The following is a 144,179-nucleotide window of genomic DNA, read 5'->3' as shown; positions in this document are numbered from 1 at the left end:
TCTTTTTCTTATTTTGGTCGTAAATGTTGCATATTTTAACAGACTGTCGAATCTAGTACATTATGGCGGCCTCATTTACATAAATTCTTAGTTTAAGCCACAATTTCTTATATTTATACCTGCCGATCCTCAAACCCTATAATAACGATCAATCAAGATGAGCGGCATGGGCTAAAATATTCGAATTAATATATCCTGTTAATTTATATATCATGATTATATAAATTAAGAGAATATACTATTTTTCATAGGAATATTTTCTACGATACGATTGGTGAAGAGTTATCAGAGGGCCTTAATCTTTCTCGAAAACATTTATCATGGTATCAATGGGATAATTTTCGCTTTCTATTTATTAATGAATTTTAGACAAAGAAAAGTGTGACCGATCATTACAGCCACATCACAGAAACACATCTTTAAAGTTGGAATTGAAGCAAAACTATTTTATTTGTCTGAAGTTATCCTTGTTCAACTGTAGTAAGACGTATTAATCATTGTTTACATTTTGATCATCCAATAATTACATCTTACGTCAGTCATTAGTTTTTATTCATTAATTCAAACTTCGATTTCCTGTTTAAGAAGGCAGTCTTCCAGTATGTCGTAAATTTCATGTCACTTAACGTGGTGAAAGGCTTAACAGCCCAGTGTCCAAGGAATATATTTTTGGATAAATAGTTTATTTTTTGTCATAGCATATCTTATCCAATTTTTCAGCTGATTTCTAAAAAGTATTTTATGATATGTATGAGTTAATTAAAGGAAAATAGTATGTACTATTACCACGTTCGGCATCTATGCGTAACAGATTAGCTACTGCTTTGCTAATTTAATCAGGCCCGTAAAGCCCATGCTTAAAATGAAAGCCACATTTTCGGTTATGAATATAAATGATCTTAATTTGTTGTATGAATCTAATGTTTTTGATTAACTCCCTTTATGGCATAACAGTCCATGTGCAGTATTTGAAATAGCACTTTTCTAACAATGTAATTTGGACAGCTGTTTCGTCTGTTTTAACATAAAACCTGATGGACCTTTAATAAATTCTAAAATTTCCAAATCTAGCTGTAGCTATATGGATATATTGTCGCTCTCTTCTGGAATATTGGGAATTCTGGAGAAAATAAAAACTATAGTTTAATATATGAGCGCTGAAAATCTTTGTTGGAATCTGAGACATTGTAAACATAACACAAACACACCATGACCCAGGAATTGAATAAACTCTTCGAAGTTTCTAACATATATGTGTTTTGATCTTTTATGAAAAGAGTGACATACTGACACACTGCAGCAAGTTATGTTAAAATATTAACAAATACTGGCACTGAATTATTTGTAGAAGTTGGGTCAGGCAATAAACTGTATACTAGAATTCTGATATGACAGGTAATCTTTATTGTAACTAAGACAAGTTAATGCCGACATCACATTGATCAAACTGTAGCAAATAAGACAAATTCAATAGTGGGACTACTTGCTTTGCTTGTTGCGTCGAATTTGAGGTCCGGAATCATGGCGTGTTGACGTTCCGTATGTCAGAAAGTTCACCATTTTAAAATTGTTTTCAGTCCCTTTTTGTTTAAAATTATAGTCAAGTTTGGCAGATATAACACACGGTATAGGCATATGTAAATAATAAACGGATTATTAAAGCACTAATTTGATCAGCAATGATACAAGAGCCTCATGGGGTCCAGGCCTGGCAAAATCAACTCATATTTTATTTATTTTATTTTGTTGGGTTTAACGTCGCACCGAAAACAATTATTTGTCATATGGCGACTTATCAGCTTTGGTGGTGGAGGAAGACCCCAGGTACCCCTCCGTGCAATATTTCATCACGAGCGGGCACCTTAGTAGAACCAACGACCTTCCGTAAGCCAGCTGGATGGCTTCCTCACATGAAGAATTCAACATCCCGAGTGAGGCTCGAACCCACATCGATAAGAGACAAGTAATTTGAAGTAAGCGACCTTAACCACTCGGCCACAGAGGTCCCTCAAAATCAACTCAAGCCGAATACAACATTGCAGTTCAAGGTACTGTTTTAATAGCCTAGTTATATATTATATTGAGAAGATCTTATATCTATAAAGTTTTACATTCCATTAAAGAAAATAACTTTGTAAAGGATAATAATAATAGTAACAACAACAAAAACATATCATTACACGTCTTTTTCCGAAAACATTGCAACATCAGCTAAGTCTGATTTAGATTTAATGTATGACAGAACTTGGTCACATGTTCAAGGAAGGTTAGGAATGCAACTTTGGAGTCCCACGACTTATAAACTTCTTATAAAATCTAGTTAAGATATACTGCTGGCACCTGACCATACAGCAGCTAGACCCAAGAGATCAGACCAACCGAAATACAGCATTTATATGAATACGTTTGAGAGCTACTTAACTTCTAAGGTAATACTGTAGATGGCTGACCCAGCCACAAGTATGGGATTAGGATCCGATAGAGATCAGGCAAATAAATATCAGACTACTACTACGTGCAATACAGTATTTCTTTCATAAGAATATCTCACGAAAGCACTTTTCGCTGGCGATGTAACAGCTCGTAATAGTGTCAGTTTTGATTGTAAAACTGTAACGGCTTGTGGCAAGTGGACCGAGAACTGGAGACATGTGCAACCACACCTGAAACAATACAAAAAATAAACAACCAGAAAGTCTTACAAATAATCAATTTGTCTTGACCTTCAATAGTTAGATCAAAGACTTAGCTTCCAGTACATACTTGTACTGCAGCTAATTCTCTTATCGGGCATTATTACAATAAGCTAAAAAAACTACCATCAAAACCTTGATGAACATAGAAATATAAAACATGCATAATTCTTACATTATCTTTAACAAGATTTTTTTTTTGGTCGAAAGAGATCATGCGGCAAAATTTTATACTTGGACAAATTCATTGCTGATGCCACTAATTTATAAAAGGCTGCTAAAACTACCTTTCTGTTGAGTAAGACCATTTGCTACACAGCGGTTAGAATTCAGTGTTGTTATATTTTCTGGTCCTTTTGGATCATGGAGTACATTCAACATATGTGTAATAGAGTTCCGCTTAAGCCGGTGCTAGTGGGTGTGAGAGGTGTTGCACATTTCATTACCTCTCATGAACAGACGTAATCAAACCGAGTCCGCTATTATTCTTCTTGATTGCATTATTTACTTCCAAAGGATCTTTTTACAGATTTTAATGACTAGAATTTTGGGAAAAGGTCTTTTGTTTTTAATTTTTCGTGCCGAGTATCAAAAATGAAAAATAGTGAAACAGAGCTTGAAAGTTATTTCTATTTGAATTATTAGAATATGTCTCTGTATTTTTAACTAACTAAATAAACGTTGGTATCCAAATGGAAAAGCGACAACTAATGCATCTTAAGATGCTGATAAAAAAGCGGTTTAACCTACAGCGTATCAATAAACAATTTCAAGGCATGGAAATCTGCTTAATTTATCTTTTCCCACTGTAATGCGTTTTTATTATTGTCTGTATCAATACATCTAATATTTGTCATTTTTTTTACTTATACATCAAAAATTCAAGTTTCAGTCATTTAACGTGGGGAATGTCTCAACAGGCGGTCATTCATTCTTCAAAGACTGCTTTACTTATAGCATTTCTTCGTCACAGTTTATCACATATTTCACGAATGTTTTATATGACACGTATGAGTTATTGAAGGATAATGTTACGTCAATACTACCTCTTGTAGATTCTATGCATAACCTTGATATAACAAATATATTTCGTTTTAGATGCCAAAGAATAAGGTTCCAGAATGTAGCTTAATGGATAAATTGTTGCTCTCTACGGGAAATCGAGAGAAAATTAAAGATGTAGTTTGATCTAAGAGCAATTAAAAACATTTACTGCAATTGTAGACGTCGTAAACATTAAAAAAGATCACCCCATGGTTCCGGGGAAAACTTTGATACACAATTGCCCACATTTTTTAAAATGTTTAAAAGACATGTGTTTTACAGGATTTTCTACTATATTGTATTAATTTGTAAAGCAACAGTGGGCAAGAACAATGAACGTATCGGCCATTTTTTCCCGTAAGTAACACATTTAATTCTGTACTCAGGAAATTTAATATATTTCATGTATCTGCACTCAACATGATGATATGCACATCAGATCATCTGAAAAGAATCAAAAAGGACCCACATTGAAAGGATTATGTAAGTCTTCGTTGTAATGCTTTTGAAATTAATTGATAGATCTGAATGTCGGCGCATGGGGGCATGAGAGATGTTGCAGTATCCATTACCTCTCATAAAGGGACTCTCGATTGTTTTTGAAGCTTCAAAAAGATCTTCTAATCATGTCTTTAACTTTCAAAAAAAAATTAATTGCAATGTGTCGACTTTGAAAAATCTCTTCTTGGACTAATTGTTGTTATACTAATTATAAGTTTTGTTCTTTTGAACAATATACCATCCAATGCGATATATGTGAATAAGTGAATAACAACGCGACCAAAATCGTACTATTTTGTGTAATATCACTGGCCATTTAAACTAGTGGATAAATATTTAACCTTTTTCCAGTATTATTCACAATAGCAATACCATATAAAATGAGAATATGATAAAGAAGTACTATTGACCAAGTGCAGTAAAATTATACACATCGGGGTATTTCATCAAACGAAGTTATTGATAAACCGACAGTGTACACCCTTCAAAACCTCAATATTTAAAGACATCGTACTAGTAATTTCTTTCAGAATGTTGAACATTTGCATTGCATGAATTTATTTCGCACGCACCAAGAATAACAGGCAGTCATTGAACGTAAAGGAATGCATGATTAAATCTAATTTAAATACATCAGCAGGTGTGTATTCTATCGCTATTTCATCTGATGGTATTTAAACTCATCAAAACTATTGATTTGAACTCGTCCCGGGACAATACTTGTTGAAGTTTTCCTAAAAAATATATAGTTTAACAGTATGGGACTTTTTGCAAGTTTCTAATACTCAAATATATCTTGGAGATGTTGAAATATTTTTTTTTTTTGGAGGGATTTCAGCGTTCTCTCTTAAAAGCATTATCTTTGAAATGTATAACTTGATCAAATCACGATAGTTGATGCTTCGTATTTATTCACTAGATATTTGAGTCATCTAATATCTGAATCTATTTGAGCCATGCCATGAGAAAACCAACATAGTGGCTTTGCGACCAGCATGGATCCAGACCAGCCTGCGCATCCGCGCAGTCTGGTCAGGCTCCATGCTGTTCGCTTTTAAAGCCTATTGGAATTGGAGAAACTGTTAGCGAACAGCATGGATCCTGACCAGACTGCGCGGATGCGCAGGCTGGTCTGGATCCATGCTGGTCGGAAAGCCACTATGTTGGTTTTCTCATGGCGCGGCTCATTTATGATCCGTCAACAGATAAAGATATTTTTTAGTCGTCAATGTTGCATACTTGAACAAACTGTCGTGAATTTAATACATTATGGCGGCCTTAATTATTTACATAAATTCTTCGTTTAAGCCACAAGTTCTTATATACTTATACCTGCGAATCCTCAACCCCTATAATTACGATCAATCAAGACGAGAAGCGGGGGTTCAACTATTCGCAATATATCGCATTAATTTATCTACCATGATGAATATACTTCTTTTTCATAGGAAAATTTAGTACGATAAGATTGGCGAAGAGTTATCATGGAAGACCTTAACCTTCCTCGAAAACATTTATCATAGTACTAATGGGATAATTTCTTTTCCTTCATTTCCGAGTTTGAGAGAAAGAAAGTGTGACAAATCATTAGAACAACATTAAAGAAACACATTTTAAAAGTTGGCAATAAAGCAAAATTATTCAATTTGCTTGAAGTTTCCCTGCAATAAAACGTATTTATCATTGTTTACATTTTGATCATCCAACAATTACAACTTACATCAGTCATTCGTTTTCATTTATCAATACAAACTTCAATTCCCAACTTAAGTTGACAGTCTTCTCGTGTGCCGTGAATTTCACATCACTTAACGTGGTGAATGGTTCAACAGCCGACAATGTCAAAGGAGTAAATTTTAATAAAAATAGATTTTGTATCCGGGCATTTTTTTTATCAAATTGTGAAACGGATTGACAATCGGGTCAAAACCGTATCCTAATACGTAATCTTTATTGTAACTAAATGTTATTAATATGAATGTCACTTGCATTAGTGATGGTGTCAAATGTGACGTCAGAAATGACGTAATGATTGGGTCTCGGGCGTTCCATGCGTCATAAAGTTTACCATTTTAAACCAATTTTGAGTCTTTTTTGTGTCGAACTCATTGTTGCGCTCAAGAACAATCAAGATATCGTTTAGCACGGCGGGCATAAGTTTCTATTAGTGTCTTTGTGTATCATGAAAACGCTTCGGCATTTTAATCGTAAACGATCGATTTTACAAATTATTGAGCTTTCACATGGGAGGCATGTTTTTGTCTCCAAGATTACAAAAACTTGATTAACAGTTTGATTCATTCATTGCGTTTTATGTCTGTGCACCAGGTACATCAGCAGTGGGTAGAAGACAGAGTGAATCTCTGAAAAATGTTCTTTATCAATAATTCATTTCTGTGTGTTCGTGGTGGGGTGGGGAATTCACACGCTCAATGCAAACCAATAATGTGCTAACAAATACAGTTACAAACGCAAATAAACTGAATTTACGTCTTCTGATCAAACATTATCAAACCGAGCCTGTATATAGTTTCCTCGGTAGCGTTCTGTTTGCAAATGATCTTACAGATTTTATTTACTATCATAACACTAGCAGTCTTTAGGTGCCGTTTTGTAGCCAATAAAATGTCTCCACGTACATAGTATTCTTATATTTTCTGTTTCTTTGGGATCATGGAGTCTATTCAATTTTTCATGAACAGACTCAGTCAAATCGAAGCTTGCTTGCGTTTTATGATTAAAAAGGAAAATATCAAAGCCTTGATTTATTTTCAGCGTTACTGATATATCTGATTTCAATCTGTTTGGTAAATTATCTATAAATATCTACAAAGTAACGGTCATGCGTCTCCTAAAGCCAAATTTAAAGTTAATTCAAACTTAAAGGGAAGTGCGTGTCGTGACTTCATTATTCCTCAATCAAACCTATGCCTTAAAGATCTTCTGTTGCTTTAAACTAATCTATTTGATCTTCGACATTGAGTAGCTAAAATGTTTCCTTTACGTCCACGTTTGAAAAGTAACAAACCATGCTCATAATCATTAAAACAGTCAATGAACAAAGAATCTCTAGTCAGTATTGTACTTTGTTAGAATCATATTCATTTAAAAAGAAACAATGTAAAACATTGGACCACATTTGAAAAGGACATGGCTGTTTGAAATTTAAGAAAATTGCTGATCATGGAGGCAGCCATTTTGTGTGTTTATGACGTCATTTACACACTGCTGAATTCTTTATTTAGCAAATAACCTTTTAAATAGATTAATTTTATGTTTCTTGAGTGTAAGATGTAAAACATGGTAATTTCTTTCATTATAGCTGGAAAAAATAGAGAAATTATTTTACAGAAATAAGTAAATACAGTTCAAATATGTGTCAAGAAATTTAATAAATCCACCATTTTTGTTTTTTGTTGCCATGGAAACAAAATGGCCGCTATTTTGATCAAATATTTCAATGCTCAAAACTTTCTTATTTTTAAGTCAATTTTGAAAAGTCTTTCACTTCATGAATAAAGAAATCTCAGCACATGGAACTAACATCAAAACAACATTGTCTTTCCCTTTAAGTAGAATACAACCAATTTAAACGCTAAACCCATTTTTGTACCTATTCTTTTGTACAACTAGCCGAACCCGTTTCTTCAGAAAAAATATTTAAGTATGGGGCTTTTCGCATATTCATCCGCCTTTAGATTGTTTGGACTCATAAGTAGTCTAAACCTCAAATTGCTTTGACCATATCCTTATAATAATCGAATTAGAACTCTTATTTACAATGTAATATCTGATGGTCTTACATATTTTGTATTTTCGCTTTGACACAAAACACTTTTGAATGATGATTATTTAATGAACCCCACGAAATGAAACACGTGGTCAAGATGAAGAACTCATTAATCGTTAAATTCTAAAACTATTAATAAAAGTGTCGGATGATTTGAGACAAAAAGGTTCAATGGTGTCTCCTTTTAAGACAGACATATGATTGATCATTCTACGGCGATCATTTTACGGCCTACTTTTTTAACGCAAGAACAGTTAGCTGAATAAAGATGCTTCTATAGACGGTGTCATGTGAACAGAGGACATTTGTCTCAGTATCGGATGGATTTCACAGATGGTCCAAATAATTCAAAAGGCTCTTAATGTGCCATTTTCTCCTTTTTATGAAGCTCTATATTAAGTTTTACATTGAATAAAATGTTGCACGATTTGAATTCTTTTATTATATATTTTAAGTATTATGTGTTAACTCGATTACCATAACATATATTATATAGGGTCAACCCACATAAAAAGCATTAAATTTTCTGAAAAATTTAAAAGCTGTGATTTATAATTCTAGTTATACTGGAACACAAATGCTATACTTTTTTATAAGCGCAAATGTAATATTTTCACTTTTAAATATTGTGCGATACTTTGTGTCGAATTGTTAGAAGTGTTTTATTTTCAAGAAAATAAGTTGACTAACGTATTAGATGCAGTGATACAAAGGTAAATCATATACAGATATGTATATCATATTTTTAGTTGTTGAGAATAAAAGTTATAATACTTCTCAAGCCGTTTTCAATTCCACTAAATTGTAAAAGTGCAAGGGAAATAAAGTCCAATTGAATTCAGTATTGTAGTCAACAGTGTACAATTACCTTTTTATTTCATACCATAGTAGGGAAAAGTGACAGAATAACAAATATTCAAACATTTGAAATGACGACTGGAAACAGTTCTCAATACCTTACCACAAACATTAGAAGTTATTTTTCTCTAAATAATGTGTATGTTAATGTCAGATGTCTGCGTTAACATGTTGTTTTTTTTCTAATAGTATCAAAAGAGTGGAACGACTTTTCATCAAATTTTTAACTGAAACCATGATCATCGGACAGAAAATGTTCTAACAAAAAACTAAGTGATCACACGTATGATAATTTGAGCCGCACCATGGGAAAACCAACATAGTACGTTTGCGACCAGTTTGGATCCAGACCAGCCTACGCAGCCGCGCAGTCTGGTCAGGATCCATGCTGTTCGCTGACGGTTTCTCTAATTGCAATAGGCTTTGAAAGTGAACAGCATGGATCCTGACCAGACTGCGCGGATGCGCAGGCTGGTCTAGATCCATGCTGGTTGCAAACGCACTATGTTGGTTTTCTCATGGTGCGGCTCATATGTTTCGTTCAGAAATAAGAGAGTTATCACAGCTTTTTATTTTACTGGTGTCATTATGTTCATTTCCTTCTTTATGTAATACAAACAATTAAATATTGAAACCTCATTTTCAGTACATTAAAACATTCAATGATATGAAAACCATATATAGCCAATTATTATAACATGTCTTTTTATATAGAGATGTTAAATTACATATAAGAAAAATAATCTGGTCTGAAAAACATCACCCTCTGAAAATGCTCTCATGAAATTTGCCGTTTAGCAGTTACGCCTATATAGACAACATAGTCAACGCAATAAGCCATAAAATTAAGCCAAAAGTATAACTGCCATATCCTTATATTACTCATTATACCATATTTCATCAACAACATGGAACTACAGTTTGGACTACTTCACATGAAACACTGAGTAGTCACTTCCTATTTCGTGTAGATACTCTTACAGATAAAATGCATTATACAAGGGGAGTAATCCCGAACGACACTTTGCATTAAGGAATCGGAAGAGTTGCCCCATCCAAAATGAAATAATATGGATATTTCGGACTCGGGTCAAATATGAAAAATATTGCCTTTTCGGACTGTATGTTTCGAATATTGCTATGTATACTTAAAAAGACCCTGAATACATTTTAAGTCACACAGTACAATACTGGTTTCTATTTTATCGTCACGTAACAGTGAGAAAATCATCCAATCCTTTAAATTTACATCGCTAAGAAAAATTGGAATTTACGTGTGTTCAACTCGCGTCCTGTATTATATAAGTCTTTCATAATCATCAAGCTACAGAATTTAAATCCTCTGAAGTTGTCCCTTTTATTTTTCCGTTCTATACCGTTAGTTACATCTAATATCAGCCGACTGCTTTCATGTAAAGTCACATTTATACCGCGTCATTTAACGTGATGAATAGGTCAACAGGCGGCAATGTCCAGAGAAGGTCTAATATTTCATTACATGTTCGTCCACGATAGTTTCCTCTTATAGCATGCCTTTATAAGAAATTAACGCAGATTTTACAAAGGCGTTATATATATATTGATTCTGAACTTATAGAAGGAAGATAGCTTGTTTATAGCGTCATGCATGGTGTCTATGCATGCCTCATTATTTATTCCGCTGCCTTAGCAATTATTTTTCGTTATAAATACTAGCGAATAAGGTTCCAAAATATAGCCTTACGGGATAAGTTTTTGCTGAGAAAATTAACAAATACAATTTGATAAACGCGCGAGTCGTAAAAATAAAAACGGGGGACAAAGGAAAATTGAGATTCAAAGGTTTAAAAATATGTGCATTTCAATTTTTACTGATGAAGAGTGTGGTATATAGAATGACAGTATTGTTATAAATTTTTTGCTTTAAACAAGAACAAATATTGTTGTAAAATAGTCGGTCAATACAAGTTTAGTTAAACGGTAAGCGTCATTAGAATATACAGCTACGTCATGGACTTTGGGCTTTGTTGCCAAATTCATTAATAGTTACATTACCATACATCATTTAATATTAATATTTTACAGTGTTTAACTCAAAGACAACTGCGAGCAATTCTGATATAGAAGAGGGTAATAAATATTGAAATATCAGACATAGAATATAACAAGAAACACTCCACTGTTCAAGGAAACTGGATGAATTTTCCACATTTTTAAATCAGAAAGTGTGATAGATTTCATTTTAATCATTGAGAGCGTGTAAAAGACAATGTTACTAATTCTAAATGGTTAAAAACAAAACAAAAATAAATGCACCATATAAATAATATTCAAAATAAATATTCCAAAAGAGGATTCTACAGTTGCGATCTAAAAAGTCCTAATACTGTTGAGAAAGTTACAGTACCGTTAGTGGGTAATTAATTGTCAACGCACACACATAACGTGTTGTCCAATCCCTAGAGAATTGTGTTTCTATCTTTGAAAGACAAAACCTGTGAAAACAGACATGAAAGGATGTCAGATACTGTTGCCACAAATCTTATATTGCGTTTTATAACTTCACACCGTGTAGTTATTTTTACAGCAGCAGCGACAAAGAGGGCATATTCTTCTCCCGTAAATAACACTAATTTCTGTATTTTAGTGCAAATCTGATACCTTTCATATGTTGCAGTCCATCAAAAGTGATTATGTGCACAACGAATGAAACTGCAAATGAATAATAAGGACGGTCTGGAATTCTGTAAGACTTTGTTTCAGTGTTTAAAAATTTGAACTGAGATCAATTAGGTTTTAGGTTGCGTTTTAGACATCCAAAATATCTACTTACAGATTTACTTAATTTTCAAAAAGAAGACTCAAAGTGCCGTGTGGCTGTAAAAAGACAAGACCATGGAGCTTCGTGCAGTTTTACAATTGATTTCCACTGAAACCAAATACATGATATATAATGCACTTCCCACTACATCACATGAACAGACTCAATCATACCAAGTTGGCTGCCATTTCGCTTTGTTGATTCCAACTGGTCTCTTTTCAGATTTCTTTGCATATGATCTACAGGCTTATTGTTTACATAATTGGCTATGAAACAACCAATGATTCGTCAACATTATTGCACATTAATAATGTTTAAACATATCTAGAGTTACGTTACTTCAAAGGAGATAAGCGAGAATTAAGAGCTTTTATTTCATACACTTATTATATGAAACTATTACAATAAACATAACAACTGTGACGTCATCACGGCTTGACGTCAAAACAATGCGACGTCGTAAACAATTTACTACGAAAAAATACCAAAGACTGCAGATATTTGTATTTGATTTTAATACTTAGACTGGATTTAATAATAAAACAATTGTTGCCTTTTAGGTCCGGTCGATATATAGATTTATCGACCTTATAAAAGCGATATCAACATTGGGCAGCGCCCTTGGTCGATATCACTTTTATAAGGTCGATAAATCCACATAATTGTATAATATCTCTAGTTTAAAGACGTTACAATATAGAAATAATGTAAACATACCATCCGTTTTCCTGGGAAAAAAATGAATACATATGTTTAGTAAAAACTCTTGTTTTTTTCCATAGCTCTTCGGACAAAATGCATGAGACAAACAATCTAAATAAATTCAGAACCTACAGAAGAGCAAAATAAACAAAAGGGCAAAAGGCAACATCACATGTCACACACCCCGCCATTTTGATTTGTTCATTTGTATTCAGAATGGAATTGTATGATATTACTATAACATTTGAAATATACTATTGTCGTGGACATAGCTTATAGTACATTAATGGGTGATGATTAATACTGTAAACGAATTAGCATTCTAGTTTACAACTTCCAAACTGCTGCTTTTCTAACTACGTCAGCACTTTTATTTTGCACTTTCACTTTTCGATAACTGTAATCTACAAATCACTGTAGCTTGATTGAATTTGGCTGGTGATTATGTAGTGAATCCCACGAAATGGGACCCGCTGCTAAGACGATGAACCCATAAATCGTTTATGATTTCCCAAGTCTCTGAAATTTCTTAAACTAGAAATACTAGCTTCGGACTATTTGAGAAAAGGTTTAATAGCGTCTTCTCCTATTATAGACATATAAACGACTATTTAACGGCCTACTTCTTTAACGGAGTGATATTAAAGGGAATAAAGCTGCTTCCAATGACGACGTCTTGTGAGCAAGGGACATTTGGCTTAGAATTAGATGAATTTCGCAGATGGTTCTTATAATTCAAAAGGCCCTTCTGGTAGAAACCTGACAATTACGCCATGCATTTACTCCTGTTTTATGAAGGTGTTGATTATATTCTCAAGAGTTTGGTGTTATCATTGCCAATGGATATAATGTTGCTTGCCTAATTTGGAGATTTTCACATTTCTTTCATTTGTTATATTTTAGCTGAAATAAGCGAAATATACGTGCTACTTTATCCAACAAGAGTCGTTCTTATTATCCGAGTGGGTAGAAGCTGTGGTATGCAAATGTACCGGCTCTTGTTGACGGTCTTGACACTTCTGCCGATATTTTCATTTTGTGTTTTACAAGTCACTGACCCTTCAAGGTAATTCATTATCACAAAAGCTGACTATGAGTCTTGTAAACAATTTCAAAAGTTTAAAAGTTTATAATGTATACATTTATAGCTGGCCTGATCAAAGTTATTACACTAGCCTTAGATAATAAAAAAACAAGAATTATTATTGAAAGTTAAAATAGCTTTCAAAAATCCGACAAAAATAACACGAAAGGATAAAAAGAAAGAAGTTTCACACATCTTTAGTGTTGAGAATAATTGGACAAATACTTCGAGAAAACAATGACGAATATTTAATGAAGTAGATATAATAACTATTTTTTATTATGTTTTCTAGTCTTCTTAACTATACGCGAAATGGTTCAAACTTAATCGTTTTCATTATGACTTTTTTGACTTTTTTTAAAAAGGAGTAAAATGATGAGACATAAGGTACTTCTATCTTATTTCGTTAGGAAATTTTTTTTTTAGCTTTTAACTCTGTTATAAGAGGCATATTTTAATATCTGCGTTGCAAAAGAGATATTTTAGCCAAAAATAATTCCATAAACAAACGTTATATGATAAATACTATTCATTTTGATATAGGTTATACCAGCCGATTTAAACAGGTTTGTCTTTCTTCTGTATGAATAGCAATAATATTATATTATAAAATGAGAATATAATAAAGAATTTTTAACAATTAATCTAACGTTTAATCAAACATATTTATCCGATAAAATGACAATACACAAGATGCAATGCCAAAGCCTTTAAAGACAGCTTGCTTACAATTTCTTTAAGATTTCACCTGAATGAGTGAATGTATTTCGGCACGCGACTCGTACGCGCCAATAGTAATAGGTAGCCATTGGTCATTGTCAAGCAACCGTAACACAGTTATCGATACATGATTACATGTAATTTAAATACAACATCAGCAGGTGTGGTATCAGTCGCTATTTTATTTCATGGTATCTAAACACAAAAGGCATTGATTTTAAATCGTTCCTTGCCAACACTCGTTAAACTTTGACTGAAAGTAACATTAGTTAGTTCAACAATATGCGTTTTTTTTTCATATTTCTTATATATCAACATTCATTTCTGTCACATTATTCTTTCAGTTGCAAACGGGATAGATATTTTTTTCTTTCAAAAGACTTTGTTCTGTAAATACGAAGTTTGCTCCTGACGAGTGTATAAAAAAATAAGCATTTACATTATTAATCGGCAAATATGAAAAATTAAATTTATGGAATCGCTACGTGTATCGTGTGAGACTTCAGCGATTCGTCAAAACATTGACGATATGTTTTCTTTTTGTTCTTATTGGGTTTAACATCACTCCGGCACAGGTGACTTATGGAGGAAGTCCCCAGGTGCCCCTCCGTGCATTATTCCACCACGTCTGTGTTTTGTACTCATATATACCGCGTCCTGTATACGAGTCATTCTTATAGTCAACAGTTTACGATAACATTCTTGTTTCTATGTCGTCAGTGTTGCGACTTATTTTACTAGGTTGTCGTGATTTCAGTATACGATATCCGTCCCTGTTTTTCCTTTATTCATCGATTTCTCGTATATTTATACCACCCTTTAGTTTTTGTTTAGTAAAATGGAGAGAATATGGTCTCAAGTATCTGCAACAAATATCGAAAACTCAGTATATCGCGACGATTATATAAATTACGCGAATAGGCTATTTTTCATTTGATTATTTAGTAGGGTATTTCGGTGAGAGACAATTATGGCGGGCCTAAATCTTTCTCGGAAGCATCTATCATTGAGCCAGTGGGATAATCTGCACTCCCATTACCAATAAAATCAATGCCTTGCTGCGCAGGCTGGATACTTATATATATATATATAAATATATTTTTAAGTTTCAAGCAAAATGGAAGAAAGAATAATAAATTATTTATAACATTACAGATTAACAAAAATGATGTATAGACATTAAACTTTATTCAAATGCTTCTTAAAAAACTGAAATTTGACAAAATTAAACAACCCGCTTTAGTTTCATTTATAGGTTAAGTTTTTCTTGATGACATATTTTGCATTTGGAACCATTCCCTTAATGACTTAATTATTTCATAAATACCTTGAAGAATTTTTATCCTTCTATTAAATTAATTTCACAGATTTCTTAAGTTTATATGTAAATGTACAACATAATACACTAGACACAATAACAATCAGTATTTGAACTATTTGTATATCGTTGTATATCGCTATATCGCTGTATTTTTCCGACGAAGTTACTTTACTTTTAACGATTCTTTGAAAAGGTTGCGTTTCAAGAAAGACTACCCACATGATGTTGTTGACAGTGCGTTTGAGAAGGTTTCATGACTAGCACAAACGTGAGTTTCATTCCTAGTGACAAAGTCAGTGATGGCAGTTCTATTTCCTTTTGCCTTGCTTACACAATCTTGGTGAGTATTTAAAGTTTTTTGAATTTACTTAATCTTCCGGTAAAAATTTTCCACATTTAAGTCGCGCTCAGTTTAGCGCTGTTATTAAACGGGCTTACTTCACTTTACTTCAAACGTTGCTGTTTTTATGAAGAAGACTTAATATATGTCTAAAGTTCAGTAAAGTGTTTGTTTTCTTTTCACAGACTTTTTTAAAAGTTGTAAAATGTACAAAATATCTTCAAGCAATGGAAAACTATCCTTTAAATGGCATTCTTCTTATCTTTTTTTCTTCCCTATGGTATTTACCTTTGCTTGTATTTTAATTGTCTGTAAACTACATCTAAGTTCAGCCATTGTTATCATTTATCCATTAAAAATTCAATAATTTTCTTTTTAAATTCGCATATTTTCCTAGCGCTTTAAATTTCATGTCATTTTACGTGATAAATGACTCAACAGGCGGCTATAACCAAAGAGACAAATATCTCAACGCCTTTTCCTCCAAGATAATTTTCTCTTATAGCATTTCTTCATCAAAATTTATTGCATATTTCACAAAAACATCATAATATATCTATAAGATTTTGAAAGAAAATCGTACATTAATATTACCACTTGCGGCGTCTATGCATAACCGATTAGTTATTGCGGTCCTTATGTTATTATTCTTCATTATGGATGCCAAAGAATAAAGTTCTAGAATGTAGCTATATGGATAGATTGTTGCTCTCCACGGGAATCCGAGGGAAGATTAACAATGCAGATTGATCTATGAGCGATGAAAAAACTTTTGTTGTAATCTTAGACGTCGTAAAATCGAGTTCCAGGAAAATAGAGATATACAGAATAACAATACTTCTGAAATGTTTGATTGAAATTTTACACATATTAGCATTATAAATAATCCGTACCACACAATTGTTCACTCTATTATGACGGGCCATTTTTTTATTATTTTTTTATTTTTTTAGAATGATACGCTTTGTGTTTAATTTTTAATCAGAGTTGCCTTCATTTAGGTAAGAATGACTCTTCAAATCTATTCTTGTAGACTCTAGATATTTGGAATAGTACCGACAAGAAAACAATTTGTTTTACATTGATATATTATCAAATTCAACAATCACTTTTTCAGAGAAAAATTAATATCTATATATATAATCATTTAAAGATTTAATAGTTTCTAAACATTTATTTTATCTTAACTATTATCTTATTATATTATGCAATATTATTTCGTTATTCTATTTTCATTTGACCTACACAACTTTGGGAAGCAAGATTAAACGAAGCCATGTACTAGAGTTAAATAGCTCTGTTGTTCTATGACTAGTCGAACTCACTAAATTGACCTAAACTAATTGATTTATCCATGCATTTTCAGGAACAGTGTTTCTCAAAGACCCAAGCTTAAATGATAAGTAACAAGATAAAGTATCTACATTATGTAATATAACTAAATTTTGCACAGGATATTTTAATGTTTGACTACAGAACATAATAAAGGAAATGCATAATACAGTGATAAATCTGAATAAAATGATAATACAAGAACAAAAATATAATGTCAATTCTACAAGATATAATAATAAAAACAAATAAACTTAATACTAAAGGGGACCAAGCACTCTTAATTTGCATAAATGTATGAGAGAGCCGAATAGACTATATTTTATTAACCATGTGTCATCGCTGGCATGTAAATCAAATATAAATACAACATAATCAAATTTCATAAGGTAACAAAGGTTTGATTCTGACTGATACAAAAAACAATTAACTAAACCACATGTTCATTAAAATCAGACAATTAAAAATATACTACACCCATCTTTCATTGAAAATTCATTATAAATTTAAATGTATTAAATCTTCATCAACTGTGTACAACCTTGCACAATATAAAATCGAACTGACCATGTAGAGATCCATTCACTAGATTCATGGAATCTATGGTTTGTTGTACAATAAGTAAGTTATTCTAACCCTAACATGCAATATTGTTTATACACACACAAAGAAATGTTCATTTCATGTTACATGTATATACATACCATGCAGTAATACTATTGTCCATTTTATAAAATTAATTTTAGGCGTAATACTTTATATAACATCGAAATACAATAGCGATCGAAACATGTCTGCAAAGAAATCAGTCTACAAACTTGACCTATCACCTATTTTACATCTAACTTTTCCAGCTCACGGACATTTTGTGAAATCAAGCTTGAGAAGGGGACACTTGGTTCAGAATTAGATGTTTCTGGTTGATTTTGAATCTGCTATGAATTCTAATATTCAGCATTCCGAATCTTTTGAACTGTGGTATGAGAGTTTGTTTACCACAATACAACAGATGTTGTTGCCACTCTGAGTGTTGTTGTTTTGTTGTTTTTTGTCTTCATATTGTAAGATTATCAGTCTTTTCAGTATCAGTTACAATATCATCACAATATGAAAAAAAAATGAAAACAAATAAAAGAAAACAACTCTCGTGCGTCTAATTTGTATAACACGGTCTAAGTAAAATCGGAAAATGTTAAATATGTGCATGATGCTGAATACGCCTCAGTAGTTGTCGAACATTAATTTTGTATTACCTGCAGTTATTAAGACATGCGACTTGCACGCACCAAGAATAACAGGTAGTCATTGGTTGCTGTCACGCAACCGTAACATATTTTTCAACGCATGATTATATGTGACTTAAATACAATTTTCGATCGCTATTTTATCTGATGGTATTTAAGCGTAAAAGGGGAATTGATTTTTAAATCATTTCAAATACTTTCACTCGTTGAATTTTTACTAAGTCTAATTCAACAGTATACGATGTTTATAAATTTCCAACGCTTCTTGACTCAGCATACATTTGTGCCGCTTTATTCTTTGATTGGGTAATGTTATTTCTTTGGTTTTTTTTTTATGAAAAGTACGCAGTTTGCTCCGGACGAAATACATCCGGAATTTAATTGCCAAGATCACCATTAGAATTTGACTTGGGTATGGAATGGTTAAAATAAACTGATATTTTCTGGGATTTCAGTAACTGCCGTAACCATTTTGACAATTGCTTGATCAATAGATAACAGTTGATAAAATCGTGACACTGTATGAACCTTCCTTGTCATCTGTCAACAGATGATGATAACATTTCATATTTCAGTCGTCACTTTTTGAACGTGTTAAACATACTGTTGTGAGTTAATTTAATTGTGACCGTCTTTTATATTTATTCTTTGTTTTGCATCACTTCTGCATACTGTACACTTATTGGTCCTCGGACATTTTAATTACGTTCCATAGATTGGGCGTAGGGTTGGTTACAATATTTACAATACATCGCGTAAATTTACGTTGATGCTGTATAGATCGATGATTACTAAAATTATGTGCATGATAATGATCATTACTTTTCAATCCATTATCTTGTTTGAGGTCTTTAAATTTTATCGAAAGCATTTAATATAATTATGTCAAAAGGAAAATCCGCGCTCACCATTTAGTGATGACTTTTTGCTTGATTTTCTGTCAGACCGACACATAGGTAGTTTGGTGATGGAGGACGACACCAGGGGCCTACGCGAGCGTTATTCAAAGCACGAGAAGTACCACCGATCTTCCGTAAGTCAGCAGCCTTAACCACTCGGTTGGTCTACGGATCGCTGGGTCGTGAGTTCGATCCTCGGGCGGGGCGTATGTTCTCCGTGACTATTTGATAAACGACATTGTGTCTGAAATCATTAGTCCTCCACCTCTAATTTATGTGGGGAAGTTGACAGTTACTTACGGAGAACAGGTTTGTACTGGTACAGAATCCAGGAAAACTGGATAGGTTAACTGCCCGCCGTTACATGACTGAAATACTGTTGAAAAACTGCATTAAACCCAAAACAAACAAATAAACAAACTGATTAATATGTATATATTCTTCATTCATCTTTTGGTAATTGTTCCTGAAATTCAATTCATAAAAAAATCACAAAACGATATTCTAACACAACACGATTTTTTTCTTTCCTATTCTGTTACATTTCAGTAAAATAACGGTTATGTTGTTCAAAACTTTCGTTGTAGAAAATGGCATTTTCTTCCCTAAATTTGATATAGGGGTTGGCCAGTTTAACACTTTGCAACATAAACATGTTGCAATACATTTACAAGTCATTTGTTTATTTTACATTATAGTATTTGAGTTTGTAATTGTTCAATTAGTAATTAAAGTTCTGTCCTAAAACCAGTGGTTTAGAAAGAAACAAGAAATGCTTCTTTATTTTCAAATGTTAAAGTTTCCTTAATTTAGTACATAGAAGAAATGGTAATTATTAGTGGTTTAGAAAGAAACAAGAAATGCTTCTTTATTTTCAAATGTTAAAGTTTTCTTAATTTAGTACATAGAAGAAATGGTAATTTCTTCGACAAGAAAGTTTATTTAGTTTAAACATATTTATTCCCAAAATAGAGTACATTATATTTATACGTATGACATACTGTAGTGAAGACAAAACAGGAAAGGATAAGAATGGAAGACAAGTCTTATAGAATTCTTCTCCTTTGCGGACAAAATATAACTGTATGGGCATACCGAGCTTTAATCTGTAATGGGGCTAGGAATATAGTCTTAAGATATGAAAAAATAAATATCGAGGGTTCAACGCAATAAGGGCGTATCTACATATAGTTATTATATGTAGATACGCCCTTATTGTGTTGAACCCTCGATATATGAAAAAAAAAATATAAAAAAAAAATAATAAATCTCTGTGAATGTAAAAAATGGAAAGGGGACAAAGAAAGTTTATTTAAAACTAAAGTCCAATATCTGTTACTGGAATGTATCAACATCCCAGCATTTAATATGACTAAAACTATACATGTCATACGCTCCAGTTTTTTCATATACAGGTTTATTTTTTTGTTTTATTATACCCTTTAAAATCCAGTCCTATCAGTAAACTCGCAAACTTTCCGCACGCCATGAATTTCACGTCATCATTCAACGTGATGAATGTCTCAACAGGCGGGCATGTCCAAAGAGAGAAATCTCTCACCGCTTTTTCTTCCCAGCTTGTATCTCTTATAGTATTTCTTTATCAATATTTATCACATATTTCCTGAAACTATTACATGATATATAAGTTACTAAAGGAAAATTATACGCCAATATTACCACATGCGACATCTTTGCATAACCGATTAGTTATTGCGCGGCTTTATCAATTATTTTTCATTTTAGATGCCAAAGAATAAGGTTGCAAAATGTAGCTATATGGATAAATTGTTGCTCTCCACGGGAATTCGGGAGAAAATTAACAATGCAGTTTGATCTACGAGCGGTGAAAAACTTCTGTTGTAATGTTAGACGTCGTAAACATGGCAAAAAATCACACCACGGTTCCAGGAAAATTGGGATGAGAAATTGCCTGAAATTTTCAATAGATGTGTGCTTTAGTTTTTGTTTACTTTTTTGTTTTCAATACTTTTTATAATGTGATATACAGAATGACGATGCTTCTAAAAGTATTTAATTGAAATATTGACCAATATTGGCACTAAATAATGAGTATCAACGAGCCAAGTCAACACAATTGTACAATAGTACCCTATATTACACGTCACGTCTACCTACTTGTAAGACCAAGTAATATACCTTCAACGTATTTGATCTATTCCCTTGTCAAATCATTCCGCATGAAGTATAGCTTTTTTGTAGATTTAACTGATTCAACACTTTTTAATATATATTATTTCCTGATTCTTAAATATATGTTCCCATATAATATATCATTAGGGTGAAGAGTCTTGTAATATAAATTAAATGAACCATAATTTTGGTAAGAACAATATGTTTTACATGTATTTCTTATTCTTTTTTTTTTTTTTTTTTTTTTTTTTTTTTTTTTTTTTTTTTTTTTTGTGGACTAACTTTTGTCGCCAAACACTATTTTCAGACGACAAAAATAATAAGATTAATCGTTTAACCCTTAGCCTGCTAAATTTCTATAATGGACTGGTCCATCATTCAATTTGGGCAATACTATTTATCATTCGAAGGGGTGTTTACTGAAAATTTACTGATTGAATAGCGAACAGTGCAGACCATGATCAGACTGCACGGATGTGCAGGCTGATCTTGGTCTGCACTGGTCGCAAAGGCAGAATTACTGCCCCCAGCAGGCAAAGGGTTAAATGTATTATAGTTTCTTAACAGTTTTTATCGTAATTATTTTTCTATTTTTCGCAATATTATGTCGTAACCAGTATAACATGGATTTATTTTCACTTTCCTTCACAGCTTTGGGTATGAAGATCCGAAACATCTTCCTAAAGCTGTATCAGTATTCCAAAAAACATAATTCAGCATTAAAAAACGTTTTAAAAAGGGATAAACGCCTTTATTTTTAATAGACCTAATTATTTTTAAATCGTAAACACATATATTTAACAATTATTTTATAATACAGCGCGTGTAAAAAATGGAAAAATTCGAAATACGCATGCCCGTGATGAAGACATTTAAATACCGACTTGTTAAACTCCGCCCATATAAGGAAAAGAGCTCGTTCTTGTTTATTATCCGGTGTTGGAAGCTATAAAATTGGAAGAAAGGCCGATGTTAACCCAATACTGGAATGTAAACGAAGATGCTCATTGAATAAACCACATTTAAAGGCACATTGTTGCGAGCGTATTTGACAATACTTTTGTAAATACAAACGGAGCTCTGATAGTTCATTTTGTGGTTTTAAATAATAACAGTTATGCAGTTTGGTAAATTTATCAAGTCGGCGAAGAAACACTGTTAATATCAATATTGCTGCGTCCAGTGACGGGGTTAAAACTTTACAGTAATTTTGAAAGTGGAAAAGGAATTAGACAAAACTTATCTTAATTAATAACAAATAGTTTAAAGAAGCTGGACATATGATAGAAATTCGTTCGGCAGTTATAATAATAATCAACGTTTTGACCATAAAACCTGCTTGATTGCTCAAAGGACTGCGTTCAGATAGAGCACATCCGATAAAAGTATCGGTTGCGTTCCTTTAGAAGTTAATTGGAGCGGAGCTGTGTAACCGAATCTTACCATATATTTGAGATCACCTGTCGGTGGGTAAATGGTCTCTTTTTAATGGGAGCCCGGTTTTTTCGTCAAACACCTGCCTGAAGTATCAACACGTCACACAAGGCGGGCGAGATTTGAAAATCCCCATACTAGTTTGTGCTATACTGGTGTGCGGACCGTTTGATTTCGGAGTTTTCGAGCGGAGCGGAGAGACTGGTGGAATAATGGGCTTACTCGCTAAAGAAATTGTTGCGTTATGACAACGTTCACTACTCAGGAAAGAAGATATTGTTGCATCTTCATTAGTAGAAACAAATGAAAAGAATGTTTTAATAAATAGGAGTGCAGTATTTAACAATTTACTTCAAGAAAGATCTTATTATATAAAGACATAATTAACTTATTCCTGCGCAATAAGTAGAGCCAGACTTTTACGTGTAAAAGCAAGAACAGATACTTGCCGAAATTAGCGCTGCAAGAAAATTGGAATTAGATTTGTGGAAGAGAAAGCGCCGAAACCCATACCTTACGTGTTGGACATGATCCGATTTTACGCATGAATTCGTTATTTCCTGACCAGATGTATGTAGACAAGATTGCTTTATTATATATGGCTCTTATACAATAGCCAGAAGAGTTGGCAATATTGATATCCAACAAGTGAAATTGATTAGAGCGAGATATGAATGAATAGTTGCCCGTCACAGAGAGGTGTATTTACCGTGAGAAGTCGGGGAACAATGATTATAGTCAATATGAGCAAATAAATTGGTCTGACACCAGTTGTGCGAGGTTTCAAAATCAGGGGAAATCGCGAAGAATCGTAAACACTCAACAAGCAAGAATGAAAGGGACTGCTTAACGCGTTACAAGAAATGATAAATACAAATTTATATGCGACAGAAGAGTATTTTCGAACAATCAATTTCGCTTTAATGTTTTGAAAAGTGGTGCAGTAAGGACAACCTTTTAAAGTTCAAAGACAACATTACAAAAGAAAATTGTTGGCGGACAGTTAGCACTGATGATGAAATATTTCTTTAAATGAGAAAGAATTTGTAAATTGGAAGCAGTTAAAAATTCAAGATGCCACGGTCTTTCTTAGTAAAGAAGCACGAGGAAATTCGAGCTTACCACAGCTACAAACCACGTGACACGAACGCTGATGATATAATTGTACCAGATAGTATATATGCCATCACGCCGTACACGCCTGCTGTACTTCCACTTTCCGTAAAAGTAAACAACGGTAAGCTATTTACTATCATTTCTTTAGTTATTTTCATTTAAAGCAGTAAACTATTGGCGGTTTATCCAGTGATTTTCACGTTTTGTTTTATTTTGGCACCGATGCAGTATATATACCGGTGCTATTTTAATACATATCCGAAAAAACTGGGATAAAAGTACTAAGTTTGATCCTTTTACAGATAAAGGAAAATTTTCGATGGAAAAACAACTTTTTAAAGTATTTCTTGTATTTGTTTTTATGGGTTTTTTTTTATTTTTTATTATTTTTAACTAATCCTTATAGGTATACAGACACTTAATATGGAAATGGCGGGAAAAGAATGGTAGTCGCATGGTGGCGAATTCAAAAAGTTTTCAGTGTATTTTTTTTGCTCTATAGAGATATTTTCCTTACTTTCATCTTTTTAATCTTCGGCGATCACACGAGAGATCTATGCTTGATATTTAGCTAACATTTTCACCATAAAGTAATAGCATAACATACTCAGATCATATACCAGGACAACAACTTGGTGTCTCATTTTTAGCTGACTTGAGAGTATTTGTTTTACTAAAAGTATTTTTTCTGACATCAGACATGACCCCCACTTTTCTGTTGAAGTTTATTCAACACTGACAATATTATTTAAAAAAAATGTAAGTTAAAGACATTTAATGGGTTCTGGTGTCTGCTGCAGCCAATGAAAATTTATCAATTTTATACGGAAAAATGAAGACAGTTTAAGATATTAAATGTGCTAATGCCTTATATGGAAATATCGTTGACAGATATTTCATGGTTTTGTATTTTATAGCTCTTATCAAATATCCTACTGTCCCCAACATTTAAAGTATATGCCAATGAATTTTATTTCTAACGAAATTATGGGTTTTTATTTTGAACGATATTGCACATTAATGATGTTTATCTCCACGTCTGGCATGGACCTTACCTAGTCTGTCGCTTCAAGCAAAGATTCTAGATGTTTGTCAGGATAATTGTCGGTCTGAATAACTATAAACTATAGAAACCTGTAATCCAAAGACATCTTTGCTAACGAATCTTGAGATCCAGTAGTCATTTGTTTTCTCCGTAATAAAATATTGTTAGTTATTTTGATATGTAAAGTAGATCTAGATCAACAGAAAGTGTGAGCATTATACTTATTTACCATTGGAAGTCACGAAAACGATAATACTGGTATATAAGTTTGATTTTTTTTCTAAATCCTACTACTGTAATCCAGATTTGTTATTTTTTTCACAGTTGTCCTAAGATACTTCTGCAAGAAGGTATAATTATTATATTAACCCGACTTCTACTGTACGCTTCGTAAGATTCTTGGTCAATAAATTACTTAAATGGTGAGATTATAAGATATTCTATTGCCATACGGCCATACGATCTGCCCTGTTACAACTTAACCCTCAGCTTTCCTCTATGATTGTGTCTAAAGGTACATGCCGGATGCTCCACGATAGGCAGTTCTAAAAGCCTCACTGACACTGAGCTGCTTTAATATTTGCTTTCTAACCAAGTTCATTTGACATTTAATGGTGTTAATCATGTTGCTCTACTTTCTGCAAGGCATTGGGTACATACGTATGTGTTCTTTAGGGATTTTATATATATTTCCACACGAGCTTTTCTGTGTTTTACACACCGTACTTTCTGTTACCAGTGCATGTTTAAGGAATTTACCTGACAGGGATAACTTCTGTATACACTGTCTTGTAACAATGGGAAACGGTGGAATTGGTGCGTTGAGTTAATGGGTTTAAGATCTCCAGAAGTGTGTTCCACTGCGCCCCACTGTGTTTCATTCACGTCCTTGCCATATCCATGTTGTCTGTATGTTTTACTTCGTGCACGTACTTTGTGTAAATGACCATAGACTACACGTCCATACATACACCGTTGCAGGGTTTTATTTTTGGGGGGGGGGGGGGGGGGGGGGGGGGGAGGTGATTGCGTCCTTGGGCTATTCCAACTTGACCTGTGTTTGTCTGTTTACGGTAATGAACCCGTTATGACAATCGGCAATTTCCGTGTGATTACGTATCTTCCGTATGCGATTTCGGCATCCTTCGGACATAAAAGAAAACAACCGAGGAATGCCGAAATTATTTACGGAGAATATGTAAACGAACGGATATTGCCTATTGTCATCATAGGTCCACTACCTGAAGAGCACAGTCTGATTTTCTGATTTAAAAGGAATTTTCTGAATCAAGATTTAAACATTTCAGCATTTTCAGAAATTAGACCTTTACTTGTATTAAAGTCTTATTTTACAACCGCATGAAACAAACTGCAACAAAGTCACTACTAAGTTTTTTTTAAGACTGCGACGCGAACTACAAAAAAGAGGCAATAATTTAGGTGCTATCTTCCACGAACACTTGTTGAAAAAAATGCATCCCATATGCCAACCGAAGCAAGTCGTGTAACAGTAACCTAGTAACATATTAAAATGAGGTTTTGATTTGCTACTTCAGTGTATGTTAATTTGTTAAATTAAGACGTGTTCTATTGTAATACATCAGCTGCGTTTGTCGTGTGCTATCTTTTTGCTTTATTATACAGACTGCTTTCCGAACGACCCAGCAGTTTGTTTTCTTTTGTCAACCGTTTCATTAGTTAAGCACTGTTACAAATAATATCAGTTTGATTGCTGCGCGCTGAATTCAATTATGGAAAATAGAATTTGAACAGTTGTTGCTCGTAAACGCTTCTTTCGTTAACTTTTAATTCAGCTGTTCGTTGATGGGGTATGGGTTTCATTTTACAGGGTTTAATTACGAGCCTTATTCCATGTAGTGGGTATTCTTCTAGCCGGCAAACTATGACATTTCAGTACTTATTTTTTTATTGCAGTGTAAGATTTTCATCTCGATAGATTTAAATTTATTTGAAAATTTTAAAGTTACAGATATGAGAAACCCGTAATATGACATTTTGGAAATATTGTGGGCGTTATTGAAATATTCCCATGATTCCACCGAATTATGGTCGGTTGATAAACTTTTTAAGAACATACTAGAGCACAACAAAGTCAACATTGACAGAAATATAATTATGAAAACATTTTATAAATTGGACGTAATAAATGCCAAAAAAGGAATATTTCTTTGGTTTTTGGTTTTAACTTTCGTGTAAATATGGAACGTTTGTTATAGCCATTTTAAATTCATTCATGACAATGATTACTCTCAAATGCAAATAAATTCAGGTTATAAATTATTTATTGAACTTCTAATGAAATTACGTTTTGCAGTTACAAAGCGCATCGAATTGAAAGCAATGATTCAATTCATTAAGACAGTAAGGTATCTATGACCTGTTTACAGTTAACAGGTAAACTTATACATTAGCAACCTCCATATTTGCAACTAAATGCTCAAATTTAATGGGTATTGCATGAAGTTGAGTAATAAACGAGTAAGTGAGTCAAAAATTTAAAATCTGCGGTTGCTGATTGGATGCTTAGACTAGTTAAACCATAATATATTTTAATGCTTTGTTGTAAAGTCATTTTATAACCTATTTTATTTACATTTAATATCATTTCAGGCTATATCCATGATATTGTGAGTCCATCTATACCGAGCGAGAGTGTTCACGAGGACCAGGAATCGGCTAAGGGAGATGAGTTTGAATCCCAGAGTACCAAGGAGATCGATGACAATGCAATTGCAGCCGAAATTATCAAGAAATTCCAAAAGAACAATTTTCCAAATGGCGTTACTATTGGTTACACGTATGACGCATTCTTTGTAAGTGACGGGAGATCACGAGGTAAGCATTTCGGAGAAAAGAATGGAAAACCGAGATACACGTGCAATGAATGTGGTAAAGATTATGCCACATCAAGTAATCTTTCCCGGCACAAGCAAACGCACCGAAGTCTAGACAGCAAACTAGCCAGAAAATGTCACCACTGTGGAAAAGCTTACGTCAGCATGCCCGCACTGTCGATGCACATGTTAACCCATGACTTAAAGCATAGGTGTAACGTTTGCGGAAAGGCCTTTTCCAGACCTTGGTTACTTCAAGGTCACTTCCGATCTCATACAGGAGAAAAACCGTACGGCTGTGCTCATTGTGGTAAAGCGTTTGCGGATCGGAGCAATTTGCGCGCGCACATGCAGACGCACTCGGCGTTCAAGAGCTACAACTGCAAGAGGTGCAACAAATCATTCGCGCTAAAATCATATCTCAATAAGCATTATGAATCAGCTTGTATTAAAGAGGATGGAATGTGTCCAAGCATGGACATGGATGGTGGATCGTCCGTCTGCTCAGACGACAGTTTCAGTCACCACAGAAAAATCGAATGACAATCAGTAAACTCATTTTCATCCAGTTACAGTTTATCTGACTGAATGCTATTTAAATATAACAGTTGTCAGAGGTATTCTGCATATGCAGTCACAGAGCAGGGAGGGGTACTACTGGAGAAATTCATACAGACGGACAATCCCATAAAGAAATTATCAAGTGCTCACGGTTTAAACGAAGGAGACGTCAATTTCTTTCATTTAGTTAAAATAGTTGTATTATTTTTTTTTTTGAATTTGTAGTATAACGTACATCTTGAAGGTTACAGACACTTGTTTACTTTTCTGTGCAATAGATAAATCTTACATTTGAATATTTACTTGTATGTTATACATTCCAGCACGTGTTTTTCAAGTTTTATTGTACATATGTATTAGAAGTATTTACTCTGTATTTTGATACAATATTTATTTATGAAAAGTCGTAGCTAGGATATCTCTGAATCTTTTAAACTCGTTTATTGTCGGGAATTTTGGCAGGGATTGTAAAGTAAGGAGCATTCCGCAGACATATGACATTATTATGAAAGACATCAAGTATTTTGAAATTGCTTCTATGCATTCATATGCCAGATGTCATGTTTACAAAACGTCAATGGAAAGTTAATTTCCATGAGCTTTCAACAAAATTTTTGTCTAAAACGTTTCCCAAACGCTCAAGACTTGCATTTGACATTGTCTTTCTTGTGGATGCAGACGCAGTCTTCCAAAATGTTTCAGTGTTTTACGATCCTTAGCCCAATAGTGAAGTGTAGCAATGCAATATTCAACATCCAATAAGTATGTAGATGACCGGCTTAAAATATGTGCTGAAATTTTATGTAGATATAAACGTTTCTATAGTGATGCACAATTCCACCCGTTCTCCAGAGTTGTCGTTCTTCCGCTTTAGCTAAAAAAGCATCCATGACGAAAAAGAGCATTCTGGGTAGAAATTGACTTTGACCAGCTTAGTTCCGATATCATATGATACCAGAAATATATTAAAATGCTTCAAATCTTTTTCAACGACATTACGGAAGTTGATAAGAAAAGCATGGGAGATCTGTGTTGGCAAGGTTTTGGTCAATTTTGTGCCATGTGTTTAAGATTCAGAAATACCCTACTGCTTCAGATTTATACAAATAAGTATTGATTTCTGTATATGCAATTTGTTGGAAGATTGTTTTTAAAACATCTTCACAACGAAGCCGTTTCACTGACAACGAAAATGTATAATAGTCCTATTTCTACAGTAGAGAAAATTTCTTGATCGTGCAATAGTGTTGTGTAATTATAATGAATGTTTTGACATTACTTCTTACGGTTGTGCAATATTAACTAAAGTAGATTTTACATTGTTATTTTGTTAAAAGTGTCTGATTTTTTTCATTTTGCAATTTTCGTATTGTTTACCAAGGCAAAATGTTATTCAGTTATGGCTTTTTCAGCTGTGCAATATAACGTCATGTGAATCTGTTAAGAAATAAATAAGCCGAGGTCAGAGTTCATAGCTTTTGGGTGCACATCGTATAATATTGCACGCATTAGAAGGTGATATCTGTTTTACCATATGAATTATAACTATATGAGCGATTATTTTAAATACAGTGCAATCGCCATTATGAGTTCAACGTAACGTATGAAATTGACGGCCTATTTACAGTAACTGTTCAAGTAATAAGTTTGCAGTTTTTCCAATACTGAAGTAAAATCTGAGCATAATCATGTGACATTTTGTGCAATAAATGAATTCTGACCGATGAGAATTCATTTATTTATAGTTCATATAATAATACATCCATGGGTACTTATACAATTTTACAATACTGCGAACATTGTTATCGCAAAACAAATCATATTTACATTCATTCACACAACGAGTATTTTGAAGCTATTGAAAGATTTAAGGTTGTGCAATACTAAAAAAATAAACCTTATATTGTTATCGTATACTTTTATTTTCACGCAATGTCATTTTACAAGACTAAGGTTGTGCAATATTTACAAATGTTTTTTAATGAAAATGTATAATATTTTCTTTTCTTTACTTTTATACCATTTATCAACGCAACAAATTATAATATATCATTAACAAGACTAAGGGTGTGCAATATTCATCAAAGTAAAACTACTTAACTATTTGCCGAAATGATTTTTTTACTTTCGTAATGTTTATCAACGCAAAGGCTATGCATAAGAATGTTATATAATTTTACAAGACTAAGGTTGTGCAATATTAACCAAAATAACTCTTACATTATTTTTGCAAAATCTAGATCTATACCAAGCTGCGCAAGCCTAATTTATGAGGCGCTGCCACACAATTGGTTCGCCTAATGTTCGAGCCCGGAAAGAGACCGGATGGTGAGCCGCCAGCTAGTTGATTAATGGTTACCGACTGCCTACTGTCTGATGTCTGGCAATTGAATTATAAGTCGGGAAGTAGTGCTGTGTGTCTCATAAGCTTGCATAGCTCGTTCTTTCAGCAGGTATGACACTATAATAAACAAACACTTTTTACATCATTAACATTTTGTTTTCAAATTGTTTATCAACATAAAAAGTAGTGATTAAAAAGCCATATATCATTTTACAAGACTAAGGTTGTGCAATATTCACAAGATTTACATTTCACATTATTATTTACGAAAGATGTCTGAAATTTTACATTCATTTTGTTACTTATATAACATTTATCAAACTTAACTTTCATTGTTATTTGCGAAAATGTACGAGTTACTCATAATTGTTATTAATTCAATGATGCTTACATACTCATATTATTACTTCAATGATGCTTATCAACACAACATGTTGCATATTAGAAAAGAAGGAAGTGCAGTTTTTAGTAAACTAAACTTTTTAATTTAGTTTAAATATATTTTTATTCAGGTTTTATTTCAAAGGTTGTGCAATACTTTCTATTATAATTAAATTGATTACAATGTGCGCGTTATCAAGTTATCCATTTTTTACGTTAAGGAAAGCAACAAGCTGTGTATTTGAAAGCCATTTCATTTGACAAGACAAAGATTGTGCAATATTTATGAATACATTTTTACGAAAGCAGCAAGCCATTTGAAAACCATTTCAGTCACAAGACAAAGGTTGTAAATTATTCATTAAAGTAAGCATTAGCGCAAAATGCATGTATCAATTATCTTTTACATTCCATATGCTTAGTGCTATTATTTTTCTGGTGTTTTTGGCTCATGCCGTTCAATGGTCCTGTTTAACAGAATTCTGCTTAAGCCGTTGCTGGGAGATGTGAGGTTTGTTGTATACTGTTTCATTACCTCTCATGAACCGTGTTCGCTATCATTATGATTGGTTGAATGCTATGTTTCAAATGGTATTCTTATAGATCTAATTACGAACACAAAATGTTTCATATACGGGAGGCATTTAATTTGCATGCTTTTATTTTGTAAATTTCATCAAAGTTAACTTAACACTATTATCTTCGAAAATGCAAGAATTATCAAATTGGCCTCTCGCTTTTATAATATTTTACCAACGCTATCCAGAAGCCGTATCATTTTACAAGACAGATTTTGTGCAATATTCATATGTACGAAATTTCGTGTAATTCTTCTCCCATTTATTTTATCGATTTCAACGCAACAAGTTGTATATTTGGTAACTATCTCGTACAAATCATATATTAGTAACACTGATTTATAAAGATTGCTCACAAAACTCAATTATATGTGTCTGGATTTTGTTCTTACCATATTTATGAGGAAGAAATGATTATATCTTTACACTTGGTAAAATGCAATCACCCCATTGTCCTATGCAGATATTTTTGAGACGACGTACAACACTTTATGAAATTTTATATTCTCTAAAGTCTTCAAAGATTTGTATTTAATATGTAGAACGTACTTTAGAAGAGGTTTTTTAATCTCTAAACACATGTAGTGTTCACATAATTTAGACATTTCCGCTGACTGTTCTCACAGTACCCTTACTGAAGAAAATAATAACGTACGTATATAGTGAGCTGTATCACCGCCTTTTAAAGGGCGGGCTCAGTTAACAGTGCTGTAAATAAGGAAGAGATATGATTACATTACTTTGTTTCATGTCATCTATGTTGTAAAATTTACCTTAAGTATTATTCCCTTAAATGTCTTCCATTGTTATATTTTTTCTTATACATAGAGCGTGCAATTTACACTTTTTTCTTGAGGGCATATGACATATATGTAACTTTTGTATTACTCAAATTACGCAATACTCAGTATATTTTGTAATTCCTTTTATTTTGATGTGCAATGATATGTCAATATGTCTCAAATGAATTGTTATATGAATATGTGTGTGCGTATGTGTGCGTGTTACATACGTGCAATTACAGTTGTGTTAGTAGTAATTCACACAATATTGATTTGTTAAAGCCAAATATGTACATAGTTATTGTAAGAGTTGACCACTTTTGTGCTTTTCGGTTTTCACATAAAAAAATGTATTTAATTTTCACATGAAAACCGCACCTTAACCTTTAGCCTGCTAGCGGCAGGTGATTCTGCCTTTGCGACCAGTGCAGACCAAGATCAGCCAAGATCAGCCTGCACATCCGTGCAGCCTAATCACGGTCTGCACTGTTCGCTGTTTAGCCCTTTAAATAATAAATGGTATTGCCCAAATTGAATGATAGACCATTCCTTTTTAGAAATTTAGCAGGGTAAAGTGTTGGGTATCAACGCTCTGTACATAGTACAAGGCGCAATAGTGATCATACTTTTTCTGGGTTGAGAGTACAAATTAGCAGGCAGTGTTTGTATGAGATTTTCCTTAGTAATCACTTTTGATCAATTAGAGTTTTTTTTAAAGATGTTATGGAAAAATATCTGAACGTGTGCGCAGTATAGCCCCAACAGGCAAGTTTGATATGGGGTTTTCTGCTGGGTGCGAGTCCAGTCCAACTATATTTCTATATTCAACGGCCCTTTTTATTCTATGTTATTTGTCGTCTTCTTATGTACAAACAGAAATTACAACGTAACACAAAGAAATAAGCATTTAATTGAATATCAACTTTTATCAAAGCCATTATATATTGAAATGACTGAAAATGAAAAGGAATCCAGTAAGAAAACATTGAATTTCGTAATGAAGGGACAATTCTTTCTTTAAATTAAAAATGTCATTACCAGGGCCGTAGGAACAGGGGGCTTGGGGTGTGGGCCAGGGGGGCCGCCCCCCCCTCCCGCCCCAACCCCCAATAATTTGACTGAATATGGTAATTAGCTTAGCGTTTTATGGCAGCGAAGCAATTTTAGCTGATTTTCATAATGTGTGCTCCCCCACCCCCAAACTGAAAATGCTTCCTACGGTCCTGATTACTAATGTACTGCGTAGAGATCCTTATGTAGTTATAATTTCAGTTTATTTTTCTATGTATTTTTAAAACGCCAAGACTGGCTGGATGGCGCAAGAATATATATATGGGTTTGGTATTAAGTGTGCATGCCTTCATCAAATAGTATGCATCGACTTTTGTCCTTTTTATGCACTAAATTTTGTTCATTTTATTTCAGTGCTATTTTTACCAAATATGTGCCTACCCTGTTAAATTGTAATACTTGTGAACTAAGTGCACTTTTTTGTTAAATGTTTATCCAACATTATTTCTGATTATTAGTCGTCGTCAAGGATACAGACCTACAATACATCAAAAATGTCGTGTAAAACCGATATTAATAGCAAAAACAGTGAATTTTTAAATGCTGCATAATAAGGCAGATACGAAAAGGTCTCGATCATGGGTGCTGTTATGCATGGATTATACATGTATAAACATCGGGAAAAAATAAGTACGTGAGTTACATACTAAAAATGAATAAAGTAGTGTTTCGGCTGGACAAATCAAATTGCTAAAATTTTATAAATAATTTGATTACTCTAAAACGGATGATTCTAAAGCCTTCGTAAAACTTATCAGGTTTTACACGATATTAACTGGTGTGAATTACAGGTCATTTTTGTAACTTAGATTTAGATTATAGATCTAGTAAAAAGTTTAGAAAGTATTATTTGTACAACTTTAGAAAAGCAGATTGTCTAAGAGTTATCGCCTGTACAAATTAAGCTTTTGTTAGCAGGTTGTCCAGATGTTACCGTCTGTACAAGTAAGGCTTTTGAAAAGCAGGCTGTCTAGATGTTATCATCTGTACAAATTAACCTTTTGAAATCACTTGTACAAGTAAGGTTTTTGAAAAGCATGTTGTATAGCTATTGTCATTTGTACAAGTAGCAGGTTGTATAGATATTATCGCTTGTACAAGTAAGGTTTTTGAAAAGCATGTTGTATAGATACTATCACTTGTACAAGTAAGGTTTTTGAAAAAAACAGATTGTCTAGATGATATCACTTGTACAAGTAAGGTTTTTGAAAAACATTTTATCTAGAAGTTATCATCTGTACAAAGTAGGCTTTCAGGATATTAAGATTGTTAACAATTTGCATCAACAGGATTTAGGTTATTGCAACGAAATTGTACCTTATGAAGTGTAGAAGCAGTACTTGATTAAGAGATGAATGTTTTTTATATGAGCCGCGCCATGAGAAACCAATATAGTGCGTTTGCGACCAAATGGATCCAGACCAGCTAGCGCATCCGCAGTTCGCTTTCAAAGCCTATTGCAATTAGAGAAACTGTTAGCGAACGACATGGATCCTGAACAGACTGCGCGGAAGCGCAGGCTGGTCTGGATCCATGCTGGTCGCAAACGCACTATGTTGGTTTTCTCATGGCGCGGCTCATTATTTATGTTGATACCGACATTATATTGTAATGCATTGTACTTTTGATATACAGTACCTTCTAAATTTTGAAACATTTAACATTAATTTTGAGACGTGCCTCCTTTAAAACAAACTATTACGTTTGCATACAGTTACAATGCTTAATAAATTCAGATTCCATTTCAAAATGCTGTCTGAATTTTCCCATTAATACTGTTATAAAACAAAACATCAACAGGCAAATTAATTTTCTAATGAAATATCTCTAATAAAACTCGACCAAATATTTGATTATCATTGGATGAATGGTTTCTAAAAACAACGCCGATAATGTGATTCGTTTAAATTCCCTCAAATTCCAAATATATTTAAAGGGACATGCTTTTTTTTCAAAAATAAAAAAGGTCAGTTATTAGAACATGTATCTTTTGGTAACTTAAACTAAATTGGTTAGTATCCGTTAACATCAGCGCTGCTTATAGAACAGAACAAAACAAAACTTTATTAAGGAAACACAGAATACAAAATATAATTCAAGAAAGCATATTTATTTAGAAGAAATTTTCAAGAAATTTACAAAATATATTTATATATATTCTTTTTATGCCCCCGAAGGGAGGCATATAGTTTTTGAACCGTCTGTCCGTCTGTCGGTGTGTCCGCAATTTTCGTGTCCGGTCCATATCTTTGTCATCGATGGATGGATTTTCAAATAACTTGGCATGAATGTGTACCACAGTAAGACGACGTGTCGCGCAAAAGACCCAGGTCCGTAGCTCAAAGGTCAAGGTCACACTTAGACGTTAAAGGTAATTTTTCATGATGTGCATTCGTGTCCGGTCCATATCTTTGTCATCCATGGATGGATTTTCAAATAACTTGGCATGAATGTGTACCACAGTAAGACGACGTGTCGCGCGAAAGACCCAGGTCCGTCGCTCAAAGGTTAAGGTCACACTTAGACGTTAAAGGTCATTTTTCATGATAGTGCATTCGTGTCCGGTCCATATCTTTGTCATCCATCGATGGATTTTCAAATAACTTGGTATGAATGTGTACCACAGTAAGACGACGTGTCGCACGCAAGACCCAGGTCCGTAGCTCAAAGGTCAAGGTCACACTTAGACGTTAAAGGTCATATTTCATGATAGTGCATTGATGGGCGTGTCCGGTCCATATCTTTGTCATTCATGCATGGATTTTAAAATTATTGGGCATGAATGTGTACCACAGTAAGACGACGTGTCGCGCGCAAGACCCAGGTCCGTAGGTCAAAGGTCCTAAACTCTAACATCGGCCATAACTATTCATTCAAAGTGTCATCGGGGGCATGTGTCATCCTATGGAGACAGCTCTTGTTATTTTATAGACGCACTTATCTGTTTTTTTAACGTACAACAGGAGTTGTGTCCCTTTACACAAAAATAGCTAATGCACATCAGGACTTTTGCCCCTTTTGATAAAAATAGTAAAATCTCAGCCCTCTTAAACAAAGTGAGTCGTACTATCTTAAGTCTTTATAGGCTAATTTACATGCATTTATAATTAAGAAAAGTGATTTTCCTCGCTGTTTGAAATTTGAGACCTGTGATATATTCTTATTAAACTGAAAATGCCAAAAGTTTACTTTTCGCCTTTACTTAATAATGAGTTGTTTTAAATTTTAATTGGTTAATTTTAAGTATCTCAGATCCTGTAGCTAAAGAAATTTCTCATTAAAATGTTTAAAGTAAGAAAGTGAAATATATCCATCAAAACAGAATATTAATGATCAAATTAAAACTTAATAAAGCATCTTCAACATTAAGAAATAATGGAATATGAAGAAAAACGCGGGAGAACCGCGGTTACGTTACGGATGGTTGATGAGGTGAATTATTCAGATGTTGACAATTGAAGTCTATCTTGCCAGTTTATTGTTTGACAGTAATATTTGTAGAATATTTTCAAGTTGAACATGTAAAATAAAATGTAGATAGACTAACTTGAATTTTACTCATTTATTCCTACCAGAAGATATTGGAAGTTATATATAAAGAAACAGTCAAGCGAGAGTACGCAGAAAATTGAGAATATTTTATATTAATCTACTGTATAGATCTACATATACTTGTAGTCATTAATAGTCACGGGGAACTAACTTTCGTTGTTTGTTTGTTTGTTTTGGGTTTAACGCCGTTTTTCAACAGTATTTCAGTCATATAACGGCGGGCAGTTAACCTAACCAGTGTTCCTGGATTCTGTGTCAGTACAAACCTGTTATCCGTAAGTAACTGCCAACTTCCCCACAAGAATCAGAGGTGGGGGACTAATGATTTCAGACACAATGTCGTTTATCAAATAGTCACAGAGAACATCTAAGAAATAGCAATTTTTCTATTTATTTTATCTTCAGAATTTGAAATCTAAGAATTCAAGTCACCACGAAATAGTCTTTTTAGTCAAAAGCACGAAATTTTATGTCCATTCCACAATTGTGTCCTTCCGGATTATTTACCACACAAGACAGTTTCTGGGTACAAGAATTTTTTACAACCCTTAAACTTTGACTCAAACAGCCCTGGTGAAAGAAGTATAAAATCAGTAGAAATGTTGTGTAGGTACATACGAATATAGATGTACAATCGATACTAGACATTTAGAAGTATCAAAAGTTATTTTTGATAATTTCAACGATAAAGGCACTGGACAATACAAATCACAAAACTGCAAAAAAGTTATATAGTGTTAGACCAGCTGATGTGGAAGCACCGCTGCATTACCCGAGAGATCTGTCTCCATATACAACTTGCAAATAAATCAAGGTAAAAAGAGATGCTTAGTTCGAGGAAACGCTTTGTCGTAAAGAACGCTTTGTCGGAAAAACAGATCAGTACTGTCTGAGGAAACATTTCGCCATATAGAACGCTGTAACATATTGCAATTGTTTGAGAAAATAAGCGGCATTGTCCGTGGAACGTTTTGTCAAACTATAGCATAGTATACAGTATAGAATGATGCCCCAACTACAAACTATTGACCGACGAAGATGAATTGATCAAGGAAATGTTTTGCCTTTAAAGTTATACAACGCAGCAACAAACTTTAACTGATTGGGAAACAGCACTACATTGCCACAGGAAAAAAAAGTCATATACAACGTTGCCACACGTCATCCAATGGGGAAACGGCGCTGCATTGCCTCAGGAAAAAAGGGCATATACAACGATGCCACATACTGCAACCGATGGGGAAACGGCGCTGCATTGCCTCAGAAAAAAAGCCAGAAACAACGCTGCCACATATTACAACTGATGGGGAAACGGCGCTATATTGCCTCAGGAAAAAAGCCATATACAACTCTGCCACTTACTACAACTGATGGGGAAACGACGCTGCATTGCCTCAGGAAAAAGCCATAAACAACGCTGCCACATAAGTCAACTTATGGGGAAACGGTGCTGCATTGCCTCAGGGAATATACAACGCTTCCACATACTACAACTGATTTGGAAACATAGATGTGTTGTTTAAAGATGTTTGCCCATATACTACGCTGCCACGTTCTATAACTATTGGGGAAACTGGACTGCATTAACTCAGGACAAATGCCATATACAACGCTGCCACATACGATAACTGATGGGGAAACAGATATGCATTACCTCAGGAAATGTTTCGCCATATACAACGTTGCCACTGCAGAAATATTTCGCCATAAACAACCCTGCCACATACTACAGAAATATTTCGCCATATAAAACCCTGACATACACTACAGAAATGTTTCGCCATATACAACCCTGCCACATAATACAGCTGATTGGAAAACAGGAATGCATTGTCTGAAAAATACAAGATGTATAACGGTTTTACATACTTCAACTGAGTTGCATTGTAAATGGCCATATAGACCGCTTCACATATCTTAATTTGTTAATAAAAACGACCTAATTGTCGGAGAAAATGTTTCGCAATAAAGAACACTGTAACTTACTACAAATGGTAAAGAATCTCAGAAAAAGAAGTTTTGCTATATTTCTTCATCTCTTGTCACTGTCTCACACCTCTCACGAGTTTTATTCGTAGGGTGCACGTCGGCTGTTAGTGAAGATAAAAGTATGAGACAGTGAGAACCTGAAAAGTGGCAGGGTTGTTAACATGCTAAAATAAGGAGTAAAAACAGGATAAAAACAACTGCCACTAATAAGTAGCGGAGCTGTGACATTGCCTTCTTAAAAGACTCAGGGTCAAGTAGTGTTCTGTATGTCTGGTTGAACTAGACGGAGCATCCACATCTTCAGGTGTGGGGATAACTACAAGATGATGAAATATCTTGTTGTACATGACAAGTTTTAAATCTAAACATTAATTCTCGAGGGCATGCTAATCAAGAGAGTTTTGCAATTGTTTTACGCTAGTGTAACGGAAATAGTCAGTTTTTACTCGTCTGATTGTACACCGGCCTGTACGTGTGTAGTGACCATACATGCATCTGATGAGTAAACATAATTTCTCAAGAAATATTTCATCTTAAAGAAAGCTGCCGTATCTAGGGAAACAAGTGCATCTCATGAAACGTTTCGCTTTATAGAACGCAACTACAATTTGCATCAACCTAACAGCATTATCTCAAGAACAGTTTCGCTTTATAAAACACAGTTACATACGTGAATTGCATCTGATAGGAAACATATCTCATTATCTGCATTGTCCAGAAAACGTTTCGCTGCATAGAACGCATTTACGTATTAAATCTGACGCAGAAACAATCCTACATTGTATAAAAAAAATGTTTCGCAACAAGGAACGTTACCTTATATGTTACATCTGTGTGAGGAAAACATATGCTCGTTCTCAAGAAATGTTTCGTGTTATAGAACGTAGCTGCATATTGCATCTTATGATGAAACATACCTGCATGCTCTCAGTATTTCGTGTTAAGAGTGCTGCCTTGTATTACATCGGACTTGGAAACACGGCTGCATTGTCCAAAGAAATGTTTTGCTGTATAGAACACTACTTTATGTAATACATCTGAGAAGGGAAACATAGTTTTGCTCGATATCAGAAAATGTTTTGTCCACATACACCCCGATATTGCATCTTATGGGGAAACATTAGCTGCAATGTCTCAGGACACGCTTTGCTTAATAGAACACAGCTACATGTTGCACCTGACGGAGACTTAAATGCTTCCTGTCAGGAAACGTTTTGCGATATAGAATGTAGCCACATGTTGCATCAGATGGGGAAACATAACTGAATTATCTCAGGAAAGAACACTGCTACAGCTCAAATATGATCTTGACACATAACAGTGTTAATACTGTCCCAGGAAACGTTTCGCTTTAGAGAACGCTGACATTCATTGTGTTTGATGAGGAAGCATTACTACATTGTCTCAGGAAACGTTTTCATGTAAGGAGCACTGCAACCTATTGTACGATGAAGAAACATTACTACATTGTTTCTGGAAAAAAGCAGCTACATATTGCATCTGGTGGGGAATTAAAACAGCATTGTCTAAGGAAACGTTTTCCTATAAAGAGCACTGCAACCTATTGTACGATGAAGAAACATTACTACATTGTTTCTGGAAAAAAGCAGCTACATATTGCATCTGGTGGGGAATTAAAACGGCGTTGCCTCAGGAAACGTTTTCCCATACAGAGATGCTGCATATTGTATCTGATGAGGAAAAATAAGCTACATATTGCATCTGGTGGGGAATTAAAACGGCGTTGCCTCAGGAAACGTTTTCCCATACAGAGATGCTGCATATTGTATCTGATGAGGAAAAATAAGCTACATATTGCATCTGGTGGGGAATTAAAACGGCATTGTCTCAGGAAACGTTTTCCCATACAGAGATGCTGCATATTGTATCTGGTGAGGAAAAATAAGCTACATATTGCATCTGGTGGGGAATTAAAACAGCATTGTCTCAGGAAACGTTTTCCCATACAGAGATGCTGCATATTGTATCTGATGAGGAAAAATAAGCTACATATTGCATCTGGTGGGGAATTAAAACGGCATTGTCTCAGGAAACGTTTTCCCATACAGAGATGCTGCATATTGTATCTGATGAGGAAAAATAAGCTACACATTGCATCTGGTGGGGAATTAAAACAGCATTGTCTCAGGAAACGTTTTCCTATAAAGAGCACTGCAACATATTGTATGATGAAGAAACATTACTACATTGTTTCTGGAAAAAAGCAGCTACATATTGAATCTGGTGGGGAATTAAAACGGCATTGTCTCAGGAAACGTTTTCCCATACAGAGATGCTGCATATTGTATCTGATGAGGAAAAATAAGCTACATATTGCATCTGGTGGGGAATTAAAACAGCATTGTCTCAGGAAACGTTTTCCTATAAAGAGCACTGCAACATATTGTATGATGAAGAAACATTACTACATTGTTTCTGGAAAAAAGCAGCTACATATTGAATCTGGTGGGGAATTAAAACGGCATTGTCTCAGGAAACGTTTTCCCATACAGAGATGCTGCATATTGTATCTGATGAGGAAAAATAAGCTACATATTGCATCTGGTGGGGAATTAAAACAGCATTGTCTCAGGAAACGTTTTCCTATAAAGAGCACTGCAACATATTGTATGATGAAGAAACATTACTACATTGTTTCTGGAAAAAAGCAGCTACATATTGCATCTGGTGGGGAATTAAAACAGCATTGTCTCAGGAAATGTTCCCTAAGTTGAAAGCTACAACATATCGCAACTGGTAGGGTAAGAAAGCAGAATTCTCTCACGACAAGTTTCTCTTAACAGATACAAAATACATCCGACTGGGGAAACGTTTCTCACACAGAACGCAGCTACATACTGCATATTATGAAACAACAGCTGCAATATATTGCATCTGATTGGCAAACAATTGTATAGTCTTTGCCAAAAAAATGTTGTAGGGAACGCTGCAATGTATTACATCTTCACAGGCATAAAAAGCTGATCTGCGCTATCTCATATTTTTGACATACAATCACTGCCACATATTTTATACTAATGTAGAAACTGGGCTTGCTTTCTCAAGGCAACGGTTTGACACAGACGAAACTCTCACATTTTGCATCTGAACATAACTGGAATGTTGCTAAATAAAACCTGGCAACATACTACAAGTAATATTAGACCTTTTTACTGTGTTGTCACCAATTTCAAAGGATTAGAAATGGAAGTCAGATTACCTGAATATCGAACAAAAAACTGTAAAGTTGAGGTGAATGATCAATGCAAAGCTAGGCTTAGGCCGATGTTCTTCAAGGAATCAAAACAATCATGATTTTAATCATTTATTTTAGACATAATTTACAAAAATATGTATACAACATATACATGAACACAATAAAAGCTAAGCCCATCACTAATAGTGACTTCCTAGTACCAGAAAAGCATTGGTGTTAAGGTGCAAACTCAAGTACTGTAATTTCAACTCCACTTTTTGTACACTTTGGTGTGTATAGCAGTGTCATAGGAGTTAAATGGTGCAGGAAGAGTTCTTTTTCTTGCCACAAGATTCTCAACCAAATATTAAACCATTTCTCTAAATAATAAAACAATACTCTGTAAAAGCATTTTTCAAGGGCATGAAATTTCATGGCTTTGGCCAACAAGAGATCACAGAGTGATCTTGGCGCCCACCAATGTGCCATTTTTGAGTGTTCCAAATTTCAAGATTTATTGACTAGCTCAAGGTCAAATTTTCATTTCCGTACACAACACTGTGCATGTGGTCCAAATTCAAAAGCTGTAGCTTGAGAAATGTGAAAGTAGGTCACTAGATCAATTTCAAGGACAAAGTTCTTTGTACACAAAACTATGCATGTGCATCAAGTTTGAAGGCTGTCGTTCGAGAAATTTGAAAGTAGGTCACTAGGTCAATCTTAAGGTCAAAGTTTATTTCGGTACACAAAACTATGCAAGTGGTCCAAATTTGAATGCTGAAGCTTGAGAAATGTGAAAGTAGGTCACTAGGTCAAAATCAAGGTCAAATTTCACATTAGAACAAAAATCTATGCATGTGGTCCAAATCTGAAGCCTGTACCTTAAAAAATGTGAAAGTAGGTCACTAGGTCAATGTCACGGTCAAAGTTTGTTTCGGTACACAATCCTATGCATGTGGTCTAAATTTGAAGCCTGTAGCTACAGAAATGTGAAAGTAGGTCACTAGGTCAAGCTTAAGGTCAAAGTTCATTTCTGTACACAAAACTATGCAAGTGGTCCAAATTTGAAGGCTGTAGCTTGAGAAATGTGAAAGTAGGTCACTAGGTCAAAATCAAGGTCAAATTTCACTTTAGAACAAAAATCTATGCATGTGGTCCAAATTTGAAGCCTATACCTTAAAAAAATGTGAAAGTAGGTCACTAGGTCAATGTCATGGTCAAAGTTTGTTTCGGTACACAATCCTATGCATGTGGTCTAAATCTGAAGCCTGTAGCTACAGAAATGTGAAAGTAGGTCACTAGGTCAAAGTTCATTACGGTACACAAAACTATGCAAGTGGTCCAAATTTGAAGGCTGTAGCTTGAGTAATGTGAAAGTAGGTCACTAGGTCAAAATCAAGGTCAAATTTTATTTCGGAACACAGAACTATGCATGTGGTCCAAATTTGAAGCCTGTACCTTCAAAAATGTGAAAGTAGGTCACTAGGTCAATGTAAAGGTCAAAGTTTGTTTCGGTACACAAAACTATGCTTGTGGTCCGAATTTGAAGGCTGTAGCTTGAGAAATGTGAAAGTAGGTCACTAGGTCAAAACCAAGGTCCAATTTCATTTCCGAACACGAAACTATGCATGTGGTCCAAATTTGAAGCCTGTACCTTCAAAAATGTGAAAGTAGGTTACTAGGTCAAAGTCAAGGTCAAAGTTTTTTTCAGTGCACAAAACTATGCATGTGGTCCAAATTTGAAAGCTGTAGCTACAGAAATGTGAAAGTAGGTCACTAGGTCAAAATCAAGGTCAACTCATGTCAAGGTTCATCTTGCCACTCAAAACCATACATGTAGTCCAAATTTGAATGTTGTAGGTTATTGACAAGAAGATTTTAAAAGCTTTTCCCTATATAAGTCTACATGAACCATGTGACCCCCAGGGCGGGGCCAAACTTGACCCTAGGGGAATAATTTCAATAATCTTAGTAGAGAACCACTAGATGATGTCACGTACAAAATATCAAAGCCCTAGGCCCTGTGGTTTTGGACAAAAGGTTTTTCAATTTTTTCCCTATATAAGTCTATATAAACAATGTGACCCCCGGGGCGGGGCCATATTTGACCCTAGGGGAATAATTTGAATAAACTTGGTAGAGAACCACTAGATGATGCTTCATTACAAATATTTAAGCCCTAGGCCCTGTGGTTTGGACAAGAAGATTTTCAAGCCAAGTTTTTCCCTATATAAGTCTATGTAAACCATGTGACCCCCGGGGCGGGGCCATACTTGACCCCAGGGAAATAATCTGAACAACCTTGGTAGAGGACCACTAGATGATGCTTCATACCAAATATCAAAGCTCTAGGCCCTGTTGTTTTAAAGTTTTTCCCTATATAAATCAATGTAAATTATAAAAATAAACAAAGGGCCATAACTCACTCAAAAATTGTTGAACCAGTCTGATTTTCAGGGGGACACAACTAGGGTATCAATACATCATTCTGACAAAGTTTGGTCAAAATCCCCCTGGTAGTTTCTGAGGAGATGCGATAACGAGAAATTGTTAACGGACGGAAGGACGACGGACGCAGTGATCTGAATAGCCCACCATCTGATGATGGTGGGCTAAAAATGGCCATTTTGTAGGGATAAGAATTCATAGATTTTAAATTCTGAATATTTGTCCTGGATGAGTCCCTTGTGGCAAGGACTCTTCCTTCACCCTTTTACTCATATGGCACTACTGCATGAAGATACCAAAGTGTACAAAAAGGGGAGTTGAAATTACTGTACTGTGTTGCTATTCACTTAAGTTTGCACCTTAACACCAATCAACTTCAATATATGTGCTTTACACTGTGAGTATAGTATCCAGATATCAGCTCTGAATTAAAATGCCTGTATTTACAGAAATGGCAGTTTCAGGGATTCAGTATAATCTGGCATAATCTTGCTTTTCTAAGGAGAATGGTGTATCTGGGACAAAATATCAAGGACAAAAAGTGCCCTACTGGGTCATTGACTTCTAAACTTGAACTTGTGGACAGCTGCTCTTCTTGTCCAGGTGTACATATCAAGTATTATGACATTATGTATCAATAGGTCATTGATTGTTCTGTCCAGCCAGAACATAAAAATCATCAATAAAAATCCTTGGATTACCATCAAATAATTTAAATGACTGGGTATAAAATTTTATGGTTTCGACCAAGTTATTTTGCCTAGATACAAGTACTCAAGGTTTTCACTTTTATTTGCAATTTAATTTCAAGCATTGACAAAACTAACAAATCCAAGAAAATCCTTCACTAGCAAATAAAAATGACTTTACAGTATTTCAAACATTAGCCCAAACAAACTTTTGGATGATATGCAGAGATTAAAGGTCTCATAAAACATCTTTTTGACCTTTAAATAAAGAAATTAGTTTTCAATTATTATAGATAGCCTATTTCCATTTCACAGCATGCAAGTAACAACTTTCACAGAAAATAATCTTAGAGAGTGCACTATATTGTCATACAATTTGCAATTAGCTGTTAACTACAATTTAAAAGTTCTATTTTAGTTGATTGAAATCAGTTGCTATTTACAGGAAATCGACTATGTTCAATGGGTGGTGATTAAATAGTTTAAATAGTTGAAACATTATTTTCTTATTAAAACACCATAGTTACCTAGGAGACAACAGAATTTCATAATTTAAATGTAGCATTTAAAGATGTTCAATTGTAAAATGTTGTTTATTGCACATTATACACCGTTTTGTTTTTTTTTTGGTTTTAATGGCATGCAGACAGTAAAGGTCATATGGCAACTTTACAGCTTAACATGGTGAATGAAACTTGCTTGATATGTATAATTGCTAAGTTATGACTGTGCACTGGCAACAGCCATATCTTCTTTTACAAATCCAGACAGCTTTATCACTTTTAGCAGAGTCATTGGAGGCACATTTCTGTGAACTTTTTTTCAAAACTGAATCAGTTGTTTAGGTGCTGATATTTGAACTTTGTTCTATTTTCATCTCTGCTGGTCATGTCGAGGGCTTAGAGCGAAACTAGTCTAAGTATATATAGAAATAGAAGCAGATAGACTAGTTTCGCTCTGAGCCCTCGATGTGCTTTTTTGCAATGTATCAGAATTAACAATCTATAATATGGATTTTCAGCCTCAAGGTCACTGTGGCCTTGACTTTTGATGTACTGACCCTCAATACAAATGGTCTATGGACCAACAGACATGAGCAAAACCATATACCCTCTTTTCTTAGAAAAGGGACATAACAATGAATCTTAAAATAAAATCAGTATGGCAGTGATTCTTAACAAAACTTTTCGATTTTATTCACATCTTTATTTACAAGGACACAAATGAAATGAATTGTAAATGAATATGACTATCTCCTAATGTTTAAAATGTTTATTAGCTGCTCCAGGCTGCAAAATTGTCTCTTGCTATCTTCTGTTGCTGATGTGTTGTCTAGGCTTTATGTACAGTTGTAGTATGAAGGTCTCAGTTGTAGTTAAAGTCAAACCTGAAAAACACAAATTTAGTAGTTATATAAATAAAACATTTATAAAAAGTAATCAGTTTCATTGATGCAGCAAAGAACCTTACACCTCCATTAGCTCTCTGTTTTCTGGACTATATTTTACCAGTAGTACAAATGCTTATATGAGCCGTGCCATGGGAAAACCAACATAGTGGGTTTGCGACCAGCATGGATCCAGACCAGCCTGCGCATCCGCGCAGTCTGGTCAGGCTCCATGCTGTTCGCTAATAGTTTCTCCAATTCCAATAGGCTTTAAAAGCGAACAGCATGGAGCCTGACCAGACTGCGCGGAGGCGCAGGCTGGTCTGGATCCATGCTGGTCGCAAACCCACTATGTTGGTTTTCTCATGGTACGGCTCATATATAGCTTGTTTCATAGAAAATTTTGACCTGTAAAACAAAATATATGTATACTTTTACTTAAAACTCAGTGGTATAATTGACTTAATTATTTTCATTTTTTTTCTCCCTTCAACAGATGGCCGAATTGACTTGCCCTGTTTTGTGAACTTAGTGTGATTGTGACTGAACTTTACTGCTCATACAAATAAATCTAAACTGGAATTATAAGGATCCATTTAATATGTTATTTTTTTTATATTTATGTACAAAAAGTCCTGGCCAAAATTTAATATGCGCATAAAAACATGCAATTCTTTTCTAGGTTTTACATTATATAGAAGTGTTTGCAGCTAATCTGATCCTTCAAAGTAACAGTAATGCAAGTGTCAAATTGCATCATTCTAATTCTAACTTGTATTAATGCAAATCTAAAAACTGTAACACATGACAAAAATAAGCATTTATCTCCCTTGTCACTATACTCATAAAAATTCATGTATAAATTACAATTTCTCTTGAATCTTTTTCTCTTGTCTTAAAAAGGTTCCAGTATAAATTACAAATACCTCCAGAAAATTTACATTTAACAAAAGAAGTGAACACAGCTTACAAATTGTTTTTAACACATTGAGATACCCTTGGCAGTATAATTGACTTAATTCTTTTCATTTTTTTCTCCCTTCAACAGATGGCCAATTTGTAAATTACTTGCTGAGAGAACTCTAGAATAAACATTGGCTGATATTTTAATTTCTTTAATCCCAGAGGGACCCTCCATTAGTATTGTCTCATAAAGAGTTGGTAACAAAAACTGATGACAATAGTTTTCTATATTTTTATTTTATTTTACTGGGTAATGTACTGACATTCTGACACTGTGCCTTTATCAAGGTAAGAATTATCAAGTTGTTAGGTTTAACGTTGCACCGACACAATAAGCAAGTAAAACAGAAGTTTATGAAGTAATGTAGAGTACCAACGACATCACGTTAAATGGCAGTTTTTAAAGTCCAGACATTAGCACCAGTATCACATTTGGTCACAAAGGGTGAGCCAAATGCTTAAGTAATCCAGGGTTTCTGGCCATCGAAACATAGAAGATAAAAGGGAAACAGCCAAACTTTAAATTAACTGCTTGAGTCACAGAGCCTGGGTGTTAAAGCCAGCAGTGTTTCACTATATAATAAATGAATTCATTAATTATGTTGAACAAAACAAAACAAAAGATTTAAATTAAATGAAATGAACACATAAACCATAGCCTGATGCTATAACATTCCAGAAAAATTGTGTACATGCATAAAAAAGAAATTCAAACTATAAAGTATTTTATGGAAACTTTATCTTGAATTATAATTTTCTCATATAAAAGTGATAGTACATTTTTACATTGAATTTAAATAATTTCATGAACTATTTTGCCCAGCACACAGTATCTTTAAAATACCAGTATACCGGGTATCCTTCTTTAAATAGTCAAATGTATTAATTTCATGAGGTTCAAGAGTAAAACCCTGCAAGTAAAATTTAAGCAAAGTGTTGGTCTGAATGTTATAGAAAATAAAGATTCCTTTGTAACAAAAATTGTGAAAATAAGATCTGAATCCCTACGAAAAAGAGAAAACTTTCTGTCATTCAACAACCTATAATTCCAAACAAAGCATGTCAAAAACAAATCGGCCATCAACAATTATTGGATGGCTATCAGCAAACAAGTATTTCACGATTCACGCCTCACGACCTTCCTTATGACCTTTTAACAAAAATAATTCTACTAACGTGATTTGAGTAAATGGGATCTTTTCCATGTAAATATTCTTTGGTTCACGGCATTGTTCGCGTTTTGATGCTTTTGTACAAATTAGATTAATTGAGCTGGGTACTTTGTGACTGGAATATTAATGACCATTATATGGTATGAGCAGGTTGGAGCGACAGATTGTTGGAAATTGCCCATTCTCGTTGCTGTTTTAAGATTTTGTTTTGTTTTCTTCATTCCTCCTAGATCAATAAATTCTCTTGGGTTGTCATCTCTCTTAAATAAAGATATTTCAAAAATCGCTGAACCACAAAAATGGCCCCGACTGTTGAAAACGCGAAGAAAATGTTCCTTTCATTTGGGAACAACAGTGAATAATCAATTTGTGTTTTTTTCTTCTCCATTACAAGAAATTAGGCATTTCATACTATAAATAAATTGCAAATCTACATATAACATTGACCTCTGTTACACCTGGCATTCGAATTTTTTCAAGTCAATCACAGACTAATAATACACATTAAATTTTTAGCAACTTTTAACTCTCAACTAAAACAGATTTACACAGTGCCATTTCGGAAATGTTAACACTATTTTCAGCTCTTAAGTGCTTTCTACGTTTCCTCAGCTGCAACATTTGTTATCACACTGACCAAAACGCTTGACCAGTTTCTATTCAACAGTCTATTACCATGTTGCTATATATAGGTAGCTATTTCAATACTGGGCAGCGGATAGTTTTACAAGTGCCCCCCGATTGGCAGATGTCCTTCCTCTGGCGAAACATCAAATTTCACACATGGATTGAATCTTTAATTAAAGGGAATGAATACTTTCAAATGTGATTTAGAAATAACATTGTGATTTATTTTTAGTTACTTTACAGGTGGTTTTATACAGTGTCATCATAGAAGGCGGTTTCTCCATATCGGCTATGATAGCAGCTTGTCATTTCAATGTCTGAACAAACTGTAATAAACTACAAGAACCAATTTAAGACACTGGACATTCTCTGTAATTACATCTAAATTTAGACATTCCAAAAGTTCTGGACTAATTTCATAACTGTCTGGGTCTTTAATAATGCATGAATAATTATAACTTTACAAATAACTCTGCAATTAAATATCTGGAGGGACATACTCAATATTATTTTGCTCAGGTCTTACTTCTTGAAAATTATAATTTATCTTCTCTTGGATTTAAATGCTAAAGAAAATGAAGTGCTTTGCCATCTTTAAAAATACAAGAGGTAAATGTTGATATACAAACTACTGTATGGTCAAGCCATAAAATGAGAGGGTGAAAAATTTCCAGTCTACTACAGTTGCATACTGCAATAAAATATCATATCTTGCTGTCAGAATGCAATTTCTAAGGCAGAAAAATTCCAAAAGTTGCTTACATTTAGGTAATGTTCCAAGCACAGTTCTTTTGTCAACTCACTCAAACTTTAAACCCTTAAAATCACCCTGCTAAATTTCTAAAATGGACTGGTCCATCAATCAATTTGGGCAGCATCACTTATTATTTAAAGGGGTGTTCACTGAAAATTTACTGACTGACGGACCTGTAGGCTGATCTTGGTCTGCACTGGTCACAAAGGCAGAATCAATTGCTGTCAGCAGGCTAAGAGTTAAACAAACATTTGACAGAAGCTTAGATCTTACAATCAAGCTGGTCTCCTACCAATGTAATAAATTCAGTATTATGAAAATATTTACAGTACTGTATCAAAACACTTCTTTTCAAAACTTGGTAACTATCACCTGGCATGGGACTATTAAAATTGAAAAACCTGAAAACGTTCTTTCTAAAGCAGAAATATCCTTTTCAAATAGAGTTACTTAGGAAAATTCTAGCTGTCAAAAGCTTGAAATAATGACTTAGTTGAGATGGGGCATTATCTGAAATCAAAAACCATTTCCAGGTTTATTATGATACAGCAACACCCTACAGAGATACTATCATAATACATTATTTCCTGAAAAGTGGTGCTTCATATGAAGTCCAAAGTAGGGAGCTGTACATGTTCCTACATGCATATCTGCTATACCAGCACCATAGCTAATAAGATTATCAAATATATATAAAGAACACAACACTGTTGTTCTATAACGAATTATGCAGCAAAAACAACTTGTAATATTAAGGTTTAGGAGTATATCACCAAAACACAGAAATTTTTGATAAACGAACAACATCATAACTAATATTTTACCTGACCATTACATGTTCTGCCGAACTGTCCCGTACTTAAAATATTCTGAAAAAGTTGTCTCCCTTTGAAAATGAATGCCATTTGTAAAGAAATAAAAATAAACAATTACTGAAAACTGTCTTCCACCTAGTTGTGTGAAATTTCAACACTCGCACGCTATTGCAAATGCACCAAAACAAACATGTGTAACAGTTCTTTGAAAGTGGTGAGTTTTTAAAGGCGTTTGACTGTCCGGAAGTTGGGCCCCTTTAGGCAGTCCTTTTCCGGAATTCAATGTTTATATCAGTATACTGACACTTGTTTTGTAGTTTTTGTTATAAAAGCGTGTATATTACTCTACAAAACAAGTGTCAGTATACTGATATAAACATTGAATTCCGGAAAAAGGCTGCCTAAAGGGGTCCCACTTCCGGACAGTCAAACGCCTTTAAAAATTCACCATTTTTAAGGAACTGTTACACATGTTCGTTTTGATGCATTTGCAATAGCGTGATGCTGAAATTTCACATAACTAGGTCGAACACAGTTTTCAGCGATTGTTTACTTTTATTTCTTTACAAATGGCATTCATTTTCAAAGGGGGACAACTTTTTCAGAATATTTAAAGTACGGAACAGTACAGCAGAACATGTCATGGTCAGTTAAAATATTAGTGACGATGTTGTTCGTTTGTAAAATATTTCTGTGTTTTGGTGATATACTCCTAAACCTTAAAGCTTTTTTGTCCTTAAAAGAACGGTTTTCATCCAAACATCATATTGCAAATAACACTAGGTATATGACATACACATCTCTCATAAATATAGCGAGGTCTACTTTCAGCATTCTTTAAAAATCACGAAAAATACTGCAAGTACACAGTTACAGTAACAAGAATGGACAACTGCAGAATGTTTATACAAACTTAGAATAGCCATCACATTTTGAAGTTCAAAGTAATTTATTTTCTCTTTTTAATGCATACATTTTTCATCATTAAATTTTGTGTACGTGAATGGGAACATTTTTGTACTGTGGCATATCAGTCTGGAAGTTTCTTACTGTAATACATAGTACTATTTTTTTACTAGACCAGTATACTGGTAATACTACACATTCTTAATCTGGATCTGTCCTGAAAAATCCCAGGCTTGAATTATTTTTTGTTTTTAGTGACTAGTGAAAGCAGAACTAGACCTTTGCAACACAGGACCCAGACTCCTCTTTAACATCATGCACAGAGCTATTTTTTCTTTACAATTTAATCTGCTGAAAATTAAGTAGTATTTCCCCTGAAAATCTTTCAACATACCAAAGAAATGACTTCATTCAACTATCTGAACACATTAAATCTGTTTTAAAGAATAAACGTGGCTATGTGTACTCATTGTCAACATGCCTGACAGATGTGAAGCAGTGGTCATCTGAGTTCATACTGACCATAGGTCAACACAGGACAGCTGCTAAATGGTCAAAAATGACCACTCAAACATAAACATCTCAGATGAGAATATTCCATTTACTATTTAAAAAATTTATAATCTCAAACATTTGCTACACAGTATATATGGAACAGGTATACCTCAAACGATATAGTTTTACGAGATTTATATTGATTATTACTTTAAATTTAGTTAATTCAAACATTTATGTTTTTAGATTAAATACTGGAGCTTAAAATGGTAAGTATTTATTAGAACATCTAAGTAAATTTTTAAATGTAACAATTAAATTTTGCTGTACATCTACAATCCATATAACAAATTGCAGTAAAATTACAACTTTAAAGTAAACAATATTCAATACTCAGATGTTGTAAACATGTTGTGTTTGCCATCAAATTCAATGTCTTAATTTTCAAAATCTTTTTTCATTCTGCCAATAAAGAGTTCACAGATGTTAAAAGCATGAAGACTGTCTAAATAAAGTAATGTTTATGAGCATTTCAAAGGCTGAATCAAATACAAGAACCTTCAAAATACATTAAATATCTCATATATTTAGATAGCCGTGGAAATAAAATCAGTTCGAATCAAATTTATGACAATACGAAAAGCTCCTTAAACTATGGTCAGCATTTTCTTCCTAATGTTTAACAATTGCCCATAAACTATCCAATTAGAAATACAAATGTGTCAAAATTTTCTTTTCAAAAATCATGGTGGCAGACGTCTGACGAATGCTTTTTCTTAATCCAATCATCAACAAAAGAGGGCTCTTTGCCGAGACATTCTTTGTACATGACAGAGCCCCTGCTACAATATTTAATACCCACAAAAATTCTGCCAAATACGCCGTCAGAAAAGAACAATTTATGGTTTCTTTAATTGTAATAACTCCTTTTTTGGAAGTTTTCTCTAATTATATGGCGACACATGCATACCCCGCCGACAACCAGACTTTGGGTTCCATTGTGTCAGAATCTGGAACGGTCTCTTTGAGACAAAGGAGTGAGTTGTCCTGCATTAATGACTAAATCTTCCATACAAAGAAAGAAGCTTTTTTTACTATGACCTCCCTCATTCTGAGACATTTTAAATGACCTTAAATTAGTCATTGTAACAAAAGGTGACATTTAATTGCAATTTTTATATTGCACAACTGATGCATCATAAGGTACAGCCTGGCTCATTTTCTAAATTAACGATAATATTAATTTTTAAATATTAAATTATGTATGTACATCACAGTATCATGCTGTCAATAGGGTGAAAAAAATATAGATTTAGTCTAGCTATGAAACATTTACATTCATATTATAAATAAGAATAGAAATTTTATTAACCAAACAGCTATATATATGTACTCGGTACATCTAGAAACACAACATTTTTTCCCTCAATTTTTTCATACAAAAAATTCCTTGTACATATATATTTGAAGTTTGTGTAGTAGTATTGTAAAATCGTGTAGAAACCTGACCATCATCCAAAACCAAAACCCCCTAAAAAATCAAGTAAATGTGGTTTTCTTGTCAATTATCAGCTTTGTAGACCATGTGTCCCATTTCTAGATGTTTGTACTAAATATAGCTTATTTGGGGGTGTACAGGGTACTGTTAGAACATTAGAATTCCTAACAAAATGAAGACTTCCACTGATACTGAAAAAAAATAATTTATGGTTATTTTTTAAAAATTAGGTCATTACTAGTATAACTTACATACTGGATTGTAACCTAACAGTAATCAATGACATCTAAAAGTAATTATTATACTCTAGACCAAGTTTAGATTGTGGACGGCAATAAATCAAAGCATCTTTATAAATTAATTTTAAAACTATTTATGCTTAACATGAAAAAAAATTAATGTCAAAAAACCTATCGGCCAAAACTCTCAATTATTTCACTGACCTTCTCCTAAGAATTCATTCTGCACTTGGTATTTTGGAAATTATAAAATAGCAAAAAACGATTCAGCAAAGACGTAATCATTTACATATTTTACAGTTTTACGTTGTTTTTTTTCTGAGAAATAATTGCTATCCAATATCTTTTGTGTTGAATACAAAGACGATCAGATAAAATTTTGTCAGGCCGCTACAGGGCCCCCGTGTCTTGTTGCTTGCTAAATTAACCCTTATTGTCGCGACCTTTGTTCCTTACAACAAGTATCCGTTGCTCCCCTCCTTCGGTCAAATGAGGCATCATCCAGTCCCCGGGCCATCATGAATTAATTATTCTGTCATCGCGACAAGTTTTTTCTGGAGACAAAGTCTCACAGATGGCGTTGCCACAAAAATTTCTCATCAAATTTAAGAATCGTTACTTTTCCTCATAGACAAAGACAATTAAGACGGCAATAAATATTTATTAATTTCCTTAACTGATGGTAAGTGTCTCTTGAGTTTTGTATATTTGAGTTAAATTTAGTGGGAAAGTAGTCACTATTTTTAAGTTCAATTAACTTTAGTTTCTTAGATACCAGTGAGTACTGATATACAAATTTTATATATTTCTGAATCAGTTCTTTGGATTTATTATTATTTTAATTTCAAAACTATTTTCCATTAAGCAATTTCTGGGGCATTTTCATTTCTGTGCTTTGAAGTATCTCACTGCCTACAAATTTTATTACTAATATCTTGGTAAAATAAAATATCCTGTAATTTTGAAAAATTTGTGAACGAGCACAGTAACTGTTGTGACTGGAATATTTTTGTATCAAAAAATTAGACAGTATGATATAACATTAATATCAGATTTCAAAATTCCATTAAAATCTCTGGGGTTTTTTTATCAGCGAAATGAAATGCGTTAAATCACACACCAAACACCTCTTAAATGTATTAAACAAACCTCACTTCATTTTTTTTTTTCATTTCCTGACCACTACAGGACAGGATACTGTTGCCTTGTAATAAGCAGATCTGACAAACACGGCCAAGTGTTGGTTTGGCGATGACGTACGCCATATTGAATTACACTCTGCTATTAACCATCAGCACTATCTTAAATACTCCCCACTGTTTTGATTAAGTCGGATAATGGATTTAATGGAGCTAACTTTGATTTCCCATTTTTCACATTTAAACGATTTCCTAAACCAGTTACTAACAATGCCAGTGTGAGAACTTTGTTAAATTCAACAAAAAATTGTCTTAAAGAAACAACAGAAACAGATGAAGACATATTTCTAACTTTGAAGAAAAAAAAGAATGCTTTAATGATATAAATTAACATTCAAGTCTTTAAAAAAGTCTTAAGAAACAAGAGTTGTCAGAGGAGACAGCATGCTCAACTATTTCGACACTGGAAAGTGAAATGGGGCATATCTGAGGAAATTTGAGCTATCACTGAAGTCATTAAAGTCCCTGCAGAAGAAACAAAACATATTATGTGTGAAGTTTCTGAACTGACAAGATAAATTTAAATACTATAGGAAGTGATGAAAACTGGGAAGATTTAATTTTTTTTTCAAATTGGTTATAAGTTTTTTAACTAATTGTTTTGGAAACAGTCATATGATTGCACATTCAGAAACAAACATTATAAAACGTTCAAATCATACAAATCCTATCGCTCTGGCTGACAGGTGATTTACACACCTCAACGCTCACAAAAGTCACCAACAGTGCACACAGTTAACCACAATATCTCAATTAACTACAGAATGGCTCCATTCAGTGCCCTATAATGAGGCAATTATTCTCACCTGATGTCTGTTACATCTTGGTGAAACCAGAACAACGCTCTTCTAAAAGGGATTAAAAATACCTTTACTTTCTCTTTATAATTGAGCTTGCATTTCCACTACCCTCCATCAGAACAGGCTCAATCAAACCAAGCCTGCAACATTTTCATTTATGTCATGTTGGGCCACCTGTGGTTTTCAACTTTTTTTTATTTAATACTGTGTAGAACTTTCATCAAATGTTTTAACAGGGCAAGGTTTACATAATGCCACTGAAACCCTCCCTCCACTGCTGCAAACCCTAATAATCTTTAGTTTGAAATACTGACATTATGACAGAGGTCCATGCAAGGTTACTATAACAGACCAACAAAGTGAAAATGTGTCAAGACCTGTTCATGAGAATTAAGCCATCTCTATTTTTAAATCTGGCTGGAATGAATTGGAGCAAAACAAGAGAATGGTCTGTGCATGGATTTCAAGACCATCTTTCACATGAAAATACTGAATGTAGAATAGTGTTTTAACCTTTACCCTGCTAAATTTCTATAATGGACTGGTCGGCAGAACCATTTATCATTTGAAGGGATGTTTACTGAAAATTTACTGACTGAACTGCGAACAGTGCAATCTGACTAAAGTACTCTCCTATTACGCTACGCTTAGGATCTGAGAACGAGCTATTGATAGCCTCCTTCTGACGACCCTTTCGCTAGCCAATCAGAGCTTAATTAACTTACAACATTTTGCAAATCTATATTTAGCCTTGGTTTTTGATATTTACATATATTCTTATGTCGTAATGTGTCAGATAGCTGGTTAGCTCAGTGGGTAGGCCACTTGCTCTGTAAGCAAGGGGTCTCGGGTTCGAGCCCTGGAATGACTGCACATTTTTCTTACTCTTTGACATTTGAACAAGTCGTCTGATTGGTTCAATTAACAAGAGCTGTCGGAGGACAGCAACGCTCGACTACTCAACAGCCTTGTCGACTGAATGAATACGAAAGTCGAAAAAGGGGCATAATTTAAAAAAAGCAAAATAGGGTTATGGAACCTGCATAGTGCTTATCAGCTCATGACAGTGGACAAGTGTGTGAAGTTTCAATCCATTCCCATTAGAGGGTACTGAGATACCAGCCTACATATAAGAATTTAACCCAAAACTCCTAAGTTTAAAAAGGTGCATAATTTTGTAAAATGCAAAGTTGAGTTATTGACCCTTTGCACTGCATGTCATATCATGACAGTGAACAAGTGTGTGAAGTTTCAATCCTTTCCCATTAGTGGATACTGAGATACCAGCTTACATACAAAACCTTAACCAAAAAATTCTAAGTCGAAAAAGGGGCATAATTTTGTAAAAAAGCAAAATAGAGTTATGGAACCTGCTTTGTGCATGTCAGATCATGACAGTGAACAAGTGTGTGAAGTTTCAATCCATTCCAATTAGTGAGTACTGAGATACCAGCTTACATACAAAACCTTAACCAAAAAAATTCTAAGTCGAAAAAGGGGCATAATTTTGTAAAAAAGCAAAATAGAGTTATGGACCTGTGCAATGTAAGTCAGTTTATCACAGTGAATAAGTGTGTGAAGTTTCAATCCATTCCCACAAGTGGTTACTGAGATACCAGCTTACATACAAAACCTTAACCAAAAATTTCTAAGTCGAAAAAGGGGCATAATTTTGTAAAAAAGCAAAATAGAGTTATGGGACCTGTGCAGTGTAAGTCAGTTTATCACAGTGAATAAGTGTGTGAAGTTTCAATCCATTCCCACAAGTGGTTACTGAGATACCAGCTTACATACAAAACCTTAACCAAAAATTTCTAAGTCGAAAAAGGGGCATAATTTTGTAAAAAAGCAGAATAGAATTATGGGACCTGTGCAATGTAAGTCAGTTTATCACAGTGAATAAGTGTGTGAAGTTTCAATCCATTCCCACATGTGGTTGCTGAGATACCAGCTTACATACAAAACTTAACCAAATCGGGACGCGGACGCGGACGCCGACGCGGACGCCGACGCATGGGCGAGTCCAATAGCTCTACTATTCTATGAATAGTCGAGCTAAAAATAGATTTGTGAAAATAAAAATAGCAATCCAAAACATACAGAAGACGAATGTGAATGGGTCATTCTCAGATCTTCATTTAGAAGATCAAGTACTTTAGTCAGATTGGCGAACAGTGCAGACCATGATCAGTCTGCACGAATGTGCAGGCTGATCTTGGTTTGCACTGGTCACAAAGGCAGAATCACTTGCAGCCAGCAGGCTAAAGGTTAATATCTATCAACATGCAGATCATTAACATAGATTTCAACATAGTTTGATTTACAGTACAGGTTTCATAACACTTGTAAAACCTATTTCTGGAGTTTTAAACTTAACCAACATCTACTCATATCAGATAAAGGGTGTCCGTTAATAAATTTAAAGGTAGTTGTTTGAAGCAAGTGTATTATGCTCTAGTAACTGCAAGACACTTGACAATTGTTTTTATTGGAGAACCTTTATCAAAAACAAAAATATACTAATTCTAGCAAACCATAAAATAACCTGTCTGCCTGATCAATCCAGAATCAACTGATATCTAATTTTTTTCTAAGTCTAAAATCGAAACTCAGGACCCTTTTAAGGGACAGGAAAAGGAACAGGAAATCTGCAGGAAATCTTTCTCTTTTTTCAGAAGTCCCCCATGCTGACTGTGTCCCTATTGTGTGCACTGTGACAATGTTTAATTAAATTGACAAGAGGCGCTAATTCATGCATTCAGCGAGACTACTCCAGATGTTCTATAATATCTTTAATTAGAAAATACATGAGCCAAGACTTTGAGGATTAAGCCATCAAAGTCACTTGTTCTCCATTATTTTTAAAGGGAGATGCAGCGACATTTTTGACAACAATATTTTGTTTAATATGTAAAGACATTTTTTTTTCATGTTTTTTTTATGAGAGACATGTTTTGTTCTGTTTGGGTTTTAAGTCACACTTACATATATTAGGTCCTATGGTGGCTTTTCAGCTTTTGAAGGTGGGCGAAGACCCCAGCTGCCCCTCTAGTTATTTAGGTATTGGCAGGCAACAGGGTAGATTCCTCCACTTTCCTAAAGCCAGCTGGATTACTTTTTTTATGTGATGCACAAGCAGGGCTTGAATCAAGTGATGGGCCATTATTGACAGATCTAAAATCATAACCTTAACAACTCCATCCCATTTCTAAAGCATGCCTCATCTTATTTGAAAGATTAGGCATGCATTTTATTCAAGACTTTGCATATTTTGCATGCATTGTGGTCTGTGACAGCTCTAGTATTTTGACACAAGGCAACCACCAGAAAGTGTCTCACTCAAGGGCAACTGAACTCATGCTAGAGGGTTATATACTTGCATTACAATTTCAACAGTTTTTGAAAAATTGTCCTTTTTGTGAATTTTCAAAGGCGTCAAAAAAATCTTAAAAAATGTTAATTTCTTCAAGGTTAAGGCCAAGATCACTAGGGGGCCATGATAATATCACCACTGGGGTGTAAAATGAGCTTTTGAACCATCCTACAAGGTTTCTAAGAACTATATGTAACGGTTTTTGAAAAATTGTCTTTTTTTGTGAATTTTCAAAGGCGTAAAAAATCTAAACAAGAGGGTCATTGACCCTAAAGCGCTCACCTGTGTACAAGGTCTCAAGTGTGTTTGTATAACATAATGGTACAACTACAGAGTTAGGTTTCTTCTGTTAGCCTATATTATTTTCCGATGTCATTGCAGAGCTGGAGCGGTCTTCTACACATGTCCAGAAGTGATTATCAATTGGGGCGCACGGCAAAAATATGCAAATTATTGCATGTCCCCACGCATTTAGTGTATAATATGTATAATATACTGACTAAAGGTTAGGGTTAGTATTACCATGGTTACAAAATATATACATTTAAGATACTTTTCGTTCAAATTGCTGGAATCTGGTATATACCGGAGTCTGTAATTTATAGCGGCGCTCCAAGTCTGCATTGAGTCACAGTCCTTTCTTATACATGTCGCACACATTTTTTTTACCTTAGGGCAATAATTTGACAATTATGGTAGGGAGTCAAACCCTTATATCACATGCCACATATCAAAGCTCTAGAGAAGATTTTTGGATTCTGATAGCTGAAAACCTATTTTTAACCAAAATACCCATATGTTCAATGAACCGGAAACATTTAAACAACTTTGAAAGAGAGCTACCCAGAGATCATTTGTGTAAAGTTTCATCAAATTTTCGTTCAGCTGTTTTGGAGGAGATGTCCTTTTCTTTAAAGAAATTGTTGATGAAAAGTGACCATGCCCTCTGGCGGCCATGTTTTTTGACGAATCTGAAAAATTTGAACACTATTTGTAGAAGGTCACATAAGGACAATTTGTGTGAAATTATTCTAAAATCGGGCTAACAGTTTTATACAAGACGATTTTCTAAGTTTCTACTACATACATAATTATAGGGAAAAGTGACCACGCTCCCTGGCAGCCATGTTTTTTGACGAATAAGAATATTTGGAAAATCTTGGAAGGGGGTCATGCAAGGACCATTTGACGTGTAAAATTATTTTAAAATCAGGCTTTCCGTTTCACATAAGAAGATTTTTTAAATTTCCACTATATACATTATAGAGAAAAGTGACCACGCACCTTGGTGGCCATGTTTTTTGACGAATCAGAATAATTTGAACAATCTTGGTATAGGGTCACACAAGGACCATTTGTGTAAAATTATTTTAAAATCGAGCCAGCAGTTTCACACAAGAAGATTTTTAAAGTTTCCACTATATACGAATAGGGAATAGTGACCTGACACCCTCTGGCGGCCATGTTTTTTGACAAATCAGAATAATCTGAACAATCTTAATTGGTAGAGGGTCACACAAGGCCCATATCTGTGTAAAATTATTTTAAAATCAGCCAGCAGTTTCACACAAGAAGATTTTTAAATTTCCACTATATATACATATAGGGAAAAGTGACCACACCCTATGGAGGCCATGTTTTTTGACGAATCAGAATAATTTGAACAATCTTGGTAGAGGGTCACACAAGGACCATATTAAATTTTGCGTAAAATTATTTTAAAATCAGGCCAGCAGTTTCACACAAGAAGATTTTTAAATCTCCACTATATACATATAGGGAAAAGCGACCGTGCCCCATGGCGGCCATGTTTTTTGACGAATCGGTATGATTTGAATAAACTTTGTAGAGGGTGACATTAGGACCATTTCTGTGAAACTATTTTAAAATCAGACCATCGGTTAAGGAGGAGATGTCGTCTGAAGATTTTTCTATTTTTAGCTCTGGCGGCCCCTATGTGCAACCAAGCGGAACCGTTTGAAAAATTCTGGTAGAGGACCATCCAAGGAACATCCATGCCAAGTTTCATCAAAATCCATTCAGTTGTTTTGGAGGAGATGTCGTTTAAACACAACTGTTGATGACAGACAGACTGACGTACACACATGACGGACATAGCGTGATCACAATAGGTCACCATGAGCACTTTGTGCTCAGGTGAGCTAAAAATGCTAATTTCTTCAAGGTCAAGGTCACTAGGAACTCAGGACTCACCATAGGGGTGTAAAATTAGTTACTAAATCATCCTACAAGGTTTTAAAGAAATATATGTAACGATTTTTGAGTTATTCCCCATTGCTGACACCGTCCTGCCGACAGAATTTGAATCGCCGAGTCTCGCTTCCACTAAAAGTGGCAAGACAAAAATGGTGATAGGTTTCCAACAGCGTACACATTAAAATGACATTAAAATATAATTATACGAAAAATTTAAATCCTTTAAACATATAGACATAATTTTCTATTGACATTCACAGTATACTGACAAATAGACTATTTCTTACTTGGTATTTTCATGATTTTGCTAACTTGATTTACATAATTATGCCAGTTTTAAGGATATTAATTTGAAAATTGCTTTTGAATTATATCAATTATAACCACTGACATTATATGAAAATTTATGATTCAGATGGTCAGATTCTTTATTGTATCAATTGTTATATATTTTAGCAACCTCACATATTGTAACACAGTGGTTCTGATAGCAGAATAATTATTTTGCTCAAGAAAACAACTTTCTGTTTCCTTAACCTTTAGCATGCTAGGTAAATTGTTGTCTGCTGGAAATGTCGTCTGCTAAAATTGTTAAGTTCATTCAATTTGCTCCAAAATTGGAAGAAATATTGTCAGAGTAGCAAACAGCTTGGAACCTGATCAGACGCCGATTTAATCGGCGTCTGATCTGGTTCCAAGCTGTTTGCAAAGGCTGTTAAATTCGCCTGCAGCAGGCTAAGGGTTAAAAAAGTATTTATAAATAGTTCATGGATCTTTTTCATCAAAAAGAAAAACCTGAATGCCCTTTTTAAAAAAAGCTTTTTTGCTTTGGGTTTAATGCTTTTTTCCCCACAGTATTTCAATTATGTAAAGGCAAGCAGTTAACCTAGCTAGTTTTCCTGGATTCTGTACCAGTACTAACCTGTTCTCTGCAAGTAACTGCCAACTTCCCCATGTGAATCAGAGTTCGAGGACCAACGACTTGAGACATGATGTCTTTTTCTACCGTCAAGGAGAACATACACCTTGCCCGGGCATCAAACTCACAACCCCGTGATCCACAGATCTGCACTTTCCTCATTGAGCCAATGAAATACTTTTTACATGCCTGTTACAATACACTTCTCCTGGTTGCCTTGGTCAAAGTAACTAACAGCTTGCTACATCAAACAAACCACACTATATCTGTCTCCAAGGGTGGGGGTCGTGGGGTTGGGGCAATGAGGGGACAGCAGATTACTCATTTCACATTTTTTTTTCACCGTCCAAATTTCCTGATGAATGAGCACAGCAAAAAAAAAGATGATAATATTGTTAATGATACAATTAAATGACATTGCATGCACACTAGAAATGCATCATAAATCAGACGACAAAATTATGCAAATGAGCGACTTCCTGCGACTGTTACAAGTATCAAATTACTGCACAGTTTGTAATTCTTTGCAACATTAACTGTAATCTTTCAGGTCCCCCCGGTACTTCTGACGAGGACACTATTAAAGCATAACAAAACATCTTATAGTCTGCACCATTAAAACATGCCTTGAAATTGCCAAAGTCTGTGGAACGAAATCCCTAAATTATATGAATGCACCAATTATGTGGCAGCCAAATTAACGTAAAAGTTAATTTACATCATATTCTGGATTCTGAATTTGGTTTGGACTAAGTTTCGTAAACATACATCAAGCATTTTACAAGAAACAGTTGTTTAAATTTCTCTATTTTTAGCTCTGGTGGCTGCTAAGTGCAATCAAGTGGAACAAACTTGGCCAGGGATATTTCTGACATTAAAGATTTTGATGGACTTCCATCATGCAGTACTCAAGGAGAGCAATTTAAACGAATTTTGAGTAAGACCTATCCAAGAATGTGACAAGTATTTGTTGGGTTTAACGTCGCACCAACACAATTGTTGGTCTTATGGCGACTTCCCAGCTTTGATGGTGGAGGGAGACACCAGGTGCCCTTCAGTGTGTTATTTCATCATGAGCGGGCACTTGGGTAGAATCACAGACCTTCCCTAAGCGAGCTGGATGGCTTCCTGATAAATTCAATGCCCCGAGTGAGGCTTGAACCAACATCAGTGAGGGGCAAGTGATTGGAAGTCAGCGACCTTAACCACTTGGCCACGGAGGCCCCTTGTTACAAGGTAAGTTTGTGAAGATCTATTATCAAGCAGTTCTTCAGACGAAGTTGTTCTAGGGCCTTTTCTATTTTTAACTCTGGTGGCCCCAAAATGTAGTAAAGTGGAAACATTTGAACAAACTTGAGACAGGTTCATGCCAGGATGCTACTAGTCAAGTTTGATGAAATTCTGACAACAGAAGATGAATGCCGGACTATCAACCTAAAGTAACAGCTCTACTGAAACCTTTGCAGAGTTAAGCTAATAAAGGACCATAACTCAAGAAAAATATAAATATTTCAAAGATTACTCCTCTCAACATTTACTCATTCCTCCAATACAAAAATAAAAAGTCCTAAAATGGTTAGAATCTTGAAGTTCTCTATCACCGCTTAAATTACGTTGTAGATCAAACTGATCGTTGTTCTGGTGAACATTTTTTACAAACTTTTAATTGACAGTATAATAATTGTCCCCTTACTTGTCCTATTCCGTTCCAACTTGTATGAAACCCCAATGCGGCCAATCAATTTCTTGAATAATCAAGACAAATTTCAAATTCTTTGAGAAAGAAAGAGTGAAGAACTGCTACAATTTAAACATAGATTTACACTGATGTCTTCTGACACTGCCATCTGGCTAACAATAAAAGAAAGAAATTTTTGTCTGGGTCTCTACAAATGGAAATGCAACACCACTTGAAAGCTATCATTCAAAATATCATAGATCTATAATTAATATTTATATCCCAATATGATATTATTATCAGATCGAATGTCTGGGACAGATATGGTATCGTCTGTGTCTGAATTATTCTCGAATGAGGTCTTCGCTATGACAGCCGCAGTCCTGAAGGTGACGTGTCAATATACTTTTCGTTGCTGTGCACACAAAATATTTAACTTCTGTTACACCACTTGATGTGATGTCATCGATTTTTAACTTCAAAATTTTATTGCAGGTAATAGCAAAATTTACATAAAGCAGATTGTTACAATGTTACAAAAACAACTACACACTACAGAATAAACTTACAACTTTGTCCCTTGAATGAAAATATTCTAGCATTGTAAAAGTATTATACAATAGCTATTGACAACTATGATTGTGGTCTAATCAAATTAATGTCTGTATTTAAAAGATTAATACAAGACTGTGAATATTACAATTTTTATCATTTTTCATTTAACGTGTGTGTGTGTTTGGGTTAAGCATCCTTTTCAACAATTTTTCAGTCACTACAAACAACGGTGTCTTTAAATTTGTAGCAGTGAGCAAAATGCTAAGTTTTATAGTGCTGCTCTACTAGAATATCATGTCTTAAACACAAGACATGATACCCCACCCAGTAATATTATACTGACACAGAGTTGACCAGATCTAAAACTATCCTCTTACACTGAGCACCAAGTGAGGAACTTGCTAGTACCATCTTTTTCACTTTTTTGTATCACATAGACAGGGAGCTAACCCACAACCTACTGCTCTTTAAGTTAGTGCTCTAGCACTAAACTACTGAGGCAGTTCTTCATTCAACAGAAGCTGATACACAGATAAATACCATTTTTAATCTGACTCCTTTAATCAAAACTGGTAACCAAATACAAAAAATATAAATGTGAATTTCTTTCAAAGGAAAAAGCTGCCAAATTTGGATCATTACAGTCAAATGCATTAAGATGTTGATCACATCAAGAAAACAGAAAATAAGGGAATAACCTTTATACAAATTAGCATAGGAGATGTACAGAAGATTCCAGCTTTTTATTAAACAGGCACCTGTCTGACTTAGTTATGGAGCTTTTCTTGGGTATCTGAAAACTGCCAATGACTGTTAATTAAGTAATTATGAAGTTTCTAGCTTTGTGTAAAGACAGAGACCAAATACTTGCTTGATCAAAAAGAAAAGAACAAACAAATAATCTCCTGTCCCAACTTTTTTGGCAGGAAGTTGACACTTAAATGTGTCATCAGCAGACAACATTTTGTGATATTTCCCATAATTCTCAAAATCTCAGACAATGGAAGCATCACTTCCTGGTGATAATACCCATAATTCCATTGTCCAAGACAATGGCAACAGCACTTCCTGTTCACACAGATAATTTCAAATAATTTGTGATCAAACTTTTCCCTTTTGTTTGAATTCATCTCAAAATTCAGTAATGAATGAAGGGCGAAAGGAAATTGATTCTAAGTGCAAATAAGAATACTAACAAAAAAGCTATGAATTTAACAAGTGCCCTACTTGTAAATGTGTGGCTGTAAAAGTCCTTAAGGATTTGCAAATTAAATAAATGTCAATCAATTTTTCAGCCATTCTATTGTCAAAGTATAATACAGTTTTTTGTTTCTTGCCTTTCTATGTTCTTGCCTTTCTATGTTACTGGGGGTTTAAGTGTAACAGGATATGCCAAAGATAATACTTCACTCTCAATAACATTTCCACAAGTTTTTTTTTCAATTTAAAAATTGTGTCTGCATGTTCATATGAGCTTATGGGATCTAATAACCTCTACCTTAAATTTGACATCACTTCTCCCTCTCAATGACGTTATCTCTACCTTACTATTGGACATTATGTTATCTTTACCTTGTAATATGACTTTACCTCTACCTTACTATTGGACATTACCTCTATCTTACAACATGATGTTGTCTCTACCTTACAGTATAATGTTATGTTTACCTTGTAATATGACTATACCTCTACCTTACTATTCGACATTACCTCTACCTCACAACATGATGTTGTCTCTACCTTACAATATGATGTTATCTTTACCTTGTAATTTGACTTTACCTCTACCTTACTATTCGACATTTCCTCTACCTTACAATATGATGTAATGTCTCTACCTTACAATATGATGTTATCTTTACCTTGTAATATGACTTTACCTCTACCTTACTATTCGACATTACCTCTACCTTACAACATGATGTTGTCTCTACCTTATAATATGATGTTATCTTTACCTTGTAATATGACTTTACCTCTACCTTACTATTCGATTACCTCTACCTTACAATATGATGTTGTCTCTACCTTACAATATGATGTTATCTTTACCTTGTAATATGACTTTACCTCTACCTTACAATATGATGTTGTCTCTACCTTACAATATGACCTTATCTTTACCTTGTAATATGACTTTACCTCTACCTTACTATTCGACATTACCTCTACCTTACAACATGATGTTGTCTCTACCTTACAATATGATGTTATCTTTACCTTGTAATAAGACTTTACCTCTACCTTACAATATGATGTTGTCTCTACCTTACAATATGACGTTATCTTTACCTTGTAATATGACTTTACCTCTACCTTACAACATGATGTTGTCTCTACCTTACAATATGACCTTATCTTTACCTTGTAATATGACTTTACCTCTACCTTACAACATGATGTTGTCTCTACCTTACAATATGACGTTATCTTTACCTTGTAATGACTTTACCTCTACCTTACTATTCGACATTACCTCTACCTTACAACATGATGTTGTCTCTACCTTACAATATGACGTTATCTTTACCTTGTAATATGACTTTACCTCTACCTTACTATTCGACATTACCTCTACCTTACAATATGATGTTATCTTTACCTTGTAATATGACTTTACCTCTACCTTACTATTCGACATTACCTCTACCTTACAATATGATGTTATCTTTACCTTGTAATATGACTTTACCTCTACCTTACTATTCGACATTACCTCTACCTTACAATATGATGTTATCTTTACCTTGTAATATGACTTTACCTCTACCTTACTATTCGACATTACCTCTACCTTACAACATGATGTTGTCTCTACCTTACAATATGACGTTATCTTTACCTTGTAATATGACTTTACCTCTACCTTACTATTCGACATTACCTCTACCTTACAACATGATGTTGTCTCTACCTTACAATATGACATTATCTTTACCTTGTAATATGACTTTACCTCTACCTTACTATTCGACATTACCTCTACCTTACAACATGATGTTGTCTCTACCTTACAATATGACGTTATCTTTACCTTGTAATATGACTTTACCTCTACCTTACTATTCGACATTACCTCTACCTTACAATATGATGTTATCTTTACCTTGTAATATGACTTTACCTCTACCTTACTATTCGACATTACCTCTACCTTACAATATGACGTTATCATTACCTTGTAATATGACTTTACCTCTACCTTACTATTCGACATTACCTCTACCTTACAATATGATGTTATCTTTACCTTGTAATATGACTTTACCTCTACCTTACTATTCGACATTACCTCTACCTTACAACATGATGTTGTCTCTACCTTACAATATGACGTTATCTTTACCTTGTAATATGACTTTACCTCTACCTTACTATTCGACATTACCTCTACCTTACAACATGATGTTGTCTCTACCTTACAATATGACGTTATCTTTACCTTGTAATATGACTTTACCTCTACCTTACTATTCGACATTACCTCTACCTTACAACATGATGTTGTCTCTACCTTACAATATGACGTTATCTTTACCTTGTAATATGACTTTACCTCTACCTTACTATTCGACATTACCTCTACCTTACAATATGATGTTATCTTTACCTTGTAATATGACTTTACCTCTACCTTACTACTCGACTTTACCTCTACCTTACAACATGATGTTGTCTCTACCTTACAATATGATGTTATCTTTACCTTGTAATCTGACTTTACCTCTACCTTACAATTCGACATTACCTCTACCTTACAATATGATGTTGTCACTACCTTAGAGTATTACATTATGGATTATAGTGGATTCCGTGACCGAGTCAATCCATGAAATAAAATCCAAACAAACAATAAAAATTCCCATTCATTTTACAAGCAAGTGTTGCAATCTATGAATTTATATCCCCATGAAATAACCATTATAGCGAAAAACCACGAAATTTTATGCCCACAAAATTAAATGATTTTGTAGTTTTCAATTCCTTAAAGATATTTCACATAATTTAGCCCCTCCTTCAAAATCTCATAGTTATTTTTTGGTAAGAACCTTAATATTTAGTACAACCTTTTAAATCTAGCAGTTACGTAATAACCCTGGAAAACTCTAATTATTCTCCATATAGAAAGACATTATAGTGTAACACAAAAAACGCAATCACTTGAATGTCATACAAGTTTTTGCTTCATTACAGTTAACATTTTGTAGCAATTTACAGGTTTTATATTGAATATTTATTGCTCGGCAAATGAAAAATCATTAAAAATGCATGCGGTCTGTAGGAGATGTTAATAAAGTTTGATTTATGGCACCGACAGGAACTTTTACGGGTAATTACACGATATCTGATATGTCCATTATTACAACATTTGAAATTACGATTGCCCTCAGTCTTACTGTCTGGTCCACATCTTTTGTAAATAAAAATCTTATAACTACCCACAACAAGCATTTCTGATACATAGAATTATGCAAAATGGGTCTTTTTTAAAACATGACAACATACATACACCAATTTTATCAATATAACAGAATTTCACATTTATCATACAATCAGACTTATGGTGACGTCAATAATTAATATTCACGTAAAGTTATATTAAATGTAGGGCAATCTCCTTCCCCACATACCCACATCCAAAATCACCTGTGCTTTATTTGACCAAGGTGGGGAAAAATAGCCCATTTGATTTTATAACATAGAGTTTGAATTAACTAGAGCTATCACTAAAGGTGATGAATGTACCCCCCGCATGCACTGACACAGTACATTGCAATTTGATGCACACAAGATTGCATAATTATGTGGACTGTATGTATATAGAATGTATGTATACAGTATAGTAACAAAAAACAAAGTCCCATAACTATGCAGAATATTTATCTAAAAGAATGTAACATGCACCATGCACAACTAGGGTTGGTACTGATCACTTGTGTGAAGTTTCATTAAATTGTGTCAAGGGGATGAGGAGATATGGTGCGCACAAGATTGTGTCTATGTATATAGTATAGTAACAAAAAAAAACAAAGTCCCATAACTCTGCAAATTTTTTTTCTGAAAGAACCTAACATGCCCCATGCACAACTACTGTTGTTACTGATCACTTGTGTGAAGTTTCATTAAATTGTGTCAAGGGGATGAGGAGAGATGGTGTGCACAAGATTGTGTCTATGTATATAGCATAGTAACAAAAAAACAAAGTCCCATAACTCTGCAAATTTTTTTTCTAAAAGAACCTAACATGCCCCATGCACAACTACTGTTGGTACTGATCACTTGTGTGAAGTTTCATTAAATTGTGTCAAGGGGATGAGGAGAGATGGTGCGCACAAGATTTTTTCTATGTATATAGTATAGTAACAAAAAAACAAAGTCCCATAACTCTGCAAATTTTTTTTCTAAAAGAACCTAACATGCCCCATGCACAACTACTGTTGGTACTGATCACTTGTGTGAAGTTTCATTAAATTGTGTCAAGGGGATGAGGAGAGATGGTGCGCACAAGATTGTGTCTATGTATATAGTATAGTAACAAAAAAACAAAGTCCCATAACTCTGCAAATTTTTTTTCTAAAAGAACCTAACATGCCCCATGCACAACTACTGTTGGTACTGATCACCTGTGTGAAGTTTCATTAAATTCTGTCAAGGGGATAAGGAGAGATGGTGCGCACAAGATTGCGTCTAGGGACAGACGGACAGACGGACAGACAGACAGACAGACAACCTGAAACCAGTATACCCCCCCTTACAACTTTGTTGTCGGGGGGTACAAAAATATAATATCATCAATATAAAAGGAAAACTAGCAATTTTCAAGGTGATAACTATCCATTTTGAAATTGCAACAGATCCAATTAACAATACAGCCACAAAGGTCCTAAGTCAAGCAACTGAACTTGACTATCTGACCTGGAATATATGTATGACACACTGAATCAACAACAGTAATAATTGTGTTAAGTATAAAAAACTGAAACTGGGCAAATGTTCCCATTTGAACTAATCCCAGAGAGGACCTTATAAGGATGCTACAAGGGGGGTGGGGACCAGGGCGGTGGGGGTGACCAGGTGTGGGTACACAACTTCACATGCTGATAGTAAATGTTCATGGAAAAAATTGAAAGAAGTTCAATGAAATTCTACCAATTTGTTTGTTTGTTATGTACAAATATGTGGATTTTTAAACAATCAAAGGGCAACAACTTTGAAGTTACTAAAGAAATCTGACAAAATCGAGTATGCACTACCAAATTATGGTCATCTAAATTCATTTTCCAAGTTCTAGGTCAAATATGTCACAAGGTATAAAGCAGAAATTGCCATATTTATAGTACCCTATATAGTTAACACTAGAAACTACAAAGGGTCATAACTCTGGTGTTACTTCGGCAATCTGACTGAAACCTGACAGGCTGCATTTCCCTATAGTGGTGAACATGAGTATGAAGTTTTATTAAAATATTCCAAACCACTTCCTAGATATGGCTCCAGACAGACAGAAAGACGGACTGACAATGCCAAAACTATATCCCTCTGCCTTTGGCGGGGGATAATAAATGGTATATTGCCAAAATTGAATGATTGACCACTAATGACCAGTCCATTTTAGAAATTCAGCAGGGTAAATGTTAATATCCTATGTGTTACCTTTTTTATATATCTTAGCTTCCAAGGTAATGCATATCCAAACCCTTTTAGTGCCTCCAGGAAGCTACACCAGAGTTTATCAAATTTTACCAAGTTAATTGGGCAAATTAACAGTTTATATCTGCCGTGCAAAACTGCGGTCACAAAGCTTATAAACCAGACAATAACTGCAGGTAATATTATATCAGGACCCAACAGATTGATCTATGTACCACTGTAGAGACAAACTCTACTTTCAATAATATAATCCAAAGTTATCACCAGAACCATAAACCTCGGGATCAACTCTTGCTCTTTTCACAAGAATGACATGTTGTCTCTTGCATGTCTTTATTTTCTACTCTATTCTAATTTCCTTCACTTACAGAGATTCTAAAAATAGTTTTTTCTCTTAACTATGTAACATGGTGCCATACATCAAAACAGACTGGGACAAAGATTTCTGTGCAAGGATTTTGAAGTACAGTGAAACCCTGCTCACTCTAGCACTGTGGGTTCAAGCTCCAGGCTGAGTCAAACACTGTATACTCTCTCAAGCCAGTTTCCTTTTAATTTCTTGTTTGGATCACTTGAAAACCAGGATAACTTTTGCTGATCTCCTTGCGACCATGGGAGATTAATGTTATACTGCACCAGAGAAACAATCAAGGAAACTGCAACAAAATACAGTATAGTCATTGTTGCAACAACTAAAATGATTTATTTTGTTTGTCTATTAAGTTTAATACTGCATTTTACAGTATTTCAGTTACATAAAGCAGACAGTTAAACTTAAGTCACTATTCCTGGATTCCTTTCTAATAAAAACCAGTTATCAAAAAACTGACAACTTTCCCACATGTGTCAGGAGGTGGCTAAATGACCCCAGATATAGTGTCTTTAGTTAATCATCACAGAGAACGAATCTGAATGTACTGTAGTTGAACCTGTCTTAGCTGTCACCTGTCTTAACTGTCACTTGTCTTAGCTGTCACCTGTCTTAACTGTCACCTGTCTTGAGCTGTCACCTGTCTTAGCTGTCACCTGTCTTAGCTGTCACCTGTCTTGAGCTGTCACCTGTCTTAACTGTCACCTGTCTTAACTGTCACCTGTCTTAGCTGTCACCTGTCTTAGCTGTCACCTGTCTTGAGCTGTCACCTGTCTTGAGCTGTCACCTGTCTTAGCTGTCACCTGTCTTAGCTGTCACCTGTCTTAAGCAGCAACTTACCTTAAGCAGCCACTCAGCTTACTTACTAAATTAAGATTTTTTGCTCTAATGTCAACTTGTCTTATGCAGCCAAAATGTGCTGGTCCCTAGATCGACGGCTTAATACAAGTTTGACTGTACTTCCGATTTTGAAGTATTGCAGTCAACCGGGCAGGCAAATACTATTTGAGAAAAGAAAGTTCTAAGGTGCTCTGACACATCTTAAAATTACATTTTCTAGAAAGTCAGGTTTAAAAGAGTCGATCTGAACATACTTAATGTTCTGGATAGCTGACCTCTTAAGTCAATATAGCTGACTGTCTCCCATCTCTATATTTGTTTCATTACTAATAAATAACTTTTATTCATATATAACAGTGGATGTAACTCTAATTTTTATATTGACATTTTTACTGCCCTATGCTCAAAACATAGGGCTAAATGATTTAGACATCAGATGAAAATGTGCTATCTTAGAGGCCTAAACTTTTCTTACAAAATGTTTGCAGTTTTTGTCGAAAAATAACCATTCAGCCAGGGAGCCAAGCTACCAGCAGTGTATAAATGGAGATAATTCAAGTAAATGTTAAAACCAAGTAATAGCATATCAATTATCTCCCTTTACAAAATCAATAGCAGCTAAAATTAAATCACAAGAAAACATCAATGTTTAACATGTATCTTAGTGAACAAAGGTTAGTCAACACATAATCTCTGATCTCTACAACATATAATCTCTGATCTCTACAACATATAATCTCTGATCTCCACAACATATAATCTCTGATCTCTACAACACGTAATCTCTGATCTCTTACCAGTACTAACTCTGCCAAGTTATGGACAATTCTACCAGCTTGGTAGACTAAATCATTACAATATTAGTGACAAAACTTCAAACACAAAAAAATATGTCCTGCTGAAAACTTGTATCTAATATAACACATACCAGCTGAGATTCAAACCTACGACATTTAAATCTAGCTGAGCAGGCTCAGTGAGAACATGTTATATAAAGACCTACCTGCTAAGGGCCTGTGGTAAACTTGAGATTATTGGTCCGTATCCTGAGGAATTATCGTACAACTCAAATAACGGTGCTGCTACTAACTTGTAGTTTCTGGGGACTGCAAATAATGCTGGAAAAAGCAACAATATTGGCTTCATTCATCTAAATCTGCTTATAGATTTAAACATTGGTTTAAAAAGTTGATTTTTTTCTACCGTTATTTTATATTATTCTAAACACTTTTGTTTTTCCTTCTTCGGCTACATAATGTAAAGAAAGACTAAAATTAATAACCTGTAATTTGTCTGTAAACAATGCCATTTTTTTAGCTTTTCTATTCTGTTACAGGGAACAGAACCTAGCTAACCTATTCTAGATAAGTGTTCAGAGTAACTAAACTAAAATTGGTATAATTTTATAACTAACAGAAGATACAGAAGTACTTTTGCCAGTTCCACTTTTTTTCAGCTTGAAAATTTTAAAAATATTTGAAACATCCTTTGGCATCACTTTCAACACCTTCACAACTTGGACAACTACATACTGTAAAAGCAGAAAATTTCGCGAGGGTTTAATTTTCACTATATTCACGAGGTCCCTCACCTCACGAACTTTAATCTTCGCTTAAATATTAACAATTAGTATAATGCAAATCAAGCATATCTCGTCATTAAATAAACCTTCCCAAACACATCAAATGGAAAGGGCAATATTTACAAAAACTGGCTATCTTTAGTGTTTCCGTAATAACTATAGGTATAATTTTAAGATGAACAGAACAAACCACATTACTGTTTAATTTAGAATTATATGATCACTTTTGTGTGTGCAATGTGTTTAATTAAACAAACATTGAAATCTCTGCCCCCGGATATAGATTCCATGTATAGCTGTGTTTGTTACAGGTATAGAGTTGTCAAAATTTACAGGTAATCGAGGTGTTAAAACATCCATACAAATATTAGCGATCGATCTTTTAGGTAGCCAGTCTAAAGGTAACACTTTATGATGTGTAACTTTTATATACACTGACTTATTAAAAAAAGCCAAAATAAGCTAACTAACTTTTTTACAATTTCGCGAAAATAAAACCTCAGGAATATACTCAATAATTATTTCAAATTCGCAAAATTTTGACCAAGCAAAATTATGTGCTTTTACAGTAAGATACATATTAATGATAAACATAACAAAAACTTTTTTGAAAATAAAGTTTGGTGTTTTTTGCGAAACAGACCATTTTACAATAGAAACATTGTAAGACAGCGCACTTGACGATTCAAAATGGGCCACAACTTCCTTTACAGTCAGGCAGGATATTATTGTACTCAGTTACTTTACTTCAATTTGAACTTGTAATATGGCAATGTTAGTAACTTTAATACAAAACTTCAACCAATTTTTCTCAGTCAAATAAGGCCCACAATTTGAATAAATTTCAACAAAGTGTTCTCTGACTCTCAGCTATGTGAGTACATTTGATAAGGATGCCCTGTGTGAAATTCCAATCCAATTTATACAGTTACTGAGATACAGCATTACAGTAAGTAGCATGCAAAACTTTAACCTAATTTTCTAAATTGAAAAAGGGCCATAATTTACAAAAGAGTGATCTAACTTTGTTATTTCAATGGATTTGATGACTAGTTTCAATCTATTACATACAGTGGTTAATGGAACATGACAATGCATACAAAACTTTTACCATTTTTATGATTCAGAATGGTCTATGAAGTATAAAATTCACTTGAGGGGAGGTAACGATTTTCCATGTGAAGGGTACTATTTTAAAAAAGCTCCCATAAATGCAAGACTGAACATGTTGAATGATCTCTATCAATATGCGCCATTGCAGACTGTATAGAACATCTTATAGGGAATTCTATTATCACAATATCAAAGACTTACCTTTCTCAGGTAATTGCACTAGGTAGAGTTTTTTATGTTCTTTTGGTCGTGTGATGTGAGCTGGGATATATGGATACTGAAACAAACAAAAGCACTACTTAGAATGGATATTTCTACAAGAACAATAGACAAGAATTCAAGTGTTACTGTTGCTGCAAAATACAGCGACCACTTACTTTGTTTGTGTTGAGTTTAGCACTATTTTTCAACAGTTTTTCATTTATGTAATGACGGGCAGTTAACCTAACCAGTGTTCCTAGATTTTGTACCAGTACTAACCATCTCTCCACAAATAAATGACAACTTCTCAAAATGATTCAGAGACGGAAGACAAAATGACACCAGAAAAAATGTCTATTATCAAACTGTCATGGAGAGCATATGGCTCGCCTGCGAATCAATCTCACGATACCAAGATTCGTAAATCTCCACATAGTAAGATGATTTATACTGAATGTGCAGGAAGTTAGAAATAAAGTTCAAAACAAACTACTTCAGGCTGTGAACCTGTAACGGCAATCGACAATTTCTGTACCATTACATATTCTCATATTATATTTCGGCACACTTCAGCCATAACAAATTTTTTTCATAACAATTTGAAAATGCTGAAATCTCATATGGAGAATATGTACTTGAACAGAACAAGAGGGCCATGATGGCCCTATATCGCTCACCTGTTATCATTGCACTTGAGGACAAGAAGGTCCTCAGAAAAAATATCTAAGTCCACAAATGACAGGAACAACAAAGAGAAGAAAATTAACCAAAAAGAAAAAAAATTCTTACAAGGTCAAAATATGTCAAAATACACCTAAAAATTGGAGGTACCATCCATGTTGTACCACAGAAAAGTGGTCTCGGTTTTTCCCTATGGCCAATAATAAACAAGAGGACCATGATGGTCCTGAATCGCTCAACTCTTCCCACATGACCCAGTTTTGAGTATGACGTCGTTTTTTCTCTTATTTGACATAGTGACCTAGTTTTGAACTTGACCTAGGTATTATCAAGATAAAAATTCTGACCAATTTTCATGAAGATCCATTGAAAAATATGGTCTCTAGAGAGGTAACAACGTTTTTCTATTATTTGACCTATTGACCTAGTTTTCGAAGGTACGTGACCCTGTTTTTAACTTTAACTAGATATCATCAAGGTGAACATTCTCACTAATTTTCATGAAGATCTCATGAAAAATATGGCCTCTAGAGAGGTCACAAGGTTTTTCTATTTTTATACCTACTGGCCTAGTTTTGACCGCACGTTACCCGGTTATGAAACTGACCTAGATATCATCAAGATGAACATTCAGATCAATTTTCATGAAGATCCATTGAAAAATATGGCCTCTAGAGAGGTCAAAAGATTTTAATAATTTTAGACCTACTGACCTAGTTTTTACCGCAGTTGACCCAGTTTCAAACTTGACCTAGATATCATCAAGATGAACATTCAGACCAACTTTCATACAGATCCCATGAAAAGTATGGCCTCTAGAGAGGTCACAAGGTTTTTTTATTATTTGACCTACTGACCTAGTTTTTTAAGGCACGTGACCCAGTTTCGAACTTGACCTAGATATCATCAAGGTGAACATTCTGACCAATTTTCATGAAGATCCATTCACAAGTATGGCCTCTAGAGAGGTCACAAGGTTTTTCTATTTTTAGACCTACTGACCTAGTTTTTGACCACAGTTGACCCAGTTTCGAACGTGACCTAGATATCATCAAGATGAACATTCAGACCAACTTTCATACAGATCCCATGAAAAATATGGCCTCTAGAGAGGTCACAAGGTTTTTCTATTATTTGACCTACTGACCTAGTTTTTGAAGGCACGTGACCCACTTTCGAAACTGACCTAGATATCATCAAGATGAACATTCTGACCAATTTTCATAAAGATCTCATGAAATATATGGCCTCTAGAGAGGTCACAAGGTTTTTCTATTTTTAGACCTACTGACCTAGTTTTTGACCCCACGTGACCCAGTTTCGAACTTGACCTAGATATCATCAAGATGAACACTCAGACCAACTTTCATACAGATCCCATGAAAAATATGGCCTTAAAAAAGGTCACAAGGTTTTTCTATTATTTGACCTACTGACCTAGTTTTTGATGGCATGTGAACCAGTTTCGACACTTGACCTAGATTATCATCAAGATAAAACGTTCTGACCAATTTTCATGAAGATCTTGTTAAATATATGGCCTCTAGAGAGGTCACAAGGTTTTTCTATTTTTAGACCTACTGACTAGTTTTTGACCCCACTTGACCCAGTTTCGAACTTGACCCAGATATCATCAAGGTGAACATTCTGACCAATTTTCATGAAGATCTTGTGAAATATATGGCCTCTAGAGAGGTCACAAGGTTTTTCTATTTTTAGACCTACTGACCTAGTTTTTGAAGGTACGTGACCCAGTTTCGAACTTGACCTAGATATCATCAAGATGAACATTCTGACCAACTTTCATAAAGATCCCATGAAAAATGTGACCTCTAGAGTGGTCACAAGCAAAAGTTTACGCACGGACGCACTGACGGACGGACGACGGACGCTGCGCGATCACAAAAGCTCACCTTGTCACTTTGTGACAGGTGAGCTAAAAATGCCACTTGTCATTATGGATCTGCCACCTTAACCCTTAGCCTGCTAAATTTCTAAAATGGAATGATCCATCATTCAATTTGGGCAATACCACTTATTATTCGAAGGGGTGTTTGTTGAAAATTTACTGACTGAATAGCGAACAGTGCAGACCATGATCAGCCTGCACGGATGTGCAGGCTGATCTTGGTCTGCACTGGTCGCAAAGGCAAAATTACTTGCCGCCAGCAGGCTAAGGGTTAATCATGATGACCCATTGCTACAGCATCAGATCCCAGCGACAGTCCAGGTTCAAATCCTATCTTGACAGAATTTTATTTTACGCAGTCTCTGAGTACTTATCAGTAGACGTCTCAAGTCTAGGCAGAATGCAATGAGCTTTTCTAAACAAGTATTTAAAAGTCTTTTCAAATTATGGACAACTTGAACAGGTAAGATGTATAAATTGAGCTGCACCATGAGAAAACCAACATAGTGCAATCGCGATCAGCATAGATCCAGACCAGCCTGCGCATCCACACAGTCTGGTCACGATCCATGCTGTTTGCTGTTTCTCTAATTGCAATAGGCTTTGAAAGCGAACAACATGGATCCTAACCAGACTGCGCAGATGCACAGGCTGGTCTGTATCTATGCTGGTAGCAAATGCACTATGTTGATTGTCTCATGGTGCAGCTCAAATTATATCTTATATCTAAATTTATGAACTATCACATCAGTTCATTTTATATCATAAGATAATAATGCTTGAAGAAGTCATTTGTTTTATTTCATTCCTTTTATAATTTGTAGAAAATGGCATCCAATAAAGAATCTATCAATAGTTGTAGAGAATATCTGGCTTTCCATTAACTGTACTGGTGGTAACTTGAAAGATCAACGTTCAGGTCTGAACAGTTACCCTCCAGCAAGATATCACTACCTGCACCTACATCCAGTGAGAAATTCTTACATTCTTTATCAGTTCTACACACAAACCTGTGGGGGTTCAAAATTAGGTCTCCACCAATTACCAATGGTCTCCTCTACTGTCCATTCCATAGGGGCTCCATCCTGTCGACCTAATGTCTGAAATGCAATATCAAACATTCAAACATTTTCCTTTTTGTAATTTATACAGGCAGTTGAAAGATTTTTTTTTAAATGTAGTCATCAAGTTAAAAGGCTTTGAAATGCAAGCAAATGTGCAAATATTTCTCAAAAACAAGAGCTGTCTGTAAGACGGCCAATGCTTGACTATTCGAAATATTGTCCCAGAAGCAGGAAAATATTACCCTAAATGTTAAAATATCTATAGAGTTTCAATCCAGTATCTGCATTAGTTTAAGTTCAAAAGGGGACATAATTTGACCAAAATGAATGTCAGAGTTATGGGACTTGATGCAATCAACTTGTTTTATAACCCAGAAGGCACAAGTGAAGTTTCAATTTAATATCTGCATTTGTTCTGCAGATAGTAACTTGCATGTAAAACCTCACCCAGGATTTTCTAAGTCCAAAAGGGGGCATAATTTGCCCAAAATAAAGGTCAGAGTTATGGGACTTGGTGCTATTAACTAGTTTTATAACCCAGAAAATACATGTGAAGTTTGAATTCAATATCTGCATTAGATAGTAACTTGCATGTAAAACTTAACCAGGATTTTCTAAGTCCAAAAAAGGGGCATAATTTGCCCAAAATACATGTCAGAGTTATTGGACTTGACCCAGTGAGGTTGGAAATTAATCTAGAAAAGGAAAAAATAAGTTTCAAATCTATATGCCTTTTAGTAATAGCTGTATGTACTTGCATGCAAAACTTTAACCAGGATTTTCTAAGTCCAAAAGGGGGCATAATTTGGCCAAAATGCAGGTCAGAGTTATGGGACTTGATGCTATCAACTAGTTTTATAACCCTGAAGACACACGTGAAGTTTCAATTCAATATCTGCATTAATTTTGGAGATAGTAACTTGCATGTAAAACTTTAACCAGGATTTTCTAAGTCCAAAATGGGGCATAATTTGCTCAAAATACATGTCAGAGTTATGGGACTTGACCCAGTGAGGTTGGTAATTGACCTAGAAAAAGAAAAGATAAGTTTCAAAGCTATATGCCTTTAAAGGATAGCCATATGTACTTGCATGCAAAACTTTAACCAATGTGTGATGCTGACGCCGACACCGACGCCAGGGTGAGTAGAATAGCTAGGCTATTCTTCGAATAGTCGAGCTAACAAATCTAGTTACAATAGTTTTAACAAAGTCGCATTGTTATAAGCATTTGAAATTTCATTTTGAAAGAAAATTGTTAGAAAACTGTTTACACAGAGAAGAAATATCAAAGGGACAGAACAAATTACTGTTTTTGAGTTTATTTTACTGAGTTGTTTTCCAGTCAATAGTCAAAACTACAGACAAAGGACCTTTGGCAACAATTTTGACCAGGGATCTGCATAGAGGAAGACTTGAGAGAAATAGTCTGTTTTCAGCTGAGGGAGTAGTGGTTTCACATATTACTTTTACAGAGACTTTGTCGCTTATGCTCAGGCTACTAACTTCTCCCAAAAAATATACTTGAACTGGTAAAACTTCTCCCTGTTCCAGAAGTCACGGCTGATCCCTGTTGACTGTTATGCCATTCAACAAATGTATAGTATAGAACCATGTTACAGTCTGATGCACTGTCCTATTGCACACCAATACTACCTGAATTGAAATGATTTTGTGAAAGGAACATGCTAAGAGTACGCTGGCTCTTTAATTCTTTTACCTCTGTTAGCAATCTCTTCAGGCCTTCAATTTGGTCCTCTTTGTTCCGCAATTCGCCCCCTGGCCTGAAACATGGTCATATTCTAGTGTTTATAGAAAATAACATAAATTCAATCTCTACAATTAAAATGAAAATTCAACACTTTCAAGTTTACTTGAGTCTGAACTGTGAATATTTATCAGAAATTTAGGAGAAAAGATACTTTTCCGCTTGGAAACAAGACAGATAATCATCTGTAAAATCAACCCAAAGCTGTAGATTTTGTTAGTAGTCCAACAAATACCATGGTAGTGTAACTTTATAGAATACAATATTGTTGTTTGTTTGTTTATTTGTTTTGGGTTTAACACCATTTTTCAACAGTTTTTCAGTTATGTAACGGTGACATTTAACCTAACCAGTATTCCTGGATTCTGTACCAGTACAAACCTGTTCTCTGCAAGTAACTGCCAACTTCCCCACATGAATCAGAGGTTTCAGTTTTCAGCTCTTACTAAGAAATATGTCATGATTTAATAACAGTAAAACTCTGAAGGGGTACCAATAAAATTCTTGCAAACTTGTATGATTTATCAATACAGTATTTACAATTGCTTACAATTTAAAGAAAGTAGTTCCAAGCTGTAACAGCAGAACATGTGGCAAGCCGTGCTCATGAACAATCAGAACACCCTCGACTGATCTACGCATTCCAAACTTTTCAAATTCCTCACGCATTCGAGAAAATCGTGCAGGGACTGAGGCATCTTTTTCATACAAGGGATCTTTTGTTCCAAATGTGTAGTTTGTGAGAGGATATCTGCAACGAAAAACAATTAACGACTAGTAAAAACATAAAACAGGTAAACAGTATATATATAATGTGTTATAACAATAAACATAATTGAAAATATTTTCAGTGTCACCAATCTTAAACACCCAAGCCCACATATTAAAAATTTCTTTTTATCTATAACAGGCTTTGATTTTGAAGAAAAGGGTCAGGTGATTATAACTTTGGGTATCCTAGTCGGAAATATTTGAGGTATGACAACATTTCTACGACTGGCCTTGTAAAATATGTTTGCTTGAAAGAATTGTAACAATGTCTACAATAAATTATTGTGAGTCATCCGTACAGTGATGCTGACTTGTTAAAATGTATTATTGAAAATTGTTATGAAAACATAAACATGAAACTGAATGATTTCTTTGTAAGTTTCATATTGAACAATATCTTTAACCCTTAGCCTGCTAAATATCTAAAATGGACTGGTCCATCATACAATTTGGGCAATACCATTTATCATTCGAAGGGGTGTTCACTGAAAATTTACTGACTGGATAGCGAACAGTGTAGACCATGATCAGAATGCACGGATGTGCAGGCTGATCTTGGTCTGCACTGGTCGCAAAGGCAATATCTCTTGCCGCCAGCAGGCTCAAGTGCCGGTATATAGTGCACTAAGTTCTAAAGAACTCCCAATCTTGAGAAGTATTTTTCAATTCCAGCAGATCTGGACAACAACTAGCTGGATATGTTCAATTTTGCCTTTCTTTGGATTTTCCCATCAGTAGTAATTAATGTATATTATGATCATTATATGTCCAAGTAAACCTTTTTACAAGAACAACTGGTGTGTAAATACACATCTATAACAGTAAAATATCCAATTCAAATAATTCTAATGTGTATCAAAATCTATATGTAAATCCAAATGCACAATTCTTGATTTAATGTTTGTGTATCGGACCTTGGACTTTAAAATCCAACAGGCAGCAGTCTACATCCTACATTTAACAGTCTACATCCTACATTTTACAGCTGTGTATTTATCAGTAGATAATTACATCTTGCTGTTTTTTTGTTGTTGTTTGCTTCCCATCAGCGCTTTTTCCACCAGTCTCACGGGGCCGAATATCGGCCCCATTCCCAATGCAAAATATGCTCCATTTTCCCCAATTTGAAGTAAAAAATTCCCAATCCAAAGAAAAAACTCCCAACTGAAATCAATCATAGTAAGTTCGCTAATCACACAAAATGTTGGAAAAACCAACTCGTGATACAACTGTCTGCACCTCGGCAAAAAATACATGATTCTGCCAGACAACTGTATGTTTTGTAAGTAAAAACCTCTAGAAACACATAAACACATTAACATTTATTGAATAAAGTACTAAAATATGTTAACAGATAGTTCTTACACCATTAAAATCAAATGTCACATATTTAATTTTTCGAGACCAGACCAAAAAGTAACAGAAATAGGTTACATAACTTAGAACAGTTACGCCCCTGACTGCTGAGGGTATGGGTACATGTCCCCAAAAGTTGTCTAGTGCACTGCTAGTCAAAATAATTTGACGTCAGAACTGATTCTGAGATATTTTCGTGATAGGGCAGAATCCCTCTCTTTACGTCAAAACCAGTAAAGACCTTTTCTGTGGTGAAAATAGATTTAGGTAAAAACACGATCAGGCAATATACATTAAAACGATGAAATGGTAAAACAAAATAAAACTGAATCATTTTATGGTTTAAACATAACAGTAAAACACGTTAATAAAGCGTAAACACTGTATGTTTCATTTGGCGTACAATTAGTTGGACTAGGCCACTGGCGCCAGACCAGAAAGAAAATGCCTCTGTACATGTTAACCCTACCCCTAGGTATTCTATAAGAAGCATGGTCATGAAGGGGAAAATATGCTAACCTGTTTCAATCACGCATTTCATACCTAAAGCACGCAGTTCGGTAAATGTGTACTAAAGATATCAAACAAGTGGTAATTTATCTTCCATTATGTACCAGTCACATTTCTTCACTACTTCTTATCTTACAAAAACAACGCGTAGTTTATCGTTTTTTCAACGTTACACAAAAAACTTGCTTGACCTTCCCTGGTGAAGTTCCGTTCTAGATTACAAAACCATTCTGATTGGCTCTTGTGAAAATGTATGTCAATCGTCATTTTACTACACGTGTTCGCTGATATGTGGAAATGCGGCATAAATGTGCAAAATTAATAAAATAAACAGAACAGAATAATGTAGACCAATGTATGATTTCAAATTAAAAATCATATACAAGATGAATTTCATTCATCATATCGAGTTTTAGTGTAAAACTGTGATTTTTTTTTTTAATTCTGTTTTTGTTTGTTTACGTTTAGCCTAACATGTGCACACTGCCCTGACCTCTAGACAGGATGTTTATTAGGGAAGGTCACGCCAGTTTTTTCTGTAATGTTGATGAAAGCATAAAATATGTGGATACTCTCAGCAATATATAATATTGAGACAATGTGACTGATGCACGTTGGAAGATAAATTATCGCTTGTTCAGTATACTAGGTACAGGGGTTCCACTAGACCTGAAAACCCAAGAGTCCCAGGACCCTTGGGCCCAAATTTTGAAGGGTCCTTTTCCAAAATACAGGAGTCCTGTCCCAACACGTCCATATAATTGACTATATTTTTTATTTAGTAATACGTTACGTAGATCTTTACCTAAGAAAACAATAAACCCAAGATCATGTTACAGCATAATAAAAATGTCAGTTTCAGGTCATATATTGTAAACTAATATTTATCAAAATTCATGTTATTTTGATTAGGTTTTTCTTCTATGTTTCATTTAATTTTTCATAACAGAACAGTGCTATAACACTATAAAAATGTACCCAAAATGTACTGTCCGGATACTGGTACACTTTCGGAATGTCATCGGAAAGTAGTTTTTGCTCAGTTTACTTGGCCAACTAAGCTAATCAGAGAAAGTTCCTCAAATAATGATGCTACTTATCATTAAAAACTGCACTGAAAGTCAGTTTTTTTTAAGGAATTTTGGAAATATGCATATGACATCGGGTGTTAATTAGACTCGTGAACGGACATTCTAAACTTAATTTTGATTTCAAAATTCATCAAATTTGTGAAGCTTCTTGTTGAAATTACGGTATGATCACTAGCAATGGTCTAATTTAAGTTTGCATGAAAAATTCTTGCAGGGCATTTTTCACATGCTCGGTAATCAGCTGCTTACGATAATTTAATAATTGGCGCCTTTTTTGACAGTACACAGGATAAATACGCTTTATCAATTAATTTCAACACTTCATTGATTCTTGTTACCTATGTGCACTCGCCGTGACGTAACTTGCTGATAAAAAAATCAGCGAGGCATGTCTACAGGAGAAAGGGCGGGATTTAGCAGAAGATCAAAGGCAGGAGGGCATGACCGCGAGTGTTTATTTTGGAATACACGTGTCTATCATGGAAATAGTTTTACTGAAGGAAATGAATGATAAGAGAAAGGATTATTAAAGGAAAATGCCTCCGGGTCCCGAAGGACGCACAGGCAAGTATCATGCCGGGTCCTTTGAGCGTCTTTTGAAAATCTCCCGGGTCCGGACCCGGGGTCCCGGGTCAAATGGAACCCCTGCTAGGTACCCATTCACCAAACTGCGCGTTTAAGTTGAGAAATGTATGATTGAAACGGGTTAGTATATTTTCCCGTTCATGACCATGGTTCTTACAGAATACCTAGGGGTAAGGTATAATACGTACAGAGGCATTTTCTTTCTGTTCTGGTGCCAGTGGACTAGGCTCTAGTCTAGATTACCAGTTATCTAGAAACATTAAATTTAACAATAATAAATATATCGGTAGTCTTTTTCATTTTTTCAGTGAGTTTTCCACACTAACTACTGAAATGCGGCGATATCTATAACGTAAAGCAAATCTATCAAGGAAAAATAATAACAAAGTTCACAAATGTCACATGTTTTCGCTACGTATCTCTTGAATTTAAAACAACTGCTTCATTTGTATAAGCTTCAATAACAAAAACACTGAAATAATAATGGAGAATAATTACAAATTAATCATTCTATTTGATTCTGGTGCTTGATTTTGACCAGCGGGAAAGGAATCTCTCCTTTCTCTTTTCGGCCAACCGGTCGTTCTGCCGTGGGACGCCATTTTGTGATTGAACAAATTCCGTCATATTCCGTACAATATTTCCGTACTTCTAACTGCCGAACAATGTCACACATATATATCTCATAGAGTTTGCGTTAAAACTACATAGAGTACGAGTATGGTAAGGGTGCCAACCCAGTCAGACAAAATTCTCCCTCATGTGGGAGACACTGCTTATGTGAAAAAGTCCTTTTTTTACCAATCACACAGCTAAGGTAAAAGGCAAAGGTAAATTTTATTTACGTCGTTGTGAAACAGTGAACATAAGCTCTGTAGAGCTTTTGAGCGACCCTATTTTAAGAACAGTTAAAACCAATTATACCTTACCCCAGCAATTTGCTGGTACCCATACAGCTGGGTCGACTGAGGCATTCGTGATACTTGCCTTGCCCAAGGACACATGGGAGTAGCCTTATTTACATGTTTGTTCCAGTTAAGGTGGGGGGGGGGGGGGGGGATGGTGATACCGAGGTACCTTGCAACATTAACTGTTTCAAGAAGTTTGTCAAGGAGTGAATATTTTGACTTGAATGCGCTCTTTTACATTGTGATGTTTAGCCCTGTGCATTTTGAAAGGTAAAACTTTGTGTCCCAATTGTACATTTGTTAAACCAAACAACTGTTTGTGCCAAAGTATATCAATTTTAAACCGTTTCGATGTTTTATTTGTGTGGACTCTTCCTTCACTGAGAAGAAAAACGGTTTCACTCACAGTCATAAAAGTCTTTAAAGCAAAAGCATGTATCGATTGCAAAAATAATATATGCCCTTCAGTGTGATGCCAAACATTACGAGAAATTTGGCTATGTAGATATAGGACTTGGATAGATATGGTCCTGGAATATATTGTTAAACCCTAAATAATGATTGTTAATCGATATTTGCTTAAGTAAAAATGTAAGAACATGTGTTCTTTTAAATCATTTTAAAGAATGTGAGTGCGAAAACTCAAACTCTGCTAAAAAAAGGTTAGACATACTATTTGCACTTCTGTCCTATTTCATTTGAAGTACTGCCATTTTAGAGCTGATCGATTAATTCATCTTGAAAGATCGTTATTGCTCAGTTTCATTTGCTATAAAATGCACACAACTGTTCACGAAAATATCTATTTATAGAATTTTTTGGAATTTTTAAAGAATCGATCATTAACCTTGATCCTGAAAGGTATTGATCGCAAGTACTAACACTGGGCATCATAGCATATTTCATTAGCTCTTTCAACAAGCTGTAAAAAACTGACATGGATATGTTAACTATATTTGGAGTTTATGTACGACGTATTTAGCTATGGAAGGTTTAATTATTGATGACTATTTGTTTAAAATGTTAAAGGATTTATAGAACAACCTCATTAACCTTTTCCTAGACATAGATATTGTTTTCTATTTCTACAAATACGTCGTTCTCAGGTCAGACATAACTTATTATTATATTGAAGTGCAAAATACAATAAAGGACCCACCTCACAAAAAAAACTACAAGAAGATCCTTTGGAAGCATAGAACGCGATCAAGCAAAGCATTAGCAGACTCGGTTTGAATGAGTCTGTTCATGAGAGGTAATGATTTGTGTAACACTGAATCTAAGTACAGGGATACTTTGACTTTTGTTGTGATAGTTAATAAAATCTGTAATTCTAAGATCCTTTGGAAGCACAGAACGCGACGAAGCAAAATAATAGCAGACTCGGTTTGATCTAGTCTGTACATGAGAGGTAATCAAATAAGCCCCTCACGTCCACTAGCACTGGTTTTAATAGTCTATGATCCCAAGGACCAGAAAGTATAACAACACTGGGTCCCAGTACGGGGAGACATTTTACAGCCGCTATATATGGCACTTAAAGACTGCTGTTGTGATAGTTAATAAAATATGTAAGAAGATCTTTTGGTAGCATAAAACGCAACCAAGCAAAATAATTTAGCGGACCTGGTTTGATTGAGTCTGCTCATGAAACGAAATTAAATGGGCAACACCCCTCACGCCCGCTGCAACGGCTTAAGCGAAGATCAATTAAAGTAAAATTAAATGTACTCTATGATCCCAAATGAAATATAACACTGAATCCACATACGGGGAGACAGTTTACATACGAAATGCAGCACTTAAAGACTATAGTTTTGATAGTTGGTCTATAAGAAGATCGTTTGAAAGAATTAAACGCAACCAAGCAAAATAAGAAGCAGTTTGAATGAGTCTGTTCATAAAAGGTAATGAAATGTGCAACACCCTCACGCCCATTAGAACCGACTTAAGCGGAATTATATTAATGTAAGGACCGGAAAATATAACAAAATAGAAAACCACAGGTCGCTCAACACGACAAAAACGAAAATGTTGCAGGCTCGGATTGATTGAGCCTGTTCATGGACGGTAGTGGAAATGAATGCTACCGCCCTCTAGCCGCGGGTTGAGCAGAACTCAACATTTACACATGCTACATGTACAAAAAACAATTTAGAGACATCCGCAGATGTGTTCATACGGCGGTGCACTGAGTCTAAGAACGTAGCTTTTTCAAAACGATATCCGTAAGCAGTGTACACTTTGCAAATATTTAGCTAGTCATCTCAATAGGAGCATCTTTAGAACGTAGCTCTTTCAAAACGATATCCGTAAGTAGTGTACTCTTCGCAAATTTTAAGTTAGTCACCTCAATAGAAGCATATTTTATAAGGTGTTTCGAAACTAGCGAGGAAACGTGATTACATTTTTAACACACAGATGGTGATAGCATCATAGTTCATTGCTAAATTGTCAATATTAACAGCGTTAAAGCTAATTTCTGGCTTTCGCATAAATCGTTTGGATATTATCAAGGGCTGAGGAGTAAAGTGATCATTCCTGAATTGAACTATACCAGATTAAATCTCCAAATACTTTAGTTACGAAACGACATATGTTTCAGGTGTCGTTTTAGTTGTTTTCAGAACGTAAATGGTCTAATGACCTACTTTCGCCTTGGAAAAATCAAAACTCATATGAGCTAAATGAGGCATTTAATCATAGTTTTAATACTGAAGTTTTATTTGTTGATATATTTTCTTATAGATTTTATTAACGATCACAACAGCAGTATTTAAGTGCCGTATTTAAACATGAAGCGTTTGTTTTACTGCAGCTATTAATTCAAACTTATGTTTACATAAAAGGGAAGAAGTTTGAAAATTTAGTATTTTAAAAAAAGCTCATGCAAACTGTCTTAATATTGTTTTAGTTAACTGTTATGTGTTTCCAATTTGACAACTGATTTCCTTTATCAAAACAAACAACTGTATAATCAGACACCACCCATAAAATTGTGTAAGAAAATGACACGGCAACAAGTGAATTCACCACTGAATGGTTGAGGTATGTAGACATTATGTGAGAAAAGTGGGGCGCCATCGTCTCATCTTCTCAGAAAATTGCCTGCTTATCCGAGTGTAATATCAAATAGATTAATTTAGTGTTGCTGCCAAAAAGCATCATCATTGTCACAACAACAGATAAGGGTTTAACACAGTCACTTATGCCAAAAAAGTGAACAAGGCGATTTCAGCACATTTGAGATATCCAATGCCCATCTGCCACTAAAATACTTTATAACTGAGCCGTGCCATGGGAAAACCAACATAGTGGCTTTGCGACCAGCATGGATCCAGACCAGCCTGCGCATCCGCGCAGTCTGGTCAGGGTCCTTGCTGTTCACTTTCAAAGCCTATTGCAATTAAAGAAACCGTTAGCGAACAGCATGGATCCTGACCAGACTGCGCGGATGTGCAGGCTGGTCTGGATCCATGCTGGTCGCAAAGCCACTATGTTGTTTTTCCCATGGCATGGCTCAATTATGTCATTAGATATTTACTTCAGATGTAGAAAAATCCTCATTAAATACATTCTATTTTATGAAATATATAAATTTATTATGTATGTAGAGCTACAGTCATATTCAAATGTTATGCAGTAACAGTTAACTGACTCTTATTTTTTTGTGGTAGTACACATTTATAATGTATTTAGCTATGCATGTGTGAAGTGTGTACTATTTAAAACCTAATGCATAGTACTGCTAATACATATAAACAGGTCTGTTGAAATACAACTCGTATCTGGTTTCGTCAAAAAGGGATAGAGAATTTTCCAAGAGTCAACAGGTCGTCGGTACAGACAAACTTGTATTTTATCTAAAGGCTTGCGTCATAATAGAAACAAAATCATCCTTGAAGAAAAACATAATTGAAAGATTGTAACCGTAGTCTACTCATCAACTTTTAAGATAAAAGAAGGCATCTCTTCGAATTTAGAAAAAAACTCACGATATAATATGGTAAATCGAGCATGCATTGATTGATATAATTTATATAATCCCAGGTACACGTAAAATTGCACAAAAAATATATATTTATGACTTTTGTGAGAAATTACCGTTCAGAAGATACTATGAGCTTCCTACACAAGCCCCAACTCGTTGTTTCTTGACCCTCCTCGCAGCTTGTATTAAATGACGTGTTGAGTTCACTTCAAACTCGCCTGGCTATGCCCATTTCAGTTAACATACGTTATTGATGTTTGTTTTTAGTTGGTGTACATCTTATTTTTGACATCACCCGGATTAAATTCATAAATTTGCTACTCAAACCGCTGTTGCAAATGTATACACATGTTATCTTACACATATTCTAGCTGTCAATTCCATTACTATTACATATCTCTTAAAAGATACATATAACCGCTTACTTTTGTTGGTGTTTTCTGGTTGTTGCTTATGGGTCATTCTTGACCACAAAGCAATTTATTCTTATATTGATACGTATTTTCAATCTCCATATATTTTGAATAGGAGCTGAGACATCACTTTTTTATAATTACACGTGCAAATTTCATATATCAGGTGCGTGACGTCGTTTATGACGTAGTTATATATTGTGTGTCGTCGTGTTTAAATGTCAATATAGGGCGATCTTTTTAATTTTACTCAAGCTAAAGAACGAATATATATTATATCTATAATAATAATGGGCAGATGTGTTGGATAGAACATCTACATATACCTTATACTCTTCACGATCAATGGACAATTAGACGCGCAAATCATGTGAACTATATATTGTTAACAGCATACTTTAAATGTTATGATACAAAACATGTTACAACAAAACATAATTTTGTGTATTATATAATAAAAAGGTAAAGGTAATTGTATTTACAGTCTCTTTGTGAAACAATGAACATAAGCTCTGTAGAGCTTTTGAGAACTCTATTCTAAGTTCAGTTAAACCAAATTATACATAACCCCAACAATTTTGCTGTATCCATTTACAGCTGGGTCGATTGAGGCAATCGTGATAAAGTGCCTTACCCAAGGACACACTGCAATGGGAGTAGCCAGAAGTCAACCCGGGGCCTTTACCTGTTTACCTCTGTAGGAAAGCGTCTTACCCCTCTCGACAAATGCGTCCACCTTTCAGATTATTAGCTTGACATCAAGAAATAGGCATTCGTTCTTTGGCAGAATTATAATGCGCTCCTAAATTCGCACGGAGCTCATGTATATTTCTTGCAACTTGCAAACAAGTACGGTATCGGACGGTATCTGGGTTGTAGCCATTTTCAGTTTTCCGGAAAATTTTATTATTCTACTTTCATTTACTCGACATATTTCGCAACAACAGTGAGTCAAAGTGTACTCAAATGCTTGGAGATAGATTAAAGTCAATCCTTTTGTTACGGAACTTAATTTTTTAAAGCTTGATTCTATGTTTTTTTTGCAACACGAATAAAATATTTTGAAATAGAATAGATTTCGGATGTTAAGAATTTAGGAAAAATGTCAATTTATTATTAGGAAGTGGCTATTCCTACGGCCCCGTAAGAATAGCCTCACAGGCTATTCCTACGGCTCTCCCGTAAGAATAGTGAAATAGCCTAGAAGTGGCTATTCCTGCGGCTCTAAAGACAGTTTTGTAAGTCCATTTTGAATTGCATTGTACTTAGCCTGTTTGCACCTATTTTCGCGGTACTAAGGGAATAAATGAATAAAGGAAAGACAAACAATATTATTTTGCTATTATTTCCTTTTTACTTCGTAAACCTTTTCTTTTCCACTATTATTTCAAGCAGAAATCATTTTTCTAGTCCTTGTTTACTTTCAAACCCATCATGTTTCTGGTGCATGTGACTTTCACTTTCTCCAAGGAAGTTAATTCTAATTTCGCGGTACGGCATCCGACTTGATAAAGCGCTTCCTGTGAAAGTGTAAAATATATAGGACCCCTAAATTTTCAAAATAAATTTCATGAGTAAGACATTAAAAATTATTGCAATGTAAAATTAAGGAAGTGTCTAGCCGTCCGGTAACCGGACGCCTAGCCTGCATTCTAGTCGTCCGGTTACCGGACGGCTAGCAAATCCTCAAGGGATTTTCTAGTCGTCCGGTAATTGATTTCCTAATGAATAAGACATGATTTTATATAGTTTTAATGTTACTTACTTAAGATATCGATACTTATCTGCAAACAAAATTTTGTGTTAATACGTACTATAAACATTTACAATAAATCATTCAGCCGATAAAATGAAAGTTTGCCGAACTCACAATAATGGCGAGATCGACGTGACGTCACTTATTAAAATCTGTTCATCTGGAGGCTTTTATGGGAACGGAATTTTTTAATTTTAACAACTTTTTCACTGGATTTTCAAAATTAAAATCGTTTTTAAGTACTTTCAAATTTTCATATTTTAGTATTCAAATATTTTTTAATGAATAACTGTTATAAATGACATCTAATTTCAAAAGCGGCTGCGTGATGTTCAAAACTTTAAGAATAACAGTTAAGCGTTCATAATTAACCCATTTTATTTTGAAATAATTATAGTCAAAATTAATGAATGAATTGCTTTTTTAAGCTTTCCATTCTTCAAAATATATATATAGATTTGTGTTTTAATAATTAAAGTTTAGGCCGTTAGAAAAAACATAACTTTTTACAAAATAGCATACTATACGGACGTTCGGCGATCAATGTTTTATCATTTCTAAAATAGAATATCAACGGATTTGTAAACAAACACGATCTCTTGCGTTTAATCGACTGAAAAATCAGATAAGTATTGATATTTTAAGTAAATAACATTTAAAACTATATAAAAGCATTACTTATTCATTAAGAAATCATTTACCGGACGACTAGAAAGTCCCCTGAGGATTTGCTAGCCATCCGGAAACCGGACGACTAGAACGCAGGCTAGTCGTCCGGTTACCGGACGGCTAGACACTTCCTAAAATTAACACAGTGGAAGGGTAATTCCGTCAAATATATGAACAACACACAATTCATTTCTGATTTTACTTTGTCAAATGACCGACAAGGGCATTTAAAAATAATTGACCTACATTTACATAAATAGGGTGTGAAACGTAATCAGCATTCAAAGTAGGTCAAATTTGTTTACTGTAGAGAGTGCTGCACATTGTGGCTCTCGCAAAAATCAAATACCTCGAGACCAGATGTAACGCGAAAATAGCAGCAAGTGGTATAATTAATTCAAATGGTATATTTCCGAAGAAATTGTTTACTTTTCACTATCACATCGAGAGAACAGGAAGTGATTTCGAATAATTAGGTCTAGGAAAGTGGTACATTTACAAATTATCTGTAAATTTACAAATAATCTATAAATTTACAGATTTTTCGATCTGTAAATTTACAGATTGTGTGTATGAAAATTGATGAAATTACATTTATCCCTAAAACAGCAGCTTGAAATTAATTGGTTTATTTACAGTTTGCACAAATTAACATCATTTGTGAGTTTCAGCCATTTTAATTGACTTTAAATTTTTGGCATTTTCAAAGTGTCACTTTATGTACCAGACACTTTATGTACCAGCACTTTATGTACCACTTTGGACACGTTATGTACCACATATATGATATATAGTAGATGATCATTTTTGTTTTGGTTTGATGAAAATGTTTTATTTTATGTTACTTGAAATGTTATTTTACTTAATTTAAATGTTAATTGTCATAATTAATAAGGTAATTTATATGCACATAGGAATGTTAACAACATTCTATGGGCTTAAGCTGATTAAATCAAAGTCGTTTTCACAGGTAATTATCACATATTGACAGTGCTACACAATGAGATACAATTACTATATAATATATAGGTGGTACACTAAGTGTCAAAGTGGTACATAAAGTGTCTGGTACATAAAGTGACTGGTACATAAGGTGCCGCACCCATCTGTAAATATGCCACTTTCCAAGACCTGATAATTGAAAAGGCTGTTCGAAAATATACCAGTCGAATTAATTCAGTACAATGCAATACAAGATGGACTTACAAAACTGTCTTTAGAGCCGTAGGAATAGCCACCTGCGGGCTATTTCACTATTCTTACGGGAGAGCCGTAGGAATAGCCTGTTAGGCTATTCTTACGGGACCGTAGGAATAGCCACTTCCTTATTATTAACTTACCAAGGTTGCATTTAAAGCAAAAGAAAACAACACTAGCCAGGAAATTAATGTATTTTTTTATATTTCCATAGTTCTTTATATATATATTCATTGATTAAACTTCATAGCAAAAAAATCGGCTTTGAGTTTCAGAAGTTGAAACGAAACTGGTACAGTGGAACCAGAACTCATACCAAAAGTCTTTCTCACTATAGTTTCATCAATTCATATGCTATGGACTAACATTTTGCTGTAATATGTTTGCAATCCGTATATCTTTTGATCTTTCATAAACAGGTTGCGGAAGGTATTAAATTTGGGTATGACTGATTAGCGAAATCTAGTAGATTTCGCGAAATCTAATCAAATTAGCGAAATCTAGACATAAAATGTAAACTAATGAATATTTTTAAAAATCCTTTTAAGCTTTTATTAAAAATATAAATCTACGTGTGCATGTCAATTTTCAAGAAAAAATATTTATATTTAGGGTGGTTTTGAAGCGAAAAACGTATACGGGTCTAGATTCCGCCCGATTCTACATGCGTGGAAATCTCAAGTGACAGGTAAAATCAAGACATAAAATTTAAAGTGATGAATTTTCTTTTTAAATCATTTTAGGCTTTTATTAAGAATACATTTTTAAGTTTGCATGTCAAATTTCAAGAAAAAATATTTATATATAAGGTGGTTTTGAAACGAAAAACGTATTTCGCCAGATTCTATAGGCTATCAGGGCACTAGACAACTTTTGGGGACAGGTACCCATACCCTCACTTAGGGGAATTATTCGACATTTTAAGATGAAAAGGGGAAGTTTAAGCCATGTATATGTAACTACTTTTCACACTTATTAGTACTGTTTTCAATCATTTCTAACTGATGTGACTATATTGCAACAGTAATTTTCCTTTGAGGCACTATATAATATTAAAAGAAAGAGTTAATATCTGTTTGTGTCAAACAACCTATCATCAGCCTGACAGGGGAATTTTCTTCTAAGAAAGGGGAAAAAAACATATTATTTTAGGAGGGGAATGGTACCCATATTCGGCCCCAAAAATGGCCAAACGAGTGCCCTGGCTATGAGCAGAAGTTTCAAATGTCAAGTAAAATCAAGACATAAAATTTAAAGTGATGATTTTTAAAAAAAAAAAATCCTTTTAAGCTTTTATTCAGAATTAAATTTCTTAGTGTGCATGTCAATTTTCAAGAAAAAATATTTATATATAGTTTGGTTTTACAACGAAAAACGTATACGAGTGTTGATTTCGCCAGATTTTATATGCGAAGAAATCTCAAGTGACAGGCAAAATCAAGACATTAAATCTAAAGTGATAGATATTTTTTGAAAATCCTTGTAAGCTTTTATCAAGAATATATTTCTACGCATGCATGTCAATTTTCAGGAAAAAATATTAACATTTAGTATGATTAATAAACGAAAAACTTATACGGAGGTTGATTTCGCCAGATTTTGTATAAAATCTTAAAACTTAACGAATGAATATTTTTAAAAAATCCTTTTGAGCTTTTATTAGGAATATATTTCTACGTGTCCATTTTAAGTTCCAAGAGAAAAGAATAATAACATTTACTATGGTTTTGAAAAGAAAGCGTATGCGGGTATTGAATTTGCCTGATTCTGTATGCGCAGAAATCTCAAGTATCAGGCAAAATCAAGACATATAATCTAAAGTAATGAATATTTTATTTCTAAAAATCCTTTTGAGTTTTTATTATGAATATATTTCTACGTGTCCATATCAAGTTTCAAGAAAAAATATTTATATTTAGCAAGGTTTTGAAAAGAACATCCTATGTGAGTGTTGATTTCGTACCATTCTGCGCGGAAGCAAAATCAAATATTTGTATTATTTATTAAAATTGTTTTGAACCGTTATTGAGAATATAATTCCACATTTATATGTCGAAAAATAGTATTGTTTTGAAAAAATGTATACGGGTGTATCTTGATGCATTATTCCGATATTAAATCTAAGTTGGGTTTTAAAGTTACTTATTTTCATAATAAACCGATAATACAATGAATTAAGGAAGGTGTGAAAATAATTGGACCGTGTTGCTGTGGGACTGTGTTACATGCAATGCACGCGGCGGCAGTATACAACACAATACACAAATTGTATGCCATGATTTTTCGCTCACCTGTCACAAAGTGACAAGGTGAGCTTTTGTGATAGCGTGGTGTCCGTCGTGCGTGCGTGCGTCCGTAAACTTTTGCTTGTGACCACTCTAGAGGTCACATTTTTCATGGGATCTTTATGAAAGTAGGTCAGAATGTTCATCTTGATGATATCCGGGTCAAGTTCGAAATTGGGTCATGTGCCATCAAAAACTAGGTCAGTAGGTCTAAAAATAGAAGAACCTTGTGACCTCTCTAGAGGCCATATATTTCAAAAGATCTTCATGAAAATTGGTCAGAATGTTCACCTCGATGATATCTAGGTCAAGTTCGAAACTGGGTCACGTGTCTTCAAAAACTAGGTCAGTAGGTCTAAAAATAGAAAAACCTTGTGACCTCTCTAGAGGCCATATATTTCAAAAGATATTCATGAAAATTGGTCAGAACGTTCACCTTGATGATATCTAGGTCAAGTTCGAAACTGGGTCACGTGCCTCAAAAACTAGGTCAGTAGGTCAAATAATAGAAAAACCTTGTGACCTCTCTAAAGGCCATATTTTTCATGGGATCTGTATGAAAGTTGGTCTGAATGTTCTTCTTGATGATATCTAGGTCAAGTTTGAAACTGGGTCACGTGCGGTCAAAAACTAGGTCAGTAGGTCTAAAAATAGAAAAACCTTGTGACCTCTCTAGAGGCCATATATTTCATGAGATCTTCATGAAAATTGGTCAGAATGTTCACCTTGATGATATCTAGGTCAAGTTCGAAAGTGGGTCACGTGCCTTCAAAAACTAGGTCAGTAGGTCAAATAATAGACAAACCTTGTGACCTCTCTAGAGGTCATATTTTTCATGGGATCTGTCTGAAAGTTGGTCTGAATGTTTATCTTGATGATATCTAGATCAAGTTTGAAAGTGGGTCACGTACGACCAAAAACTAGGTCAGTAGGTCTAAAAATAGAAAAACCTTGTGACCTCTCTAGAGGCCATACTTGTGAATGGATCTTCAAAAAAATTGGTAGAATGTTCATCTTGATGATATCTAGGTCAAGTTCGAAAGTGGGTCACGTGCCATCAAAAAGTAGGTCAGTAGGTCAAATAATGAAAAAACGTTGTGACCTCTCTAGAGGTCATATTTTTCATGGGATCTGTATGAAAGTTGGTCTGAATGTTTATCTTGATGATATATAGATCAAGTTTGAAACTGGGTCAACTGCAATCAAAAACTAGGTCAGTAGGTCTTGAAAGAGAAAAACCTTGTGACCTCTTTAGAGGCCATACCCTTGAATGGATCTTTATGAAAATTGGTCAGAATGTTCACCTTGATGATATCTAGGTCAAGTTTGAAACTGGGTTACGTGCCATTAAAAACTAGGTCAGTAGGTCAAATAATATAAAAACCTTGTGACATCTCTAGAGGCCATACTTTTCATGGGATCTGTATGAAAGTTGGTCTGAGCGTTCATCTTGATGATATCTAGGTCAAGTTTGAAACTGGGTCAACTGCGGTCAAAAACTAGGTCAGTAGGTCTAAAATTATTAAAATCTTTTGACCTCTCTAGAGGCCATATTTTTCAATGGATCTTCATGAAAATTGATCTGAATGTTTACCTTGATGATATCTAGGTCAAGTTCGAAACTGGGTCACATGCGGTCAAAAACTAGGCCAGTAGGTATAAAAATAGAAAAACCTTGTGACCTCTCTAGAGGCCATATTTTTCATGAGATCTTCATGAAAATTAGTGAGAATGTGCACCTTGATGATATCTAGGTAAAGTTCAAAACAGGGTCACGTACCTTCGAAAACTAGGTCAATAGGTCAAATAATAGAGAAACCTTGTGACCTCTCTAGAGACCATATTTTTCAATGGATCTTCATGAAAATTGGTCAGAATTTTTATCTTGATAATATCTAGGTCGTATTCAAAACTGGGTCACATGAGCTCAAAAACTAGGTCACTATGTCAAATAATAGAAAAAACAACGTCATACTCAAAACTGGGTCATGTGGGAAGAGGTGAGCGATTCAGGACCATCATGGTCCTTTTGTTTTGAATAACTTACCTGAGTTAACTATATTTTATAACTAATACAGGTTATAAAATGCTTGAAAAAGTAACTGAAATACATGTAGGTTACATAACTTAAAACAGTTACACCCCTTACTGTAGGGAGAGCGCAGATCTATGGATCGCAAGATCTTGAGTTTAATCCCCTGCTGAGGCGTAGGTACATGTATGATTTCTGTGATGATTTGATAAATTTTTTTTTTTGGTCTGAAACCATTCATTCTCCACCTTTTATTCATGTGGAGAAGTTTGCAGTCACTTGCAACAGTTTAGTACTGGTATAGAACCCAGGAACGCTGGTTAGGTTAACTGCCTGCCGTTACATAACTGAAATACTGTTGAAAAAATTGGGCTAAATCCAATACAAAAAACAGACAGACAAGGAATTCCGTTAGTCACTCTTATTTACTGAAGAAGTACCGGTAATAAAAAATGTATATGAGAACGATACAAGTGCAAATTACTAAAGAAAATCATATTGTTATTACTAGTATTATTATTGTTCAATCTTGAGAAAAACAAAAAGATAAAAGCATCCATTTCTCCACACAAATTGTGTTAATTACTGTTTGTGATTTCAGTTTCATTGGTTTAGGCAGTAACAGTTGTTATGGTGAATCGTTCACTGTACATGTTTTCTGTTTTACTTCAGAAATTTAACTGACTATTAAGATGCATAGAGGCTCAAAGTGCACTGATGTATTGTCTAAAGCTGTCATAAGATGATGAAAAGCTAGTCAGTACTCTATATTTTATTTTATTTATTTTATTTTTTTAAGACAGCTGAATTTGGTTTTGTGATGGATTAGTTTGTACAAGAAAAGTGTAGAAAAGAACAAAAGATACAGCAATATGGCAGGATTACCCGGTCAGGGATTTCAGCCGGGCTCAGCAGCCGCCCCATCATCACAAGTGGAGATCAGTGTTTCATGCAGGTCAGTTCAGAAATCCTTAATTCATTTATTTTGGCACATGCATTTTTAGCTCACCTGAGCATGAAGTGCTCAAGGTGAGCTGTTGTGACTGGTCATTGTCCGGCGGCTCCAGCGTCCGTCAACATTTGCCTTGTGAACACTCTAGAGGCCACAGTTTAAGTTTGAAATCATGAGAATTGGTCAGAATGTTTGTCTTGATGACCCCGAGGTCAGGTTTGAATCTGGGTCATGTGGTGTCAAAAACTAGGTCACCCGGTCAAATCAAAGGAAAAGCTTGTTAACACTCTAGAGACCACATTTATGATCCTATTGTCATGAAACTTAGTCAGAATGTTTATCTTGATGATCTTTAGGCCAAGTTCGAAACTGGGTTATGTAGGGTCGAAAACTAGTTCAGTAGGCCAGATCAAAGGAAAATCTTGTTAACGCTCTAGAGACCACATTTTAAGTTTGAAACTCATGAGAAGTAGTCAAAATGTTTGTCTTGATGACCTCTAGGTCAAATTAGAATCTGGGTCATGTGGGGTCAAAAACTAGGTCACCCGATAAAAAATCAAAGAAAAACCTTGTGTATGCAATAGGGGCTTCATTTTACACATGATCTTCATGAAATTTGATCAGAATGTTTGTCTTGATGAAATCTAGAACATGTTTGAATATCCAGGGTCATCTGGGTTCAAAAACTAGGTCACCAGGTCAAATCAAAGAAAAACCTTGTGTATGCAATAGGGGCTGCATTTTTCACTGGATCTTCATGAAATTTGATCAGAATGTTTGTCTTGATGAAATCTAGGTCAAGTTCGAATATGGGTCATCTTGGGTCAAAAACTAGGTCACCTGGTCGAATAAAAGAAAAACCTTGTGCATGCAATAGGGGCTGCATTTTTCACTGAATATTCGTGGAATTTCATCAGAGTGTTTGTCTTGAAGAAATCTAGGTCAAGATTGAATATGGGTCATCTGGGGTCAAAAACTAGGTCACCCGGTCAAATCAAAGAAAAATTGTGTTTGTGCAATAGGCGCTGGATTTTTCACTGGATATTTGTGAGATTTGATCAGTATGATCTTCTTGATGAAATCTACGTCAAATTCGAATATGGGTCATTTGGGGTCAAAAACTATGTCACCTGGTGAAATCAAAGAAAAACACTGTGTATGCAGTAGGGGCTGCATTTTTCTCTTGATATTCGTTTAATTTAAACAGATCGTTTGTCTTGATCAAATCTAGGATAAATTTGAATATAGGTCATCTGGGGTCAAAAACTAGGTCAATCTGTCAAATCAAAGAAATACTTGGTGTGTGCAATAGCGGCTGCATTTTTCATCTGATATGCATGAAACTTGGTCAGAATGTTTGTCTTCATCAAATCTTGGATGAGCTTTTGTCTGGGTCACGTGGGGTCAAAAACTAGGTCACCAGATCAAATCAAAGAAAAAGCTTGTTTACACTCTAGGGCCACATTTTTGATTCAATCTTCATAAAACTTGGTCAGAATGTTTGTTATCACAAAGTCTTGACTGATCTTGAATCTGGGTCACGTGGGGTCAAAAACTAGGTCAGTAGGTCAAATCAAAGGAAAAGTTTGTTTACACTCTAGAGGCCACTTTTTGCTTTAATCTTCACGAAACTTTGTCAGAATGTACATGTATGTCTCCATGAAATTCTGGATGAATTCCAATCTGGGTCATGTGGGGTCAAAAAGTAGGTCACTAGGTCAAATCAAAGAAAAATCTTTTTTACACTCTAGAGGCCACATTTATGATCCTATCTTCATGAAACTTGGTAAGAATGTTTATCTTGATGATCTTTAGGACAAGTTCAGAACTGGGTCATGTAGGGAAAAAACTAGGTCACTAGGCCAGATCAAAGGAAGATCTTGTTAAGAGACCACATTTTAAGTTTGAAACTCATGAGAAATGGTCAAAATGTTTGTCTTGATGACCTCTATGTCGAATTAGAATCTGGGTCATGTGGGATCAAAAACTAGGTCACCCGATCAAAAATTAAAGAAAAACCTAGTGTATGCAATAGGGGCTTCATTTTACACATGATCTTTATGAAATTTGATCAGAATGTTTGTCTTGATGAAATATAGGTCAAGTTCTCATCTGGGTTCAAAATCTAGGTCACCAGGTCAAATCAAAGAAAAACCTTGTGTATGCAATAGGGGCTGCATTTTTCACTGGATTTTCATGAAATTTGATCAGAGTGTTTTGTCTTGATGAAATCTAGGTCAGGTTCGAATATGGGTCATCTTGGGTCAAAATCTAGGTCACCTGGTCGAATCAAAGAAAAACCTTGTGTATGCAATAGGGGCTGCATTTTTCACTGGATATTCGTGGAATTTAAACAGATTGTTTGTCTTGATCAAATCTAGGGCAAAATTGAATATGGGTCATCTGGGGTCAAAAACTAGGTCAACCTGTCAAATCAAAGAAAAACTTGGTGTGTGCAATAGGGGCTGCAGTTTTCACTGGATATTTGTGATATTTGATCAGAATGATCTTCCTGATGAAATCTAGGTCAAATTTGAATATGGGTCATCTGGGATCAAAAACTAGGTCACCTCGTGAAATCAAAGAAAACATTGTATATGCAATAGGGGCTGCATTTTTCACTGGATATTCATGGAATTTAAACAGATTGTCTCGATCAAATCTAGGACAAATTTGAATATAGGTCATCTGGGGTCAAAAACTAGGTCAATCTGTCAAATCAAAGAAAAACTTGGTGTGTGCAATAGGGGCTGCAGTTTTCATCTGATGTGCATGAAACTTGGTCAGAATGTTTGTCTTCGTGAAATCTAGGATGAATTTCTATCTGGATCACGTGGGGTCAAAAACTAGGTCACTAGGTCAAATCAAAGAAAAAGCTTGTTTACACTCTAGGGCCACATTTTTGATTCAATCTTCATAAAACTTGGTCAGTTTGTTTGTTATCACAAAGTCTTGGATGATTTCGAATCTGGGTCACATGGGGTGAAAAACTAGGTCAGTAAGTCAAATCAAAGGAAAGGCTACACTCTAGAGGCCACTTTTTTGCTCTGATCTTCACGAAACTGTCAGAATGTTTGTCTCCATGAAATCCTGAATGAGTTCGAATCTGGGTCACATGGGGTCAAAAAGTAGGTCACTAGGTCAAAGCAAAGAAAAATCTTGTTTACACTTGGTAAGAATGTTTATCTCCATGAAAACTTGGACAAGTTTGAAACTGGGTCATGCGGTATCAAAAACTGGGTCACTAGGACATCTTTAAATTTCAATTATAAACAAGAATAATTTTTCAGAAATGTCTAGTGACTATCTTTTGAAATTGAAGCTGGTGTTGTTGTATAAATTGTAGCTTTAATGCTGAAATAAATTTACAAATATTTGCTGTGTTTAGTTAATTATTTTTATGTATAAATGAAGTAAATATTCCAAATTAAAATGTTCAGTGTTTTTGCACAATATAAATGCTTTAAGTTATTTATCATATTAATTTTTATGATAAATCATTTAGTCATTTACAGTTTTCACTTTTCATTTCAGAAATTTAAGGGACAAGGATGCATTCTCTAAATCAGATCCAATGTGTGTATTGTACGCCTGGGACATCAAAGGAAGCTCATTTCATGAGGTAGCTAATGGTATCATATAGTTAGCAGGATTGCAACAATGTTTTGCTTCTTAACCCTTGCTCAATAATTAAAGACAGATTTATTCATTGAAACTTAATTATAAAGGGGGTTTAGTGTTTGTACTTACAGATACATACACTGACTACTTTCAGAAGTCTGTTAAAAAACATTTCTGTTTTAAAGGGACTAACCCACACGTTTAAGGCGAAAAAGTAGCTTTGAAACACAACAAACTGACTGAGTAAATGATCAAACTTCAAAGGATATTTGCCTGTGTTCATTAGATGACCCCTATTCTTTGAGGGGTGGGGGGTGGAGGTTGGGTAGGGGGTGTCAGTAGGTCAGAGGTCAGGATCTCAGTGACCTTAAGCTGAAAATAGGTTTCCTGTTGATAACTGAAGAACGCTGAAATTGGGATGGGTCAGCATAGGGGGCATACTTGTTTTACAAACATATCTTGTTGCCTGTGATTTACATAGTTCTAGTTTAGATTTTTGTCAGTTCTTTCTTGTCCATGTTTAGTTAATTCTTATAGCATTTTTAGCTCGACTATTCGAAGAATAGTCTAGCTATTCTACTCACCCTGGCGTCGGCGTCGGCCTCACACCTTGGTTAAGTTTTTGCATGCAAGTACATACAGCTATCATTTAAAGGCATATAGCTTTGAAACTTATTTATTCTTTTTCTAGGTCAATTACCAACCTCACTGGGTCAAGTTCCTTAACTCTAACATGTATTTTGAGCAAATTATGCCCCCTTTTGTACTTAGAAAATTTTGGTTAAAGTTTTGCGTGCAAGTACATACAGCTATTACTAAAAGGCATATAGATTTGAAACTTATTTTTTCTTTTTCTAGATCAATTACCTACCTCACTGGGTCAAGTCCCATAACTCTGACATGTATTTTGGCCAAATTATGCCCCCTTTTGGACTTAGAAAATTCTGGTTAAAGTTTTGCGTGCAAGTACATACAGCTATTACTAAAAGGCATATTGATTTGAAACTTATTTTTTCTTTTTCTAGATCAATTACCTACCTCACTGGCCAAGTCCCATAACTCTGACATGTATTTTGAGCAATTATGCCCCCTTTTGACTTAGAAAATGTGGTTAAGTTTTACATGCAAGTTACTATCTCCAAAACTAATGCAGATATTAAATTGAAACTTCACATGTGTCTTCGGGGTTATAAAACTAGTTGATAGAATCAAGTCCCATAACTCTGACATGTATTTTGGGCAAATTATGCCCCCTTTTGGACTTAAAAAATCCTGGTTAAAGTTTTGTGTGCAAGTACATACAGCTATTACCAAAAGGCATATAGCTTTGAAACTTATTTATTCTTTTTCTAGGTCAGTTACCAACCTCACTGGGTCAAGTTCCATAACTCTTAACATGTATTTTGAGCAAATTATGCCCCCTTTTGGACTTAGAAAATTCTGGTTTAAGTTTAACATGCAAGTTACTATCTCCAAAACTAATGCAGATATAGAATTGAAACTTAACATGTTTCTTCGGGGTTATTAAACTAGTTGATAGCATCAAGTCCCATAACTCTGATATGCATTTTGGTCAAATTATGTCCCGTTTCGAACTTAAAACTCTTTTGTTATTTAACATTTTGGGTAATAATTCCCTGCTTCTGTGACAATATTTCGAATAGTCGAGCTTGGCTGTCTTACGGACAGCTCTTGTTTAGAGTTGTCAAAAACTTTTTATCTTGTATTAACTGTTTTACGTGAATTAGTGTATTATCTTCATTGGTGAATAATTTGCTTTAAAAGTAAATAACTATTTTGTTTTCAGTTTGGAAGAACAGAGATGATTAAAGATACCTTAAATCCTGATTTTGTGAAAAAGTTTACCATGAGTTATTTCTTCGAAGAATCTCAAAAACTGAAGTTTGAAATGTAAGCTTAAGAAAGTTCTCATTTTCTGTATATTTTTAGCTCACCTGAGCATGAAGTGCTCATGGGGAGGTATTGTGATCACACTGTGTCCGTCGTCTGTGCATGCGTGCTCAAGTCGTCCGTCGTCAACATTTGTGTTTAAACGACATCTCCTCCAAAACCACTGAATAGATTTTGATGAAACTTGGCCTGGATGATCCTTGGGTGGACTTGGCCAGATCCCATTATGGGTTCCAGAGTTACAGCTCCTGAAAGGGCCAAAATTAGCTATTTTGACCTTGTCTGCACAATAGCAGCTTTATTTATGATTTTGATTTTTACCAAACTTGCACACAACTTGTATCACCATAAGATCTTGGTTCCTTTCTTGAAATGGCCAGGTTCCATTATGGGTTCTAGAGTTATGGCCCCTGAAAGGGCCAGAATTAGCTATTTTGACCTTGTCTGCACAATAGCAGCTTCGTTTATAATTTTAGTTTAAACAGTATTTATTAGATATATCATGTACATAAATATATACAGTAACATTTACAATCAAAATGATGTAAAGGATCTGAAAACAAGTTTTTAGCGAAAACTTATATTAATTCATTTCCTCATCTTCTTGCTTTATAATTTTATGTTAACCAAACTTGCACACAACTTGTATCACCATAAGATCTTGGTTCCTGTCTTGAACTGGCCAGATTCCATTATAGGTTCCAGAGTGATGGCCCCTGAAAGGGCCAGAATTAGCTATTTTGACCTTGTCTGCACAATAGAAGCTTCATTTTTGATTTGAATTTAATCAAATTTGCACAAAACTTGTGTCAGCATAAGATCTCGGTTCCTTTCTTGAACTGGCCAGATCCCATTATGGGTTCCAGAGTTATGGCCCCTGAAAGGGCCAAAATTAGTTATTTTGACCTTGTCTGCACAATAGCAGATTCATTTATGATTTGATTTAAACCAGACTTGCACACAACTTGTATCACCACAAGATCTTGGTTCCTTTCTTGAACTGGCCAGATTCCTTAATAGGTTCCAGAGTTACGGCCCCTTAAAGGTCCAAAATATGCTATTTTGGCTTTTGCAGCCATATAGGGACTTCATTTATGGTTTGATTTGATACAAACTTCTAAAATATCCTCAACAACAATTAATCTTGGATTCCATGACATTCTGTCAGATCTAATCGTAGGTATCAGAGTTATTTTATATCTGATTACCTCCCCTGATTGTGATAAAAATGGATTTATATCAGTAAGTCCTTGTAGGACTTATGTGATATTTCATTATTGTCATTAGTTGGACTGAGACAATCAGGGTAGATAACTATGGACTGATTTTATTTCAAATTACCTCCCTTTATTTCAAATTAAAATGGGTATATCTCCGTAACTTATGAAGATACTGATCTGAAATTTCATTTATGTCAACAGATGGACTTGGACAATCAGTGAAAATACATATTGACTGAATTTATGATAGATTACCTCCCTTTATTTTTTATCTAAATGAATACATGTTGCTTCTAATGAGATTGGTTTGAAACGTTATTTATGTCTTCCATTGTCAGAAATAGTCATATTAGATAACCCTTGATTGAACATTTATCGATATGAATATTTTACTAAGATTATATTGTTCTATAGGCTTGTATCTGTATCTTCTACATGTTTATACCAATGCACGATTACCTCCCCTGATTTTAATAAAAATAGATTTATCTCGGTAAATATTTATAGAACACATTTAAAATTTCATTATTGTCTTCAGTTGGACTGAGGCAATCAGGGTAGATAGCTATGGACAGATTTATGTCAAATTACCTCCCTTTGTTTCAAATTGAAATGGGTGTATCTCAGTAACCGATGAAGATACTGATTTGAAATGTCATTTGTGCCATCAGATGAACTCGGACAATTAGGGTAGATAACTTTTGACTGAATTTATGACAAATTACCTCCCTTTATTTTATGTAAATGAATATATATCAGCAGCATCTAATGAGATTGGTTTAAATGTTATTTAAGTCTTCCAGGGTAAGGAATAGTCATGTTAATACAAAAATTCAGCATTTGAGCCTAGGACCCTCAAACTTGGTATGGAAATTGGCCCTGACTAGGTCAAAAGGGACTGTTACAAGAAAATGTTTATCCTGATGATATATAATGTGTATGCCTATGTGCTCTATGTCAAAATTTGATCATATCATTTTTGAGCAATGGTACTCAGGTGAGCGATATAAGGCCATCATGGCCCTCTTGTTTAAAAAGGTCTGTACAAGAGTGTAATAAAAAGTATTCATCGTAAAAAAAAAAAAACAGACTTAAAAACTTCGGGTGACGGACGGACGCTCAGACACACGGATGCACGGACAAGACCAAATCTATATGCCCCCACCACTCATACGGGCATAATTAAGATAGAAGTAGATAATCTGAGGCCATTTCTTGAACTGCAAAATTATTATTCCTATAGTTCTGTTGCTTCGAATGTTTAGCTTCGCATGTTTATTTACCCCACCCACTTTTCCCTAGTTTGAGAGTGTACCACTCTTCCAATATTAATCAGAGTGTACTGATATATTGTCATTTTAATGTTTATTTACCTTACAATATCTGCTGAAAATAACACCTAAATATCTCAAATAATAAAAAATGTTTTAGATTTTTGGTGAAGTTCGTCCATTGAAAATCAGTAAATTTGATTAGGCCACTTTGTGGCTATGTGTTGAAAAAAGTATTCAAGACAATTTTAAACGCAACATGTTGTGTAAATGTCCATTGCATACTTATTTTATCACGAAAGTTCCAGGTAAAAAGATTGAACCATTTTTAAAAACGCGGCGGAGATTGTGTTCCTGGCTGGTTACATGTCAAATTACCCCACCCACTTTAAATGTGAATTTCTATAAAAGTAAGTCAAAACTGATAACAGTAACACTTGTGAATGAAACTTAATACATGTAGGTATATTGTCATAAAATATAGAGAAAATCAAAAAACATTTTGCGCAGACTCCTAACTGCGACCCCCCCTTTCATATTCATAGGAATCATAAAGTGTAGATATGTAAAGATGTGTGACAATTTTTTGTCAGGGTTGCTCCAAGCCTTGCAGAGAGAAGAGCCCTTTCCTCTCCTGTCAAAGTGGTTTTGTGGGGGTATTAATCATAGTAGGTGATAGCTCTAGTTTTGATATGCTGTTAGGTTTACCTCTAGTCTAGTGATAACAGTGTATTGATAAGACTTCGAAACATATCTGGTTAAACAAGTTGCATAAAGAATATTCATATATTAAAAATGAAACATTTTGCTAAAATGAAAAAGCTGCATTTTTATGCAGTTATTTGCAGGACTCTTATTTAATTTGAAAAGTCTTCTAGTGTCAACATTACTTTCCAGATATGATGTAGACTCACCTGCTGCAAGACTCACAGCGCATGTAAGTACTGCACCTAGACCTATTTGATATTTTAACTGAAATGGAAGAGAAAGTTTTCAAAGCTTCTACTGAATGCTTCTTTCTTGTCAAACCATTTTAAAATGGTATTGTTCAGAAGAGTGGAACATCTAAAACCATCAAATCAGGGATCAGTGTAGTTCCATAAGTTTAAAGAGGTCAGCTGATTATAATTTAAGCAACATTTTATGACATTTTTTATTTTTCATATACATTTGTATTCTGTTAGCAATTTGTGAAGGAGCAATGTTTTTCACGTTTTCATATATTCTGCTAGTGATTTATGTAAGGAACAATTTTTTTTACCTTTTCACGTCTTCTGTTAGTGATTTATTTATTAATAAGGAAAAATATTTTTTCATTTTTCATATTTTTTTAATTCAGTTAGTGATTTATATAAGGAACAATATTTTTCTCTCTTTAGATATTCTTTTTGTGATTTTTAAGGAACAATACAGACTGTTACATAGAGCTAGGTCCTTTTCAGCAAAATCTGTTCTGTTGGTCAGAAGTTCTTTTAGATTTAATTACCACTTTAAGTGAAAATATTTAAAAAAGCTATGTATTGCTTTTGACTTTAACAGCATTTCCTCTTTTACATGTCATTTGATAGATATATTGATGTTTCAGTAATCTGGACCAAAAACCAAAAGGCAAGTTTAAATTGGCTTGAAGCTTTAAAATTTATTTATTTCCCAGCAAGATAAGCAAAAGGGAGGTAGTGATAAATTTACAAACTGGCATTTCTAATGAATCACTGCTAAATATATGATTTTCAATACAGATCTTAAAATTATCTTTGACAAGGTTGACAATATTTCTCTTATCATTCTGTCATTCCTTATGCAAAGTATGTTCATCAAATTTATAATTATACTAAAAATCTTGTTGGACAACCAGGTTTGAAAATTTAATTTTGGAACATACCTCAAGTGAAAATTTGGTAGGCATTAAGTGCTAAGTGATAGTTTTGTACAAATTCATTACATGGCCAAAATCATAAAGTGCCCACTTTTAAACATTATTTCTTTTTTTACACAGAATGTAGATAGGTTTTTAACAACTTCTGTTTCACGGCTACTAAACGCTAGGCCACCACCACATTGTGGTGATAAGGAAAAGAGCTATCGACATTTCCGTGGTGCAGTAATCGCCCATTTTTACTTGTAAACACGTGAGTAAAATTTATACTTTATCTTATATTTTCATTGATAGAACTTTTTTCGAAAATCGGAGAATGTAGTTCCATGTAACATTTTCATATCGGCCAGTATTTGAACACCATTCTGATGATTAGACACACTGTAAGAACATACCTGCACATGCAAATGGTGTAGAAATGAATTACACGTATTCCAGTACACCAAAGAGTTATAAAAACGCAGTAAAAAGTTAAAACACGAGTATTTTTTAAAGTGGTGGCGTTATCACTAAAGTGGTGGCGCTAAACTGTAGTGGTGGCGCTGTTGTATTGATTAGTAGCTGATGTATTCAATTTTAATATATGAAAATGTCTGTCTGCAAGCCACGGAAATTTCTACAATAATCGATGTTATCATCCTATCCCATACTACACCCAAATTACGTTACTCAACAAAATACATGTAGTTGCAAAATAATCTATATGTATATGGATTCAGATTGTACATCTAATCTCTATTGATTAATCATATTTAATCGATTAAATTGAAAATGCACTGTTTTCAGAAAAAATTGTGGAAAGTAAGGTCTTTTGTTTACAATGACCTGCAAACGACGTATAAAAACAAAGGAAAGTAACTTTCAGAATCCTAATATAACAAATAAATTCTACACTTACTTCAAATTAATTCCTGGACACAAGTCTTTGTTTGAAATATGAGTATTGCTACTATTTTTCTTGACCTGAATTTAAAGTACACTTGCATTTGTATTTAAGTAGAATATTTAAAGGTTAGGGATAATTCTAAATTAACAATTTAAACAAAGGAAAATTTTTACTTTGACTACAAGAGTCCCAAGGGTCTGTATTTTGTTCGTTTTTTATTCTTAGATAGAGAATGTTTCATAAAGGTAAATAAACTGTGATCCTGCTTTTCTTTCTTTAATAACATAATTCCTTACAGGAAAATTATCAGTTAAAGAATGTTGGTGTTTGATTTGTTCCAGATGCGTCAGCAGTTCGTATCATTGAATGCCGTAACAGCGCCACCACTACTGTATAGCACCATCACTAGAGATATAGCGCCACCACTTTTAAAAATCCTGCTATATTTCTTCTAACCTGAGATTCTATTGTTCATGGTGTGTGCGTATGTAGTTATTTATCATTTCTACACCATTTGCATGCGCAAGTGTGTTCTTACAGTGTGTCTATTCATCGGAATGGTGTTCGAATACTGGCCGATATGAAAATGTGCCACTGTCAGATTAGGGAGAAAAGCTCCTGACATCACAATGTGCATATTTTAAAGAAATCACTGCAGTAAAAGTGTTGTTACACGGAACTACATTCTCCGATTTTCGAAAAAAGTTCTATCAATAAAAATATAAGATAAAATATAAATTTTACTCACATGTTTACAAGTAGAAACGGGCGATAGCTGCACCACGGAAATGTCGATAGCTTTTTTCCTTATCACCACAGTTTGGTGGTGGCGCTAGCGTTTAGTAGCCGTGTGTTTTTGATGACTTCTTGAATTCCGGACTAGAATATTTTGCTTTCATATAGAAATTTAGGAGACTGCTGAAAAATTGAAGTATGATGACCATAAAAATAACTATTTAATATGCTTGTTTCTGAAAGAGATACTACAAAACTATTTGGTATACATATACATAATTTATAAATTTCTACATTTTAGGATTTCCTTGGTCGGATGGAATGCACACTTGGTGAAATAGTAGGTTGCGGTAGTGGACGTATAGAAAAGAAACTTCTGTAAGTTGAATGAATTAAAAAGAGGCAAAATCTTTAAGAATGTTGGTTTGATATGTTTTATATATAATGGAAATCTAGTCTAGTCATGTTATCATTTTAAGTTACTGGTACTGTTGATAAACCCGAACAGAAAATGAGGTTTTTTACATGTAACTTTTTTATTTCTGTAAATTGTAATCAATGGTTGGTATCAAAATAAAGCTTGACATTAGCTGAAAACTTTACATAATTCAAGTCTTTATTTTGTAAGCAAACTCACACAAAGTGAGGCCCTGAAAGGGGTTTGTAAAATGGGGACTATATGAACGTTGACTGATGATTAATTCGACCACTTTGTCATTTACAAAATTTTTTTCGTATTATTATTTTGAAACTTTCCCCAAAAAGCTGCAACAGTCATTCCTGATCAAGTAATGAAAAGTTACCAAATGTCAGGCCTTAATTTTTCGACAGTGAGCATGCGCAAAAAACACCCACTTCCCCAGTAATTTTGGATAAATATTTTTTATACAAATAAATGTAAGTTATTTATTTATACAGAATATTTACCAATTTTGTTTTTGTTTACACCAGTTGGTGTTGTAAGTTGAAATTATTAGATGATGTGTTCAATTTTATAAATAACCAATCGCAATCGAATATTTCCAAGGTGGTCGACTTTATCATCTGTTCGGGTTTATCATCAGTACCAGTATCGCATTTATGATATTGCAGTATAGGCTAATTTAGCTTGAAGAATTTCTTAAAGTTAGTGGATGTGCAATGACAATCTAAAATTTTCACACAGTTACATATTCTTTGTATGCTATTTTGTCATCCTTCAGACAAAATAGAAATGCTTTTCTTAAACAACTGGAAAATCCAGAAATTGCATACGGAGTTTTAGGTAATCGAACAGAAAACAACAATTGTTTATATTGGTCCATTACCTTAAGATGCACAATACAAATGATTATTTGACACTCTGCTCTTTATAAAAAAAACAACAATAAATTGTTTTATAAAAAAATATTTTCGTTTTTAAGATTCGTTTAAGGTAATGGGCCTTTAATGACTATTGGTAATTTCTGGGCAATTATTTCGGCAGTTGTTTGGTTAGTACGTAACACAGTGTGCTGGTATGAGCTGCATAAAAGGTAGAAGAATGCTGAAATAGCATACAACATTTGTAACTGCCTCGGTAGCCTAGTGGTAGAGCGTCCACTTCGAGTGCGGGAGGTCGTGGGTTCAATCCACGGCCTGCGTCATACCAAAGACGTAAAAAAAAATGGTACTTAAGCAGCTTCCTCGCTTGGCGCTCAGCATTAAGGGGATAGTGCTAGGACTAGTCAGCCTGGTGTCAGTATAATGTGACTCTGTGGGGTATCATGCCATGTGTCTATGGCGTGATATTCCAGTGAGGCAGCACTATAAAGTTGGGCATTGTGCTCACTGCTACAAGTAGACACCGTCGTTTATATGACTGAAAAATTGTTGAAAAAGACGTTAAACCCGAACACACACACACACAAAAACATTTGTACCAGCAAATTATAACTTCTGGTCCACCACATTAAGATATAATGTTATTATGTCTCCCACCACACAGTGGTGTGGGAGACATATTGATTTACTCCGGTCTGTGTGTGTGTGTCTGTCTGTCTGTCTGTCTGTCACAAAGCTTGTCCGCACTCTAAGTCGAACATTTCTCATCTGATCTTCACCAAACTTGAACAAAATGTGTTTGACCATGAAACTTCCGCCAAGTTCGATAACTAGCCAAATCCGCCCAGGCACTTTTGAATTATGGCCCTTGAATTACTGATTGGATCCACTCATCACAGCCATCGGGAGAAACTAGTCATTTTTCAAGCTTGTCCGCATTCTTAAGTCGAACATTCCTCATCTGATCTTCACCAAACTTGAACAAAATGTGATTGACCATGAGACCTCGGCCAAGTTCGATAACTAGCCAAATCCGCCCAGGTACTTTTGAATTATGGCCATTGAATTACTGATTGGATCCACTCATCACAGCCATCGAGAGAAACTAGACATTTTTCAAGCTTGTCCGCACTCTAAGTCGAACATTTCTCATCTGATCTTCATCAAACTTGAACAAAATGTGTTTGACCATGAGACCTCGGCCAGGTTCGATAACTAGCCAAATCCGCCCATGCACTTTTGAATTATGGCCCTTGAATTACTGATTGGATCCATTCATCACAGCCATCGAGAGAAACTAGACATTTTACAATGGGGTCCATTCATCAAAGCCATCGAGAGAAACTAGACATTTTTCAATGTTGCAGTTGTGGGAGACATGCGCTTTTCTCAAAAGCATCTCTAGTTAAAAATTGGTGTTAATCACACAGGAATATGTAATACACAGATTAATTTAGTAAATCTGAAGCAGAAAATTGTATTAAATTTCATTGTACTTTTTCAGGGGAATACAGGGTACAGCAAAAATATTTGGTAAGTTTTCAGCAGAAATAATTCTTTAAAAGCACATTATTGCAAAACAATTATTACTCATGGTGAAAAACGACTTTCATGAATTTTGTGAAAGACGCAAAATTAACTCCCAAAGATTAATTGTAATTCCCACATTATTACTTGTTAGCCATTCAAATTCATGAAATTTCTAAAAAAAATTTTTTTCAGTATTAAGCTTAACTCTTCCAGCTATGTTACTTTTACCCTGCAAAATTTCTAAAATGGACTGGTCTATCATTCAATTTGGGCAGTACCATTTATTATTCAAAGGGGTGTTCATTGAAAATTTACTGACTGAATAGCGAACATTGCAGACCATGATCTTGGTCTGCACTGGTCGCCAAGGCAGAATCATATGCCGGCAGCAGGCTAAAGGTTAAATAAATATTTAAATATTAACACATTTTATCAAAAAGATTTGTGGTAAATAAAAATTGAACAGAATTATTAAATTATACATTGTACCTTAAAATGATAATTTGTTGTTTCAGTAAGGGCTGAGGAATTAAGTTCATCCAAGGTAAGAAAATGTTTATGATATGATTTCATGACATTAGTATACATTACTGTTTATTTATAATAAGTCTGAAAGGTTGACATATGTGCATGTGAAAGGTAATAAAATTGGCTTGAAATGTTTAAAATATATTAGGTAACATGTACACAAAATATACAATGAAAACAGTTTTTAGCAAAAAAGTCACTTGAATAGGTCATTTTTACAGAGAAATGATGATACAGCCTGTATGTAAATCTGCCCTGAAGGTAAAATTTAAGTGACATTACACTAGTCATGCAGAAAGGCAAAAAAAAACAACAGGGGTCATAATGTCTGGCCTCCTGCTTGAACCAGATATTTCTTCCTACTTAATTTGTATATCCTTCTCATCCAATGAGTAGCGAAGCATTTAAAACTTTTGCAAACTTATTTTCACGATATTTTCTAATTTGTGAAATTAACCCACTTAGTTCAAGTTACTGAAAATGTTTAAGTCTCACCATTTGCAAATTATACACATTCATGAATTATACACATTCATGAAGGAAGTGTTAATTTTGCTTCAAACAAAGTTCATTTATGAAATTTTTACATTGTTCCAGGTGACAGGTAGTTAATGACAATGGAAGCTTCTATTTTCAAAAGAAAAATTATCAGCATTTTTAGCTCGACTATTCCTAGAATAGTGAGCTATTGGACTCGCCCATGCATCGGCGTTGGCGTCGGCGTCCGCGTCCGCGTCCCGATTTTGGTTAAGGTTTTGTATGTAAGCTGGTATCTCAGTAACCACTTGTGGGAATGGATTGAAACTTCACACACTTATTCACTGTGACAAACTGACTTACATTGCACAGGTTCCATAACTCTATTTTGCTTTTTTACAAAATTATGCCCCTTTTTCGACTTAGAAATTTTTGGTTAAGGTTTTGTATGTAAGCTGGTATCTCAGTAACCACTTGTGGGAATGGATTGAAACTTCACACACTTATTCACTGTGATGAACTGATCTACATTGCACAGGTTCCATAACTCTATTTTGCTTTTTTACAAAATTATGCCCCTTTTTCGACTTAGAAATTTTTGGTTAAGGTTTTGTATGTAAGCTGGTATCTCAGTACTTACTAATGGGAATGGATTGAAACTTCACATACTTGTTCACTGTCATGATCTGACATGCACTAAGCAAGTCCCATAACTCTGCTCTCTTTTTTTTTCAAAATTATGCCCCTTTTTCGACTTAGCAGTTTTTGGTTAAGTTTTTGTATGTAAGCTGGTATCTCAGTATCCACTAATTGGAATGGATTGAAACTTCACACACTTGTTCACTGTCATGATATGACATGCAGTACAGAGGTTCAATACCTCTACTTTGCATTTTACAAAATTATGCCCCTTTTTCAACTTTTGTATTCATTCAATTGACAAGGCTGTTGAATAGTCGAGCGTTGCTGTCCTCCGACAGCTCTTGTTGCTTTGATACTTTACAAGAAATAGCATCTGTCTTTCATCTCTGTTCCAGGGGTGTTATATCATTTAAAAGCACAGTGTACACAGTATAAAGTTGACTCGGTAAAAGATTCTCTATTTTCAAATAAACATAGTGAATTCTCTAAATTTGGATTGCGCGAAACCCAGAATAAATCAGATATTTTCTTCATCCCCTTGTCACCACAAGCGGTTGTCATTTTTTACTGTAATTCACGTTCTGTTTGACATGTTTTTGTTCTCTAGGAAACTGTGTACATGCAGATGAGGGCATCAGGTTTAGATAAGAAAGATTTCCTTGGCAAATCAGATCCATTTCTGCTATTTTACCGAGCAAACGGAGATGGAAGGTATATTTGTGTGTGCTTAAATATGTAATTTTTACCAAAGAGTATTCAATACTGGCACTGCCAGTTAAAGCTTATCATTCAGGGATACCTTTTCAAAAACATCAAATTTACTTATTTGCTCACAGTTTGACATAAAATGAGTTTTGAAAAAGATGTTAAAACTGGTATCATATAAATTTCCTAGATCTATACATAGAACTCCAAATTTTTCTACCCCTATCAGCCCTCAGTCAAACTGCAGAATGTTAATACATGTGATCAGCCGTTCAGATTGAATAGAAGCCTTGACTGTAAATTTCCATGCAGAATTGGTTAATTTTACTCCTAATCAAAAAGCAGTGAAACAGGGTTGTGCAGTTAGCTCAGTAGCTACTGCACATGACTATGTATTTAGAGACCTCTGATTCATTGTGAGAAATTGTCAGTTATTTTTGGAGAATAAGTTGGTACTGGTATAGTATGTATTGTATTTTTTTGGAACCATTTTATTAAATAAGATTTCACCAAAGGAAACTAGAAAATACAGATACAAACATTTCAAGATACATTTAAATTTCAGCTATACAGTTGTACATAAGACAGAAGTAATCAAAAATACACTAAATCCAACTTGGAAACCATTTTCTGTAACAGCAAGGACATTGTGCAATGGAGATCATGATAGAACTATAAAAATAGAATGCTATGACTGGGACTCTGATGGAAGGTGAGTGTAACTGATATCATAGTAGAATTGTAAAAATAAAATGCTCTTACTAGGACTCTTATTTTGGGGGGCAGTATGTTAAAGGTTAAGGTCACTGGGGCCTGAACCTTAAAACAGTTTCCTCCTGATCACTTGAGAATCACATGACCCAGAACCTTCAAACTTGATAGCCTGAATGGGCTTATGAAGTAGATGACTCCTATTGTTTTTGGGGTCAGTAAGTCAAAGGTCAAGGTCACATGGGCCTGAACCTTGAAAAAGGTTTCCACCAGATCTCATGAGAACCACTTGATCCAGAACCTCCAAACTTGATAGCATGATTGGGCGTATGAAGCAGATGTCCCCTGTGGTTTTGGGGGTCAAAGGCCAAGGTCACTGGGACCTGAACATTGAAAACTATTTCAAACTATTACTTTCAGACTTGTTGAAGTAGATAACCCCTATTGTTTTTACGGTCAGTAAGTCAAAGGTCAAGGTCACAGGCCTATACCTTGAAAATTGTTTCTGCTCAATAACTTGAGAACGACTTTACCCAGAACCTTCAAACTTGATATCTTGATTGGACTTAATGAAGTAGATGACCCCTATTGTTTTTGGGGTCAGTAAGTCTAAAGTCAAGTTCACAGGTGCCTGAACCTTGAAAACAGTTTTCGCTCAGTAACTTGAGAACCACTTGACCCAGTATCTTCAAAATTGATAGCTTGATAGGGCGTATGAAGTGGATGACCCTTGGCTTATTGTTTTGGGGTTAATAGGTCAAAGGTCATTATCAGTGTGATCATGGGAATGAAAATTGGACAACCCACCATGGGGGTGGGGGCATACATATTTCACAGTCAGTTCTTGTTGATAACCAATTTTTGCCCCAGGCTCTTTTTGTGCGCCCACCCCCATAAGTGGTGGGGGCATATAGATTTGCTCTTGTCCGCCCGTTGTTCCGAGAATGTTGTGTCGCGCCTAGCTCCAAAAATATTTGACGTAGAGTCACAAAACTTTACAGGAATGTTGGTCAGCATGTGTAGTTGTGCACCTGGGGTTTCACGTCTAGATTCATTCAGTCATGTAGGAGTTATGGCCCCTGACTTTGTAAAAGTTGGTCATTTTAGTGTTGTCACAAAACTTTACAGGAATGTTGGTCAGCATGTGTAGTTGTGCACCTGGGGTTTCATGTCCAGATTCATTCAGTTATGTAGCAGTTATGGCCCCTGACTTAGTAAAAAATTGGTCATTTTAATGTTGTGTCGCACGTAGCTCCAAAAGTATTTGACCTAGAGTCACCAAAGTTTACAGGAATGTTGGTCAGCATGTGCAGTTGTGCACCTGGTGTTTCGCGTCCGGATTCATTCAGTCATGTAGGAGTTATGGCCCCTGACTTAGTTAAAAATTGGTCATTTTAATGTTGTTTCGCGCGTAGCTCCAAAAGTATTTGACCTAGAGTCACCAAAGTTTACAGGAATGTTGGTCAGCATGTGCAGTTTTGCACCTGGTGTTTCGCGTCTGGATTCATTCAGTATTGTAGGAGTAATGGCCCCTGACCTAGGAAAAAATTGTCATTTTAATGTTTTGGTGCACGTAGCTCCAAAAATATTTTACCTACAGTCATTATTTCACTACACAAAACCAGACTTCTTGTCCAGACTTACTCAAAAAAAAATGTTTGTGAAACATGTATGTTAAAATGTACTTGACCTAGAATCATAAAACATTAGAGGATTGTTTTATAGCCTATGAAGTGTTCTCTTTAGGGTTTTACTCAGCTAGGCCAGAGTTATGGCCAACTAAGTGAAAAATACACATAAGGTTCTTAAAAGTTTGTGTTGCAAACATCTTAAAAATTGTTTAACTTTAATCATTAAACCATGTTACAGTGGCAGGAGTGGAGGCCCCTGTGTCCTATGGACACACATCTAGTTTAATGTTAAATTATTTAGATGTTAAAGATATTGTATTAACGGAAGGGAACTTTAGTTATTACTATTATGTAAACAAACAGAATGGAAGTAAATCAAAGTCATTGCAGTTATAGACAATATATTACTGAATTGAGAACCAAAGTCTATGCAGTCATAGACAATATGTAATAGAATGGAAAAGTCATTCATCTAGTCTTAGACAGTGTGTAACAGAATAAAAGTACCGTCGTGAGTAATGTGGTTAACTAATATAATGAACTGTTTGTTTCAGCAGTCATGATCTGATTGGAGAATTTTCCACAAACTTAAAAGAACTAGCCAAAGCACCTGCCTCAAATACTATATATCAAGTAAGTTAATCTGCATATGTCCACATACATATATGTAATTTTAGAAGATTATGTGCATTTATAATTTGCAGCCACATGTTGATTAATTTTACAGTCAAAAGGGTCTGATTGTTGATTAACCATGATAAAATCAGTAGTATCAGTTATGACGAAAGTTGGTCCAAATTGCTTACCTTGTAGACTTTAAACAGTGAAATACAGTTGAACCTGTCTTAGTGACCACCTGTATTAAGCAACCACCTGTCTTAAGCAGTCAGTCATCTAACTTCTCAAACTGACTTTTTATTGTAATTTTGATTAAAGCAGTCACCTGCCTTTATCAGCCAGATTGTGTCCCTTCCTTGGTTGGTTGGTTGGTTAATACAGGTTTGACTATACTTCCAATATTTTGAAGATTTTGAACTTAACCAACATGCCTGGTCAAGTTTTCACAAAAATGTCTGCCTAGAAAGCATTTTTACCTGCAAATTAATAAAGTTGAATATTTGCTATTCTGTCAATAGTTATACAAAGTTAATAATGTTGGGCTTTAACACTTAATTAGCATTTCCTAGTTCTTTTGCTCTTTTGCTCACAAGATATAGTCATTTCTGAATCTTTTTAAGTGTTCATGAAAAGTGCTGTTCAGTGATACATCAAGCTTATTCCAGTTCATTTTAGCATTCAGTAAAAATGGTTCCGGTTTTTAGCTCACCTGTCACAAAGTGACAAGGTGAGCTTTTGTGATCGTGCGGTGTCCGTCGTCCGTCCGTGCGTGCGTCCGTAAACTTTTGCTTGTGACCACTCTAGAAGTCACATTTTTCATGGGATCTTTATGAAAGTTGGTCAGAATGTTCATCTTGATGATATCTAGGTCAAGTTCGAAACTGGGTCACGTGCCTTCAAAAACTAGGTCAGTAGGTCTAAAAATAGAAAAACCTTGTGACCTCTCTAGAGGCCATATATTTCACAAGATCTTCATGAAAATTGGTCAGAATGTTCACCTTGATGATATCTAGGTCAAGTTCGAAACTGGGTTATGTGCCGTCAAAAACTAGGTCAGTAGGTCTAAAAATAGAAAAACCTTGTGACCTCTCTAGAGGCCATATATTTCACAAGAGCTTCATGAAAATTGGTCAGAACGTTCATCTTGATGATATCTAGGTCAAGTTCGAAAGTGGGTCACGTGCGGTCAAAAACTAGGTCAGTAGGTCAAATAATAGAAAAACCTTGTGACCTCTCTAAAGGCCACATTTTTCATGGGATCTGTATGAAAGTTGGTCTGAATGTTCATCTTGATGATATCTAGGTCAAGTTCAAAACTGGGTCACGTGCGGTCAAAAACTAGGTCAGTAGGTCTAAAAATAGAAAAACCTTGTGACCTCTCTAAAGTCCATATATTTCATGAGATCTTCATGAAAATTGGTCAGAATGTTCACCTAGATAATATCTAGGTCAAGTTCGAAAGTGGGTCACGTGCCATCAAAAACTAGGTCAGTAGGTCAAATAATAGAAAAACCTTGTGACCTCTCTAGAGGCCATATTTTTCATGGGATCTGTATGAAAGTTGGTCTGAATGTTCATCTACATGATACCTAGGTCAATTTCGAAAGTGGGTCACGTGCCATCAAAAACTAGGTCAGTAGTTCAAATAATAGAAAAATCTTGTGACCTCTCTAAAGGCCATATTTTTCATGGGATCTGTATGAAAGTTGGTCTGAATGTTCATCTTGATGATATCTAGGTCAAGTTTGAAACAGGGTCATGTGCGGTCAAAAACTAGGTCAGTAGGTCTAAAAATAGAAAAACCTTGTGACCTCTCTAGAGGCCATACTTGTGAATGGATCTCCATAAAAATTGGTCAGAATGTTCACCTTGATGATATCTAGGCCAAGTTTGAAACTGGGTCACGTGCCTTAAAAAACTAGGTCAATAGGTCAAATAATAAAAAAAAAACCTTGTGACCTCTCTAGAGGCCATACTTTTCATGGGATCTGTATGAAAGTTGGTCTGAATGTTCATCTTGATGATATCTAGGTCAAGTTTGAAACTGGGTCAACTGCGGTCAAAAACTAGGTCAGTTGGTCTAAAATTATTTAAATCTTTTGACCTCTCTAGAGGCCATATTTTTCAATGGATCTTCATGAAAATTGATCTGAATGTTCACCTCGATGATATCTAGGTCAGTTTCGAAACTGGGTCACGTGCGGTCAAAAACTAGGCCAGTAGGTATAAAAATAGAAAAACCTTGTGACCTCTCTAGAGGCCATCTTTTTCATGAGATCTTCATGAAAATTAGTGAGAATGTTCACCTTGATGATATCTAGGTAATATTCAAAACAGGGTCACGTACCTTCGAAAACTAGGTCAATAGGTCAAATAATAGAAAAACCTTGTGACCTCTCTAGAGACCATATTTTTCAATGAATCTTCTTGAAAGTTGGTCAGAATTTTTATCTTGATAATATCTAGGTCAAGTTCAAAACTGGGTCACATGAGCTCAGAAACTAGGTCACTATGTCAAATAATAGAAAAAACGACATCATACTCAAAACTGGGTCATATGGGAAGAGGTGAGCGATTCAGGACCATCATGGTCCTCTTGTTTAACAAGTTAGTTGATGGAAGTCCCTGCTAGGAATGGACCTGTTTGCATATTGTGCCTCAGAATATTCGTCTGTTTATTATGCAGGTCATTAACCCAAAGAAAAAGGCAAAGAAGAGGAATTACAAAAATTCCGGGGAATTAATGGTTATGAATTGTAAAGTAGAAATTGTACCATCTTTCCTGGATTACCTTCAGGGAGGGTAAGTGTTGCTTGCAGTGTTAGGGGTATTATTTCATTGCTTTTCATGAACAGACTGTCAAACTGTTGGGCCTCGTGGTAGGTAGCAGATTTTAAATCAACTTCCCCCATCAATTTTGGTTGCAATCCACGCTAGGGGCATAAAAATCATGTGAGGAGGCCTTCACCTGGCCTACAGAAGATCACTTGTTCTACCCTGTGCCTGCTCATGCCTGAAATATTGCCTGAAGGAGCACCTTTGGGGTCATCCTCCACCATCAAAAGCTAGAAAAGTCACAAACTAAATTGTGTAGTTGTATGGCTCAACAAAACAAAAAATATCAACTAGGGACAGCTGTTAAGTCACTTTGTTACATTCTTTGTTTCTAAAGGATCTTGTTTTAGGTTTATTTAACCTTCAAAAAAGTAGTCTTTAAATGGATGCTGTAAAATGTTGCTGTGCACTTTTATGTCTGATTTGTTATTATTCTAATTAACAATAAAATTTGGCTAAAACTGGTGCTAGTATGGGAAATGTTGCATTTTCCATTGCCTCTCATAAACAGAAGAGTCTGCTATCTTTCTATGCTCCAAAAGTATCTTCTCTTAAAGCCCCATAAGGCTTCAAATTTTATATATTTAAAACAGATGATACAGCCATCCAAATAGATGTTTTGTATAATTACATGGTCAGAAAAGCAATAATTCCAATACTGCACAAGAATTTATGCAGTAAGTGTCATAAAGGGAGGTAATCAAAAATTATTTATTCAACAAAATTTTACACTGTGTTAATCAACATTCTAATCTTTGACAGATATCAGAGAAAACTGTTAGAATATGGTATTTGACAAAGAATGATATATTTTATGTTCATACCAAAAGTTGTGGGAGCCAAACTATAAATAAAGGCATTGTGAGCCTTTAATTGAGAAAAACAAATTGAAATGGAAAGCATAAACTAGCTCATTCATTTTAGATATGAATAATGCACAAAGAACATTTATCATTCATGCCTTGAGAAAAGAGGTTACTGGGAAATCATTAATATTCGTGGGGGACTAATTTTCGTGGATGAGTCAATCCACGGAATTTAGTCCCAGTGAACAAGTAAAATTACCATTCATTTTATGTTCAAAAGTTAAAATCCATGAATTCATATCCCCACGAAATTGCCGTTTTGACCAAAACCACGAAAATTCATGCCCACGAAATTAAATGATTTTACAGTATTACCTTTTCTTAAGTCAGTATGTCAGAAAGGAAAATTAAATCCCATCTTTTCTCTGACAGAATTTTTCTTTTTCTGTTTAGATAGAAATTTTATAGATTTTCAGATGTAGTCATGTGATAAATTTTTATTTCTTTTTTGTTCTAGAAATACGTGTGACTATTAATCTGTAAATATGCATTCATAGCCAGTTCTTATTTGTAAGCTCCTGAGATAGAATAGTTATTCACCAAATGAACCCAAACTTCACAAAAGTCATCATTGCCAAGGCTAGTTGCACATATCTGTATGTTCCAGTTCATTGATTTTCTGTGATTCTCTGAATTCTATGATAATGTTATTTTGGCAACGCCTCTTATATTATTTGGACAGTTTTCACCAAACTTCACAGGAATGATCTTTGCCAAGCCTAGTTGTGTATATATATGGAATGTTACGGTTCAGTGATTTTCCATGGAGTTATTGCCATTAATTTGTGGCATTTTCCAATGTCTACATGTTGAGTGGTGGGAGACATACTTTTTTGTGTGAAAAACAATCTCTAGTTTGTAATTAAAATCATTTCATAGTTCACATTAATATCTATTTTTCTGTATTTCAGAGTGGAAATGAATTTTACAGTGGCAATAGATTTCACAGCATCCAATGGCAACCCATCACAGCCTAATTCCTTACATTACTATGACCCATATAAACAGAACCAGTATGCCTCTGCCATTCAAGCTGTCGGCGAAATAATACAGGACTATGATTCGTAAGTAAACTCTAGACATACATTGCAACCTCTTTAGAGCAAACACTGGCTGGAAAACTAAAGTACGTTTGTTGTAAAGCTGCTGTTGATCAGGAAGTTTTTTTATAAATGGGAAAGACAATGTCTTGCTTTATGTCGAGTTGTTCTCTCTTTAGAGGTATCATTATTCTGCATGTGTGCAGGCTTCTGCTAAGTTGAGTTTTTTTTTGGTGGAGGGGTTTAAAAGTCTTAAAGGTTATAGGATAATGTTTCAACTTTAAAGATGGAGAAAGATTCTTGGTGCCCTGACTGCACATAATTCTGGTTCAGAAAGGCACCCGAGTAGACCTGCAAACATTTTGCAAACTAGGTAGGTGGCGTCCTCACTTGAGAGTATTTCACAACCTGAACTAGGCTGAAACTCACAGCACATAGGAGCAGTTGCTTTCATGTCAACAACCATAATCATTTTGCCAAAACATCAGTCTTATATTTTTCATGCTTTTAGAACTACATGTATGATGTTTCCTGTAATAAAATTTGGTGTGCATTTAACAGATGGATATTAACCTGGGTTTTTACATGTATTCAGAGATAAGGTAATACCTGCATTAGAATTTTTTGCTAGATTACCGGATGGGTGAGTAACCTGTTTAATTCTTTAGTATATTTTTTTCATGTTTTCAGAGATAAAATGTTTCCTGTATTAGGATTTGGTGCTAGGTTACCAGATGGTTCAGTGTCACATGAATTTCCATGTGTAAGTATGATATTTTATTGCTTATCTGCCTTTTGATGAAATCATAATCTAAGAAAAGTGACTGGCAGTTGGCCTTGATCTTGGGGCTCAAAATACCAATTTGAATATTTGAGCCGTGCAATGAGAAAACCTACATTGTGGTTTTGTGACCAGCATGGATCCAGACCAGCCTGCACATTCACGCAGTCTGGTCAGGATCCATGCTGTTCGCTTTCAAAGCCTATTGCAATTAGAGAAACTGTTAGTGAACAGCATGGATCCTGACCAGACTGCGCGGATGCGCAGGCTGGTCTGGATCCATGCAGGTTGCTAAGGCACTATGTTGGTTTTCTCATGGCGTAGCTCATTTGGGTTTTGGAATGTCATTAATTTTGATCCTTGGACCTAGGAATGTTGTTTGATCCCTTGGTCTCAGAATAGCTTCGCATGCTATTCTGATCTGGCCATGCTCAGTTGGTATCAAAAGCTCACTGGGGCTTGTGTTGTCTTGTAAATCAAATTTAAAAAAAAAACAACAAAAAAAAACACACAACTTGAATGAATTCTACCGAGGTTTATAATACAAGTTTCTATCTTTTACAAAAATAAAACTGAAATTATATACTTTTTTTCACATACAATACTTCTTACAAAAGTATGTAGCTGAGAAAAATGTTTTGAAAATTTTACATCATACATGTATAATCTTTGAAATACTGGAATCTTAGTAGAATCGGATATAAGAAATTCATCCACAATTGATATTTAAATCAAAACTTAAACTAAAACACAAACCTCCTTTTGTACCCACATATTTTTATATTAGCGAAAGGCTGTACGCGGTTTTTCATGCTCAAATGCATTATAATAAATGCTGTAACTTAAATTCTGATTTATATACATAACATTTGAGAGACAATGCTGCATGTAATTGCAGTCATGCTATTTAAATGCAGATTATGCTTTACAAGGAATAAAGCTTTTATAACGCCACCCATATTTTTCATCCACTGAATATGAGTACTGTTTGGTGATGAAAATTATACTGAAGAGGAAAATCCAGTAATATTTTTAGAAGTACAACAGTATCCCAAACATACAAATCATTTTAGTTAAGATATTTGATGCTGCCTAATTATTAGCTTAACGCAGGTGTACCTCCCCAAGTTATGACCCAGGACTTCGGACTCTGCCTCTTCTAAACTTTCAATCTATTTTGCTTTCTCTTAATTTCTACAGTTATGTCATTTCAACTTCTTCTCCAACATTGTTGTTATTCATTTCGCTTAGTTTCATACTCTTCCAAATACATTTGTCCTTTTTTTTTCATGAGAATACAGTGCAGTCAACAATACAAATTTTCCATTAAATATACCTTTGGGGACGGACCGAATTACTAATTATGTCTCCCACCACACAGTGGTATGGGCGACATGTTGATTTACTCCAGTCTGTGTGTGTGTCTGTCTGTCTGTGTGTCTGTCACAAACCTTGTCCGCACTCATAAGTCGAACATTTCTCATCCGATCTTCACCAAATTTTTTCAAAATGTGTTTGACCATAAGACCTTGGCCAAATTCAATAACTAGCCAAATCGGTCCAGGCACTTCTGAATTATGGCCCTTGAATTACCGAAATGTGCTCAGGTCTTGGGAGCTAAAACAGCCCATATACTACTAATCATTAGTAGTATAGGAGTCCCTTTGGGGCACTTTATGTGCGCTCTAAGTGCAAGCTTCTCCAAACTTGAACAAAGGGTGTTTGACTATAAGACCTCAGCCAAGCTTGAAATCAACCCAAATTGGCCCAGGCACTTCGGAATTATGGCCCTTGTATTACCGAAACGACGTTTTTACTCTTGTCAGCGGCATTTTTGCTCTTTTCCGCACTCAAGTCGAACATTTCTCATCTGATCTTCACCAAATTTTAACAAAATGTGTTTGACCATAAGACCTCGGACAAGTTCGATAATGAGCCAAATTGGTCCAGGCATTTTGGAGTTCTTGCCCTTGAATTGTAGTGAGTAAACAGTATATAAAGACTGACTTGCTATTTAGATGATTAGGCAGTTGTGGGAGACATTCGCTTTTCTCAAAAACAGCTCTAGTGTTAGATGAACTTGCCAACCCTTTTACCTTTCCTGTTTTGTATATGTTCTGTATATGTACATTGTATATGTTGTCATAAAAAAGGAAGGAATAAAATATGTTTAAATCAAATCATATATATATTTCAGAATTTCAGCCCTAACAATCCATACTGTGCTGGTATACAGGGTGTGCTACAAGCTTACTACACTTCATTGAAACAAGTTCAGCTTTATGGACCAACAAATTTCTCACCAGTCATTAATCATGTTATGAGGTAAATGTTTTTGGAGTTATTTATAAAGGCATGAAGTCCATTTTTAGCTCAACTTTTCGAAGAAAATTTAGAGGTATTGCACTCACCCCGGCATTGGTGTCGGCGTTGCCGTCGCTGTCTCCGTTTGTTAAAGTTTTTAGCTCACCTGTCACAAAGTGACAAGGTGAGCTTTTGTGATCGCGCGGTGTCCGTCGTCCGTCCGTCAGTCCGTCCGTGCGTCCGTCCGTAAACTTTTGCTTGTGACCACTCTAGAGGTCACATTTTTCATCGGATCTTTATGAAAGTTGGTCAGAATGTTCATCTTGATGATATCTAGGTCAAGTTCGAAACTGGGTGACGTGCCATCAAAAACTAGGTCAGTAGGTCTAAAAATAGAAAAACCTTGTGACCTCTGTAGAGGCCATATATTTCATAAGATCTTCATGAATGTTAATCAGAATGTTCACCTTGATGATATCTAGGTCAAGTTTGAAACTGGGTCACGTGCCTTCGAAAACTAGGTCAGTAGGTCTAAAAATAGAAAAACCTTGTGACCTCTCTAGAGGCCATATATTTCATAAGATCTTCATGAAAATTGGTCAGAACGTTCACCTTGATGATATCTAGGTCAAGTTCCAAAGTGGGTCATATGCCGTCAAAAACTAGGTCAGTAGGTCAAATAATAGAAAAACCTTGTGACCTCTCTAAAGGCCATATTTTTGCAGGGATCTGTATGAAAGTTTGGTTCTAACGTTCATCTTGATGACTATCTAGATCAAGTTCGAAACTGGGTCACCTGCGGTCAAAAACTAGGTCAGTAGGTCTAAAAATAGAAAAACCTTGTGACCTCTCTAGAGGCCATATATTTCATGAGATCTTCATGAAAATTGGTCAGAATGTTCATCTTGATGATATCTAGGTCAGGTTTGAAAGTGGGTCACGTGCCTTCAAAAACTAGGTCAGTAGGTCAAATAAGAGAAAAACCTTGTGACCTCTCTAGAGGCCATATTTTTCATGGGATCTGTATGAAAGTTGGTCTGAATGTTCATCTTGATGATATCTAGGTCAAGTTCGAAAGTGGGTCACGTGCCTTCAAAAACTAGGTCAGTAGGTCAAACAATAGAAAAACCTTGTGACCTCTCTAAAGGCCATATTTTTCATGGGATCTGTATGAAAATTGGTCTGAATATTCATCTTGATGATATCTAAGTCAAGTTCGAAACAGGGTCATGTGTGGTCAAAAACTAGTCAGTAGGTCTAAAAATAGAAAAACCTTGTGACCTCTCTAGAGGCCATATCTTTGAATGGATCTCCATAAAAATTGGTCAGAATGTTCACCTTGATGATATCTAGGTCAGGTTTGAAACTGGGTCACGTGCGTAAAAAACTAGGTCAGTAGGTCAAATAATAAAAAAACCTTGTGACCTCTCTTGAGGCCATATTTTCATGGGATCTTATGAAAAGTTGGTCATGAATGTTCGTCTTGATGATTTCTAGGTCAAGTTCGAAACTGGGTCACTGCTGGTCAAAAACTAGGTCAGTAGGTCTATAATTAGAACAATCTTTTGACCTCTCTAGAGGCCATATTTTTCAATGGATCTTCATGAAATTTGATCTGAATGTTCACCTTGATGATATCTAGGTCAGTTTCGAAACTGGGTCATGTGCGGTCAAAAACTAGGCCAGTAGGTATAAAAATAGAAAAACCTTGTGACCTCTCTAGAGGCCATATTTTTCATGAGATCTGTATGAAAATTGGTCTGAATATTCATCTTGATGATATCTAGGTCAAGTTCGAAACAGGGTCATGTGTGGTCAAAAACTAGGTCAGTAGGTCTAAATATAGAAAAACCTTGTGACCTCTCTAGAGGCCATACTTATGAATGGATCTCCATAAAAATTGGTCAGAATGTTCACCTTGATGATATCTAGGTCAGGTTTGAAACTGGGTCACGTGCCGTAAAAAACTAGGTCAGTAGGTCAAATAATAAAAAAACCTTGTGACCTCTCTTGAGGCCATACTTTTCATGGGATCTGTATGAAAGTTGGTCTGAATGTTCGTCTTGATGATTTCTAGGTCAAGTTCGAAACTGGGTCAACTGCGGTCAAAAACTAGGTCAGTAGGTCTATAATTAGAACAATCTTTTGACCTCTCTAGAGGCCATATTTTTCAATGGATCTTCATGAAATTTGATCTGAATGTTCACCTTGATGATATCTAGGTCACTTTCGAAACTGGGTCACGTGCGGTCAAAAACTAGGCCAGTAGGTATAAAAATAGAAAAACCTTGTGACCTCTCTAGAGGCCATATTTTTCATGAGATCTTCATGAAAATTAGTGAGAATGTTCACCTTGATGATATTTAGGTAAAGTTCAAAACAGGGTGACGTAACTTCGAAAACTAGGTCAATTGGTCAAATAATAGAAAAACCTTGTGACCTCTCTAGAGACCATATTTTTCAATGGATTTTCATGAAAATTGGTCAGAATTTTTATCTTGATAATATCTAGGTCAGGTTCAAAACTGGGTCACATGAGCTCAAAAACTAGGTCACTATGTCAAATAATAGAAAAAACGACGTCATACTTAAAACTGGGTCATGTGGGAAGAGGTGAGCGATTCAGGACCATCATGGTCCTCTTGTTGATGAAGTCAAATATCTCTGTTACTATCAGAGCTATTGACTTGAAATTTAAGATAGTTATTTACTATCAAAGTCTACACCAGGAGAAATAATTCCCATAACTCTGTTTAAATTTTGACAGATTTATGCCCTGTTTTAACTTAGAATTTTTTGGTTAAAGTTTTTGATAAAGTCAGATATCTATGTAACTATCAGAGCTATTGACTTGAAACTTAAAATGGTTATTTACTATCAAAGTCTACACCAGAAGAAACAATCCCCACAACTCTGATTTGAATTCTGACAGATTTATGCCCTTTTTTAACTTAGAATTTTTTGGTTAAAGTGTTATATAACGTCCAATATCTCTGTTACTATCAAAGCTATTGACTTGAAACTTAAAATAGTTATTTACTATCAAAGGCTACACCATAAGAAACAATCCCCATAACTCTGATTAGAATTTTGACAGATTTATGCCCCTTTTACTGGCAAAGCTCTAATTCAGATTCAAGCACTGAGAAAAGTCAAGCGTGCTGTCTTACAGACAGCTCTTGTTTGGAATCCATCTTATATGATTCTTTCACTGATTGTAGGTGCAGATGGGAATATCAAGCCTCGAGGAAGAGACTCGTTACTGTGTTAACAGTTATCAGAGAGCTGGATATTCCCATCTGCTCTTACACCCAGTGATAGAATCTTTTTCTTGCATACCAAATTCAAAAAATAATAGTAAGAATATAGAGTTGTATATTAACAAAAGCATTCTTTTCTAAATCATTTAATATATCAACTCCATAACATTTCAACAGATGTGACTTTTTTTTGTATTTATCAAGATGTTGAGGGGGCCTCAGTGGCTAATGGGCTAATGTTGCTGACTTTGAATCAACTGCCCCTAAACCTTTAATATGAACCGCACCATGAGAAAACCAACATAGTGCATTTGTGACCAGCATGGATCCAGACCAGCCTGCGCATCCACGCAGTCTGGTCAGGGTCCATGCTGTTCGCTAACAGTTTCTCTAATTGTAATAGGCTTTGAAAGCGAACAGCATGGATCCTGACCAGATTGCGCGAATGCGCAGGCTGGTCTGTATCCATGCTGGTCACAAAGCCACTATGTTGATTTTCTCATGGTGCAGCTGATTTGTAGATTTATTTCTTGTGATGTAGCAATCCAACTTGTGGATTTTTGTTTTTGTTTTTACCCAGTTCTCGATCGTTGCCATACAGAATGGTCAAAGGTGCACTCAGGGTGTGGCTTAATAAAATGTGGAAAGTCATGTTGTATCCTAAATGTGTTTCTATATGACTTTAAACCCTACAAATTTGAAAAATAAACTTTTGAGACTTTAGAGTAAATATGTGTCATTACCATTATGGTAGTTTAAACAGTATTTTGTTGACATATCATAAACATAAATCACATACAAACAATTACGCTTACAATCAAAATGGTGCAAGCTTTCATCAATTCATTTCCTTGAAGACATAGCTTAGTGAAATGATTCGAAAAATGTAAGATTGTAGGCAATAGCGGTACTGGAATTTTTATTCTTTTTCTGTTTCAGATTTGCTTCGGCAAAACAAGATGGTTCAAGTTATTTTGTTCTGCTTATCATTACTGATGGAGTCATCACAGATATGCCACAGACCATACACTCCATAGTCAATGTAAATATTTCCCACAATCCCCTGTGTTATTTATAGTCAGATTCATATGACATCCTGGATAAAGGTCGAATTTCTGTTACTTAGGCAGTGGTGTTTAAGTTCTCAGGGATATCCAAAAACTGTACTATAACAAAGGCTAAAAATTCTTTTATTTTTTGTAATCTGCAATACACATTTTCCAGTGATACTGCTCTTCATTGAATATGCTTAGAACTTTTTCGGAAAGTTCATTTTCAGATTGAATCTTACAGTATCAAGTCTCAGTTTACACACATTGTATTCAAATACCTAGTAAAATAAAACTCAGAAATAGCAAAAATTGGAGACTAATCTGAATTATCTTTGATAAGTATTAGTGATATTCTGTATTAAAATTGTACAAGTAAGTTGTTTCATTAAAAATGGTTTAATAAACATATCAACTTAATTTTTTAAGCGAGGCCTCCGTGGCTGAGTGATTAAGGTCGCTGGCTTGGAAACACTTACCCCTCACCGATTCGGGTTCGAGCCTCACTCGGGGCATTGAATTCTCCATGTGAGGAAGCCATCCAGCTGGCTGATGGAAGGTCGGTGGTTCTACCAAGGTGTCTGCCCTTGATGAAATAATGCACGGAGGGGCACCTGGGGTCTTCCTCAACCATCAAAGCTGGAAAGTCCCATATGACCTATAATTGTGTCGGTGCAACGTTAAACCCAACAAAAACAATAATGTTTTGCAGGTCAGGATATGACCCTAGGACTGCAGTCTCAGGAGATGTACAGGTCACTAAAGATTGTATATAGCACTTAAGATCTTTCTTTTTTTCTTGTGTGTTGATTCGTCTGTTTCACTCTAAGATCAGAATAAAATTTAAGAGTGATGGCAATAATTATGAAATATTTCACAAATGATGAAGCTGTAAGTGAAAATTCAAAATCTGGTATAAATGAGTGAAAGTTAGTCTGATCTTCAATTTTTAGCTCACCTGTCACATAGTGACAAGGTGAGCTATTGTGATCACCCTTCGTCCGTCGTCCGTGCGTCTCGTGCGTCCGTCCGTCAACAATTTCTTGTCTGCACGGTAGTGGTTTCATTTATGATTTTATTTTAACCAGATTTGCACACAACTTGAATCACCATAAGATCTCGGTTGCTTTCTTAAGCTGGCCAGATCTGGTTATGGGTTTCAGAGTTAGGGCCCCTGAAAGGGCCAAAATTAGCTATTTTGACCTTGTCTGCACAATAGCAGCTTTATTTATGAATTGATTTTTACCAAACTGGCACACAACTTGTATCACCATAAGATCTTGGTTCCTTTCTTGAACTGGCCAGATTCTGTTATGGGTTCCAGAGTTATGGTCCCTGAAAGGGCCAGAATTAGCTATTTTGACCTTGTCTGCACAATAGCAGCTTCATTTATGATTTTATTTTAACCAAACTTGCACACAGCTAGTATCACCATAAGATCTTGATTCCTTTCTTGAACTGGCAAGATTCCTTTATGGGTTCTAGAGTTATGGCCCCTGAAAGGGCCAAAATTAGCTATTTTGACCTTGTCTGCACAATAGCAGCTTCATTTATGATTTGAATTTAATCAAACTTGCACAAAACTTGTGTCACCATAAGATCTCAGTTCCTTTCTTGAACCACCTAGATCCCATAATGGGTTCCAGAGTTATGGCCCCAGAAAGGGCCAAAATTAGCTATTTTGACCTTGTCTGCACAATAGCTGCTTCATTTATGATTTGATTTTAACCAAACTTGCAAACAACTTGTATTACCACAAGGTCTTGGTTCCTTTCTTGAACTGGCCAAATTCCATCATGGGTTCCAGAGTTATGGCCTCTTAAAGGTCCAAAATTGGCTATTTTGGCTTATGCAGCCATATAGAGACTTCATATATGGTTTTATTTGATACAAACTTCCAAAATATCTTCAACAACAATAAATCTTAGATTCCAGGACAAATCAGATCCAATCGTAGGTTCCAGAGTTATTTTATTTCAGATTACCTCCCCTGATTGTAATCAAAATGGATTTATATCAGTAAGTACTTATAGGACTTATTTGAAATTTCATAATTGTCATTAGTTGGACTGAGACAATCAGGATAGATAACTATGGACTGATTTTATGTCAAATTACCTCCCTTTATTTCAAATTTAAATGGGTATATCTCCGTAACTAAATTTACTAATGAAGATACTGATCTGAAATTTCATTTATGTCAACAGATTTATTTGGCAGAGCCTTCTTTTGTTCACTTACAATATTTTTTTTTAATTACTTCCCTTTTACGTTACTATAAATAGCTTATTTTTAGGAACTTTTTTATTATTGGCCGTAGGGAAAAACCGAGACCACTTTTCTGTGGTACAACATGGATGGTACCTCCAATTTTTAGGTGCATTTTGACATATCTGTACCTTGTAAGAATTGTTTTTTCCTTTTGGTTAAATTTCTTCCCATTGTTGTTCCTGTCCTTTGGACTTAAATATTTTTACTGAGGACTTCTTGTCCTCCAGTGCAATGATAACAGGTGAGCGATAAAGGGTCATCATGGCCCTCTTGTATGTATTTTCAGTGGTTTTAACCAAAAATACCCATCTTTCTTGTACAGTATTAAGGGCTGTAATCTGTTATATTTTCAGGCATCCCATTTACCCATGTCTATCATCATAGTGGGAGTTGGCAATGCTGAATTTGATGGTAAATTATTTTATATACAATTGAATCTCAGTATCTTGAATTTCAGGGGATCAAGCGTTTAGCTTCAAGATAACCAAGATTTGACTTAAAATGTTATTTGGTGAACATTTTCGAAAAGGGGTCTGGAAAATGCGTTTTAGGTAGTCAGAATTTTGAGATAAGCAAGTTTGAGATATCGAGTCTCAACTGCATATGGGCCGTGCCATGAGAAAACCAACATAGTGGGTTTGCGACCAGCATGGATCCAGACCAGCCTGCGCATGTGCGCAGTCTGGTCAGGATCCATGCTGTTCGCTATTAAAGCCTATTGGAATTGGAGAAACTCTTAGCGAACAGCATGGATTCTGGCCAGACTGCGCGATGCGCAGGCTGGTCTGGATCCATGCTGGTCACTAACCCACTATGTTGGTTTTCCCATGGCATGGCTCAATTATTTGCTAAAAAAGAACAATAGAAGGGTTTAATGAAATTGAGTTGTTGTTATGATGCATTTTTATCAATTCTTGATATTGGCTACTATTCTGAAAACCGTATATTCAGTTTAACAATGTTATACTCTATAACTATACATATCTTAAGTAGTGCTGTACCAATTCATTGGTTTGTATTCTGTTGAAAAATAGTCAAGTGTAGGGTTGTCAGATTATCTGTTTTGCATGTTGTTGGTAATTGGTTCAAATTAAAAATGTTGATACATCAAGAGCTTCTGATTATCATTAGAACCGCCTCCTTAGCCTGGTGGTAGAGCACCCATCAAGTACAGAAGGTTGTGGTATCATAAGAACCACCTCCTTAGCCTAGAGGTAGAGCACCTATCAAGTACAGGAGGTTGTGGTATCATTAGAACTGCCTCCTTAGCCTAGTGGTAGAGCACCCATCAAGTACAGGAGGTTGTGATATCATTGGAACCACCTCTTAGCCTAGAGGTAGAGCACCCATCAAGTACAGGAGGTTGTGGTATCATTTGAACCACCTCCTTAGCCTAGAGGTAGAGCACCCATCAAGTACAGGAGGTTGTGGTATCATTGGAACCACCTCCTTAGCTTAGTGGTAGAGCACCCATCAAGTACAGAAGGTTGTGATATCATTGGAACCACCTCCCATCAAGTACATGAGGTTGTGGTATCATTGGAACCGCCTCCTAAGCCTAGTGGTAGAGCACCCATCAAGTACATGAGGTTGTGGTATCATTAGAACTGCCTCCTTAGCCTAGTGGTAGAGCACCCATCAAGTACAGGAGGTTGTGGTATCATTAGAACCGCCTCCTTAGCCTAGTGGTAGAGCACCCATCAAGTACAGGAGGTTGTGGTATCATTGGAACCTCCTCCTTAGCCTGGTGGTAGAGCACCCATCAAGTACAGGAGGTTGTGGTATCATTGGAACCGCCTCCTTAGCCTGGTGGTAGAGCACCCATCAAGTACAGGAGGTTGTGATATCATTAGAACCGCCTCCTTAGCCTAGTTGTAGAGCACCCATCAAGTACAGGAGGTTGTGGTATCATTTGAACCGCCTCCTTAGCCTAGTGGTAGAGCACCCATCAAGTACAGGAGGTTGTGATATCATTGGAGCCGCCTGCTTAGCCTGGTGGTAGAGCACCCATCAAGTAAAGGAGGTTGTGGTATCATTAGAACCGCCTCCTTAGCCTGGTGGTAGAGCACCCATCAAGTACAGGAGGTTGTGGTATCATTGGAATCGCCTCCTTAGCCTGGTGGTAGAGCACCCATCAAGTACAGGAGGTTGTGGTATCATTAGAACAGCCTCCTTAGCCTGGTGGTAGAGCACCCATCAAGTAAAGGAGGTTGTGGTATCATTAGAACCGCCTCCTTAGCCTAGTGGTAGAGCACCCATCAAGTAAAGGAGGTTGTGGTATCATTTGAACCGCCTCCTTAGCCTAGTGGTAGAGCACCCATCAAGTACAGGAGGTTGTGATATCATTGGAGCCGCCTGCTTAGCCTGGTGGTAGAGCACCCATCAAGTAAAGGAGGTTGTGGTATCATTAGAACCGCCTCCTTAGCCTGGTGGTAGAGCACCCATCAAGTACAGGAGGTTGTGGTATCATTGGAATCACCTCCTTAGCCTGGTGGTAGAGCACCCATCAAGTACAGGAGGTTGTGGTATCATTGGAATCACCTCCTTAGCCTGGTGGTAGAGCACCCATCAAGTACAGGAGGTTGTGGTATCATTGGAACTGCCTCCTTAGCCTGGTGGTAGAGCACCCATCAAGTAAAGGAGGTTTTGATATCATTGGAACCGCCTCCTTAGCCAGGTGGTAGAGCACCCATCAAGTAAAGGAGGTTTTGGTATCATTGGAACCACCTCCTTAGCCTAGTGGTAGAGCACCCGTCAAGTACAGAAGGTTGTGGTATCATTAGAACTGCCTCCTTAGCCTGGTGGTAGAGCACCCATCAAGTAAAGGAGGTTGTGGTATCATTAGAACCACCTCCTTAGCCTAGTGGTAGAGCACCCATCAAGTACAGGAGGTTGTGGTTCACTCCCAAGACGTGAAAAACAATACTAGTACAGTCAATTTCAAAAATGTGCTTAGAAGCAACCGGTCAGATGATAGGACAGTTTTGAGACAGTTTTATAGCCTTGAAGCCAGTATTTTGCCTGTCCTTTGAAACTGACTGTTCCACGGTTTTAATTACAGCCATGGATGTTCTGGATGCAGATGGGAAGAGACTAGGTATAGATAATAGATATGCTGAGAGGGATATTGTGCAAGTAAGCATGTGTTTTATAAGATATCAAGTAAGGTTGTTTATAATTGAGCTGCGCAATGAGAAAACCAACATAGTGCGTTTGCACCCAGCATGGATACAGACCAGCCTACGTATCAGCACAGTCTGGCCAGGATCCATGCTGTTTGCTAACAATGTCTCTAATTGCAATAGGCTTTGAAAGGGAACAGCATGGATCCTGACCTGACTGCGTTGACACGCAGGCTGGTCTGGATTCATGCTGTTCCCTTTCAAAGCCACTATGTTGGTTTTCTCATGACACAGCTCATATAAATTTGTTTAAGTTCTGTGGCTAAGTGTTTAAGATCACTGACTTTGAACCGCTTGCCCCTTACTGCTTGGGTTTAAAACCTTGCTTAGGGTGTAGAATTCCTCGTGTGACTTACTGAAGGTTGGTGGTTCTACCCAGGTGCCAACCTGCGCCTTACATAATGCTTAGAGTGGCATCTGGAGCCTTCCTTCACTGTCAAAAGCTGGAAAACTGCCATATGACCTTTATTTGTTTGAGTGACATAAAACACTGACAAAACAAACTCTCAAGTTTGCTTCTGAACAAAATAGGTTTTGAGCTTTTAGAAGCCAGTTTGGACCCAGCTCTCAAACCTTCTGCACCTGTGGATGGTTCTGAGCACAATCTTGAAAATGGGTAAAATTGTTGTATTTTGAGAGTGGTCTTCAGACTGTTCTGTAATCACGGAGTGCAGTGCTGCTGCGTTAAGGTAGTTCGGCACATTTGATAAACTAGAGTAATGAAGTAATGTCATTTATCTAGATAACATAGAAAACTGCCTCGACTTGGTGAATGGAAACAATAATCATTTATGAATCTATTGCAATTTATGAGTTCATTTAATTAAACAGCAATGTTACTGTCTTTCTAAGATACAATAATTATAATATATTAAAAATGTTAACATGTTAAATAATTCCAAAAAATGCCTTAAAGTCAGCTTGAAATGTAGATCTCTTTTCATGGGCAGATATCTCAAAAACTATCTCACAGACCTATATATTTATTTTATTATTATAGACCATAATTATGTTTATTAACATCTGTGAGAAGTTTTATTAAAATCTACAATGTACAAAAATTTTTATTCACAAAAATGTCATTTCCAACAGACTCCTGTTGTAAAAGCCTATGTAAGATCCCATTTTTTTACAGATCATTTTGTCAGCAAAAACTTATTAATAAAGCACATGGTCCTTTCTTCTTCATTCTTTATTATATGTTCTTTATTTGCCAGATTTGCTGAGTATATTCTGAAGTTTTAAAAATATTGCGGTTTAATCAAATTCTACTGTGCAGAAAATATTTCTATCTAAATGAGCAGAACTAACTTAAGAAAGCTATGTCAGTATCATATCTACTCTGCTACTACTCTCTACAGAAATCAGTTATTGTTTTGAATTGTTAGAATAGAAAAAACAGTTTGGAATAAATCAGTGGTAGGAAGAGTATTCAAATGTTAGAGGTTTAATTGGGTCTCCATCACATCATGTATGATCATTTATGTAGGATCTGTTTCGTCAGTAAGGTACTTGCAGAAGTATATTTGGTACTTGCAACATTAAAAATCTAAATTCATTTCAGATCAAACAGTTTTAAATAATTGACTTACAAATGAATATTCTTCATTGAAAACATTGTTGTTTTTTAGCTCACCTGTCACATAGTGACAAGGTGAGCTTTTGTGATCACGCAGCGTCCGTCGTCCGTCGTCCATCCGTCCGTCCGTAAACCTTTGCTTGTGACCACTCTAGAGGTCATATTTTTTGTGGGATCTTTATGAAAATTGGTCAGAATGTTTATCTTGATGATATCTAGGTCAAGTTCGAAACTGGGTTACGTGCCATCAAAAACTAGGTCAGTAGGTCTAAAAATAGAAAAACCTTGTGACCTCTCTAGAGGCCATATATTTCACAAGATCTTCATGAAAATTGGTCAGAATGTTCACCTTGATGATATCTAGGTCAAGTTTGAAACTGGGTCACGTGCCTTCAAAAACTAGGTCAGTAGGTCTAAAAATAGAAAAACCTTGTGACCTCTCTAGAGGCTATATATTTTACAAGATCTTCATGAAAATTGGTCAGAACGTTCACCTTGATAATATCTAGGTCAAGTTCGAAACTGGGTCACGTGCCATCAAAAACTAGGTCAGTAGGTCAAATAATAGAAAAACCTTGTGACCTCTTTAAAGGCCATATTTTTCATGGGATCTGTATGAAAATTGGTCTGAAAGTTCATCTTGATGATATCTAGGTCAAGTTCGAAACTGGGTCACGTGTCGTCAAAAACTAGGTCAGTAGGTCAAATAATAGAAAAACCTTGTGACCACTCTAGAGGCCATATATTTCATGAGATCTTCATAAAAATTGGTCAGAATGTTCACCTTGATGATATCTAGGTCAAGTTCGAAACTGGGTCACGTGCGGTCAAAAACTAGGTCAGTAGGTCTAAAAATAGAAAAACCTTGTGACCACTCTAGAGGCCATATATTTCATGAGATCTTCATAAAAATTGGTCAGAATGTTCACCTTGATGATATCTAGGTCAAGTTCGAAAGTGGGTCACGTGCCATCAAAAACTAGGTCAATAGGTCAAATAATAGAAAAACCTTGTGACCTCTCTAGAGGCCATATTTTTCATGGGATCTGTATGAAAGTTGGTCTGAATGTTCATCTTGATGATATCTAGGTCAAGTTCGAAAGTGGGTCACGTGCCGACGAAAGCTAGGTCAGTAGGTCAAATAATAGAAAAACCTTGTGGCCTCTCTAAAGGCCATATTTTTCATGGGATCTGTATGAAAATTGGTCTGAATGTTCATCTTGATGATATCTAGGTCAGGTTCGAAACAGGGTCATGTGCGGTCAAAAACTAGGTCAGTAGGTCTAAAAATAGAAAAACCTTGTGACCTCTCTAGAGGCCATACTTGTGAATGGATCTCCATAAAAATTGGTCAGAATGTTCACCTTGATGATATCTAGGTCAAGTTTGAAACTGGGTCATGTGCCTTCAAAAACTAGGTCAGTAGGTCAAATAATAGAAAAACCTTGTGACATCTCTAGAGGCCATACTTTTCATGGGATCTGTATGAAAGTTGGTCTGAATGTTCATCTTGATGATATCTAGGTCAAGTTTGAAACTGGGTCAACTGCGGTCAAAAACTAGGTCAGTAGGTCTAAAATTATAGAAAAACCTTGTTACCTCTCTAAAGGCCATATTTTTCAATGGATCTTCATGAAAATTGATCTGAATGTTCACCTTGATGATATCTAGGTCATTTTCGAAACTGGGTCACGTGCGTTCAAAAACTAGGCCAGTAGGTATAAAAATAGAAAAACCTTGTGACCTCTCTAGAGGCCATATTTTTCATGAGATCTTCATGAAAATTAGTGAGAATGTTCACCTTGATGATATCTAGGTAAAGTTCAAAGCAGGATCACATATCTTCGAAAACTAGGTCAATAGGTCAAATAATAGAAAAACCTTGTGACCTCTCTAGAGACCATATTTTTCAATGGATCTTCATGAAAATTGGTCAGAATTTGTATCTTGATAATATCTAGGTCAAGTTCAGAATTGGGTCACATGAGCTCAAAAACTAGGTCACTATGTCAAATAATAGAAAAAACGACGTCATACTCAAAACTGGGTCATGTGGGAAGAGGTGAGCGATTCAGGACCATCATGGTCCTCTTGTGTTGTAATTTCAGTTTGTTCCATTCCGAGATTTTATGAGGGGAGCATACGGAAGTAACCAGAGCCTAATGCAAGCTGCTCTCGCTAAGTCAGTCCTCGCAGAAATACCAGATCAAGTTATTCATTACATGAAGAAAAAAGGTATAAAACCTAAACCCCAGAGACCTCAGCGACCAATGGCTCCTGCCACAGCAGGTACACAACCAGTTGGTCAACAAGGTCAGGGCCCCTATCCTGGGGCTCAGCCGGGCGGACAAGGATACCCGCAGGGACCACCTCAGCAAGGAGGACTGGGATACCCACAGGGACCACCACAGCAGATGGGTCAGCAAGGTCCAGGATATCCACAAGGGGGACCATATGGAGGACAGCCTGCAGGTCAACAGGGTCAAGGTTACCCTACAGGAGGCCAACAAGGGGGACAATCTGGTCAGCCTCAGGGGACAGGTGCTCCACCATATCCTCAAGGTGGAAGTCAAGCCCCATATCCCCAGAGTGGTGTAGGTGCTCCACCATACTCTCAGGGTGGGGGTCAAGCCCCATACCCACAAGGAACTACAGGTGCACCACCATACCCTCAGAGTTCAGGTCAAGCTCCATATCCCCAGGGCAGTGCAGGCGCACCACCATACCCTCAGGGGGCAGGTCAAGCTCCCTATCCCCAGGGCAGTGCAGGTGCACCTCCTTATCCTCAGGGGGCAGGTCAGGCCCCATATCCCCAAGGGAGTGCAGGCGCTCCACCATACCCTCAAGGTGGGAGTCAAGCCCAACAGGGGTCTGCACCTTACCCCACAGGACCACCAGGTCCACCTCAAAGGCCCCCACCTACATACCAGAGTGCTCAGCAAAAATAAACATCTTCCAGTCACAGAACTTTCAATTAGTCATCAGTCAGCTTGAAGGAAAAGAAGAGGTTAAGATATTATTACACACTCGTTCTTTAGTAGTATAATACTGTGCTCCTGAAGTCACGCTGATTTTTGCTGCAGAACTAGTGCATATTTCCAATAGAGTGCGTATAACTTATAATTATTTAACCTTTTGGTGCTTGGATTGGACTGGGATAAAAGAAATCACGGGTCTAAGTGAAATTCAATTTAGCAGAAGGTGTTAAAACTTTAATATCTGTGTACATTGGTATGTTAGCACATTAGATGGATGTATAGTTAATTCTCAAAAAAAAAAAGTTATTTATCAAGATTTATAAAGAATATTTAATAATGTATACTTTATGTACAAAACACTCAATTGTAATACTTGTACTGCATGTTTTTCAGTGGGTTATTGAAATGTTACAGTAATTTCATAGAATTTTTTTTTTTTTACTTATATATTTAATTGATATATCTTTTACTCATCAACACAAGATCTTACATTTTTGCAAGTGGCTTAACAATGATATCAGGTGTAAACATACTTATATAAACTGGCCATATATTTCTGCACTTTAAGCGCTCTGGCAGGGTTGCACCAAATTGATATTCCACTGATGTATGTACCACTACAGTCTAACCTGTACTAACGGTCACCTCTGATCAGCGGTCACCTGTGTTCAGCGGCCATTTTATGACGCCCCCGACGGATTTTCCTCTATTTTATCACTTTATTCAGCGGCCACCTGTCGTCCGCGGCCAGCCACCAAAATTGCCTCCCGATCACCATATTTGACCCCTTTCAGCGGCCATTTTTCTTCCAAAACCAATTATTTTTAGGCAATAATCGCCGAAGATACCCGATTTTTGAGAAACACATGATTGCTAAGTTTAAATATATAAACCGCTCGATCTTTTACGGAACGTAACAGCAATGTTAAATTTTAGCGTAGACAATAAGCGCGGAGAGTAGCTTCCCTTACCAAAACGGCGAAAACTGTAAACAAACTTCTTTTGAAGTTGGAAAATTGTCTGTAACAACTTTTGTTGTAAAAAAAAAAAGCATGCCGTAGTTTTAGATTGCTAAGAAGACCATTCATATTGCGAAGGCAAATGCACGTCATTGTATCAAGGTAAAATAATAATGGAAAACCCAAAAAGAATTTGGCCTAAAGGCTAAACTGGTCAGAAGTCTGAAAATACATATATTGGCTGCACCTCCGATCAGCGGTCACCTGGCTTAAGCGGCCAAATTGTCTGCTTCCCTTGGCTGGCTGCTTAAGACAGGTTAGACTGTACTTGCCATTTGTAGGATTTCTCTTTTCCTTTATTGTTAGTGTAATTATGTCTCCCCCAGGAGACATATTGTTTTTGCCCTGTCCGTCCGTCCTTCCGTCCGTACGTCACACTTCATTTCCGAGCAATAACTGGAGAACCATTTGACCTAGAACCTTCAAACTTCATAGGGTTGTAGGGCAGCTGGAGTAGACGACCCCTATTGTTTTTGGGGTCACTCCGTCAAAGGTCAAGGTCACAGGGGCCTGAACATTGAAAACCATTTCCAATCAATAACTAGAGAACCACTTGACCCAGAATGTTGAAACTTCATAGGATGATTGGTCATGAAGAGTAGATGACCCCTATTGATTTTGGGGTCACTCCGTCAAAGGTCAAGGTCACAGGGGCCTGAACATTGAGAACCATTTCTGATCAATAACTACAGAACCACCTGACCCAGAATATTGAAACTTCATAGGATGATTGGTCATGAAGAGTAGATGACCCCTATTGATTTTGGGGTCACTCATTCAAAGGTCAAGGTCAGAGGGGCCTGAACATTGAAAACCATTTCCGATCAATAACTAGAGAACCACTTGACCCAGAATGTTGAAACTTCATAGGATGATTGGTCATAAAGAGTAGATGACCCCTATTGATTTTGGGGTCACTCCATCAAAGGTCAAGGTCACAGGGGCCTAAACATTGAAAACCATTTCCGGTCAGTAACTTGAGAACTACTTGACCCAGAATGTTGAAACTTAATAGAATGATTGATCATGCAGAGTAGATGACCTCTAACGATTTTGGGGTCACTCTGTGAAAGGTCAAGGTCACAGGGGCCTGAACATTGAAAACCATTTCCGGTCAGTAACTTGAGAACCACTTGACCCAGAATGATGAAACTACATAGGATGATTGGTCATGCAGAGTAGATGACCCCTAACGATTTTAGGGTCACTCTGTTAAAGGTCAAGGCCATAGGGGCCTGAACATGGAAAACCATTTCCAATCAATAACTTGAGAACCTCTCGACCCAGAATGTTGAAACTTCATAGGATGATTGTTCATGCAGAGTAAATGACCCTTATTATTTTTGGGGTCACTCCGTTAAAGGTCAAGGTCACAGGGGCCTGAACATTGATAACCAGTTCCGATCAATAACTTGAGAACCACTTGACCCAGAATGTTGAAACTTCATAGGATGATTGAACATGCAGAATAGATGACCCCTATTGATTTTGGGGTCAGTCTATTAAAGGTCAAGGTCACAGTGGCCTGTTCATGTAA

General features: G+C 35.3%; 3 protein-coding genes across 6 annotated transcripts; 2 read left to right on the top strand and 1 right to left on the bottom strand.

Annotated features, from left to right (window-relative positions):
- Positions 1–22,483: 22,483 nt before the first annotated feature.
- Positions 22,484–37,124, top strand: LOC128557755 (transcriptional repressor scratch 2-like). Its single transcript, XM_053545968.1, has 2 exons — positions 22,484–24,153; positions 27,709–37,124. Exons 1-2 carry the CDS (start codon positions 23,991–23,993, stop codon positions 28,473–28,475), a joined length of 930 nt encoding a protein of 309 aa, XP_053401943.1. The 5' UTR covers positions 22,484–23,990; the 3' UTR covers positions 28,476–37,124.
- A 5,378-nt stretch (positions 37,125–42,502) lies between these two features.
- LOC123548827 (cleavage and polyadenylation specificity factor subunit 5-like) lies at positions 42,503–86,244 on the bottom strand. Its single transcript, XM_053545967.1, has 7 exons — positions 86,110–86,244; positions 81,849–82,049; positions 81,251–81,314; positions 79,478–79,567; positions 75,878–75,953; positions 73,985–74,099; positions 42,503–46,910 (listed from the first exon to the last, which is right to left on the bottom strand). The coding sequence occupies exons 1-7, from the start codon at positions 86,211–86,213 to the stop codon at positions 46,889–46,891; spliced, it is 672 nt and encodes a 223-aa protein (XP_053401942.1). The 5' UTR covers positions 86,214–86,244; the 3' UTR covers positions 42,503–46,888.
- Positions 86,245–91,783: 5,539 nt separating this feature from the next.
- Positions 91,784–143,309, top strand: LOC123548828 (copine-8-like). 4 transcript variants are annotated; one of them, XM_045336398.2, is made up of 19 exons: positions 91,784–91,869; positions 99,662–99,817; positions 103,349–103,436; positions 105,243–105,346; positions 108,735–108,774; positions 111,636–111,712; positions 114,141–114,169; positions 114,682–114,710; positions 116,421–116,524; positions 117,084–117,230; positions 119,415–119,493; positions 122,165–122,280; positions 124,091–124,243; positions 124,910–124,982; positions 127,198–127,325; positions 131,504–131,606; positions 134,238–134,295; positions 136,946–137,019; positions 140,754–143,306. In XM_045336398.2, exons 2-19 carry the CDS (start codon positions 99,735–99,737, stop codon positions 141,591–141,593), a joined length of 2,325 nt encoding a protein of 774 aa, XP_045192333.2. In that variant the 5' UTR covers positions 91,784–91,869; positions 99,662–99,734; the 3' UTR covers positions 141,594–143,306. The 4 variants fall into 4 exon arrangements, with proteins under 4 accessions (XP_045192333.2, XP_053401939.1, XP_053401940.1 ...); XM_053545964.1 differs by lacking the exon at positions 91,784–91,869 and adding an exon at positions 95,185–95,233; XM_053545965.1 differs by lacking the exon at positions 91,784–91,869 and adding an exon at positions 95,186–95,233 and having other exon boundaries at positions 119,418–119,493.
- The last annotated feature ends 870 nt before the right edge of the window (positions 143,310–144,179 follow it).

The sequence above is a fragment of the Mercenaria mercenaria genome, chromosome 6 (assembly GCF_021730395.1).
Source record: "Mercenaria mercenaria strain notata chromosome 6, MADL_Memer_1, whole genome shotgun sequence".
In the NCBI taxonomy this organism is placed as follows: Eukaryota; Metazoa; Mollusca; class Bivalvia; order Venerida; family Veneridae; genus Mercenaria; species Mercenaria mercenaria.
This window is presented reverse-complemented; position numbering and strand designations above follow the sequence as displayed.

Coding starts and splice junctions, on each gene's coding strand:
- LOC123548828 (XM_045336398.2), top strand. CDS start 99,735: ATGGCAGGATTACCCGGTCAGGGATTTCAGCCGGGCTCAGCAGCCGCC. Junction 114,170..114,681: donor GGGTACAGCAAAAATATTTG/GTAAGTTTTCAG, acceptor TTGTTGTTTCAG/TAAGGGCTGAGGAATTAAGT. Junction 117,231..119,414: donor GACTGGGACTCTGATGGAAG/GTGAGTGTAACT, acceptor TGTTTGTTTCAG/CAGTCATGATCTGATTGGAG.
- LOC128557755 (XM_053545968.1), top strand. CDS start 23,991: ATGCCACGGTCTTTCTTAGTAAAGAAGCACGAGGAAATTCGAGCTTAC. Junction 24,154..27,708: donor TTCCGTAAAAGTAAACAACG/GTAAGCTATTTA, acceptor ATATCATTTCAG/GCTATATCCATGATATTGTG.
- LOC123548827 (XM_053545967.1), bottom strand. CDS start 86,213: ATGGCGTCCCACGGCAGAACGACCGGTTGGCCGAAAAGAGAAAGGAGA. Junction 75,954..79,477: donor CTAATTTTGAACCCCCACAG/GTTTGTGTGTAG, acceptor TGTTTGTTTCAG/TATCCATATATCCCAGCTCA. Junction 74,100..75,877: donor AGTGCAATTACCTGAGAAAG/GTAAGTCTTTGA, acceptor TGCTTTTTCCAG/CATTATTTGCAGTCCCCAGA.